Below are 144,179 nucleotides of genomic sequence, written 5' to 3' on the forward strand. Positions count from 1 at the left end.
TTGCACCTGGGGTGCCAGCTGGCACTAGGTGAGTCCCTCTTGGGTGGGGAATGTGGGCAGAGGGTAGTCTCCTCTGATTTCTCAGGAGTGTCCACACTTCTGAGGGTCCAGCTCTCTTCCCCCATGGGATTTGAGTGCAGGGAGCTGTTTGACCTGTTCAGTTCAGTTCTAGGCACAGACCAGAACTGCAGGTTCAGGCAGCTGACTGTTCCTATATTCCTATGTCCAGAGGCACTATGCAGTTTCCTCTTGGACCAAGGATGTGGGCAGAGGTAGGCAGAAGTGATAGTCTATCCTGCGGTCTCAGGATGTCTGCACTTCTGGGTGTTCAGCTCTCTTCCCCATTGGATTTGGGTGCAGGGAACTGTGGGATGGTATTTGTTCGGTTCTGGGCACAGCCAGCCCTATTTTTTAAATTTATTTATTTTTATTCTTTAATCCTTTTTAATAATCCAGACTTCATCCCCCTCCTGGTCTGCCGCCAAACTGTGCTCCCCATCACATATACCCCTCCATCTCCAAGAGGATGCCCCCCGACACATACACCCTTACCAGGCCTCCCCATTCCCTGGGGCCTCAAGTCTCTCAAGAGTTAGTGCATCTTCTCTCACTGAGTCCAGAGCAGGCAGTCCCTTTGTGTATGAGTCAGAGGCCTCATATCAGCTGGTATGTGCTGCCTGGTTGATGGCTCAGTGTCTGAGAGATCTCGGAGGTCCAGGTTTGTTGAGACTGCTGGTCTTCTTTATAGGGTTGCCCTCCTCCTCAGCATCTTCCAGTTTTCTCCCAATTACAACACAGGGGGCTCTGGCTTCTCTCCATTGGTTAGGTGCTATTAATCTGTATCTGATAATAGCTGCTTGTTGGACCTTTTAGAGGGTAGCCATGCTAAGAATTTTGCTATTGTTATGAATCATAATGTAAATATCTGTGTCTTCTGATGGTCTCAGGTCACCCCTGTGGAAGGGATTTAGATATAACTGACGCATCAAGGCTGAAAGATAAGAAGGCAGCACACTGTACCGAGATTGGGTACCCAAGGAAAGGCACAGATGGGTGAGCTTGCTGCTCTGTTGTTTCTTTGCCCCCTTTATCCCAGATTGATACTGGAAGAAGCTGGTAGCCCAGGAATATGGATGAAAGTGCCAAACCACAAAACCAATCTGCAGGCTCCAGCTGCAGCCTGTGCTCTACTCAAAGGTACAGGAAGTAGGCATCTGAGCAACCCAGCACTTTTGGACAACAGCCATGCTCCCCCTCAGCCAAGCAGGGAGGGTGGAGTCCCTCTGACAACCAAGACAGAGTGTGGAGTTATACTTATGACAAACCCCTAAATTATAACGAATAAAACACACAGACGTTATATACACAATGCTATACAATTCTGACTCAAAACTCAGAGAAGATCCAGGTAAATGGAGAAATGGCATCATCATGCATTGGAAGACTCTAGAGAACATAGATTCTAATTTTCTCAAAGCTGATGTCAAGGCCTTTTTTTTTTAATGTGACGAAATAAAATATAATACCATAATGTAGACGGTGAATAAGTCAACCCAAGAGAAAAAAAAAAGAGTTCGAAGAGTAGGCACAAGTATCAAGACCCACTCATCCCCACACTGAGGAGTCCCATACAGACACCAAGCTGATGGTTATAACATATATGCAGAGGACGTGGTGCAGACGCATGCTGGCCCTGTGCTTGCTGCTCCTATCTCTATGAACTCAAATGCACCTTGCTTAGCTGATTCAGTGGGCCTTGTTCTCCTGGTGTCTATCCCCTCTGACTCTTACCATACCCTCTTCTGTGGAATTGAGGGGAGGGATTTAATGGAGACACCCCATATAGACCCTCCTCTTGATGTCTGGCCACAGGTCTCTGCATCTGTCCTCACCTGCTGCCCGAGGAAGCTTCTTGGATGACGATTGGTTATGGCAATTTTCTCAAAACTGATGTCAAGATTTAATATAATTCTTGTCACAAGTCAGAAAGATTTTATTTTTTAGACATTGATGATATTGTTCTAGATTTATATAGGGAGGCAAAAAAAAAATCCCCCACTGGAATATTTAAAATTATATCAAAGAAGAGAAGTAAAGGGAAAAGTCATTCTGCTTAGTTCACATTATGTAGGTTTAGTAGCCCACCTATGTAGCACTAAGGGGACGGACACAAGGACAAACAGAGGAAGTGGCAAACCTTAGAAAACCACATGCGAAGATGTTGGATTTTCTTGTTTTATTGCAGTAAAATGCATATGAGACAAAAATCTGGCACGTTAACTATATTTACATTTGGTCGATGATGCTAAATGCTTTTAGTGTGTTATCTCTCCACCATCCAGCCCCTGGCTCTTGTCAATCCCATTTCACAGTGATTCCGCGTGTTCCCTACGCAAGATCCCAGCCATCACAGCTCTGCTCTCTGTGGCCAAGCTGACTGCTCTGGCTTCACACGGTGGAAACCTAAGTACCCACTGGGGATTTCCTTGCTTCACACAACAGAGTCCTACAGATCTGTCCAGGTTGTAACACATGTCAGAATTCCCTGTTAAAGGCTGAGTAATGCTCTACCATGCATACACCTCACATCCAGTTCTTGTGTTGGTGGACAGGTAGTTTCTGCCTTTTGGTGAAACTCTGAGAAGGACTTAGAAGTTTCCTATGAATATGGGAGAACAAAATCAGACTGTGCCTCCCCATAGAAATACTCACAGAACTGCGGCCTCTCTTTTTATGCCAATTCTATTACTAAGGCTTTGAGAAATGCTATTCTGCTGTTCACTGTGCCTGCATCATTTTGCAGTTGCTGCCAACGATGCCCAGGGTTAAGATTCCCTCTCCTCATCTGTTTGGGGCAAATATGTACCCTTTGAACCAACTGACTTTGCGACAATAACATCACTTTTTGTTTCTTTGGTACTTTCCCAACTCTATTCCGTATTCATTGTTCTCCCACTGTAATAGCCACAACACTGACTAAAATCTTACAGCTTGAAGGGTCCAGGCTGGGGCCATGATGATATGTCCTTTCTCCCAACCTCAGCTGTTGTATAAGCATCAGGAATGATGTCCCTGATCTCTTTTTCTCCATGGGCAGAAGTTATAGCAACCTGAGCAGTTTCTTACGGGGCGGTTACAGGTTTAGACTGCTTTGTACGTGCAGCCGTTACAGCATCAGCATCCAACGTCACAGCTCTCCTGGCTTCTACTGAGCACAGAGACTGATCTTCACCACGCCTTCTTCAGCTGAGGAGGTGGTAGAGCCATCTCCCTTCATAGACATACTAGTGGAGACGTAATCCACATCGGTAGCTGCTTCAGAAGCTAGATATGCACCGGCTGTGACAAACGGCCATTGCTTCCACAGACGTGTCCCCATAAAAATATATGTTCCCCCAACACCCTATACACCAGCGTTCCTAACAGCTTTGAGACAGTCCAGATGTCCTTTGCCAAGAACGCAGTGGAACAAATGTCGGTGCAGCCACATTGTGGGACACCACTCAGTGATGAGAAGCATGGAACTGGTACACACTACAGCTCGGATGAAAGCCAGTCTCAGAAGATTGCAGCCCTCCGTTTTTACGATAACATTCTTGAAATAACAGAATTAGAGGCATTTAGAAGAGAGTAATGATTGCCAAGTGAGAGAAGGTTAAACAGGGGCTATGGGGTGCATGCAAAAGGGAAAGGAGGGGGCTGTTCGGGGGTCTCAATGGTATGAGCTTCCTGCATCTAAATTTCTCTTGCTTCGTGGTTCTGAGTTTAATGTTATACTGAGGCTTTGCAAAATGTTTCCTTTTGCATCTATGGGAAAAGAGCACACAGCATCTCTGTGTCATTTTCTACAGGTGCGAATTAACTTGTAATTATCTGAAAGCAAACGCTTAATGGGATGACTAGTTTTTAAAACGGAAGAATTACTTATTGTGTTAATTTGCCAGCAGCAAGAAATAGTAAATATATTTAATATTCTTGCTATTGTGATAGGATGTTCAGATTCATTTCAGGCAAAGTGTTGGCTGGAATTAGTTGGATCACAGGGTAGCTAAGAGTGTTTATGGCATTCAAAATCACAATTCATTGAATTGTGGAAGGTCATGGGCTCCTGTTCTGCAGCACTTAGAAATTACCACAAGAGGGCGCAATGATCCCAGCTAATTATACGGACAGTGGCATCAGGTGGCACTAAAGAAGACCAGGAAGTAAATTGACTAATGTGAAAATACATAGGAAAGATGTTGTATATGCAGCCTTTTAACCCAGACGCTTTCTCTGGAATGCACCTGCTGTTAGTTTTTTTGTTTTGTTTCTTTTGTTTGTTTGTTTCTTTCTTTCTTTCTTTCCTTCTTTTTATTGGCTATTTTATTTATTTACATTTCAAATGTTATATCCCCAACAAGTCTCCCCTCCCTCAGCAAATCCCCTATCCAAGCCCCTCCCCCTGCTTCTATGAGGGAGCTCCCCGACCCACTCCCTCCCTCCTGCCTCTCTACCCTGGCATTCCCCTATGTTGGGACATTGAGCCTTCACAGGACCAAGGGCCTTTCCTCCCATTGATGCCCGACAATGCCATCCTCTGCTACATATACGGAGGAGCCATGGGTCGCTCCATGTGTACTCTTTGGTTGGCGGTTTAGTTCCTGGGAGCTCTGGGAGGTCTGGTTGGTTGATAACATTCGTAAGGGGTTGAAAATCCCTTTCGCTCCTTCAGTCCTTCCCCTAACTCCTCCATTGCAGACCAGTCCCCATGCTCAGTCCCATAGTTGGCTGCAAGCATCAACACCTGAGTTGGTCAGGCTCTTCTTAAGGTCTGTAACTCAGATGATAGAAACTGATAGCAGCTGGCTGTGTCAAAAGAGGAGAAGCGGGTCCTGAATGGCAAACAGGGAGGATGGTTCTATCCAGCCTCTAAAGCTTCCGAAAGGAGACCTCTTCCTCACTTCTTGTGTAGATGTTCCGGCTCTGCTAGACTACAGGTATGCTCAAAGCACCCATACAACTAGGTACCCAATTTGTAACTGAACACCGGGATGCCCTCCCATTTGGAAGTGTAGATTGACAAGCAAAATGGTGGCCTGGAAGATCCGTTCCGTTTTACGGATGAAGTCAAAGATGGGATGGGGTGCAGGTGAGTTTTGGATGTGATATTGCTACGCAGAACTCTTTGAAGGGCTAATCTAATGGACATTCTCTGAGGCCTCATCTTCCTTCTTTTAGGGGGTGGGGAGAAATATGCCTGGATGGTGGAAAGAGACTGACCAAAGGCAGAAACTGGCTCCCTTCAACCACTCAGTCACCCAGAAGACTGGGAGAGTTCCTGGAGGCATGCAAGCCAAGGAGGCGGAGACAAAAGCCACGCCTACTTGCAGGAGCCTTTGCCTACACCAGGGGGAAGACTTGGGACTCTGGAAGTAGCAGATTCCCAAAAGAGAGTGCGCAAGCTTCTAACCAAACCTACAGTCTGGAGCCACTGGACATGTGGAAAACTTCTTCCTCCTCTCGGCCTATCCCTTGCTCCTGATGGCTCTCATGGGCTAAGCCAAAGCAAAGGTATTAGAACAGGGAACATGCAACAGGGAAATGGGAGAAAATCGGATCTGAGTTCAGAATTTTGAATAAGTTAGACATGGTCACGTATGTCTATGTCCACTACTGGAGCAGTAGAGGCAGGAGGATGGCATGTTTAAATCACATAGTGAGTCTGAGACCAGCAGAAGCTATACAGCAAGATCGTTTCTCAGGAAACAGCAGCAAAAACAAACAAACAAACAAACACCCCAAACAAACCTAAGGTGATCAACTGGAGCAAGAGATAGAGGACAAGGAGAGGCTGGGACCTCAAGATTCTTTTCAAGGGCATGCCCCCCATGACGTACCTTACTCCTATCTCTTACCTAGTCTTGTCTTAACTGTTTTCTCTCAATATGCCCATGGGCTGGGAATCAAGTCCTTAACTCATGGGACTTTGGGGGACACTCAGACTCCAAATGAGAAAACCAACTTGTCTAGCAAACGACACATTTGTCTTTAGCCTCTTGTTCTTTGTAGACTGTCTTATCTTTCTACCTAGCAGTCATTGGGCATTTGGTCATCTGTCCCATGAGAGCAGGGACCACAATCAGCTTATTCCCTGAACTCCTAGAACGTTCCTAACATGTAAGAAATCCCCAATCACTTGTCTTATACTTACTAATTAATTACCCACACATTAGCCTTTGAAGAAAATAAATAAATAAATAAATAAATAAATAAATAAATAAATAAATAAATAAATAAATAAATACTGTAATATATTACGTATTTGAATGCTAGTCACTGGGCCTGAAGTTGCAGATTAGAGACTTATTTTTTTCTACTGTGTCATATACAAACTTTAGGAAATGCATCTAATTCCTGTCCTTTTTATTTAATTTAAAGGTAATCTTCAAGGCAGCCCCATGCCCTGAACTTCTCTAGTGTCTAAAGCAGAACCACCTGTCATATAATACTGCTTCTAGTTTTTGCACCGTGTATGCACACGCCACAGGTCAATGACTACCCATGCTTCTTTGGATGCATTTTTATTCCCATCAGAACTTTCCTTCCCGTCATTTTTCTTCTATTACAACTTCTTGTGCCGTCCTCACATCCCAAGTATTGATGCATGTCTGTAAGACAGTGACTTGGGAATAAGCGGATGCACCTAAAAGGGAGGCAGAAGTGTGAATAAATTGAACTACATTGGAAAAGGAATAAACTGATTTTCAGAAATGTCTTTCTATGTGTATGGAGTTAGTATGTTTGTATGTGTGAGAACACAAGAGCATACACCTGTGAACACCCATGGAGGACAAGGGAAGGTGTTGGATGCTCTCTGTTTCTCTCTGCTTTCTTCCCTTGAGAAAAGATTTCCTACTGGCCCAGAATTTGTCATTTTTCAGCCCGACTGGTAGCCAGGAAGCCTCGTCTTTCTTCCTGCCTTCTTCTCCCTCGGAGCTGGGACTATAGCAGAACGAAGTCATGCCTGGCTTTTTACGTGATTGGTTACTGGGGATGGAAACATAGGTCCTCATGCATGCACAGAAAGTGCTCTCAACCCTGAACTATCTTCCAATCCCCATCAATGTTTTTATTAGCATCTATTAAGGATGCATTGTGATGAGTTTCTTTATGATATATTTATACACTTACATAATGTATTTTGATCAAGTTGGTCCCAGTTTCTCTCTTATTTTCCGACTGTTTCCATCATCCCCCCTTCTTCCTAAGCAGCTGCCTTCCCACTTTCCTGTCTTCTCTGTGTGTTTTATTAGGATGATCAATCAAAGCATAGCTGACGGATTTACAGGAACCTGGGCAACTTCCTGTGACTACGCTACTGAAGAAAATGTCCTCCTTTCTGTATCAACCATTGATCACGATGAATCCTTAAGAGCAGGTAAGGTCTCATCAGTCAGTCCCTTACCCCTTCCATGACAAAGTGCTGATGGCCTCGATCTTGGGCCGATCTTACAAGGCAATCACAGTTGCAATGGGCCTGGAGAGATGACCCAGCATTTAAAACAGTCACTAGTGTCTACTGCTCTTGCAGAAGACCCGACTTCAGTTCTTAGCACTCATGTTGGCTGAGTTACATCCACCTGTAGCTCCACGGTGTTCAAAGCACTCTTCTGGCCTTCGTAAGAACCTGCATTCACATGCACATACTCACACCCATACACCCAGATACATAATTAAGAATAATATGAATCTTCCAGAAAGTAGCACAAAAGTCAAGTCATGTGCAGATGTCGGCGTTCCATAACCCTCTCTGCTCTCCCATTCATTCAGCTCGTTCTGTGATATTCTCTGAGCCTTGTGGGGGTTTGTACAGATCCTCCGTTTATGTCTAGACATTCAATAACCATTTGTCATCAGTGCTTTGGACACTTGTGGATCTTTGCAATCTTCATTGAGCACGACAAAAAGAGTTTCTCTGACAAAAGCTGATAGCAGTTCTCACCTGTGAGCATACACAGTTACTTAGAGGGCAAATTAACAGCTAGCAAAAGTTCTAGCAGAAGCTTCCCCAGTAGTGTCTGTAACCCCATCAGCATTTAATTAGGTTTATATTTCCATGTGTGAATTCCCTCTTGAGGAATGGGAATCAAATCCAATTAGAAAGAGGGTGGCTTATCACTATAACAGACTTCCCATTACTGCCAGTCTGTATGGCTGCAGACAGGGTCCACAGCAAAGTCAAGTCTGTTGGTATTCATTCTCCCCCAGCAGCCTGCATAGCACATTCTAGAACATGTAAGCTAGCCAGCAAGGAGGAAACTCACAGACAAGTATAGGTTGATTTTTCTATATCCCATGACCAAGGCATTTGGCTTCTTCAATATCAGGTCTTGGTATCTATTCTGGTGGGCATCCAACAGCTTGGCCATAGATTGTACTGTTTGTGTAACTCAATGGCCTCCCTGGCTAACAACTCATAAGGACTCTGACACTGGTATTCTCATTTAATAACCTATGACTTTGGGGAACACTTAATCTACCCATATGGGGTACCTCTATTCAAACTCTAAGTTTTAAATTTTTTATCATTATATTGATTGAGTGCCACATTTCATCATGAATTTTTCCAGACATAAACAGATTTTTTTTTTGTAATACATGAGAACAGTCATTGTCTCTGAGCAGAGCAGAGCAAGATAGTGACATTGAGATGGACCTCTGCCCAATGTGGCAGTGCAGGGAGAGAGAAGGCACTGTAGCTGTGGAGGGTTACACCCACACAGAGATCTAGAGTGACCAGTTCAGTGACCAACTAGTTTGCAAGGTTCCAACAGCGTCAGTCACTGTAGCTTTTAGCGAATTGGCGAGTTCAAGGGTAGAGGGCCGCTAGCTAACTGAGGAGTGATCTAAAAGAGAGAATTAACTTCTCTTCTGGAAAGTCTGATGAAGGGATGAACTAAGTAAGAGGGGGGAGGAGGGAGTCAGGGAGTGGTGAGGATGGCAAGTGCCTGGGCATCACTGGCAGGTGAACTAGTTTGAACCAGAAGACCTGGGTATGAACAGGAAGCCTTGAGGACTTTTGCTTCTTGGAAGAAGGCTGTGGGGGATGTCATCTGAATGTGGCCCAGGGATAGAGACTCACCTTCCTCAGGGACCAGGGAAGAGAGAAAAGAAAGAATTGGCTGTTGGGCATCTGTAGGCCATGGGGTGGGGTAGAATTCCCCCCAAAGACTGTTAGTTCTTTAGTAAAAATGTTGTTGAGCCCGTGTGGGGAACAGAGGGGATGAAAGTTTGAGTTGGAGATCCGACCCCCAGAATATTAGCATGATTTCTGAGGATGAATGCCACCACCGAGGTCCCTCCACTGAGTAATGCTCAGCAGATGAGGAGATAGCATTTCTGTTGACAATTACACTCTTGGCCTAATGGCTTGCTTTTTTGATGATTCTTGCCTTCGTCACGGGCTGTTAACAAGCACTAAATTGTGCGTGGGCTCCCTCTCATGTCCAAGGCTAATTATGTTAATATTCTTTTGCTGTTTTAACTTCCTAATGTGAAAGCATAATAAACAACGTTGCGGTGAACAGCTCAGCATATGGTGTCCACCAAGAAGTCAGGGATGCTCATGAGTCAGCAGGAGCTTCTGACCCGTCAGGAGAGCAGGGCTTCCTATCCATGTTGCTTCATCTCCTGTTAATGGACATGTGGTATGTACAGATATCCATTCGGTGAGCATCAGCTCGTCTCTTGAGCTATGTCAGGTACTCTGGCTGTGGGCGAGGAGGATTTGAGGATGGGAGACACAGCCCTCAGCAGTGATGACTGAATGCTTTTCCAGAAGTGAACCCAGGAATTTATTCAATGTGTCTGCAGAATTTCCAGCATTACAGCTAAAGTCAATTGTATCACGTGATCCATGTGAAATATCATGTATGGTTTTAGTGTCGGAATGTATTGCCATGTACTCAATTGAGAGTCTCTTCTCTCTCCTCTCTCTCTCTCTCTCTCTCTCTCTCTCTCTCTCTCTCTCTCTCTCTCTCTCTGTGTGTGTTTTCTTTATGGTTATCAAACTGGATTTATCCCTTAGAAATCAAAGAGGAAAAACATAACCTCCTACCTGTTACTTTACTTTCCACTGTGTCCGGCATCAAACCTCTTTTCTACATCCTCTACCCCTCCCCCAACCCCTCTCTCATCCCTCCCAAACCCACCCCACCCCTTGCCAGGCCGCCATGGGGACTGCACCAATGACAGTGGAGCTTGGCTGTCTCCCAGGCTGCTGCTGAAGGCATTTCCATTGTTCCATTTCCCGTCAACAAAAGGCAATTTGTGTGCAAAAATAAAAGAAAATGTGTATACAATTTTCTTGAAAACCTCAAGGATGTGAGGGAATCAATTTGCTAGTAATGTCTTCTTTGGTTTTGATGTAGAGTTATCCACTAGGCATCCTTCATTGTCCTGTCTATCCCCTCAGGGTGGAAGGAAGATGCTTGACTGTGATTTCAGGAGGACATTTCTAGTTTCCTTGTTTCCCTTTGATTTCCTTCTCTTCTTCCTGCCCTTCTACCTCCCACTTTCCTTCTCTAGCCTGTCATTTCACTAATGTTTACAGAGCACTATTTTCTGTGGTGGGCTCTGTGGGTGGACAGTAGAATTAGAGAGACCGGAGGAGATACACACATGCCAATCACACTGAGGTACGTTACTACATGTCTCAAGGAACCCGACCTCCTGGAAGTGGAGTAAGGGTTCTCTTAGCTAAATGGAAAAAAACAAGCAAAACTTAGTCCAGTGAAGCTGGGCAGAAAGAAGGGAGCAAGTTTGTCTTTAGATTCAGATGTTTGTGTTAGATCTTGCTATACAGGAGATGGATTAAAGAATCACAACCAGCTACTGTATCATCTTCTGCAAAGGACTGTGCAAACAGCTCTCTGCTGCCCTTTGAAGCTGGCCTTTCACTTTGGTCATTGGCCATTCAGCTCTGAGGCAGGGGGTTTGTAGTGTCAGGGGTCACATTCGCTTAATTTGTGGTATGAGATGCAAGACTTAATCCCTTTCACCCTGCCTCTTTACCTCCTGACACACATCTCTGTGCTACTGCTTCCCAGGGCTCTATGGGATGTGGGATTCTGTATAGAAAGTGGATCTAAGACCTTCCTACCTGCAAACTGCTTGGTCTTTTTCTAATCACAGGACACATTTGACACTTGGTTTATGTTTTCTTTGAAGTAAGAATTCTTCTGCAAACAGAGGGTTGACACAATCACGGTTCTGCCTTTTTCCTTTAAGAGAAACTCATGTGGGCGTTGAGATGGCTCTGTGGTCAGGGAGTGTGCCACCAAGCCTGAGTTCCATCACTGGGACAAAGTGGTGGAAGGCAAGAACTGATGCCTACACATTGTCTTGATTTTCACATGCACCTCATGACACGTGGATGGCCATGCAAGCACACATGTGTGCACGCACGCACGAGCTTATATATATTCATAGAAAATGTAATACAGAAACTCATATAAACATACCACTTACGATGTAGAGCTCTCCTCTTTCTTGATCTATATGCTTTCTTTATATCTTATAAGGAAATATCTCTATGTTAACATCTCATTATCCTGGGGCAGTAAGACAAATGTCACCATCTTTCTCTTTTCCTTCCATTAAATGAAGTTATCATTGACATTGCTACCCAAGCATCCTCTTGCTTTTGTGGTTCTTCTCCGTCTCTCCCTTCCTCCATCACTCCCTCCTTCCCTCCCTTCCTCTCACCCTCTCAGCCTCCCTCTTTCTTTCTCCATCTCTCTACCTCCCTCTCCGTCCTACTCCATTTTGTTGTTGGCTCCTGTTTGTCACTTCACATCAAGGAATGATCAAGGCTGGTTCTGTTTCCTGTGCCTGTGGACGTTGCTTTTCTCTATTTCCTGCTTGTGGTGTTGCTAGAATAAGCACTGGATTTTGTTGCCCCTTTCCAGTGTCATTTCCTTACAGCCTCACACTTTCACATGGTTGTGAGACTCTTTTTCATCTTTCTCTATTTCATCCCAGCTAACCAAGTCAGAGCAATTATTTTCTCCACAAATGTCCCCTCCTTTTAGATAGGCCCAGTGACTTCTGGGGACTAAAGGGACATGCTTGTGCCTGGACCTTCTTCTGTGTTCAAAAGATCTCTCCTCCAGTTTCTCTCTCTCTCTCTCTCTCTCTCTCTCTCTCTCTCTCTCTCTCTCTCTCTCTTCTCTCTCTCTCTCTCTCTCTCTCTCTCTCTCTCTCTCTCTCTCTCTCATCCAAACTCTACACATTTTTAGAAAACCTTATTTTTCAAGGAAAAGGTCTTCGACACTAAGTCATTACAAATCTGATAGGGATAGTCATTGAAGAAAATGCTGTGGTTCCTTACTATACTGATTAAACTTGTGTATAGAAAACAGTCAGTGTGCTTCATTTTTCTTTCTTTAGGTGAACTGACCCTTTTACTCTCTTTGGAAGCAAAGACCGTGCCATCTGATTCTTCTTCCGGAATGATGGAGAGCAAAGACAAGCTAAGTCAACATAAGGAGTGCAGTCCTCAGAGGAGAAGCCCCATCAGTTTCCATGTGCACAATATCTGATGGGGAGGTTTAGTCACATGCATGTACTCTTGCGGTTGGACATCTTTGTGTGTTGCATTTAGTGGTATTAGAGTTAGACTATAACTTTTAACTTCAACCATAATTATTTGGTATCAGGACATCCCTGATACCGATATCAAGAGTCTCAGGTTCAAACAAAGGTAGCTGCCAATGGCTTTTCCTTATGGGTCATTCAGAAGATTCTGGACTTCTATTTAGGGTGGTTTTAATAGACATTCATGGCCATTCCAAAGCCATCAATTTCTTGTTTCAGGTATGTGCTTTCCAATCTGCCACTGAACACCTTTTTTGTTTGTTTGTTTCAATTGCTAGCTCTTTGGCAAGGTGGTATATACAATCATTAGGAGTCTCCTTCCCTAGCATACCTGGAGCAGCAGGTTGAGCATCCTATATGCTCTGAGCGAGCCTTGCATTGCTCAGTGTGGTTATGTTAGTGCCTGTAGCTTGACCAAGTCCTTTCTGGACTGTACATACCAAGAAGCAAGGTTAAGTCTATGTAGAAGAGTCATGAACTTTATAGGAATGGATCTTCCCATTTTGAGAAAATTGACGGGTTAGTAGTCAAAGTGCAGATGCTTCATTCCTTCTTAAGAGGGGGAACAAAAATATCCATAGGAGGGAATAGGGAGGCAAAATTTAGAGCACAGACAGAAGGAACAGCCATTCAGAGCCTACCCCACATGTGGCCCATATATATACGGCCACCAAAACTAGATCAGATTGATGAAGCAAAGAAGTGTATGCTGACAGGAACCAGATATAAATGTCTCCTGAGGGACACAGCCAGAGCATGTCAAATACAGAGGTCAATGCTAGCAGCAAACCACTGAACTGAGAATGGGATCCCCCGTTGGGGGAATTAGAGAAAGGATTGAAAGAGCTGAAGGGGCTTGCAACCCCATAAGAACAACAATGCCAACCAATCAGAGCTTCCAGGGACGAAACCACTACCCAAAGTCTATACATGGACTGACTCATGGCTCCAAGTGCATATGTAGCAGAGGATGACCTTGTTGGGCACCAATGGAAGGGGAAACCCTTAGTCCTGCCAAGGTTGGACCCCTAGTGTAGGTGAATGTTGGAGGAGCGTGAGAAGGGGGGAGTGGATGGGGAGGGACACACCCTTATAGAAGAAGGGGAGGGGGATGGGATGGGGGCTGTGGACAGGAAACCAGGAAAGGGAATAACATTTAAAATGTAAATAAAATTCCAATAAAAAAGTAATCATTTACTGCAGTTATTTTCCATAATTAACTTCTATATTTTATTAAATTTTCTCATATTAGATTTGATTTTTTTCCATTAACCATGACCATATAAGAAATATGTTTTCTTATCACTGGTACTTTTCTCTGCATCTGCCCAGAATATTTTCTTTCTTTTAAGATATTTTTCAATCATATATGTCATTATATACAATATAGAATTTAACTGTGTCTGCCTATAACTCCCCAGTAATTTTGTTATAAATGGGCTGCATCATTGTCACCATGTTAAATATATTCTTTTAGTTCATATAACTTATATGTGTGTTTTTTATATTTTATAATTTATTTTTCAAATCACTTAGGTACTCATTCTTCACAGTCTTTGAAAGTGAATTACATTTTATCAGCACTTAGGTTTCCAGGGAGATGGTTTTGTTTCTTTTTATTTGGATTCTACACACAGCACTAGTTGCGAGCTTCACGCCTTGTTGCTATTTTTAGCGGAACCCTTGGTAAATAGTTACATTTACTAACCCAAGCGACCAGGCAGATAGGTAGCATCTGGTCACTGTTTCTGTTTTGGTTTTTGTTTTTGATAAGGATGGTTGCTGTCAAACTGGTAGCCCTGAGTGAAAGTAGGAATTCTTTTGAAAACTTTCCAGACTGACTAATATTTGTCTAGAGGGAAGTCGTGCCAGGTAAGGAACAGAGTGATCATTCTTGTGCGTTTTCTGCATGTTGATTCCTTCGGCGGGGAGTGGCAGCTGCGCAGACTCTTACTCAGGTCTTGTCAGAGCCAGCGCCATACCTGGAGAAGCCATTCATCACGAGATTTTTAGGTTGGGCTAGCATTTCAGAAAGCTAGAATTGGGTGGGGCGAGCAGAAATCAGGTGTGTTTTCTGTAGGTTAGTTTATCTTCTTTACAGGAGACTTACATAAAAGAGTGAGTCACCTGACGTCTAGATCCCAAAATGGCTCCAGAGGCATTCTTGACGGAACAACCAGGACACAATAATGGCCTTCCTCATCTTAGTGGGTCATGCGAAGGACGAATCTTGCCTGGACTGACGTTTTCCACTATACCCTTGCTTCCAGGACTAAAGTTTCATCACGGGTCATTCCTTATTTGTCTTACACTGTAGCAGGTACAAATGCTGTCATGTTTGGCTGGAAGATGGGTCTCAGTCAATCTTGAGTGAGGATGCATTTCTTTTGGGGAGGACACTGGTAATACGGAGTGGTTATGGTGCTTGTGAAGGGACACACAGTGGCTCTCACAGTCATTAGTCAGAAGCTATGCATTGAGACCCAGCGACCATAACAGTTGTGCAAAGGTAATGATGTCATTCTGTGGCTCTGCCTATTCTGTAATCACGGTTCTGTTGCAATGAGGGCCACCACAGCAGCATTCTGTTACCTTGGCTCTTCCAGATGAAGAAACAGTCACTTGGCTGCTATGGTAAGGCCAGCACCCAGGAATCTATTTTTTTTTTCTTTTTTACAACTTTTCCTATTTTAATGAATCTAAGCAGCTCAGAAGATTGCCCTATAACTTCTCTATTTTTTTTTTTAACAAGAGGGAAAATTCAATCCAACTTTTAGGTAAAGCTTTCTAATTTGGTCAGTTATATTAATTTTCACAGCTATTTTGTATGACAATTATTCTAGCACAGGAATGAGCAAGTATATGCCTGCTGGGCAGGGCTTCCGGGGCATTCCGTGTGGACCTCAATTCTGCTGCTGTGTCCCAGGAAAGGCTAGTGGTCTATCTCCTGAGATCACCATGTGCTCCTGAAGTCCTCTGAAACCACCATGTGCTCCTCTTTTCAAAGGGCTCCTATGCGCCCTGTTCTGAGTACTTCACACTTCATTTCTATCGCAAGTCTGCCAGGCAAGTAACCAAGGTTACTTCAAGGTCATTTTAAGGTTGGAGAAAGGAGGGCACACTTGAGGTTGAAGGCCAAGCTCATGAAGGGAGGAGCTGGAAAAGCCCGAGGTCTGGTACTGTTAACCCCATTCACTGTGGCCAGAGAGGTCGCTCTAGAAGATTCTGCACAGCAGATGCAAGGGAAGAACATTGTCAACCCACTACTCTCTACTTTCTTCTCTTCTGCTTGGCAGCCAATCAGGTCTAGAGTCAATTGAATGTGGCTATTCATACTTCAAAAAGAATAGTTAAGGAAGTAAAAAAAAAAGCAAGCAGGTTTCTAATTCACAATATTTAAGAGACCACTAAAATGTCTTTTAAAATATTGAGCAAAATTATTAGCTAAATTCTAAAACTGTAGCTTTGGCTTGTTCTGAACTAGTGTTCTTGAGACTTAATGCTCTCGACATTTCCTGAACCCCAGGGAGATGATGTTTTCTGTAGTTTCATTAGATTCACCGGATCATGGTCCTAGACTTGTGGTTTATTATACAATTTGGTGAAGTTATGCGAACACTTGCATGTTTTCTGGGTCTCTTTTCTGACCTCTGTGACAATGGTAATCCTCATTTCTATTTTCCAGCTTATCCATTCTTTCTGCCAGTTCTAAGACAATGTTTCCTAAGCCTCAGAGCGGGTAGAAGGAATGTCTTCTTTAGGGGATTCTCGCCATCTTGGGCCATCATGAACTTCCCACAATGAGGCTTCTCTGATGAAGGCTGAGAGTATCATTTGTCTCTTGGTGTAAAGACAGACATTTCAATCGCAGGTTGATGCTGTGCTGTGCTGGTCTCACTACACAACAGTAGCAAGCATTTCCACCATGAAACTTGTAGTCTTTCCAGTCATGGCTATTTAATCAAGCTACAGTGCCAGCTACATTCCTTTCCTTAAGGTTGATTATTAATTCTAATCTGAGAGCAGATAGGCACCCCTAACAGTTGGGCCACTGTTACACAGGTGTGCCATAGGTCCTCAGGGATGGAGGACACTTATTACTATTTATTGTTGATAGCTTCAAACTATACAAAGTATTACATGTCCTTGACGTTCTTCTTGGTTACCCACCAGAATTTTATCGATGATATCATACTCATGGATTGAAATATATGGAGAAACCAGGGGGGCTGTTTCCAGGGCTTCCTTGATCAGCAGCTCCTACACAGGTACCCTGTACCTGGTATTGCAATTTTTATCTAGTAATGCTTTGCTTCTATGGACACCATGTTCCGAGCCATGCAGTATTTCCCTTTAGATCCTCTTAATTAGATTGTAAGGCAGTAGGATTCCATTTGGCTTTTTCACATACCCTTTGTTTTGGTTAACCCTCTCCTCCTGTCCCCTTAAATTTCGTATCCCCTGATCCGTTTATCCTTGACTAATTTTCATGAAACACATTTGGGATATGAACTCCACCTTTCTTCTTACCTCTGTCTCCCATTGTCTTTTGACTCACAGCAAAGGCTCCACCCCTTTCTTTCCAAAACTATATGGAGCTGGTAGGGAAGCACTTCTGAGTCAGTCTGAAGCAGGTCCAGATGCCAGCTTGCTGACTCATGCACAGACTTAGGGGAGAAGACAGTTGGAGAATTACGAGTTGTAACTTCAGTTGAAGGGGGTAATACTTTGAAGGATGGTTTATACAAGCACTCTTACTACCTGTGACGCAACAGGAAACTCATTTGATTATTACTTTTTATTCATACACCCACATTAAGCTTGTCTGAACTCATTTGGTATAGGAACTCATCACGGAAATAGTCTACGATCATTTCAGGACTTTATAGACATGTCATAGAATTGAAAGCACAATCCCATCAACTTAGGCTTGGCATCATTTCTTTTTTTTTTTTTTTTTTTTTTTTTGGTTCTTTTTTTCGGAGCTGGGGACCGAACCCAGGGCCTTGTGCTTCCTAGGTAAGCGCTCTACCACTGAGCTAAATCCCCAGCCCCGAGGCTTGGCAACATTTCTATTTCACTTTTCCTGGAACATGACCAGTGCCTTAGTCCTTGGGTAAGGCTTCAGAGCAGGCCTACAGAATGAGGATCAGGGAAGACCAGGTGTTTGCCATTAAGAGTTATAATTGTGCATTTGGGCTGAGACGGGCTGCATTATGAAATCTAAACTGTCTACATAGTAAAAATCAAACAAATAAAAATTGCCCCAATGAGATCTTCTAAAACATATTTACCTATTTAAAGCAAAACCTTCATTAAGATTTTTACAATTTTATTTGGGAAAACAAGTGAAACTGTGGTAGAAATATACAGAGGTAAATGTAGCATAGCTTTGTCTTCACTCTGTAAATATACCATGTCCAGCAGTGGGATCAGAGTTTTCTTTTCTCTCTCTTTTTAAAGGTGAATTGTTTTGTTTGTTTGTTTTGTTTTTATTTCTTATTCTTTAATCCTTTTTTAACAGTCCCCCTCCTGGTCTGCCCTCTGACTGTTCCTCATCCCATACTTCCCTCCCCCCTCCCCCCAGCTTGCCAAGAGGATGCCCCTATCCCCCACCCCCATCCCACCAGACCTCCCCACTCCTTGGAGCCTCAAGTCTCTTGAGGGTTAGGTGCATCTTCTCTGACTGAGTCCAGACCTGGCAGTCCTCTGCTGTAAATGTGTCCAGGGCCTCATATCAGCTGGTGTTTGCTGCCTGGTTGGTGACTCAGTGTCTGAGAGATCTCAGGGGTCTAGGCCAGTTGAGACTGATGGCCTTCCCATGAGGCTGCTCTTCTCCTCAGCTTCTTCAAGCCTTTCCCCAATTCAACCACAGGTGTCCCCGGCTTCTGTCCATTGGTTGGGTTTAGCTATCCACATCTGACTCTTTCAGCTGCTTGTTGGGACTCTTGGAGAGCAGTCATGATAGGTCCCGTTTTGTGAGCGCCCCATACTCTCAGTAATAGTGTCAGGTCTTGGAACCTCCCGTTAAGCTGGCTTCCACTTTGGGCCTGTCACTGAGCCTCCTATCCCTCAGGCTCTTCTCCATTTCCATCCCTGCATTTCTTTCAGACAGGAAAAATTATGGGTCAGAGTCTTTGACTGTGGGATGCCCTGTCTTTCTACTGGAGGTGGACTTTACAAGTTCCCTTTCTCTACTGTAGGGCATTCATCTAAGATCCCTCTCTTTGAGTCCTGAGAGTCTGTCATCTCCCAGGCCTCTGGCACATTCTAGAGGGTTCCCCCACCTCCTACCTCTGCAGGTTGCCTGTTTCCATTCTTTCTGCTGGCCCTCGGGGATTCAGTCCTGTTTTCCCTTCCCCCAATGTTCCTCTTCCTGCCCCCTTTCCCACCCAGGTCCTTCCTTCCCTCTACATGCATCACCCCCACCCCCGCCACCATAATGGCTTTCTTCTCCCTCCCAAGTGGGATCGAGACATCTTCACTTGGGTCCTTCAGCTTGTTAACTTTCTTGAGTTCTGTGGGTTGCATCCTGGGTTTTCTGTACTTATTTGGCTAATATCCACTTATTAGTGAGCATATACCTTGCATGTCATTTTGGGTCTGAGTTACCTCACTCAGGATGATATTTTCTAGTTCCATCCATTTTGCCTGCAAAACTCATGATGTCCTCATTTCTAGTAGCTGAGTAGTATTCCATTGTGAAAATGAACCACACTTTCTATATCCATTCTTCCGTTGTGGGATATCTAGGTTGTTTCCAGCTTCTAGATATGCTGCTTTGAGCATAGTGGAACATGTTCCCCTTTGGCATGGTGGGGCATCTTTTGGGTCTATGCCCAAGAGTTTTATAGCTGGGTCTTCAGGTAGATCTATTTCCAATTTTCTGAGGAACCTCTGGATTGATTTCCAGAGTGGTTGTACTAGTTTGCAGTCCCATCAGCAATGGAGGAGTGTTCCTCTTTCTCTACATCCTCGCCAGCATGTGCTGGGGATTTTTGATCTTAGTCAGGGTTTTCTTTTTTAATAGTGAGGATGGATACATCCAAATTCAATGTTATTGTAAGACAGACACCATTCATTATCTTTATGTATCCTTGTATCCAGTCTCCTTTTCCACACATGGCTTTATTTTCATCTATTACCTTTCTTATCTTTCCAAGTCAGAATTTACCAGGAAGTTACAGAGGAGAGCATCAACTCTTCTCTTGACATTTGTAGAATACTTTGAAATGCCATGGGATCATATTTCAAATGTCAAACAACTAAGCGTTAGCAATATGTTGTACTCCAATGGGTATTAGGAAAACTGAGAAAAGAAGGGTGGAGAAGTAGCCTGCTCCCACTTATATTAGAGAAAAAGCTGGAACAGAAGAGAGATTACTGGGATAGAAGAATTGTTCAGAGCCAATGCTACAGGTGGAACTAAGTCGGGGTGAGTCAGCGAACAGAGGGAAGGACTTGAGCATTACCTTCTACTTACATTTGTTCATTAATGAACACGGTGCTTGGGTATGTAAGTGTGCTGGGAGATGCTTTACAATGAGGGAACTTGAAAATCTTCAGAATCGGATGCCAAATGGTTTTGTTAAAGAGAGTTTACTTTCCTGGGGAAGCTATTCTCTTTCCTACATGGTAAATTTTCTATTGAATAACTTTTGTCCTTCTCTGATTAAAACTGACCTAGAAGCTTCTTCCTACATGTAGACTACAGTCCAAACGAACTTTCCAATGTGGTCTTTCCTTGGTATTCTCTTTCATTTTGGTTTGATTAGTGCTAAGAACAGTGACATGTGGTTGATGCTTTGTAACAATGTTATTCTACTTCAAATTTATTTATTATTTTTAATTAATAGTTTTACTTATTCATTGGGAATATCATACTGTGTATTTATATCATATTCACTGCCCACACCTTCCTTTCCTCTAACTTCCCCATATCCTGCCCCCATTCCACTCCACCCCAATTTGATGTTCTCTTTTAAAAAAAATAACTCACAGAGTCCAATTAGTGTTGCTCATATACATGGCATGAAACCTGCCAACGGAACGTGGTCAACCAACCAGGGACACCCCCTAAATAAAACTGGCTATCCTCTTCGAGCAATCTTCAACTACCCATAGATCCTCAGACAGGGGGAGGGCTTAACTGCCCCTCCCACATCTTTGCTATTTAATTTTATTTTTAAATATTGGTTGTACAAAATTTATTTATTTTTCTTAAAAATATAACGGCAAGTGCCCTTGTCTAGAATCCCCGCATGTCTCCATCTTTCTCGTTATTCAAGGATTTGTTAAAAAAAAAAGTCCCCCTGGCCATCTGGTTAACAACCTAGTCACCCTGTCACCTAGTCATCTGGTTGTTTTAATGTCTTCTCTTCCTTCTGCCACAAGCTTTCATTTATTTGTTTGTTGGTGTAAATCTTGTTTCCCGGAAACTAAAGGTTTAGTTAGCCTAGAGGGCTACGTGTTCCACTAACTATTCAGAGTCCCAGCTGCACATCGGTAGGAGCGCAACAAGCCCTTGGTGAGGGAATGAACTATTCTTCTATCATACTCCTGCTAACCATAGAAATTGCCCCCATCTATACAGAAATTAACACTGAAGGCATGCCAACTCCATCTCCTAACCAGCTTGCCACCAGCTAACCACAAACATGACTGAGCGTGTCCACCTGTGCATTTTAACACTTTGCTGAGGAAGCTCTCTAGTTTTAGAAAGGTTCCTATAATTTCACTGACCCAAAGAGTCCTATATCTAGCATAAGATCCATTCCATGAACCTAAATCAACTTTCATTTAACATTTCTTACTTTACTGAAACCATATATAAAAAAGACTGGCCTGAGAAAAACCCACAGCCATTAATCCAGATATCAAACATGGGGTAAATGAAGGCAACAAAACAGGTTTCAAAGACCCTGTGCATTATTGTTTGGAAATGATGAATCCACACAGTCAGTCACTTTTTTTTTTTACATTTGGACTGCCTCTGATGATTGGTTGATATTTTAGGGGCATCAGATCTTTAGGATTATGGCTTCATTTCCTATGTCTTGCCTTTTCTTGAAGGACTGATTTAGAAAGATTGAATACTTTAAGATAACGCTGATACAGGTTGAGAATAATTTAAAAATGAATTTCAGATACATATGTTTATTATATGACCATCACAGTGGCATAAGTGCTTTGGCACACATCCTTCTTCTACTGCCTTCCTTCTAGCTTTCTTTTAACATGTATGGACCAATCTATCATGGTGGTGAGACCCCTCTGTTCTTCCCTTCATCTCAAGGTATTTCCTTAATACCCAACCAACAACATGGTCGGAAAGCTGCAATGCTGATACTTTCTGAAAAATCTAGACTTGGGAATGGGTAGGTTCCTGGTGGTTTAGTTTCAAGGCATGCAACTTGGATTGGAGTATTCAAATCTCTTCTTCATCTATATATCTGATCAACCCTTTGCCTCATAACTCCAATTCATTCGCATCTCCTCACTGTCCCAGCATAAATTGCTTTCCCCGGTTAACCCTGGTTAAACCCCTGTCTTCCATACTTGACTTCACATTGGAGGTGAGGAACACAGACAACCAGACTATATCCGACAGGATCTCTGACTACTGAAGGAAGTTCCTAAATCAGGTTAAGGATCAAGCTGTGTGGTGGTAATGCAGAGCCATCCAGGCCTGGACTAAAGAGCATTCAGTGTGAGATGACATGTGCCAAAGATCCGTTTTAAGCCTTTGCTTTGAGTCTAAAAACCTGCTGGTTAATGCAAACCTTCCAGGTATGGTTGGGCAAACAGAAATGCTGAAGGGGAACTGATATGCCGAGCTGAAAGAGGAAAGCCTAAACAGCCTTAAGGCATAAAACAGGATCCAATAACTTTGCTCTCCTTGGAGAAGAATTCAATTTGGGACCTAGTTTCTTTTAGATCTGTAAATTCCTTACTACATTTCTCTGCACAAGGAAAGTCCAAAAAACTAAAGGATGGGGAAACCTGCTCTTTTAAAATATCTTACCCTGGGAAGGAATGAAAGGCAGATACGTTGAATTTATGCAAAGGACTTGAGAAGATTGTTGACACCCATGTCATATTTTAGAGCACTAAAATTTATGATCATCTTCAATGATGTATGTGTGTGTTGTGTGTGTGTGCATGCATGCATGTGTGCATTATATATATATATATATATACATATATATATATATATATATATATATAGTCAATGTATGTGCCTCGCCAGAATCCCACTGGATGAGGACAGAGATTCACATTAAGAACTGAAGTTGTACTTAGTAGAAAGCAGATGGAATTTTATGGAGAAGCATATGCACACACTGAGGAGATTTTTTTTTCTGGCAGTCAGTGTGATGGCTCGTATTTGCTTGACCCAGGGAATGGCATGATTTGAAGGTATGGCCTTGTTGGAGTAGGTATGGCCTTTATGGAGTAGGTGTTTCACTGTGGGCATTGGCTTGAGCCCCTCATCCTAGCTAACTGGAAGTCAGTCTTCTGTTAGCAACCTCCAGATGAAGATGTAGAACTCTCAGCTCCTCCTGCACCAGGCCTGCCTGGATGCTGCCATGTTCCTTCCTTGATGATAATGGACTGAACCTCTGAACCTGTAAGCCAGCCCCAATTAAATGTTGTCCTTATAAGTATTGCCTTGGTCATCGTGTCTGTTCACAGCAGTAAAACCCTAACTAAGACAGTCAGCATCCTGTGACAATAAGGAAGGACTTAGGATCAGATCACAAGAAGACCAGCCAACCTCACAAGGTTTATTGCTAGCTCAGATGAATGTGACTGTCATCATTTTTCACATACAAACAGACTTCTGTTGAAGAGCAGAAAGTGTGACTATATGTCCCTGAAAGTCCTTGCCAGCAAGTCCAGAGGTAACCTGCTAGAGTAACCTTCCTTTCTACCTGTTACATCACTCAGGAGAATCATTTACTCAACAGGAGGTGCCCAGCTCATTGCACGCCATGGGACAGTGACTTTGGAGAACACAGGGAACATACTCCATAATTTTACTGTTTCAGGCTTTCCATAGCAGTCAAGAGGCAGTGGGGTAGGTTGCGGTCATGTTCTTTAGTGTAGTATCCCATTGCGTTGCTTCCTTAGGTCAGATCATTTTTCCAGGTCAGATCATTTTTCCAGGTCAGATTACTTTTCCTGAGACTCTAGAAAGCCCAGTCTCACTGGAGGAAGTAAGGAGGGGAATACATTATCCAGTTAACACTAGCTTCCTCTGGGCGTTCACTACCCTATCTTGTAGCTCTAGGTCTGTGCACCACCAGGTGACCTAGAAGAGGCACAGAAGCACCATCTTTCTAGATGCTTATGTGAGCTTGGGATTCCATTCATTCACTGAGCTATTAAAAAGCAGCTCTTTTTCATACCCTGTATGTAACAACTTTAAAAAAATGAAAGCGGTTATGTAGATTCATCTCCAAAGAAAAGTTATCAGAAAAACATTCCCATCTCGGTGTTTTTTCTCCCCAATTCTCCAATTCTATTCTGAGTTTTAGACATATGTGGGATATGATCATGTAAAGCAAGCAGACCCCACGGTGTCAGGAATCTGCCATTATTACTAAGCCGTAAGGATAAACAAATCAATGCAATGAGAGAGATAACCATGGGCGAGATTAAGAATGGTTATTTTCATTAAAAAATTAAAGTCAATGAACTTTAGCGAGTTTTTACTTAGGGCATCTTTGTAGTATTTAAAGTTATTCCTGATAAAAATTCTTATCTCTCAGATTTTCCTTCTGTGATCTAAGGTGACCTGGAATAACAAATTCCACATAGTGCACAGCCATTATTCAATATTTACTCCATACTGGGCTAAGACCTGTTTTACCAGGCGAGTTGTGCGTTCATCGGAGGTTTGGAAGAAAACATGAAAGGAACTTGGATTCCATCTTTAATTTAGGAAAAAGACTGTTTAAACTAAACATTAAATATTAAGATTTCAATGAATACAGTCCTTGGAAGAAATCATGAGGGAAAATATCTGAAGTCAAACAGCACAAAGCCAGGAATGTGAAAGCATGAGAAGAACGCATAGCACAGCATGAGTATGAGAAACAAAGGCGGCCAATCACCGTCCTGAGGAGGTTAGGGGGTTGGGCGGGGTCTGGCAGCTATACCTGAGAAGCAACATAGAAGAAGTTTGATTAACTATAAAGAGAATAATAGTTAAGAGATAATTCGACACTTAACTAAAGAAGATAATATAAAATTCATAAAAGCGCATCATGGTCATCAGACCATTCATATTGCAGGACATCTCACTGAAGGTCTCAAAATCGGGAGGCTAGCAATGTTAAATGACAAGTAATAATGTGTCATCGTTTTTAGTCAACAGTTTGGAAGTGTATTATATTCATATACATTTACCACAAAACCAAATATTATCTAGAGATTTTTCCAGGGGTAAAGGCAACACGTGGGGATTAGTTGGTGCTGGGAAAGGGGAAGGCAGTTTTCTTCAGTGGAGTTGCAGTAGGTATATCAACCTTAGCCCTAGGCAGGCCCCAGGCTCAGGAGTAGTCGCCAATACATTGTTTTGTTTTCCTTAAGAATGAGACAGAACATGGAGTTGGGTAGGTAGAGCGGTGGGGAGTGTCTGGGAGGAACTGGGAGAAGGGGCGGAATATGATTGAAATAAATTTATGAAACTCTCCAAGAGTAAACTTTACAAACATGACTTCAAAATCCGGGGACAGAGTACAAACATATGACAGTTATTCATGTGATACGTATATAATGAGATATGACTTAGCAATGAGAATCAGAGCCATGCATAGGCAGGGACACGAACAAGAGACAAAAGGCTGTGTGTATATGATCATATGCATGAGGTACTAAGAAACGAGACAGAATAAAAATGAAAGAAACCAGATCACCATTTGGCAGCGATGAGGAAAAGGGGGAGGAGGAGTATTTGAAGATAACGATAGATCTTTATTATAGTCGTTATAAGACATGATATGTGTGTCAAAATTCATCAGCTGTACATTTACAAACATTTACAATTGTTTAGTACAAAAGCACCTGTATAAAATTGCTGAGAAAAGTGTGTACGACAAGATCATCTATTAAGGGCCCTTCCCTCCTTCTCGTGCCATTACATGATTTCAGTTCAGTCATTTCTCTTTCCAGCACTGTGTCATTGCACATAGTGGGCCATAACCATATGTATTGAATGAACTATCAAATTTAGTTCTTCAGTCAAACCGGTCTTATTTCAAGAGCTGAATAGTGCCAGGTGACTAGAGGTGACTGCTGCCAGAGGCAGTTCTATGGAGTTAATATCCTCTCATAGAAACTGGCAACTCTGGCCTAGAGGAACACATTTCCATTATATATGACATGTGCTGTTAGGAAACACCACAGGTAAGAACCCGAAAGCCTGTGAACTAGGGAATTATACATTGCCAGATGAAAGTGCATTCTGCCATGATCCTAAAAGGGGCATGAGGTGTCTCATGAGGAGCATTGGGCTCAGAGTCCTCCAGGGGCATTTGCAGAGGATGAGAATAGAATGTGGAGGGTGTCACAGATTCAGGAGAAGGTGACGCTCCACCATGACAGGGCTTCAGAGCTAGTCATAAAGGGGGTGGGGGGAAGAGAGAGAGAGAGAGAGAGGAGGGAGGACGGAAGGAGGAGGAGGAGGAGGAAGAGGAGGAGGAGGAGGAGGAGGAGGAGGAGGAGGAGGAGGAGGAGAAGAAGAAGAAGAAGAAGAAGAAGAAGAAGAAGAAGACGACGACAATGACAAGGCCTCCCTCTGAGCACGCCCAACATAAGGCACCTTGAGCTGGATCAGCTTGGGAAAAGAGAAAAGGAGAGGACTAATGGAGAGCAAAGCAAGAGGTCCTACAAGGTGACTGAGGAGGCCCCTAAGGGGCTAGAGGGAAGCATGAGTAGTTTCAAATGGGAATGATCAAGCTGCTATCAAGAAAATTTGTAAGTGAATGTGACTTCAAAGGAGAACAAATAAAACAGCTAGCTGCATCTCATGCCACTTATCTAGCTTTGTAAAATATGAAATCTTCATAGATTTATATAGAGACTCCAAATAAGATACATTTTCTCTTGAACCTAATAAATTGAAACAAACATTGGCTCCAGTTCCTTGAAATGTAACATGTTGCTTATTCTAATCTACTTTATTTCTCTTGTGAAAAAAAATGCTGGTCAAAATGTACTAAATTAGTTTTATGGGTCAAAAGTCAGAGTTGTAAATGCCACGAACTTTTCATGCACAAAGAAGAAAGACATAAATGGAGCTGAGTAAGGGTTACGTCATGTCACTCAGACAGGTGGTTCTATTTTCTACAAGATGACAGTCCTAGGTCTTCGGTCAATAAGAATGATGTAATCATTTCTTAATCTTTATGATTTCTAATCTGGTAGATGAAAGTTCAAAAAAAAAAAGACAGTGGAGAAAAGCTCTTTATTGCTCTCTTTGAAACTAGATATTTGCAGATAAACCAAAAAATCCTGGCTGAGAGAGGAGGAAATACATCACTCTCTTGAAACCAATGTAGGCAAGAGGAGAAGTAGATCTTCCCTTGTGACCTTGAGAAGGAAAGGGAGCTACCTAGCTGGGCTGCTTCATTGTTACTGAAGGTTGAGGCTTCAGGAACTGTTACTTTTCTTTGTGATGAAATACAGACAAGGGTCCCAAGAAGCATAGAGACTCAAGATCGAGTTTTACATTTTAAAGTTTGATTTTGTTGAATGCCCTCCCTTCCAACCTAGTTGCTAGGCAACACTCAAAACAGTCTCCTATGGGAGATATTGCTCTATAAACGGGCCCATGAGTAGATGTATTTAGAGTGGAAATAAACCTTCTTCATCAACCACTTGTTCACTTCTCTGGACAACCCAGTTCCTCCTGATTGATATGTCTTAGGATATTTCTTGGACAGTCCGTGTCTTGAACTGCTTAGGACATGCTAAAACCCCCGAGCTCACCTCTTCATGATGAGAACCCTAAGGATGGAGATACCGTCTCACCATGGCCCCATCAAACCTTTGGCTCTTACAGTATTTTCACATTTTCTGTTATGCTAATTGATCCTTGGGGAAGGAAAATGTGACATAGATACCATGTTTATGACTGAGCTCTTCACAGGCACTTATTCTTGTACTTTGACAAGTTGAGAGTCACCATGTTAGTTACGATCCATCGCCCAAAGAAGATTCTCTGAAGAGGATGGAGAGCTGAAGTGTGTATAGAGTCACATGTTTAAAGGGTGTCTGTCTTGCAAAGTATTATTAATGTAAGAAGGCTTCAGAAACTTTTATTTGAGTACTTAGATTCTATATCTGAAAGGATGATCTTGTACACGGGTAGAATTTCCAGCAAGAGTCAAGTTACTGGTTTTCTGGACCACTTAGAGTAATCTCAAGATGGTTTCTTAATAGTAAGGCAAAGCCATGCCAAGCCTTCACATTTATGCTTTCACTAGTAATTTCTCTCCATCCCTGTGACTTCATGTTTTCATAAATGATAGAATATCATATCTCTTGATTTGGGGCATTTACATGTAAAAAACTCAAAGTGAGCTCATCAGAGGCTACATGTGTGTTTGTGTGTGTGCTCTGTGTGTGAGGTTTCCACAGAGATCACAAGGCATTGGGTCTCTTTGAGCTCTGTCTAGTTACAGGCAATGATCAACTACCTAGTATGGATTCAGGGAGCCACTTAGGTCATCTGGAAGTTCAGCATTTCACCACTGTGTCATCTCTTTTAGCCCACTTCTAGTTTCCATATTAGTATTATAGTAGATATTGCTTCCCACGTTGTTCTAACTCAGTAATTCTTAAATTGTGCTTATGAAATCTTTTATATGCCTTTTTAGATAATCATATAATCTGTTACTAATTATAGTTACTTTTACTTTCCAAACATTTTACTTTGCTTTTGGCTCACACAATTGGTTAGACTTAGGTCATAATGCTATCATAATAAATGACAGAATAGTCTCTCTTCATAAGCATTTGAGAGATATATTATCCAAGTTAAACCATTAACAAATTACATATATATATGTATATGTATATGTATATGTATATGTATATGTATATGTATATGTATATGTATATGTATATGTATATGTATATGTATACACACACATACCTACCTACATACATACACACATTTTGGTGGATAATATTTAAAGGTTAAGAAAGCAGTCTAGTCCATTTTTATAGCTATAATATAATCTCCTAAACTATATATGTTATAGAATGCCCAGAAATTCATTTCTCACATTTCTGCAGACTGAGAAATCTAATTTAAATGGCAGTAAATCCGGTGACTGGTCAGGGACTGACTTCTGGCTCATGGATGATTCCCTATCTGGTAGGCAGGGCAAAGCAGTTGCTCTGGTCTCTCCTACAAGAGCACAACTCATGGTCTCATTATTTCCAGGAGTCCTCAAATATGAGACTAAAGGCCCAGATCCTGACACTGTCATCTCAAGGATTAGTTTCAGTGTATGCGTTCTGAGAGGGAAACAGACACAAACATTCAAACCACAGCAGAACCAATCCCCTGCCATATCTCTCTCCCTTCCACCTCCCCTTATGTGGCTTGATCTTGGGGTTCGATGTAATCTCCGGAGATTCTCTTGTTTCCTAGATGGTCCTACACTGTACTGAAAGCTCTGAGTTGAAATTTATATGCAATCTCGTCTGTGTCATGACTGTCTATGTTTAGTGGCATGAATAGTTCCTTGAACAAGTGTATAGCTGGCGATGATTAAGATGAAAGTCTGGAGCTCATGATCATTGGTTTAACAAGATAAATATTACATGAGACAGAAAAGAGTCAATTTTCTCATGAGACAATTTGTCCACTGTTTCTATATTGAGATATTTGTCTTTGTCATATTATGTAAACTTATGTGGAATTCATCACATTATGGTTGTTTTTTAATTGAATTTTCTTTGATATGACTTAAGCTTCTGTTTTTGGAAATATACTCTGATATCTTTTATGTCTTTGTCTTAATTTCTCCTTATTAAAAAAGAAAGACAGCCTTATGAATGAGGCATCTTAAAATAGATTTAGAAAGAAATCTGTCAAGATTGTCACCTATAATTTTACAGTTGTTACATATATATTTTCATAAAATTAAATATTAAGTAAAGGAAGAAAATCCCCCAAATAACTAATGTCATTGCTGTATAAAACTTTCATTTAAAAAGAAACCAGAGGAGTAGTTAATTTCTTCTTGTTCTCTGCTCTCTGCTTTTGACCCTTCTATACTCAATTTCAGGCCACAGTAGCTAGTGACGCTGTTATTATTCCCAAGCCTCTGTGGAAACATCCAGTCTGCTGCCAGTTCTGATCTTTGGCTTGTGGATCTAGAAAGAAGGGCAGCATCTATGACCAATGACAAGAGATGGCCAGAATTTACATGACACTTAATTGTTCTTTTCTATTTAAAACCGAACAAAAAAATCGACTTTTCCAGAGGTGCGACTGAATCTCACCTCACAGAGCCTGAATCATTGTTTGAATTTTTCCCAGCATGCAGTGTGTGATAAGGCCATCTGTCTGTATGACTGACACATGTGTTGGTGATGGTGACTTAACGGCTGACATTAAGGAGGCCTTCTTAGAAAAATACTAGAGCAAGCTGTGAAGAATACCGAGGCTGGCAGCTAAACTGTGTGCAGTCAGATTCTAGCTCTGTCCCTTAGCTTTGGGCCACCTTAATTCTCTTCACCACAGTTTGTCTGTAAAGTGGGATAAAACTGTGTACATCACAGATATATCTGTATAATTGTAATTTTGTGTACAATTTATATATATGATTGTATAAAGTGTGTACAAATCTGTACAATTTGTAAATTATCTGTGAAACACTCAGAACAGTCTCTGGGGCATTTGCTTTTTTTTTTTTTTAAATTCAGATTTTATATTCAAGAAAGACATAAACCCAGTATAACTTGCAAGTTCCTTGATGCAGTAAGCCATTTTGATTTCCTCGCTACACATTCATTTCGATGTTCACTCACAATTACACTGCCGGAGAGGCAGCTGTTAGTGTATCTATGCTTTCTTTTCTACTTCTGCCACACCTCACACAAGGAGAATGACATTACTGCAGTGGTCACTGGCCGGCTTCACTTTGAGATATTCTAACGTGACAGTAAATGTATAGACTTTTGTCTTTCTTACCCTTTATTTATCCTCTGAGTCACGTAGAGAACAAATATGCTGTCATTCAGAGCATTGCAGACACAAGAGCAGAGCGCTTGCCTCTCAGGTCAAAACCATAAGCAAATGTCACCACTGCACCCTTCTTTGTCATAGGCCACCCGAGCACTTCCCCTGAGGTGCACATGCAGCCTCTGAATCCTCATCACTTTAAGTTGTCATGTCCAACTGGCCAGACTTGACATATGAGTTAAAACCCACATGCCACCTCCAATTTAGCTAACAAGAGGCATGCAGCAGTGCCAAAACCCCTTCTTAATGAATCACAGATCTCGTTGTCTCTGGGTCCTTAACTCCAGAGTTAGTAGGAAAATTCAATGAAAATCTGAAACTTGCATAATAAATTCATGAAAACTTAGGCTGCATTGGACTTCTATGGCTGTGTTATTGGCACTTGTAATTATAGGGGACTGACTTCCACTTCTGGTCTCATTCAAAAGAGATATAGGGTAGCTCTTCTAACCTTTATGAAACTTGTTTATAAAAACGTGAGAACAGTTACTCGATACAGTAATGCCAGAATAGAGGCCCCTTGGGAGGGGCAAGTAACCCTCAAGGACAGGACGTGCATGGTCTTTACTGCACTGATTGAGAAATGAGCAGAATCCAATGACAAGGGCCACACAGGAAGGAGTGACGCAGTTGGAAGTTTTGGGATTTCCTCAAATTTTCTAGGAGTTGCTGTTCTGACATTAGCTAAGACTTCCCTGGAAAGCTGGAAGTACGAGCTAACAAAATCTATACTATGACCTCAGTTTCCCCTTAGGGCTCCACCATGTCACTTGGAGATCACAGATGGACATTTGAGACAGATGAGTCACAGACGTTGGTACTTAGAGCTGGGAGTCACCCCTACCTGAGCTCTTTTTTTTCCATATGAGACTGCCAACATCACCTTGTCTTCATCCCGCCCTTTAGCACAGAGCTCTTCGACACATCAACTCCTGCATTATACCTTGTCTCTTTAGAAGTTTGCATCCTTGGGGACGTTTATTCAGATTTCCTTTCGTGTAGCAGTCAGAGCTCTTTGTCCAAAACTCTTAGTGTAGCTTTAATATTTTTAAGTCTTCATAACTGATCATTCCATGCACAGGGACTGTGTTCCACGAGCTGACCTTCTAAGGAGTGAGCCTCACACCTTGGCTGCCTCTATTGAGAACTGCGGTGACTTACTTAGGCTGGGAAGCGTCGCTTTCAATGTTTGTGGGTAGGCAACACTTGGAGGAATAAAAACGGCTCATATCATAATCCCAGCACTCATAGAGGATAGTACAGGATGATTCTGAGTTCAAGATCAGCTTGGGTAGATAGTAAGAACCCATCTCACACACCAGAAAAAGAAATTAGAATATGGAGTAGTGAAATGTTACTAAACACAACAGGCACTCAATATTTAAAGATTGCACACATGTTCCTTTTACATAAAGGGAATAATCATTCTACTACTTGATCTTAGGCTTGGACTTTTATATTTTAGGTTTGGTTAAGCATATACCTCAGTTTTTGGTTAAGGCTTTTTGTTTATTCAGGGTATATTTAGTTTAGGGTCTCTTTGCCCTAAAATAAATATATTTTTTAGGTATTTTCCTGAGCTTCAGTCTCATTATCAGCAAAATGAATTCATAAACCAGACTCCCTGTTTTTGGCGAGGATTCAAAGACACTCTCTTTCTTCAGGTAAGACAAAGTCTTAGCTGTAATTGTCCTGATCTCCTACGTAATAGAGAAACTAAGACCAAATGAGGCAGTCTGTGGGAAGTGGCCAGATTATCAAGATGCAGAAATGCAGGAGAGTAAGTGAGCACCATGGTGTCTGTGTTTGCATTACTGTGCTCACCCTGTGCCTCCTCGCCCACACTTCCTTTCTAAGCCTTGGGTTTCTTCTGACGAGTGGAAGAAACACAATACCAAACTTTGTTTCCTGTTCATACTACAGGGCCCGGCAGTACAGCTCCATGGTGAGGCCATACTGCCGATGTCAGGGAGGATGGGTGAAGTCTGGGCAGTATCTTTTAGCCTGAGGGCTTTCAGAAAAACCTCACTAATATTTAATGACACTATGTCACTATGGTTCAAAATATTTTCATCTGGTAAGTTCCTCACCTCAGACAGCAAAAACTATTTGATGTAGTCTTTATTTCTAAGGTATATAGTCTAAGCAGGACAGTAGCTGGCAGAAGATGAATTTGTAGCACATACCTGATGGACGAATAAAATTTCAGACTTCTAATATATCATATGATATTTTGAGATAGCTATCAATGTGGAGAGAAGGAGGGAGAGAGAGAGAGGATTAGGTAGATTGATGTTAAAATATAAGTAATGTCTGATTGATACCATGTTCCCAAATACCATCTCCTCTCAGAGACATTTTAACTAAAGAGTAGAATCTCAAACTTGAAGAATCTATTCACAACATCATGAAGGAAATATTCTTGTTAAATTGGTGGTCAAGGAACCACTAATCAAGGAACCACCTGCTTGGTAATTTTATATTCGCAACTTTTTATATCCCTTCTATCTTAGTTCTATGACAAACTCTTATTCTCCACATATGGTCTTATTCTTTATCTTTGTAAGGAAGCTAGGATTTCCTAACTGTACCGTTCGCTCGATGCTTCGGTTAACTTTCTGGTCTAATGGATAATTCTAGTACTCAAACTCTGTCATCTTTGAGGATGGAATGATGTGCACATTTGCAAAGCTGGGCTATTCGGCTTGAGCGAGCTGGCTGGCGTGAGAGTGAAAACTGAAAACCTCTTGTAAATCAGAGCATGAAAGGATCCCGTGCTTCCCTTTGAGAAAGGCTGACGTCATGTGCCCATTGCAAAATCAACACCGCGGTTAAACACTCTTCAGGAGGATAGCACAGGGTAGAAGCCTGGCCCAAAGCCACAAGCCCTGGAACTGATACAAACCAAACACAGACAGGAAACCACTCACCCAGGAACAGAGAGTTTAGTGCTTCAAGCAAGCGGTGAATGTGCCCAATGACTGCCACTTAACTCTCCCCCGTGTGCTTATCCGAACTTAGTAAAAGGTTGAATGTGTCCCAAGACATCCTGGAGGGGGAAAAAATGGAAACTGAAATGTACTGCCACCAACTCAGATGGTCACAACCATCCCAAAACTTTACTAGGCTTCAAGGGACCTATGTCTTTTCATAGTTCAATTATTTACTTTCCTTTATTGTTAGAAATAAAAATATTTTATACTGTGGGCTAGAGACCAGTAATTAAGACCTATTATTGGGGCTGTGGAGATGGGTCATTGAGCAAAGCCTGATGACCCAAGGTCAAAGCTCAGAACCCACATAAAAGTCAAATGTGGCAGTACAGGTGTTGGTAGTTTTCGGTTCTGACTAGAAAATGGGAGACTGCATTCTATTGGGTAACACTAATACAACACTTAACAAGTGGCAGGCACTGTTTGAAGCTCTTGATGTCTCTTAATTACCTATTATCCTGTAACAACTCCATGAGTTAATATTATTATCTCCAATTTCTAGAAGAGGAAATTGAGTCACAGTGGCATGAAGGAATCCTGTTCGCAACTAGCTGAATCAGGATTACAACAATAACATGGGCTTCTAATGATGGCCAAATTAACAGGTATTTTTTTTAATGAAGACATATTTTTCTGGAAAGCCCTGTTGGATATAGGAAGTCATCATAAAAAAATATTTATTCACCTATGCAGCTGTGTGTAAAGCGACCACTGTGTGTCTGGTGCTGTGATGGGGCAAAAGAGAGTGTGTTCATACTATTTTTATTCATCTACCAATGCACAGTGATAGCTATCCTGACCTATGCTCATAGCATTGAAACAACTTAGCCTAGGGACTAGGGGAAAAGTCAGAGCGCCAGTGTTCTCTGACCTATGATGATTTTTGTCTGTTCCCTTGACAGGCTCAGTGCCTCCTTCTTGTGATGAAACCAGGGTCACAACCTAGACCCCTGAGATATCTTGGACACTGAGCCACCAACCAGGCAGCATATACTAACTGATATGAGGCCCCAAAACATATACAGCAGAGGACTGTCTGGTCTGCACTCAGAGAAAATGTACCTAACCCTCAAGAGACTTGAGGTCCAGGGAGTGGGGAGGTATGGTAGGGTGGAGGTGGGGTGGAGACATTCTCTTGGAGATGGGAGGGGAGGGAGGTGTGGGATGCGGAATAGTCAGAGGGTAGACTGGGAGGGAGATAAAGTTTGGACTGTAAAAAAAGATTAAAGAATAAATAAAAAGGGGGAGGGGGATACAATAGAGAGCTTCCAGAACAGAGGTAGTACAATGTCAAGAAACAAGTATAAAGACTGTCCAAGAGTGCCATAAGTACTGGAGGATTTGGTTATAGAAACGCTGAACCAGAAGCTGAGAAGGGAAACTAGAAATGCTGGAACGGACCTGAGGAGACAGGTGAGCCTAGCTGCAACTGAAAGGGAGGGAAGGAAAACTGGCTGAGAGCATCCTAGACCATTCTACAATCAAACTGCCACCTAAAACGACATTGCCAAGCCCAGTGAGGAGTCTTCAAGCCAGAGGACCTATGTCACTTCTTCTTGGAGATCATTGGCTGAGATTGGCCTGTTCACAGGAAGCATTGTCTCAGAATAGATGCACCAATTAATTTTAAACCATAGTAACCAGGCCCGGAGGTTTGTGATCGATTATGTTTCAAGGACATTGGTTGTTTGTGGTGGGTTGCATTCTTAGGGATGCCACACAGGTTCAGGTCATACTCTAAATGTGGGTCTGCCTCTATAATGAGAGAAACAGAAAGTAAAGGAAAGGAAAAAATGGGACATTCAATGCACTACGTGTAGCAGAGGAAGGGAAGAAAATACTTATAAAAAGTGAGACAAGAAGGGAAATTAGCCAAGGAGGAGTGGATGGCCAAAGTAGTCACCATTGAGCCAGCCTATGCTTCATTTACTTCAAAAATCCAAGAGGACCATTGTAGAGGAATGCAGTCAAAGGGTAAGGTTGACAGTACGTATTTATGATTGGTCTGAATGGAACATAGATAAAGAACACTGGAGTCATGGGAGATGAATGTTTAGAAAGATAAAGATAGTCTTGACTGCAGGGCAAGTAAATGTTCCTAGTTTACTTGTGGGTGGGAGCATGTGAGACGTTTTAAGCATCTTAAGAGTTTTCGTACAAAGCTTAAGTCCAAGTGGATCAAGGACCTCCACATCAAACCAGACACACTCAAACTAATAGAAGAAAAACTAGGGAAGCATCTGGAACACATGGGCACTGGAAAAAATTTCCTGAACAAAACACCAATGGCTTATGCTCTAAGATCAAGAATCGACAAATGGGATCTCATAAAACTGCAAAGCTTCTGTAAGGCAAAGGACACTGTGGTTAGGACAAAACGGCAAACAACAGATTGGGAAAAGATCTTTACCAATCCTACAACAGATAGAGGCCTTATATCCAAAATATACAAAGAACTCAAGAAGTTAGACCGCAGGGAAACAAATAACTCTATTAAAAAATGGGGTTCAGAGCTAAACAAAGAATTCACAGCTGAGGAATGCCGAATGGCTGAGAAACACCTAAAGAAATGTTCAACATCTTTAGTCATAAGGGAAATGCAAATCAAAACAACCCTGAGATTTCACCTCACACCAGTGCGATTGGCTAAGATCAAAAACTCAGGTGACAGCAGATGCTGGCGAGGATGTGGAGAAAGAGGAACACTCCTCCATTGTTGGTGGGATTGCAGACTGGTAAAACCATTCTGGAAATCAGTCTGGAGGTTCCTCAGAAAATTGGACATTGAACTGCCTGAGGATCCAGCTATACCTCTCTTGGGCATATACCCAAAAGATGCCTCAACATATAAAAGAGACACGTGCTCCACTATGTTCATCGCAGCCTTATTTATAATAGCCAGAAAATGGAAAGAACCCAGATGCCCTTCAACAGAGGAATGGATACAGAAAATGTGGTACATCTACACAATGGAATATTACTCAGCTATCAAAAACAACGAGTTTATGAAATTCGTAGGCAAATGGTTGGAACTGGAAAATATCATCCTGAGTGAGCTAACCCAATCACAGAAAGACATACATAGTATGCACTCATTGATAAGTGGCTATTAGCCCAAATGCTTGAATTACCCTAGATCCCTAGAACAAACGAAACTCAAGACGGATGATCAAAATGTGAATGCTTCACTCCTTCTTTAAATGAGGAAAAAGAATACCCTTGGCAGGGAAGGGAGAGGCAAAGATTAAAACAGAGACTGAAGGAACACCCATTCAGAGCCTGCCCCACATGTGGCCCATACATATACAGCCACCCAATTAGACAAGATGGATGAAGCAAAGAAGTGCAGACCGACAGGAGCCAGATGTAGATCGCTCCTGAGAGACACAGCCAGAATACAGCAAATACAGAGGCGAATGCCAGCAGCAAACCACTGAACTGAGAATAGGTCCCCTATTGAAGGAATCAGAGAAAGAACTGGAAGAGCTTGAAGGGGCTCGAGACCCCATATGTATAACAATGCCAAGCAACCAGAGCTTCCAGGGACTAAGCCACTACCTAAAGACTATACATGGACTGACCCTGGACTCTGACCCCATAGGTAGCAATGAATATCCTAGTAAGAGCACCAGTGGAAGGGGAAGCCCTGGGTCCTGCTAAGACTGAACCCCCAGTGAACTAGTCTATGGGGGGAGGGCAGCAATGGGGGGAGGGTTGGGAGGGGAACACCCATAAGGAAGGGGAGGGGGGAGGGGGATGTTTGCCCGGAAACCGGGAAAGGGAATAACACTCGAAATGTATATAAGAAATACTCAAGTTAATAAAAAAAAAAAGAGTTTTCGTGATGTGATAACTGACTAAGATTTTCACGTTAGATCAAAAAGAGGCAGGAGGATTGGAAACTGGTCATCAGCCATTTACAGGTTCAGGTGAGAAGTTAAGCATGCTCAGAGCAGGGTGAAACCAATGGAACTTGGTAATGCTGGGTAGATGATGAAGCTTTGGTGAAAGTTGATTCCTTACCGGTGATATGGAGAGACTATAGAAGCCTGACTGGCTGAAAAACTCTCAGTCTGTGTATCTAAAGGAATGGAGGGGTTCAGGATCTAAATGGTGGGATTATAAGAACAAAATAATAAAAATTAGGGGAATATGAGTCCAGAGGTTCATGTCAGGTGTCTTCCTCAGTCTTCCTCCAGTTTATTTTAGATACAGGTTCCTTCACTAAACCAGGAGTTCATCACTTCATCAAGACAACCTGGCCAGTGAGCTCCAGGGACCCACCGGTCTCTGTCTCTCCATCCCCATCAGAAGGGTTGCAAATATCCCATTGCTACACTCACCATCTTTTTTTTTAATGTTTATTAACTTGGGTATTTCTTATTTACATTTCTATTGTTATTTCCTCTCCAGGCCAACATCCCCCTAACTCCTCCCCTGCCCCTTCTCTATGGGTGTTCCCCTTCCCATCCTCCCCCCATTACCGCTCTCCCCCCATCAATCCCGTTCACTAGGTGTTTACTCTTGGCAGAACCAAGGGCTTCCCCTTCCACTGGTGCTCTTACTAGGCTATTCATTGCTACCTATGAGGTCAGAGTCCAGGGTCAGTCCATGTATAGTCTTTAGGTAGTGGCTTAGTCCCTGGAAGCTCTGGTTGCTTGGCATTGTTGTTCATATGGGGTCTCAAGCCCCTTCAAACTCTTTCAGTCCTTTCTCTGATTCCTTCAATGGGGGTTCTCAGTTCAGTGGTTTGCTGCTGGCATTCGCCTATGTATTTGCTGTATTCTGGCTGTGTCTCTCAGGAGAGATCTACATTCGGCTGCTGTCGGCCTGCACTTCTTTGCTTCATCCATCTTATCTAGTTTGGTGGCTGTATATGTATGGGCCACATGTGGGGCAGGCTCTGAATGGGTGTTCCTTCTGCCTCTGTTCTAAACTTTGCCTCCCTATTCCCTCCCAAGGGTATTCTTGTTCCCCTTTTAAAGAAGGAGTAAAGCATTCACATTTTGGTCATCCTTCTTGAGTTTCATGTGTTCTGTGCATCTAGGGTAATTGGAGCATTTGGGCTAATAGCCACTTATCGATGAGTGCATACCATGTGAGTTTTTCTGTGGTTGGGTTACCTTATATGGTCACATTACAAGTGCACTACTGACTGAGTCTTCTCCCGCTAGCCCTAAGTTCAGGGATGCTTGTAGGAAGCTGGGCAAATAAAACCGTAGCTCAGGTAAGTTCACCAGAGTTAATGTAGAACCAAGGCCCTCTCCAACAGTGTTCTCAGATGTCACAGACAGGAAACAGAGCCATGGGTATGAGAATGTCTTTGTACACCATAAAGGCACTTCCTCCATATGACTCATTTGAGAACTGTTGACTACAGCTCGGCTTAGGCTAGTTAAGCACTTTCCCCATTACAATCTAGGTAAGGCATAGGACGCAATCAGCCCACAACAGGAAGCTGAGGGCGCATGGGTGGCATGGAGAAGCTTGCCCTGTTGTCTACACAAGCTTCTAGCCACCTCTCACCCCATGTCTCACTTGTATAAAGTCTTTATTCAGCCATATTTGTTGTTAAGCCTGATCCTTTTTTCTGGCTTGTTTGCAGAGATTCGTGAAGTCCACTATGAGTTTGTCTTTGAAAAACAAACCACCTACCAAGAATGCTACTTTCCCAAGTACTATTGAAATTGCATGAGAAAAACCAGATTAGTCATGAAAGCAAGATCAAGACAAAAAAAAATTAGTGTAACTGGTATTTGTGTTTAAATCTGTCTTGAGACTCTGAAGCCAATGTCAATCCCAATGGAAAGCTCCTGGTTTCTGCTAGTCAGGACTGGGACAGCATGGGCCTTTGGATGGATGGCTGTGGAAGACACCATTAATATTTACAGAGTAAATATTCTAGGGCAACTAATCTGTTGCTGTTCACATCTTCCTGCTGCTCATGCTCAAAGCCATCTCAGGCCATTTAAAGAAATTCCTTATTAGAACCTCACATCCATGGCCAGAGTAGATTCTACTCAAGAGTCCACGGCTGACTGTTTTCTTTCACTAATGGAAATCTATCATTTACCCATTTATCCTTTGTCTCAGATACATTTCCAATTATATACTTAATAACTACAACGCCCACTCTATTTTAAGCATGTCTAGTTATAAAACTCAGTGCTAAGCGCCTACTTATAGTATTTCAATTTCAGCTTGACAGTAACCTAGGAAGTACCTATTGGCATGTCTTTTATTTGTGAATAAATAGGTTTAGTGACATAAATAATTTTTTAAATGGATGAACAGGAAGATGTAAAGTTGGAATTTGGGCCAACAGTTTCATTTTCTACTAGTGAAAGAGTTTGTACATCTTCGTACAATAGCTTTGCCTTTCTCTGTTATATTTTCTAGATTGTTAAGACTGATGTGGACTTGCTATTATGTTCTTCTATGGCCTCTCAAACTTGCAATCGTCCGATTCTTTGTAAATAACTGAAGGGGAGGCTGGTTGTAAGCAGTTCCATAAGATTAGGTCATAGAGTTCTGATCTCACCTTACTTATTCAGTTACAGATTGACAGACTTCATGTATTTTAATACTCATTCCTCAAGAAGTAGGAGAAACAGTAGCAACAAAATAACAAGGATACTGCAAACATCTGAGACCTGGGAGCTGCCATCTGCTTTTGCAAACATTTCACTGTGATTATCATGTTTCTAAAGAGGACTTGGGGGTGAGGCTTTCCAGGACGCACTGGTTATGGAAAGTGGTCTGCAGAGGATGCTACCATCCTGCTTTAAGTACCACACATGTGGTCTAACCTTCAGCAGGGTTGACTTGGAAACCAAAGTGAATAAACAGACTGAAAATGGACCTCATTCTCAGAACCAATTCAGATGACCTTAAGGAATGCAAATTTATTCCTGCATTTGCTATGCTAAGTTGCAACTGTGGAAATGTGGCAATGCTTTGGATGATTGAGGTGTTTCTTTCAATGGAGAAACTTTGCCAACATTGTGTAATCTTTTACTTAAGGGTCTGCTAAAAGAAGTAGAGTATGACATCAGTATGTCAGTGCCAGGTAAACACTGGCATATAGCATGTGAGGTCTAAGGACCTGAAAACCTCTGGCTAGTCCATTTCCTTTCAGAAGGCAATGCATATAAAAAATAAGTTTATGACCACAATGTTTCCTGTGGGCATGAAATCTATCAGAGGGAGCTAAAACCTCAGACAAAGGACTTTCATACACCTATACTACTGATCAGAACCTAGAGATCAAGCTAGTCGAAGGGCACTGAATGGTCATAGCGGACTTAGTGATGATGTGACTTGGTTTTGAGCACTCTTTGAGTGTGGCAATGGCTATAAAGGTATTACAATTCCTGCATAACCCACTCTTGCCCAGTTTATGAATGGGAAACAGATCCTGCCAGTGGCTTACATGTGTGCAAGATTTGAAAACAACAGGAGACTGAGACCATCTTGAGGGTACTTTTGTTATTTTTGCTAGCAAGTACCTATATCCCAGACTCCAGTGTGCTGTCTTGAGATCAAATTGAAGAACAGGTAGATTTTTACCTTTTCAATATAGTCAGGACTATCAGTTTTTGGATGAAGGAATTTTCATAGCATCTTCAGTTGCTGGTATAGAATCTTGATTAGCCATTTCCCTAGAATAGCATTTGAATTTATTTTTTTTATGACAATGATATATCTGTCAAGTCACAGACATCAGTTTTTGACAACTGGTCCACCATTTGCTTGTTTAGTTATTTAAATACATTTTGCCCTATGATTTGTTGATTCTTGAGGGAGCCCTTGGAGAATAATGCTATTTCTAAGATCTGCGGAGCACGTGCCTTTTGAATTCTTTCTAATCTACAGGAAGAAATTAGAAAACAGCATACTAAGTGAGGCCAACTACCCATCACAGATCTAACAACAGGTAAACAGCGAGGAACGCCACTAAATGTAAAAGGGCATCGTCACACAATGGTACGGCTACTGGCTGTCATGTAACTGTTAAGCTTTACACAGAGATTTGCCCATCTTTACCCATCTTTAAGGGCTGGACTTAAAGGCATATGCCATACCATACTCTGTGCTCTGCTTTCATCCATGAAACAGTCTCTGTCTTTTCTGCTGGCAACACAGCCTCAGTAGATCAGTCATATGGAGAGCCTTGTACTGTAGCACAGACACAGGGGGAACAGGGAGGGCAGAGCCAGGAAGAAAGGACACCTGTTGGTTCAGGAAAATTCCATTCGAAGATCTCTTTTCATATTCTCAGCAGGAGATAACATCAGAAATAATGTTTCTACATAAGAGTTGGATGGTACTATCTTACTGGTCCCTTCAAAACCAGTATTTAATTTAAGGAAAAGCCATTTGTGTGTATTTGTGTGTGTGTGTGTGTGTGTGTGTGTGTGTGTGTGTGTGTGTGTGAGAGAGAGAGAGAGAGAGAGAGAGAGAGAGAGAGAGAGAGAGAGAGAGAGAGACTTAACCCAGCATTTGAGTGCTATCTAGCATTCACATTGAAGCAATGTGTTCACCAAATGACCATTTTCTCACTATGGGGATAAAATCTATTTTGTCTTTTTTTTTCTATTTTGTCTTTTAAAAAGAGCTGAGTTATACCTGTGCCTGGCAAAGTAGTCCCAGTCTCTCTTACCTTACCTTCAGCTCCTTGCTATGATAAGCTCACATTGGTAATTACTTTTAATTTATAGTCCAAGGCTACAATACTACTTCTCACTGGGACATGTAAGTGGCTCACGTGGGCAGATGCAGGGTCTGTTCATTTAGAAGTATGTTTTTTTTTAAAACCAGTTTCTTAGAATAAGAAACAGAAGGATAACCCGCACCGGGAACTCACATATCTTATTTATTACTCCTGTGGCTCGAGAAGCTCTGTGGACTTTGTGGCAAGACTGACATGTGGATTTGCTGATGCCATGTCAGTGGGACTTGTCCCCAGCTTCCTCTGTGACTCAGGGGACTGTTGCATCAGTACGTCTAAACTCCACTTCCATCGAGCTCCGTCTCACTTTATGCAGTACCTTGTAATGTTTATGAGATGACTTAGTGGTTTTTACAGTTCCAAAGTCCTCTCTCTAACACCTCAAGTGACCTGGCTCAGTAAGAAGAGCTATGCTCATTTGTTTAGAAGGGCAAGATAGTAGGTGAAAATCAAAAGAAAAAAGGTTGTTTTAAAAATACATGGCAAAGTGAAAAAATGTATATATAAAGAAAGGGAAGCATTCTGATTTTAATTCTTTCTTTCTCTTTCTCTCTCTTCTTTCTTTCTTTCTTTCTTTCTTTCTTTCTTTCTTTCTTTCTTTCTTTCTCTCTTTCTGTCCATTTTAGTCTTTTCCTAATTCTCTAGGGCTCACACCATCAGGCTGCCATTGTCTCCCCTGACTCTTTTCTATGTTCCTTTTGTTGGCTAAGTATCACTGACGTCATATATTGTGACGCAGAACAGAAACTTACGATTTGCAAGTTTCCGTTCATATGTGGGCTTCTTCCCAGAAGTAAATAGCTGACCTCTGAAATTTCCACCATCATGGCTAAAACATTACCACCAAGATTCAACTGTGGATTTGTGTATTTTGGGGGACTTAGGAAAATGTCACTGCAATTTCCACTCCTAGGAGTGTTGCATATTGACATATAATCTGTCCTTTATCTTGAAGGATTCTCTGCTTTTGCTTGACCCAGTCCCCAGGGTTTGAAAACAGAGCCTTTCCTAGTCCCCGCAAGGATCTCATCGGCCCTCACTTAGACCCCTCACAGCCAGCAAGCTCACACTCTCTGCTGTGTCAACGTCTTTGACACGCAAAGCAAAGAGCTTAAGGGATTCTTCTTGACAGTGACCATCCTAGGTCCAGAAAGGATACCTGAAAAACATCAAGTCCAAGTCTCTTCATTGTTTTTAGTATATTTTTAAACTCGAGGTCAACTCAATTTCCACCTCTTCTTGTAGGGTGGGTTTCTTTCATAGTCTTTCCCATATTTTTCTTTTAATTTTAGGTGAGGGACTTTTTATTTCCTTGGAAGTTCAACTTATTTTAGCCTCCAATTCCTGGTTGTTAAAGACAATTCTAAATCTTGGATTTGCTTATTTATTTATACTTTAATCGTGTGTGTGTGTGTGTGTGTGTGTGAGTGTGTGTGTTTTTGTGTTTGTGTGTGCTTGTGTGTGTGTATGTGTGTGTGTGCTTGTGTGTGTGTGTGCTTGTGTGTGTGTGTGTGTGCTTGTGTGTGTGTGTGTACACGTGAAAAGGCAAGAAATCAGCTTCTGATATCATTTTATAGGTGCTAAAAACCTTGGTTTTGAGACAAGATTTCTCATAAGTGTGGCACTCAGAGTAAGCCATGTTGGCTGGCCAGCAGGCCCCGGGTATCCCCCATCCTTTACTCCCTACTCCTATGAGTGTGTCCTCATGCCCATACATTTTTCTGTATCATACAAAGTACCTTCAATTAATTAATTAATTAATTAGTTAGTTAATTAACATCCTAACTGCTGCCCCTCCCACAGTTTCCCACCCATACCTCCTTCCCTTTCCCTCGGAGAGGGTGCCTTGCAGGATTCCCTCTTCTCTGGGGCATCGAGTCTCTACAGGTCCAACCACTCCCACTGGGGCCAGAGAAGGCAGTCAGTTCTCTGCTCCCTAAGTGCTGCCCAGGCCCAGCCTTTCCCATGGTGCTCATGATGGAAATCAGGACCTCATGCCTGCACGACCAGCATTTTACCAACTGACCTATGTCCCCAGCTGCTGTACTTTTACTTTTGATGGCAGCATTTTCACTAATCCCGAGAATAAGTGTGTTATAACTTTGGGATACTATCTAGTTAAGGGTTCATTCCAACTCAATTGAAACTTAACAGGTTACAGATAGCTGAAGCCATACTGTGGAATGGCTCGTGTTCTGTGCCAGTGAGATGACTCAGCAGGTAAAGGAACTCACCACCAAGTCTGATGAACTAAGTTCAGTCTTGAGAACCCAAATGGTAGAATCAACAAGTTGTTCTTTGACATCCATACATATGCTGTATATATGAACAGATGTCACACACACACATACACACAAACATACACACAGAACCATCCTCTGTCTGTATACATATACATGTTGCGATACATGCACACAAATGATACACATATACACATACACACAGTCCATACTCTGGCATCCATGCACATGTTTTGATACCTGAACATGCATATATGCATCAAACACACACACACACACACACACACACACACACACAGAGAGAGAGAGAGAGAGAGAGAGAGAGAGAGAGAGAGAGTAAAAAAGAGCTCCATGGTCTTAGAGTTTCTATGTCTCTTCATAAAAATCATTTGGTCTTTATGTATGTGTAAGCAAAAATAAGGAAACAAAAAATACTAATCAATTTTCTGTCAAAACTTTATATGAGTTTGTGTGTACATGTAGGCATGCATGTGCGTGTGTGTGTGTGTGTGTGTGTGTGTGTGTGTGTGTGTTACTGAGGATTGACCATCATATATAGGCATGCTGCCTGCCATTGAATCATACCACGAGACACCATGTTAACACTTTGAAACATGTCATGGGGTTTCTTTTCCATGTATGTGTACCTATACTTTGAATGGAATTATGCACACACTGTTTTATTACTATTATCTCCATTAGCAATGTATCTTGTTTATTTCTTGCCCGTTCCCTAAAGATGATCTGATACATGTATTGTATCTTCGGTGCTGCACAGGATTACACTGTGTGGACATGTGGTGCTTTACTCACTATCTTACTGCTGTTAAAAAATTTTATTCTGTATGTTGTATACCTACCAATTTTCCTGTAATACTTATTCTCCCTGGCTATTCTGACGGGTTCACACCCTTTCAAGTGGCTCCAACAAGAAAGGCAGTGCAATGTCCTTCCAAGGAAACTTGGAGTGTTGCAAAGGTTCTGGTCTACACACTAACCTTGAGTGCTTTCCCTCTGCTCCATTTCTACTTCCAACATTTACAAAGTAGAGAACTCCAGGAAGAACATGTGTGGGGCTTGGACCTTACATATCCCCCAAAGTCTGTACACTAAAGCCAAGACCCCAGCCTATGCCACAGTTAAGAGTGGTGGAGACTGGGTTTGCTCTGTCTTTGTCTCTCCCCACTCCCCCTCTCCCCCTCTCTCCTTTCCCTCTGTCTCTCTGTCTCTGTCTCTATCTCTGTCTCTGTCTCTGTCTCTCTCTCTCTGTCACTGGAGCTGTGTCTTTGATTGTGATACTGAGATCTCTCCTAGTGTCCTTGCTCCTTGGCTGTGATGGTAGGATCACCTTCATTGTCATGCATGACCTGGTAAGGCCCACAGCAACAGGACCAAGTGACTATGGACCTAAGGCTCTCGTCATTCTTAGATTACTGTTCGCTTCATCAGATAGTGGGGAAGCGCAACTTTGTACTTAGGACTGTAACTTTTGTGCCTTGGTAGTGTTTGTCACAGGACAGCCCTCAGCCTCAGTAACAAAGTACTTAGCACATTAGCTTCTGTCATGGCACATAATGCCAGTAGGGGACACCAGCATTCATAGTATCAGTGACCAAACCACTGCACTGGCTCTCTACCATCACCTGAAGTTCAAGGACACTTTATAATATTCATCCCTCATTTTATTAGAAATTTATTAGGAATTTGGGATTCCATGGATGTTTATTTTCATGTTCAATGAAATCTTAACACAGTAATGAGTGTTCTAAGTTGTATATTTTCAGAGTAAGGGTCCCTGATCTCACAGTATTAGGGCTACCTTTGGTTAGCAATGACTTCCCTTGTTTGTGTTTTCTGTTGTTCGATCTCTATAGAATCACTCCCATTATCCTTCTCACAGTGGCTCTGTTCCTGAGTGACTTGCCCAGCTGCCACTGCCCTTATGGTTCGTTCGCTCCTCTCCAGTTGTTGACCCCATCACAGAGCTCCTGTCCTTAGAGAACTCTGTGAAGTAGGTGAAATGCCCATGTTGCCCTCAGCTGACAGTCACTGTGCAACGAGGCAACTGTGACTTAGTCAGTAGTCTCCATACTTTAAATTTGTCCTTTCGTAAGCATCTCACAAAGGCCAGATACAACTTAACCCATGTGTCTTGAGAATACTGAAGGAGGCAGGACTAAGCAAGAATACCCTGTGAGTCAAGTGTATTCAGTGTACTTTCAATGTGTAATGATTTCTACTTACACGGGGTTCACCAGGACAAGCCCAAAGGAAGTTGTTCATGCTCTTGTTGTAGTCTCTACTTAACTGGGTCCTGTTTTGTTTTTTGTTTATTTGTTTGTTTGTTTTTTGTTGTTGTTGTTTCTGGTGGTTGGTTGATTTTGTTTTTAAAGGAGGTCTGCTCTCTGATCAGGGTTCAGAGACAAATATGAGGGTTGATGTGTGGTGCTTGATATGAGAAGTGGTGTCTGCATGTGAGGGTCAATGTATGGTACTGGCGATGTGGAAGAAAAGTTCTGGGTCTAAGAACTAAATTGAAAGAGAAAAAACAATCTTGAATTCCTGACCTTCCTGCCTCTCCTTTCCAATCTCTAGGGTGACATTCAGGTCCTGATACATTCTTTTCCTTGAATCTCCTCAAGCAAACTTCACATTCTGTGTTATCCTCTCCATGATAGCTAATAGACTCCAGAATTTCATTTGAAAATTACGTTATTTTTCTACTGGATACTGCTGTCCCCTGTCTACAAGCTGATTCCCATGGTGTGACTTTTCACCTGGTAGTTTGAACTTTCCAGACTGAGTGCCTCCATTTTTTGGCTACATCCTTTATATTCTACAAACCTAGAGATGAGCAGGCAGCCCAACGAGCAGAAAGATTGATATTTTTATATGGAAAACTCACCCTCTGCATCTTAAGATAACACTCCATTGTATTATCTTTCAAAAATTAAAGCGAAGAGAAGAAAGGTAGTTTTACCTGTGTCATCCAGGTAGCGATAGATTCAGTACTCCTCAACTCCTATTGGTTGAGAAGAAGGCGAACAATAAAGAAATTCTTCTATAACACGCATAAAATGTTTGAGACAAGAAGGGAAAAAAAGATAGTTTTGTGTCAAAAACTCTGAAAGTCAAATTTTTGAAATACAAATATACTTTCAAGAAGGTACTCATAGCCTGTCACGGAGTTTTCCAGAGGTTTCTCTGATTGTCAGGTGCTTGAGACTCTCTTGTTCCATTCGTACTCTTTATGAAAGACATGCACATAAATATTCCAGTAGCCAGAGAGCTGCATGCATTTGCTCAGTTGGAGAATTACCATGATTTTTGTTCCTGAAGGCTTTAAGGCTTTGTTTTGGAACTCTTCCACACACCTTAACACTCACAGTGCTTTGAGGCATAGTCCTAGGCCCATGCTTACATGCTACAGGTAACAACAGAGACACTGCCTTCCCTGTGAGTTCATACCTCCCTAGTAATACGGGAACTACTTGCTGCATTATTTGAGTCCTTCTGTTTATTGCTTCCTCCTCCCTTTATCCTTATTGGTTTGAAACTTTGAAAAGTAGCTTGCTCCACCAATCAAAAGTAAACAGTGTAATCAGAAACGGAAATTGGAGGTTGTAGGGCAGAAACGGTGACTGCTGTTTTCCTCAATGAGAGATAAAAAATGAAGAAATATTAAATATATAAATGTAACATACCACTATGAGCATATCAAAATAACAATAGCATTTCTTATTTTTGGTTTAATTATGGTAAGAATAATAATAGCCAACATTTTCAATCATCTTGTATGTATTTCTTCCTTGTAACATCTTATTGTGGGTAATGTTACTGAGAACAATTTATCAATGAGGAAACAGGCTGATGACATTTTGGTGCATAGTCAAGTTGACATGATCCAGAATTACCAAGGAACATCATCTTATTGCAGGTTTTCTAATCATTGTTCTGGGGGCATGTCTGGGGGTGGTTATCTTTATTACAATACCCCACTTTGGGTGCTACCATTCCTTAGACAGGAGATTTTGGACAGTATTTAAAAAATGAAGAAAGTTAGCAGGAGAGCTGGCAGGAATAACCACTCTTTAGTTTGCCATGGTTGCAATGTGACTCGGTGTTTCTGGTTTCTGCCACTCTTAATTCCTTCCCCTCAGCGATGTCTATATCTTGGAACTGCAAGCCAAACAAGCCCTTCTTCCATTTTAGTTGCTTTCCTCAGGGTATTTTATCATTGCAACCTGATAACAGGCCTGTAAGTTAATGCTTCTTTCTGGAGTCTGCATAGTAACAGTCCTTTAGGGGAGTCTTAAGTAAATTTTAATTACATTCAAAAGAAGTGCATAATTCATCACTATGTTTTAGTAACAGTTCTATGGGAAAGACCTTCAGCAGTGACATGAATGGGGTGCACTCAGAGAAGACACCGAGCCTTTAAAAATGAAGCCTCCATTCACTATCTCTGATTGGTCACTGGCTAGAGATCAATGAAAGAATCAACATGGAGCTTGCTTATACTTTTAAAAGGGGTATTTATAAGTCAAGAAGTATTGTGCTAAGCACAAAGGAACAGAAACAAACCATGTGGCTTTATAAAATGAATTCTAGGATTCTTCTGCCAAGAGATATTAGTGTGATCTCATTAACCACTACAGTTATGTCTTCAGTAAAACCCACAAATACTAGTTGGTGTGGTTAGAAGGAGCAAGTGACTTCTTGAGATTAAGAGGGAAACAGCTCAACCAGGAAAATATTGGCACTAGCCTTCAGTTGTTGCGGCCATATCCAGGATTTCTATGGAAGCTAAAGAGCAAAACAATGATATAGCCCAGCCCTTATGCTAAGTTACACCCACAAGGCCCACAGAATGGCCACCCCACCTCTCCTTCCCTGCTAAGTGGCTGTTGAAAGATCAAAACCACAGAGACACTCATCGGCCTCCAAAAGAGCTTTCATTAATGGATTCATACATTTATTTATTCTTTCACTTAATCCTCAAATATTTGAAGAGTCTAGCTACCTAGAAACTGTCTCCTGGGGACACAGCCAGTTCTCAGGGAGAGCTAGGTAGGGTGTTTGATCTGGCGTTTTCCAGTAAGAGATGTCTCAAATTGTTTCTTTTTAAAAAATTGTTTTTAAGAAAGGAAACTGCTGATCTTTGAGGAATATCAGCAGTTAATCTGGTTAATAATGCCAGCCAGACTATTTCTAAAGGCACTTCTTAGCTGGCTGAGTATTAAACCATAGGGTTCAGTGTTGAATCATTACACTGAGCCTCCAGCTCAGATTTTTGAAGGCCATATTTTTCCTCACCTAATCAAGGCTTTGGATTTAGTCTTGGATGCCAGTGCTGAAAAGGGTTTATTCTTCTGGGTGAAATGAAGCAGGGAAATAAATGGAAGACGTTTTAAAAAGAATGAACCCTTTTGGAAATCAGTTACATATTAGGCAAGTTACATTCGTCCTGTATGTGGTTCTTATAGAAAGGAGATTACTTAGGTAGTCTATTACATTTTCCCCATGATAAACCTGTCAAGCAGGCTGTTACATGTGGTCACATATCTTGTCTTAGGCTGGGCAAAACTGGGCTTCCAATTCACACCTGTCACTTCCCAAGTCCCGTTCTGATTACCAAGTGCATGTAATTTACCTTGATTTTATCGAACACTTCACTCACGTGTGCCTACTAGACTGTACTAGACTATGAACTCTACTAAAGACTATTAAAATCCATCCCAAACAGAGAAAATTAATCAAAATACATTGGTTCAGGGCAAAAGCAAGTGGGAGTGTAGAGAGCGGGATTCAAGAAGTTAGGACTGCCGAGCTAGAGGAGGCCTCACTGGGAAGGAGGGCTCATCAGGTATTTGAAGGAGAAACCAGAGTAGGTGAAGCAAGTGCCATCGGGACACATTTCCTGAAGAAGGAAAAGTAAGCACAAAGCTCTGAGAGCTATGATGGCTGTGTTTAACAAGAGTGAGGAGGGAGTTCTGACAAGCTAGAGGGAAGCCAGGACAATGACAGTGGCAGGAGATAGGCTGTAGTTCCTGCCGGGAAGCAGACTGTGTGAGATTGTGTAAGCCAGCGTAAGGATGCCGAGAAAGGAAATCTCAGAATATTGAGTTGCTAAATGACATGGTTGCCTATGTTTCAAATGATCATTCTGGCTTCCATGATAAAATATGAGAGGTGGTACTTACTGTCTTGAGTAAGAGGAAGTTCCAACAATGCTTGGCCTGAGAGGTTCTGCCTGGAAGTAGATTCTATACCACCCTTTGGGATGAATAACAAGTATACATTCCCAAGGGAATGTAAATATTAATTATCTGAGATATACATTGGAAGAAATAATGGAATAACGGAGCAATATCCCAATGGTCAAGGAGCTAGTACTTGAAAGACAGGAGACATATTGAGTGTTTCCTTATGAGGTAGCCTTGAATCTAAGAGTGGGTCCGAGATTTGAACAAGCAAGGGAAGGGAAGACCTGGAGAGTGGCTACAGTGTGGAGGCAGTGGGCAAGATTAGGAGTGGAGTAGGGAATTTGTTTATTTTCTATAAAAGATCAGAGGGTAACTACATTAATCGTATATGCCATATAGTCTCTGTGTAACTCCAAGAGTTTACTGCTGAATGCAAAAAACAAAACAAAAAACAAACAAACAAACAAAACCAACATCAACAAATGAAAGCAAAATCAGCCATGAACAATATGCACAAGAACGAGTATTTCTGCACGCTAATCTGCTAGTCAGACTTTACTCCAAAACAGGGATTCAGATTTGACTCAAGGGTAGTGTCTTAGTTAGGTCACTATTATTGTGATTAAATACCACGACCACACATAACTTGGTTTATTTTTCTTAAATTTTTACATCACGGTGCATCATCAGAGCAAGTCAGAGCAGGAACTTAGCAGGAAACTTGAGGCAGGAGCTCAGGCAGAAACCATGGAGAAATGCTACTCATTAGCTTTCTCCTCAAGGCCTGCTCAGCATGCTTTCTTAAAGCAGCCAGGACCATAAGCCCAGAGATGTCACCACTCACAATGGACTGGGTCCTCTCCCATCAATCACTAATGAAGAAAATGTTCCACAAATGTGTCTACACCTGGATCTTATGGAGACATTTTTTCAATTGACATTCTCTCTTGTCAGATGACTCTAGTTTGTGTCAAGTTGTCCTAAACCTAGTCAGCACAGATATGAAAGAATTTAATCGAGAAGACTCGGCAAAGGGAGGCACGTAAACACATAACAATGCTAACAAAATCACATTATCTCCCCTTCCTATCCTGTTTCCCCCAACCCCACCCCCACTCCTCCAGGATCACTTGTAACCCAGGTTGGCTTCTCTATGTAGCTGACATGATGGAGATCTGTACTGCTGGGATGTCAGACAAGAGCCACTAACTGGCTTCCATGAAGTGCTGGGATCCACCTAGGGACTTCTGCATGTTAGACAAGCACACTCTATCAGCCCATCTACACTCATACTCCGCACAAAAGTCCCCACAAGAGTCAGTATTTCATTACCGCTCTTCTGATTCCCTGAAAGCAAAGTAAAATAATGACATAGGAAACATGCAAGTCGCAGTTGCATGGAAGCTATCACAAACTCAAGCCACCACCTAAAAGGCACACCTGTTTCTTATGCTTTCTTTTTTTCTTTTCTTTTTTTTTTTTTTTTGGTTCATTTTTTCGGAGCTGGGGACCGAACCCAGGGCCTTGCGCTTCCTAGGCAAGTGCTTTACCACTGAGCTAAATCCCCAACCCCTTCTTATGCTTTCTTAAAAAAAAAATAGATTTATTTTGTTTTCTACATATGACTATTTTGACTATGTGTCTGTATATGCACCATATTTGTGCTTAGTGCCTTCGTAGTTAAAAAGGGGGTGTTGAATCCCCTGAAAGTGAAGTCACACCAATCTGTAGTGTGCCATATAGAACTGGGCTCTTCTGCAAGAGCACCAAGCTCTGGGAACCAGTGAACCATTGTTTTAGCTCCTTTCCTATGATTTCTTAAGTGGAGGCTTTCTGGAGGCCAGCTTCCACATCCCACTCCAATCAAAATCACCCCCAAAGATATTCACCTAATAATGTAACATTCAGATAAAGTCAGTGGCTGCTTTCCCCTGATGAGGCTCACAGTGTATGTCAACACAGACCCCAACATTCCCTTTTACAGAACACTGGGCTCATTTTATGCATTTCTGTCATCTGTTTGTTCTTCCCTTTTGTATTTTAGCTAAAAACAAGCCAACCGTTATAGGCCTGTGGATAGGGCTTAGTGGTAGAGCAATTGCTTAGCATTTGTGAGGTCTTGAAGTATAAAAGAGATTTTGTTTGCGCATCTGTCTACCTATTTTGTTGTTGTTCTTTTGAAGCAGGACATCATGTGGTCCAGGTTGACCTTGAACTCATGATGAACTGGAGATTGACTCTGAGTTCCTGATCTCTGGCCCCTAAGTGCTGTGATTACTTCATGCCTAACTCTAGACTTGTTTTTGGCCACCTCTGACTAGTTGTTCTTGATTCTATTAGCACCTGGATTCCACTGGTATACAGGACCAATATGGAAACTATGTGAGCTCAATGCAGAGGTCTGCCTGTGATATTTCAGCTGGCCCGAAGGAGGAGGAATAAGAGACACCCAGGTACAGCACTATAGACTTGTACTACAGGGCCAAGACTGCACAATAGGCACAGGGGTGGGAGTGGTATGTGTGCCTGGTGTGGTGTTCAGAAGCACTGGAGCTCCCAGACTGAGGAGTGGTTACAAAAGTGGCATCGGAGGTCACTGAAATTAGATGCCCTTTGGAAATGATCTCTGTGTAGTCTTCACCTTTTCTGTGTGGCGCCTTTTCCCTGTGCCTCAAATTGAACTGTCTCTGATGTGTTACAGCTGTTTCACAGCCTTCTCTAGGCCACTGAGGAATAATAGAACAGAGCTCCAGAGAAGTGAGGAGCTCCTCAGATGACTTGGATTTTCCCTTTATCCCTCTGCCACAGACGATATTGGAAGTGGGAAAGAGGATCTCATGTAGCTGTAGTTCTTGGCTCCCAGGAACCTGGGAGGCCTGGGAAAACCCAGTGACAGGGGAGACACGGGCTGCCACTACACCTGTGCTGGCACTCCTACACCTTACAGCTACTCCTACACCTTACAGCTACTCCTACATCTTCCAGCTACCCCTACACCTTACAGCTACTCCTACACCTTACAGCTACTCCTACATCTTCCAGCTTAGCCCAGGAGGAATGGTGCCCCTGTTCTTAACTTCTAGTGTGACAGTTGTGACAGCTCAGGAGTAATGGTCATTTGGATTGGTGTATTTCATCATTACCCACACTCTCTAGTCTACAAAAATGTCCATCTTCATAAGTGACCTTCGTTTCTCTTTATGAATTAAAATCTACAAACAAAGGAGCTGTTCGAAACCACAGTTACATCAATAAAAGAATAAAATTCAATCCAGAGAGAATGGTGGGCTTCACCCAGTCTCTTCTAATGAAACTGCTCCTTGGGAACTGTGTTTGCTCTGACACAGCACTTGGCCTGCAACCAGTGGAGTTATTAATATAAACGATCCCAGTCTTGTGGTTTGATAGAAAGATTAATGGTCTTGAAGCTCAATGATAAATGCTATGCTTTGTATAATGAGGTCAACAGTTGCCAGATGCCACTGGAGGCTGTCTGAATGGGAAAAAAAACAGTGGTTAAGGTCTGTTCGTTGTTAGCTCATCTGTGTGATGTGACCCTGAACTCTGAAGCTTAGAAAGTCAGTACCAGCTACTGAGCTGCTAATTAACTCTAACAGCTTTCAGGTTCTCTTGGGACATTGTATCATCTGTTCCTCTTAAAAAATTAAAAACTGAACCACATTAGTAGAACTCAAAAGAGATACTATCTACCCTTAATAATACTCCATTAAACTATATACTCTTTGTTCCAATATATTCACCAGTGTGTCACTAAATTCATGAGTCCTATGTTTGCCACAGTTTCTATTATCAAAGATAACTTTTGATTGATGATGAATTTTTTATTCATGCTCCACACATATTATTGTATTGATTAATTTTTGTATTTATCAAAACTTGTATTGCAACTAACAGAAATCTATCCCAAAATATCTTAAGAGAAAAAGAGTTGACTTCTATGTGAAAAGTTTGGGGGTAGATTTAGTTACACAATAATTAACACATTTCGTACCAAAATTTTCTCTGCTTTATAGGATGTGGAAATTGGGGCAAGAAGATGCTTTTGCCAAACTTTTGCTCTGGTAGCATCAGTAATGTCTTCCACACATTTGAGAAGAATGAATTTTCTATATGATTTAAGTGGAAAAACAATACTGCTTTAAGCAAAAGAGAAAAAGTCAGGAATGTTTGAAAGAAAATATCCTTAGGTATGCATTTCAGGTAGGTTGGTGTAGCTTGGATAACAAACTGTAGATTTTCCTGTGTTGGCCATAGCTTATCATATAAGGTCTCTAAACAGTGAAATTACAGTAAGAGTTAGTCTTGGCAGGATTATTATAGGATCAATAGGAAGAGTAGATTCAACAAAGTTAAGATGGAGTCAAGGTTATTCATCACGAAATGGAAGGCTTAGAGAATCTTACCTTAGATGAAACCGATGGAAATACAGGAAGGAGAAAAGGTATTGAATACATTTGAAATGTTGAATATGCAGGAGTTAGTTGCCAATTATAAACTAGAGTGCAGAAGTGGAAGAGAGTAAAGGAGGGAGAATAGGTAAAATATTATTTCTGGTCTTCACAGGAAATGGTAATTCCTTTTGAGACAGGAAGAAGGAAGACGAAAGAGGAAGAAGGCTTGCTGAAGTGGGTGGGTGTTTACGTGTAGGAGAGCCCAATGCGTAGCATGGTGCCATGTAATCAGCTCACACCAGGACCGACAAATATCATCTGGGAGAGGTTGAGAATGCTTACCTGTGATGCAAGCATGAAGAAGACATTACTACTATATGTTGTCAGCCTCAGGTGGAGAACCTTTGAACCTCCATTTGTGTAAGTCTAAGAGTAACATCTGCAGGTACGGGGAAGAATATTCTAGAAACAACCTGAGCCAGAAAGCCAACTGTATACGGAAGCGATCCAAACTATCACAAAGTTTAGGAATCACAGTCTGATGGGAATGTGGGCCTGAATAAGATTAGGAGGTCAGAGGATTCAGAATTACAGCTGTTTTTTTACAGGACTTTCTAGGATAGACCCCAGAGGTCTTAAGATTGTCCCAGGTGTTGGGGATTGGTTCTAATGCTTCCTCTTATTTCAGCTCCCCAAAAGCCCTGCTCCAGACCTGAGGGTTATTGCCCCAGCTGACTTTAATTGATAATAAAGACTTGCCATACAGCCAATGGCTGGGCAGAAAAATAGAAGTAACGTGACTTTTAGATTGCATGGGGCAAGGGGCTGGGAGAGAGGGGAGAGGAGGGAAGCACCACAACACAGAGGCATAAAGACTAAAAGAACTAAAAAAACCCTCTGGTATGTAAGGATCCAGGAATGTTGCCCAAGGGGCCACTTCCTCAATTGGTTCTGGGGTAGCAGAGATGAAATGTTGATTTAGCAAGATGACTCAGGAAAGTTGGAGTGTATGTTAGCTGAGGAGAGATTTAGAAGTGCCTGGCCATTGAGACAGTCAAGGGATATCAAAATTGGCTGGTGTGTGTGTGTGTGTGTGTGTGTGTGTGTGTGTGTGTGTGTGTGTGTGTGTGTGAGAGAGAGAGAGAGAGAGAGAGAGAGAGAGAGAGAGAGAGAGAGAGAGATTGAGAGAGAGATTAGCAAATTCAGAGAGCTCTTGGGAGGGTGCAGTGCACATGCAACCCACCAGGAGCCAAATTGGCAAATCTATTTAACTAATTCACTGCTACACCTATGAATTTGTAAATATAGTCCTAAAGTTTCAAAAGGGTACTAAATAAAAATGTTTTACTTAAATATTACAGTTATCCTAATGGAATATTATTCATCCATATTGGAAAGTGAAAGTTTTTCATTTGTACTAATATGGTTCAAACCCTTAAGTCATTATATTAAATCACATAACCAGACAGACAGAAAGAAAATGTCAGCCCAAATATAGACCTATGATTACTAAAGAATGATCAAGGTACATGGATAAAGAGGAGGCTGTATTTGGTTATTCATGTGCAGAAATGCCACGCTGAACTTCGATAATATGTGAAAGTAACTTAATAATAAACTTGAGAACATTTAAAATAATGAAAAAATATAAATGATATCAGGGCTATTGAGATGGCTCAGTGAGTAAAGGCATTTACTGTAAAGCCATAGGACCTGGGTTTGATCTTGGAGATCCACATAGTTCTTAGAGAGAACTAAGTTGATTTTGGACCTTCACAAGGCACTGTAATGTGAGCATAAGCACACATGCACACGCACACACACACACGCACACACACACACACACACACACATGATTGATTTTTTTAAAAGTAATTTTAATTTTAAAATTAAGTAAAGTTGTTAGTAGAAACTTTAGTAGTTAGTTTTGGGTGCCAATGATATGGATTGAGGATGAGGCATAAAACCTCAACTATTGAAACAGCTCCCTGCACCCAAATCCTGTGGGAGGGAGAGCCAGACCTTCAGAGGGGCAGACATGCCTGGGAAACCAGAGGAGACTACTCTCTGCACACATTTCTGACTCTAGAGGAAGATGCCTAGTGCCATCTGGGCCCCCTGTGCACAGGGACCCAGGAGAAGGAGGGGCAGGCTCTTCTGGTTGCTGCCCTCACAGAGAGCTGAAACGCAGCCCCCAAGGAGTGAGGCCTGAGACCAGAGTTAAGACCAACTTTTCTGCTTCAAGTGGACTCAGGATACAGGCCCACAGGAACAGCTGAAGACCGGTAGAAGGAACGACTACATGCCTGAAAGCAGAACACCCTGTTGCCATAACTGGCTGAAAGAGAATAGGAAAACAGGTCTACAGCACTCCTGACACACAGGCCTATAGGATGGTCAAGCCACTGTCAGAAATAGCAGAACAAGGTAACACCAGAGACAACCTGATGGCGAGAGGCAAGCGCAGGAACCCAAGCAACAGAAACCAAGACTACCTGGCATCATTGGAGCCCAATTCTCCCACCAGAGCAAACGCTGAATATCCAAACACACCAGAAAAGCAAGATCTAAATTTAAAATCACATTTGATCATGATGATGGAGGACTTTAAGAAAGACATAAAGAACCCCCTTAGAGAAATGCAGGAAAACACAAGTAAACAAGTAGAAGCCCTTAGGAAACACAAAACTCCCTGAAAGCATTACAGGAAAACACAATCAAACAGGTGAAAGAATTGAAAATGGAAATAGAAACAATAAAGAAAGCACAAAGGGAGACAACCCTGGATACAGAAAACCAAAGGAATTGACAAGGAGCAAAATACAAGCATCACCAACAGAATACAAGAGATAGAAGAGAGAATCTCAGGAGCAGAAGATTCCATAGAAATCATCGACACAACGGTCAAAGACAATGTAAAATGGAAAAAGCGACTGGCCCAAAACATCCAGGAAATCCAGGACACAATGAGAAGATCAAACCTAAGGATAATAGGTATAGAAGAGAGTGAAGACTCCCAACTTAAAGGACCAGTAAATATCTTCAACAAAATTATAGCCACGAAACTAGATAAGATGGATGAAGCAAAGAAGTGCTGGCTGACAGGAACCGGATGTAGATCTCTTCTGAGAGACACAGCCAGAATATGGCAAATACATAGGCTAATGCCACAGTAAACCAGTGAACTTAGAACAGGACCCCCATTGAAGGAATCAGAGAAAGGACTGAAATAGCTGAAGGGGCTTGAGACCCCATAAGCACAACAATGCCAAACAACCAGAGCTTCTAGGGACTAAACCACTACCCAAAGACTATACATGGACTGACCCTGGGCTCCAACTGCATAGGTAGCAATGAATAACCTAGTAAGAGCACCAGTGGAAGGGGAAGCCCTTGGTCCTGCCAAGGCTGGATCCCCAGTGAATGGGATTGTTGGGGTGAGGGCAGTAATGGGGGTAGGATGGGGAGGGGAACAGCCATATGGAAGGGGAGGGGGAGGGGTTAGGGGGATGTTGGCCTGAAAACCAGGAAAGAGAATAACATTTGAAAAGTAAATAAGATATACCCAATTTAATAAAGATGGAGAAAAAAAAAACCCAAGAGAACAAAAAAAAAAAAAAAAAAAAAAAAACAACAAAAAACCCTTAACTATTAAGGACCTAGCAAGGAGGGTTTGATCAAGGGAGCTTATAATAATAAAATAATTTTGAGAAGAAAAGCCTAACCAGATAACAAATTAGAAGGAAAAGAAATCTTGACTATCAAACACAATAATTTACAAGGTACTACCACGGTACCAGTGACACATCGTAATACTTTTAATGCTGATTGAGTCTTAAAATCAGTATGACTATTTCTCTAATGATATTTTGTACCCTAAGGAAATATTAATAAATTCATTATGTTCAAGCTAGATGTGGCATAAAAGATATAAGGAGGTGTGAGTAAGGACATGACTAGAGGACTGGGGAAGTTCATTTTGAAACAGTAGAAAATTTTACAGAATGTGTCCATCACTTACATTCCATCCTGCCAAGAGTTGGTGATGACACAATGTGGAGAAAGTTACCTTCACAACTTAAGTTAATGATCTAGTACGTCAAGGCAGCAAAGTGCCAAGTAAGGTGTTCAGACGGTCAGATAATAGCATGCTCATCAGATGAAATAAATGAAGAATACTCAGACATGCTATTGGGGTAGTGACACTAGGAATCTTCATCCGTAAGTCTTGGTAGCAGTGAAACCTCCCCAGAGTGGCCGGGGAGTCTGCTGTTGACTTTATCAAAGCTAAACTGTGGTGATCCTATTCCATCAGGTTGAGCTGGAAGTCATAATTTGGTTTTCCCACTCATGCTCTCTTACACTGTTTTACATACAGTGGAGATAGTGCTTACCTGTAAATGGACGCTCTCATGCTTGTCCTGGCTCTTGATTTGCTGGTGAACTCATCCTCTGAGTCTGTGAGGGCAAGAGTCAGATGTCCTTGCCATGCCTGAAACTAGGTGAAGGACACACTAGCTGTCTGTTTTGTGGCTTCTCTTAGAAACTCCACCACCATCATGTAAAGGATATGAGGTGATATGTATTCATTTATGGACAAAGCAATAATAAAATAAAAAACCCTCATGTCACATAGTGGAGTCATATTAATCTTTGGTGAACATCAAGAATTACAGCGTTTTCCTAGCCAAGAGGTCTTGTCTGATTCTACAGTGACAGGGAAAGACACTGGAAAAAAAAAAAACAACAACATTTTTCAACTCATTAGTCACATGACTGTTAGTACTTTTCCCTTTTTGAGTGATTTGGATGTACTCACTGTCAGGTCTCAATCCTGTTGAAAATATATTTGAAGATGATGGATTCATGCTCAATGTCTTAATCATAGAAACAAGCTTTTTTCTTAAACCCAACTTTGATACTCATTGTAAGTCAGGCAACTAGGCTGACAGTATTTTCTGCCCAGGAGTTTAATAAAATGGAGTATAGTGTTAGCCTCTTCTATAAACCCATACAAAGCTGCCCTGCTTCGATTACTGCTAAGCAGATATTCCTTGAATGGAGTTTAAGGCCCCATGCAAGAGCCAAGAAATTGATAGCAATTTCTGAGTGTGTTAGGCATTGCTCGTAAAGATAGCATATGGAATTGATCTGACAAGGTAAGGGAACATATGGAGTGAGGAAACTGTAGTTACTTAATTTTAAGAGTTTTTTCCACGGATGCACACTTCACTTGCATAGCTAATCATTTCTCTCTCTCTAGCTCACATTCCTTTTTTGTGAATGTGGCCATGACAGAGACAATAGCATTAATGTCAAACCCTGCTCTTCGGTGTTGATTCCTGAAGCTGTCAAGATTTAAAACACGAAAAAGGGAACAAGAAAATACAATGCTCTAGAAATCGATTCACAGATCTTTAGTGAGAATGTAAGAGACCGGAAATTTTGGATTAACTCTACTGAAGTCTGTGTAGCAATAACAGTATAAACGCTTTGCTAATACTATGGGTAACAACAATTTTCCAGTGTCATTAGTCATCAACTGTTTATAACTCAGCTCTTAGGAGTCCTGGAAGCACAACATATACAATGACATTTATTAAGACAAGAGATGAATGTAAGAAGTTAAGGTCTCTACTGAGAAGGAATTGTTCTTACGGTGACTCGTTTCCTTCCACAAGGTAAGTTATATAAGACTACTAAGATGTATAATACTACTAAGATAGCACTCTCCTGCTCAGTGGCTAGTCTAGGAAGATTCAAAAGTTTTGTTTTTGTCCAAACAAGGGATGCTTTAGAGTTAAGAAAATTTCTGGAATTCAGGATGCTGTGTATGGTGACCTTTAGTCCTAATACATGAAACGCTAAGTCAAGAGAAGTAAAAGCTCAAAGTCATTCTAGGCTATGTAGTGGTTTTGTCTTTCCCATGCAAACTCTCTCCCAAGGTTGTGGAAAAGTTCATGCAAAGAAATTTCTAAGCTCTTTGAATTCTAAGAGTGCCATAGTAAAGCTCTATTGGCAAGTTAAGTTTATTTGGGTATTCGAATAGCCAAATCTTGAAAAACAATTTCAAGGGTATACATTTTAGTCATCTGAAAAGCTATTTCCTACAAAAGGCTCAGATTTCCTTGTTGTAAATGTTTTAAACCTTTAACATAGTGCTTTAATTCACCTGCTCACAGAACCAAGGCCCAGTTGCATAAGTGTATTTCCTAGTTGGTATAGGATCCATGACTAATTTCCATAATTTAGTGCTAAATGCCAATTCCTGTTGATATGGTTTCAGAGAATTTAAACTCATTTCAATGTTCATTTAAGCAAGGCAGAGTTATGAAAATAATCTCTCAGAAAAAAATGTTTGTTAATGCAATATAAAAGCAGAGCATGGACAGTAATTGTCCTGATCTGGGATTTGGCATGCAGTTCCTTTTCTATGGCAGGGAAGGTGGCAGTTTTAAAGGGATGTTCATGTACAGTCACATGAAAATGAAAGTCATGAGAATTTCTGAAATTCTACTCCAGTGGTACTAAAGATGACCAGTACAAGCCCACAGGGCTGTCCCAAAACACCAGGACTGTAGTCGAGTGTTTTATAATACAAATGGCTCTGTATAAAGAATAAAGCCATTGGGGTACATAGTGCATAATGTACCCAGACAAACTGGATGATTTGAACAATAGAAATGCACAAAGTGGCTTAAATATTGTCCCTCCAAAATCCTACCTTGAATTTTTGACATCTAGTATCTCAGAATGGGAACATAATTAAAAATATAATAAATTAAGATAAGATGATAAAATAGTTAATACAATGGGACCCCGAATGACCTTAATATGTGTCTATGAGAGGGGTGAATTTAACAGGGGAGACAACTGTGTGTATCAAAACTATGCTGTGTCTAGATGAAGATGGATAGCAGAATGATACGTACATTCAGTTAATGCCAAAGATTCTAAAGTAAAAATCACTAGATATTAGTGAAGGTCATGGGACAGATTTCCCTTTCGGTCCTTCAAGAAATCTTCAGGGCTCTCCTGCTAACCTCCAGAATTGACACAGGGCACTTCTATTACTTAAATGACTCAGTTTGTTTAAATAATTCAGTACTTTGTCATGATGTCACCAGGCAATTTATATAACATCCTTTTAAAATTACATTTTCTAAGAATGAGGTGATGTTTCTCATATCCCCACTGTGCCAATTCAAAGAATCTCCAAATCAAGAGTCTCTAAGCCACACAGAGTCACCAGGCTTCTCTTAACGTCCACAAAAATCCAGGGGCTTTCAAGAGTACTTAATAAACCCAGCCACCAATGACATTTCATGGCATGGGGGAAAAGTAGAGAAAGTTTTTTGACAGAATTTGCCGTGAAGGGCCTCTAGCACACTTGCCAATAGTCTTTACTCTCTTCTGAAACCTTATTAAGTGGTCTTTACAATTCACACTTCTATTGAAAATACATTCAGGATAAAAGATAAGCTAATAACAGCCACTCTCCCAAGAATAATAGCTTCTATGTATATGCTAAACCTAAATGTGGGCTACTTTCATACTTTGGCTGACAGCCATTTGAATTCAGTGTTTTAATCATGGTAGCTTCAACCCCTCTACTCTCCCATAAGTTATCTGGAATGAAAGGACCATGACAAGCAGGCTTAGAAGGAGGGGAGGGCTTCTACGGAATAGAAGCAGAGTGTGACACTGTACAACACATTCTGATGAACTGTCATCTAACTAGGAAGGAGCTTAGATTTACACGAAGGCCATCTTCTGATCTTTCATGGGGTTAGCTAAGCAAATTCCTATGTTCCATTTGCCTCAGTAAACATAGTCCCTGGGTGATCTAGGTAGGACATGAATACACTTTTGCCCACTACATTAGTGAGTTTTCTCATCACCGTGACAAAAGCTTCTAACAGAAATGGCATGGAGGACAGAAGATTTATTTTGTTCGGAGTGTTAAAACTGTTGAGTAATGATAAGGAGGGCTTGGGTAGAGAGTAGTTCTTGTCATGCTGTATCAGGAAGCAGAGAAATAGGAATTGCTGTTGCTAGGTAGACTTCTCCTTTGGCCCCTTTTATTGGCTCTAGAGCCACAGCATCACCCTCATTTATGTTGGGGCTACCCTCTTCAGTTAATCCCATAATAACCCAGAGCTGTACTACAATCTCCATATAACTCTAAGTCCAGTCAAGCTGACAATGGAAGCCATCAGAAGTCCACCCTTTTGTCAATTCGATACCCAAAAATGTCATTTAAAGAGATAACCATTCCAAAGCGAGCCCTCACAAAGCCAATGCATTTGCGAGCTTTCACACCCACCTCACAAAGAGAAATGCACTTAATCCGTAGCCTCAAGTGTTCCGGTGTGGCTCAAGAGTTCCCGCTGAAATACTCTTCTGATGCTTAATTCAAAATCTTATCTGTCTCCCCTTCAAAATAAGATGATTACATACTTTCAATATACACTATTACAGAGTAAATATTTCAATTCCAAAAGGCAAGATGGGTGCATTGAAAGAAGAGATGAGTTCAAAGCCAGACTTTGAACCATCAGGGAAGACGCACATCTGCCACCATGGGCATATGGCGGAATGCCATGAGTTCTAATGGACTTGGTGCCTGACCTCTGTTTCGTTCTATTTGCCACTCACACATTCAGCCTCCTGTTCATTGCTTGCAGCTTTCCTCGGGCAGACACCCCATGTTCTTGGCTCTTCAAACATCCTAGGGTTTTCATTAAAGCTTAGGCTTCATCTGCACCGGTCCACATATAATTTTCTCACAAGACCCTGCTACATCTTTGCTAGACTCCCAGACCTTGTGAACATGATAAGTTAAAGCCTCCATGCCCCCACAACTCTTGCTTTCTGCCTGTTACAAACCAAATGCCAATGTGGATAACACTGAGCAGTCCAGAGACTATTGGATCATGGCTGGTCTAATGAGGGTCTGGTTAGTTGAACACAAGATGCCACCCAGATGATCAGGGAAACTCCATGCTCTGTCTTATCAAGGGAAAGTCTTTTTAATAGGTTGTAACTCTCCCAGGAGAATCTAAATGTAGTCAAATTCCTCACTTGACAGACCCTGTAGTCAATCACTGTTACTTGCATAGAACATTTTCTGCATCTTAATAGCTTTTTGAAATTATGGTTCCTTTAAATTTTCTTTACATAACTTTACCAATGAGAAGCAGTTCCCTAAGTAGTCAGAAGGAATAGAGAGCCGGGGCATTGTGAGTTCGTTATCTCAGGCTTCTGTGTGCTTTGGGCAATTTTCCTTCGCTTCTCTAAGCCTTGTTGTCTTTATCTATAAAACTCCTACTACACAAGGCTATTTCAGTTATCAAGGATAATAACTCCTACTACACAAAGTCATTTTACTTATCAAGTTAATTTAGAGGCCAGGCATTTACTGAAGAGTTAATATATGGCAGATTTGGAATCTCTCCCAACTTTATAATCTCAATTTCAAAGCTGTTACTATTAACTGAAGAGTAGCAGGACACAGGTGGGCAGTTTTGCAATCTCCTGAGTAAGCGCAAATCATTCAAGATTTAACACCAGATAATACAAAGGTTAATTGATTTATGGCCCACCTAAAAGTTTCATAGAGTTCTTTGTGTCCTTTAGAAAGGAATCTGTGAGACCCTACAAATAAATAGCTATCTTTAATAAGCTGAAGCAAACAAGCAGCAAATTATGGCTTTGAAGACTAAAAAGACAGATTGAGAAGCAAGGAGAAAATGAATGACTGAAACGAAGAAAATACACTATATGCATATATGCATGCATATATATATGTATATATATTGAAAGATTAACTTACATGGCTATTTTGCCTACATATATGTCTGTATCATGTGTGTGTCTTGTGCCTGCAGAGGCCAAAAGAGTGTGTCATATACCCTGGGACTGGAGTTTAGACAACTGTTAGCTACCATGTGGGTGCCGGAATTCTAATCTGCGTCCATTGGAAGAGCAGCCAGTGTTTGTAACTGCTGAGCCATCACCCCAACTTCTATAATTCAACTAGGAGGTCTACTTTAAATGTTTATTTTATGACTGTGCTCCCCGTGTTACCCATAAGTTTGGGGAGCATTGCTTCTTATGTAGATATCTCATATACCTTCTTTACAATGTTTATTCCCCTTAAACCTGCAGTTTCCCTGTTACCTAATCTCACTTAGGAGATATTTTATTATCTTTGCATTAATCAGCTTTTCATCCATGTAGTAAAATTGTCAACAACAAAAGAGGAAAAGTTTTGCCTCATGCTTTTGGAGGTTTCTGTCTACCGTTGTAGGCTTCATGTTTTAGGGATGAGGAAGAAGACCAGGCTGGAGGACTATGATGAGAAAACTCTTCCTAATGGCGGCAGGAGCGAAAAGGGAAAGAGAAGGGGCTAGACGCTCGGTAGTGTTCTTAAGGGGGTACCCCAAATGGCCCAACTTTCCTAAAATACCAGAACATACGTAACGAAGTCTTTAGCATATTGGGACTGTGGAGGGTATTATCCAAACGGAAGCAATGATAGCTCTGGGCGTGATGGCACACACCTATTATCCTAGTATTTGGGGCACTGAGGGAGGGGCGTGGCCATGAGTTTGAGTCCAATTAGGTCCACTTAGAAGGTCCCTGACTCAAACAAATAATCCTACCTTACAATGGTCCTTAAAAACACGGAACTTCAATATTTTTTCCATCTTTATTAACTTGGGTATTTCTTATTTACATTTCAAATGTTATTCCCTTTCCCAGTTTCCAGGCCAACATCCCCCTAACCCCTCCCTCTCCCCTTCTATATGGGTGTTCCCCTCCCCATCCTACCCCCATTTCTGCTCTTCCCCCAAGAATCCTATTCACTGGGGATTCAGTCTTGGCAGGACCAAGGGCTTCCCCTTCCACTGGTGCTCTTACTAGGCTATTCATTGCTATCTATGCAGTTGGAGCCCAGGGTCAGTCCATGTATAGTCTTTGGGTAGTGGCTTAGTCCCTGGAAGCTCTGGTTGGTTGGCATTGTTGTTCTTATGGGGTCTCAAACCTCTTTAGCTCTTTTAGTCCTTTCTCTGATTCCTTCAACAGGGGCCCCATTCTCACCTAAGTGGTTTGCTGCTGGCATTAGCCTATGTATTTGCCATATTCTGGCTGTGTCTCTCAGGAGAGATCTACATCCGGTTCCTGTCGGCCTGCACCTCTTTGTTTCATCCATCTTATCTAGTTTGGTGGCTGTATATGTATGGGCCACATGTGGGACAGGCTCTGAATGGCCAACGGAACTTCAATATTAATGTCCAAATCTTCAAACTTTAATCATCTCCTACTAAATTTCACTTTTTAACTTTTCATATGCATTATCTATTCACCAATTGGTATATAAGTCTTATTTTGTCTTCTAAATATAAGACATAATATAGTATTTCTACCCATATGGTCCCATTAATATTGTTAAGCTATCTTGTATGACCTTTTCAAATTTTCCTGATGCTACCTCCTCTTTCTTGCTTAATCACATGGACTTCACCTCATTTGAGAAACTTTAGAAGAAAAATAACTTTAGAAGAAAAATAATTGAGTTGGTTATTCATAATGTATCTTTCATGGATGTCAATTTATCCTGTAACTATGTCTGGATTTGGTCTACCTGTGTATTCATTCCCTATTAGGAAGTGGAGTCCTTTGTATGGGATGAACAATCTGCATTGGGGCTCTCTAGGTTTGCCCCAACTCCTGTGTAAAGCATGTTGACGTTTTTATGGTGGGGGTTTTTTTTTTCATTTTAAATTATAACGATCATTGTCAAGAAGGTTCTCTGGGAATCTATCTGTGAAAACCGAATAGTCAGAGCCTAGTATTCAAAACATGAGTCAACTCAAGGACAGAAGAAGGTCAGAAAAATATTAACTCATTAGTTTTTCACATTTCATTGAAAAGTCTGATATCAAAGAACTGGGTGAGATAGACAAAGGTCCTGAGAAACTGAAGAAAGAGGCAGATAGGTCCCAGGCTATACAGCACGGTACTTTGTCGGGAAGCAACTGACAAGGTCAAGGGAAGGTGCCAGACTCTTGTGATGTAAGTAAGAAAACTGTATGGTGGCCAGGATAACGGGGGCTTTCATTCAAGTCGGAATGTACTTGGTTTGTGTTGTGCTAGCATTAAAAATTCCTGACACATTCCTGATACCAGGCATACTCTGAATCTCTCCACACCAATCCTGGTTTTGTTTTTCTATAAAATTCAGAGATTACATGAGAGAAAACAGCCAGTGTTACTCTAGTCATCTACAGTCAAATCGGGCTAGGTCCCTCTGGTGCCAAAATTGTACTCATTAATAACTTATTGGAAATCCTCAAAAATCTAATGACACCATGTGCCTTCTCTTGTTTTCACCATGATTAACTTGAACATGAAAGGTTTTACTGTCTTCAAATTGGTTTTCATCTTACTTGGTAAAATTGAGTTTTTTAATTAATGTCTTTAATGTCTGTCTATACATTCTATCCCAATATAAAGTATATAATATACACTGACTTATAGTTTCCTATAGAAAAATAATTTTTACAAAAAATAAAAGGGGCCAAAAAGTGATTATTAAGTCAGATAAATAAAACTGAAATACAATACCCTTAAAAACTGTATAGTAAATAAAAAGGAAATACTACTGATATCAAGTATTGGTTAAAATTATGAATTATTTGAGGTCTAATTATTTCAACATAGGAATACCATGGGGGATGATTAAATTTTTTCACATTATGTAATTTTGAAAATGTATGCATAATCAGTGTATAATAGCATTGTTCATAATAATCTCAGTATAAATAAGCTGCATATCCTTCAACACTACTATGGACAGATAAGTGAGGTGTAGTCGTACAAAGGAGTACTCTACATTGAGGTAATGGACAGGCCGTTTCTACACAACCCAGAATAAGAAATCCTACAACACAACGTTGAGCAAAGGAACCAGACACAAGCCTTACTGAACATACACCTATTAACTTTTATGGGACAAAACGAATCCACAGTGTTAAAAGTTTCTCTTCTAACTGTCCTAGTAATTATCTGCAGTCAGAAAACCTAATTCTTAAGTTTGTATTGGTAAGACAGATGAAATACCCAAGAAAATCAGCAGTTTATATCAACAGGAGATATTTAATATATGCATATATAGTTGAAAATATAAATTATAATAATTGAAACAATTTTAAACTGATTTTTAGAAACACAGATAAATTTTTCTATAAAAGACGATGAATTCTTAATGATATGATGTAACTTGCACATCATAAACTACTTTTTCTAAAGCAAAGTATGAATTACTATAAGAATAATTATTTGACAATTTAAAACTACATACATTCAATAAAGTCCATTTGAGGAGTTATTGTTACTCAAAACCTATCATGGAAGGCAAACTTCAGAAAGCCTCTCTGACCTCCAAAAACCTTTAGCCTCCCAAACTAAGTACTATTGGACTTTTGACGCCATGCTTTATTTTGAACTGTATACAATGAATGAATTACATGACTTTTTGTATCTATGTTCTATGCAACATTATGTTTGAGATGTTTAAATGTAACATTAAAAATAAAGTATTTTGCAAGGGGGGTAGTTTTTAACATTTTATTACATATAACAATAAAAATGGAAAAAAATGAGTTGTCATACAATTGTTTAAAATGTTAAATTCCTGGAGGAAATCACAAGGGAACAAATTATTGCATTTGATTTAATTAATACTCAGCTCAAATCAAAACTTCTATAAAACTGAAAGGCAAATAAATAACCATGAAAATCTGTCCAACAGAAGAAAAATGACAGAAAAATCATCACATATTATATACAAACAGCTTCCATTAATTATTGAGGCAAACAATCATAACTGACTGAACTGAAAATAGGACGTTGAGCTCTCTACAGACATAAACTAAAATAAACACATTCCCTTTTATGTATCAAATTAGCAAATATGTTTACTTCATCAGACATCTTATGATAATCCGAATTTCTGTTAAATATTTACATATAAAGGCATTCCATAATACCTCAATTAATTTAAATATTTAATAGTAAGAAGAATAGCCCATGGATAACAGAGTATCCTGGAGTCACTAAACATCTTTTTTTTTTTTTTTTTTTTTTTTTTGGTTATTTTTTTTTCAGAGCTGGGGACCGAACCCAGGGCCTTGCGCTTCCTAGGTAAGCGCTCTACCACTGAGCTAAATCCCCAGCCCCGTCACTAAACATCTTAACAGATATTTGATCGTAAAGGGACAGTCTTTGGGGTTACAATGTAAATCACAACACATGAAATTTAGAAGACTATATCTTTTACCTTGAGCTCTGTAACCTAGCAGCAGGCTCCCCTCCTTAAAGCTGTTTGTCAAGGTCTCATTATCAGTTTTCCCTGACAGAAGACAGTGCTGCCTGGCCAGAGGCAGAGAGCTGTGCTCCCCCAAGTGAGGGATTGGGGAAAAAAAAACACTTGGGAAATAATTCACTCTTTCCTTATTTCTTTAAAGGTGTTTGTGAGGTCACGGGCCCCCGTATGGAGTCGGGGATTAGTTTGATCAGAACCCAGCTCATTCATTAATCAAACAAAGTGCAAGTCATTGCTACAATCTAATCTAAAAACTGTAAATTTCAAAGGAGCCACCCAGGTTTAAACGTTGCTGATTCAATCTCACGGATTCTTAGTCATGCATTCATTGTCTATTTCAGTTAATAAAATAATGACTAATAAACAAATATACTCATTCTTTGACAGCAAACACCCCACATTCCCAATGGTGCTCCTTGGAACTGCTCCTTAAACACTCCCTTCCAGGAGGTGAGATTAGAATATTTAAGCATTCTCATTTCCTGTTAAATACTTTTTAAGTAAAAGTGCAGTAATGGAGGGGAGGTAATCAGGACAGCTACTGAGACACATAGCTATGTATTTAGTAAGTGGAATTACTCTGAAGGATGGTATGAGGCCCCAGGCTGGTCCCTGGCAATGCGCCCACATGCCCTCTTCTCTCCTGTTCTTAAGCTGCTTTGAAGCTGTGTACAGCTTTGTGGTCACATCACTAACTGTTTGTCCTCTTCTCTTATCTATCTAAGTTTCTCTTGATAGTCACTTTGCCTCTACGTCACTTTGTTATAAATGACAACAACTTATAGTAATATAATGTCCTAAGCTTCACCCTTATCTAGTTAGCGATTGAACAATTATAAAATGCTGCAACATTCTCCATGGCAAATTACATACAGAACTCGAGGCATAGGCTATAATTTGGCACACTCTTTGACCTTATCTGAACTTTAAAAATGCAAAGGTATTTGTGATTTTTATTGTCCAGATTTTTATGTTATTTCACATACAATGTGATTAACATCTGGGGGAGAATCATTTCATGAATTGCCCAATGTAATGCACGTTAACATTAACCCAAACATGCTTATAATAAGTAAGTCATTCCACGATGTACCACCCCGTCTAGGCCTTAGCTTCCTTCTGTACACGATTTGATGTCCACAGGGTTTTCCCATCAGCTTCAAATCCCTGTGTCTCTGTGATTGGCTGTATGAGACCAGCAACAGGAAGTCAAACGGAAACGTCCACCCCTCCCCTAAGCATGGGGTCCATGTTCCCTTATAGCCCAGCACTGTTATTTATACCTTGAATACAGCGATTATAATAATATAGCTTTGCATTATTCTTGCCTTCTTGGTTTTAAATTTTTTAGCAGAATATGATTATATATATATATATATATATATATATATATATATCTCATATATATATCATACCTATCTCATACCATGAAAATTTATGGTCCTTGCTAGATACTAGCAGTTTAGATAAAGACATAATAGGCTACAGTCTAAATCAGAGGTCTACATAGAAAATCAATTGTCTTTCCAAGAAAAACAAAACAAAACAACAAAAACAACACAGAAACTATGTATCACAATGTTAACCACTTTGTCTCTAAACTAGGTATACACAAATTTTAAACTCTATAACATTGCATTAGGCATGTGATGCAGCCTTTATTCCCAGCACTATGGAGGCAAAGGCAGGCATACCTCTGTGAGTTCAAGGTCAGCCTGGTGTACATAGCAAGTACCAGTTCAGTCCCCAGCTCCGAAAAAGAAAAAAAGAAAAAAAAATTAAAGCAAGTACCAGGACAGCCAGAGTAACACAGAGAGACTCTGCCTCAAACAAAACAAAACAGAAATGATTTCATACTAAATTGCAATTTATCCTTCACACTAGATTTTGGTAAGAGTAAGCTTTCTAACAACTTTTTTTCCATGCATGACACAGGCCATGGTTTCTTTCATACTTTTTACTTACTTATGTCTTAGGAGAATTTTGGTATACTAGTGTGTGTGTGTGTGTGTGTGTGTGTGTGTGTGTGTGTGTGTGAACCCAAACTATATTTTGGTAAAGAATTTGGTAAAAAAAAAAAACATTTTGGTAGAATATTTTTAAAGTTGAAATCTGCCCTTTCACTCTGCTGGATGAAATTATTGAGCCTTCTCAGCATATAGAACCATCAAGGGAAATATATTACTTAGCACAAATCTGAGCCTGTGATGAGCTCCTCTCAACACCCCCAAACTAGTATAGGACATGACTCCCCATAGTGTGCAAATTCTCTCCTTAAAGCCAAGAAATACAGCGCTAGCTGTAGACATGATCCTAGTACTCTGGTTGCAAGGCATCGACAAGAGACGTTACTGAATAAGCATCTGAATAAAACAAAAGAATAAACCACATAATTAAAATAAGAATGGGTAGACTCCTCATGGCGGACCTCTAGCTTTCAGAATTATAAATCAAGTTATAAAAATCTCCAAGTCTGAACAGCTTCATAGTACATAATCTTAAGCAGAACTAGGGGAAAGTTAAAATAGAACTAGCAGAGAACTAGCAGAGTACAGCTACCATGTTACTATACACATTGGTGCAGATAGTTTTAGATCAGTATTCGAGTGTTGGACTATCATTTACACAAGGGGTAACTGAGGTATTTTCCTCTCCAATAGAAAAATAGGAATTGATTCAATATAAAGTTGTTGTGCTGGTTAGGTTTTGTCAATTTGACACAAGGTAGAGTTGTCTAGGATCATAAGCCTCGATTGGAAACTGTCCCACAGAATTGCCTATAGGCGATCTCAATGATTGCCTACTGGGGCTGAGGCCATCACTGGCATGTGGATCTGAGGGTATAAGAAATCAGCTAAGTCAACAAATAACAAGGACACGTGCTCCACTATTTTCATAGCAGCCTTATTTATAATAACCAGAAGCTGGAAAGAACCCAGATGTCCTTCGACAGAGGAATGGATACAGAAAACATGGTACATTTACACAATGGAATACTACTCAGCAGTTAAAAGCAATGACTTCATAAAATGCTTAGGCAAATGGATGGAACTAGAAAATATCATCCTGAGTGAGGTAACCCAGTCACAAAAGAACACACATGGTATGCACTCACTAATAAGTGGATATTAGCCCAAAAGCTTGGAATACCCAAGATGCAATTTACAGACCATGTGAAGCTCAAGAAGAAGAAAGACAAATGTGTCGATGCTTCAGACCTTCTTAGAAGAGGAAACAAAATACTTACAGGAGGAAATATGGAGACAAAGTGTGGAGCAGAGTCTGAAGGAAAGACCATCCAGAGACTGCCCCTCCTGGGGACACATTCCATTTACAGATACCAAACCTAGACACTATTGTGGATGCACAGAAGTACTTGCTGACAGGAACCTGATATAGCTGTCTCCTGAAAGACTCTGCCAGAGTCTGAGAAGTACAGAGGCAGATGCTCCCAGCCAATCATTGGACTGAGCGCTGGGTCCCCAATGGAGGAGTTAAAGAAAGGACTGAAAGTGTTTGCAACCCATAGGAAGAACAACAATGTCAATCAACCAGAACCACCCACCCTGCCCAAGCTCCCAGGTACTAAACTACCAACCAAACAGTACCCATGGAGGGACCCATGGCTACAGCTGCAGATGTAGCAGAGGATGGCCTTGTGGGGCATCAATTGGAGGAGAGGCCCTTGGTCCTGGGAAGGCTCAATGCCCCAGTGTAGGAAAATGTCAAGGAGGTAGGAATGGGTGGGTGGGAGTAGGAACATCTTCATAGAACCAGGGGGAGGCAGGAAGGGATAGGGGATTTCTAGAGGGGAAACCAGGAAAGGGGATAACATTTGAAATGTAAATAAATAAAATATACAATAAAAATAAAGATATAATAAGAGAAGCATGTATTTCTACATTTTTGTCTGCTCAATATTTTGATAGAAAAATATACAAATAGTAACAATGCCTTCAGGGTTTATTTCTAGAGTCTGATAGATTAGAAAAAAAAAGATACTCAGAACCAGTCAATAAAGATGGTTATGCAATGATTTATATAAGACTTGTTGGAAATGTATGGGCCTCAAATCTCAGCTCAATTACATATTCTTGAATGCCACATTCATTGAATCTCTTTTCAGGTGATGTTTTGAGGTCATGTTTTTAAGTTTCTGTACTTTCTCTGGATCCAAAGGTAAATAAAAGTCTCAAGTGTCTCAAATAAATAAACATGAATACATTTACATTAGAACGTCAGGCAGAAAGGTGTGGAAATACCTGGCACTTTATCTACAGATGACGTAAGGACAATGGCTGGGTCTACTCCAGTCCAGAACTCATGGTACTAACTTGTGAATTGACAAGCATTCCTCAAGCACCCCAACACCAGTGTGGGGCAGGCTTCTGTAGTGAGGAGTTGCTGCTCATCTGAGAAGCAGTGCCTAGGGAAGCTAGGGGCATTGGCACAAATATGGCTATCAAAACTTCTGTCAGGGGCACAAAGTGCTTCTATTGAGCTTCAGAAAAAGCAAGCAGCCAAGGTCAGGAATGGCTAAAAAAAAAAAATCAGTTGAGCAGGCAATGGAAGTCAAGAGTAATCAGTGGTCCTCCATGGCCTCTGCTTCAGTTCCTGCCTCCAGGTTCCTGCTTGATTTCCTGTCCTGACCTCTCTTGATGATGATATGTGATGTGGAAATGTAAGCTAAATAAACACATATTCTACAAATTCGTTTAGGGTCATGGTCTTTATTATAACAATAGAAACCAAGCTAGAACAAAAGCAAAACTTTTCTATTAGGCAAACTGCTGAGGGAAGCATATTACACATTCAATTATTACATGTTTTTGGGAGGAATCAAGTTATTGTCTGGCAATAACACATTCATATATTTACACAGTTTACAAATAAAAAAATTTCAGTAATTTTCATTAATAAGCATAGAGAAGAAACTTACTTTGGGAAATTACACAAGGTCACTGTTTACAGTATTTTATGACAAGCTCTTCTTTGAAGTAACTTGTGTGTATATCAAACCACTTTGTATACATAAGGATCTTGCTAGCCAATGAAAGGAATACGAGTGTAGCAAACAGAATTGAAAATATCTCTGATTGTGTAATGGTTAGCACTCTGGACTCTGAAAATATCTCTGGTCACCACTCCCAGCTGGTGAAGGTCCAGGGGCACCTGAAAACTTCTGGGTCACTGCGCCCTCAGTATTGAAATGATCTCTGTTTAAAATTCCCAAAGGTAGACCTTCTCAAACTTTTTCTTCACCTTTAAACTATTGCCTTCTTTGTGTTTTTCTTTTTAAAAAGTAGATTATATTGCTCTTTCAAAATTAGGACTCAGAGGATGTTGAGTTTTAGGGATAAAAAGAGCTTTAACTCGTGTGAGTTTTGCAAGTCTGTGTGATTGACAGAAGACCATTGGAAGACACTGTGTGAGAGTCTGTCTTTGTATATTCTGTTGTGGATGGCACACCAGCAGAGAGTTAAGTACTACCTGGATCTTGCTATTGTTCCTCAGGCCTATCACCAACCTTATATTTTGTGAACATCCATTCTTTCTTACTTGCCTATTGGATGTGATAAAGAGCTGGTGGCCAATAGCTGAGCAGGAGGTGGAAGACAGAAATTCAGGACAGAGGTAGGGACCCTGGGGGAAGAATTGAGAGTTTCAGCAGTGGACTCAGCAGTGAATGGACGGACCAGATATAGGTCAGAAATTAGCCAGGTGAAGAAGACGAGATGACTGGGAAATTACCCAAGCAAAAGGCCTAAGCTTTAAAATATTAAAAAGATTTCTGTGTCATTATTTATATCATGAGTGGGGCTGAGAAAATCCACTACAGAAGACCATCAGGCATATTAACTAAATATCAGGATACAGAGCATATGTGCTAGCAGTCAAATCACGACACTGTATGTCAGCAAATGCCTTGAGTGCTTTATCATTACAGTGTAGATCTATGGCAAAAGACAAAGATTACAGCATGGACACAAAAGATACTGGATTTTACCTAACAATTGTCAGGATGATGACTTCCCAATGATACCTATGTCCAAGTTGGCGAGCCTATGGATATTTTACATGAAAGAAAGAGTAAATCTAAACTTTCCCTACCATCCATAGTGAAATGAGTTAATGCCAAGGTACTCTGTCTTTCTCAATTTTTGTCCTTCCAAATGGTAGTCACGAAAACAATTTTGTTTTCGAGTTTACTCCTTCATTTAAAGCAAGCTCAACTCTTCCTCTAATCCCACCCCTCCAGCACATGTTAGGCACTCAATAACATTCTGTTAAGTGAAGTGAGAGCTTACTAATATTGTGATGCTTGTAACTTTCTCTTAAAAAGAGAGGCAGGGAAGGGTAGGGGCATTTTTTCCTGGAGACTCTAGAGACAAGGCACATGAGTTTAATCTTTATATTTCTGCTTTATATTTCTGGCCTCCAGAAATTTATTTTTATACTTGTGTTGTTTTAAGTCATTGATTTTTGAGGTCGTCTATTATAGCAGAAGTAGAAACAAAACTAATACATAAAACAAGGCAGCTCTCTGTTGTGTATCAGATGAGAACTTGGATATTTTAACCGACTCCTGAACTCGCTGACTGTGTTAGGCAGATTAGGCTGAAGAAAAGCAATAACCCCCACCTAGGTAATGTGGATATGCTAGCTTTGTATATTTGAAAATCACTTCATGAAACATGATCTCCATTCCACAATGTGAAGGAAATGCATTCTCTTAGATTGCCTTGGAAGAAGTTATTTCTTATGCTGTCTAAAACAGCTTATTTCCTGATAAATAATTGTCTAACTTCCATGTTGTCTCAACAATGTGTACTTACTATATGACTACTCAGACTGCTAGTGTTAATGTATATATTAATTTTTATGTTCCAATCAATTTGTATTTATGTATATGTTTTGAAGCACCATGGCGAAAACACAGCTAAATTAAGGTATCATCAAAGCAGAGTCACAAACCAGGACAATTACAAGCCTCTTTATAAGCACTCTTGGTTCTGCCCAGAGCTTATTATCAGATTAGAGTATTTTCTCAGATACCAGTTCTTCTGGTAAGGTTATATGAGGTAAATCTTCAGTACTCATGGACATCATCATATTGCATTCTTCCTTCTTCCATTTAAAGTTCTATAGTCAGATGGAGACAGAGACTTTTTAAGAGAAAGTTACAAGCATCACAATATTAGTAAGCTCTCACTTCACTTAACAGAATGTTATTGAGTGCCTAACATGTGCTGGAGGGGTGGGATTAGAGGAAGAGTTGAGCTTGCTTTAAATGAAGGAGTAAACTCGAAAACAAAATTGTTTTCGTGACTACCATTTGGAAGGACAAAAATTGAGAAAGACAGAAGTACCTTGGCATTAACTCATTTCACTATGGATGGTAGTGGAAAGTTTAGATTTCATAGAAAGAGAAGAAAAACACTGGTGACCAGTATTGAATATCAGCCCTCCTTTTTTATTGAAAGTATTCTGCAGCAACGAGAGGTTATGTTGGTCAATAATAGGAAAGACAGAGCACCAGCAATGTTCCGCATTTGTGTGTGAGAACGTGAGAGAATGTATCGTTTAGTCTCTGCAGCAGCTCTCCACCTTCCTCAGGCTGTAACTCTTTAGCACAGTTTTTCGTGTCGTGATGATGCCCCCATCATAAAATTATTGCGTTGCTACTCCATACTATAATTTTGCCACTGTTAAGAATCATAATATAAATATATGCAGAGTATCTGATATGTGACTCCTACAGTGGCCATGACCCACAGGGTGAGAGCCACTGGTCTATAGAATCCAAGTTGACGTTGAATTGCTGTCGTTGACTGTGTTGTGCCCTAAACTAAACATCACTGGATCAGAAGATGACTTCAGTCATTTGATCACTGGAATTCTTCCCTCAGGCACCTCTGAGACCAATCATCATTGTTCAAAAGAAAAGTGTCTTTAGTAAATATAGCCTCGGCATTGGTATGGTTCTGTTCTTCAGTTTACAGAGATCTGAAAAGGATGTTTGCCCTTCTCTTGGGATCATTATCTTATAATTCAAATTAATACATGGCCAGAAGGTAAACTAAGTGACTACAATTAATTTATTCTTCTATGTCCATTTTTCAAAAGCACAACCAGTGGTGATGTGAAGTTACCTGTCATCTCATCATTAAGAAAGTGCAAGAATTTTATAAATGAGCATGTCACTAAGTGATCTGCTCACTTTAGTACACTGGAAATGGCTGGAGATCAAAGGAAAGTCTAGTTACATAAAAAGAATTAAAGTCTTATTTTTCCTTCTGGATTTTTTTGGTCTTTAAAAGTTATTTATTTAGTGTTATTCTTTGTGTGTGTGTGTGTGTGTGTGTGTGTGTGTGTGTGTGTGTGTATGTGTGTGTGTGCGCGCATTCACCATAGTGGAATTGAGCTGGTTCTCTCTACCTGAAGCGAGTTCTGAGATCAAAGGGAGTTGACAGGCTTGCACAGCGAATGCCTTTACCACTAAGCCATATTGCAGACTTATTCATGATCTTTCATGATATGCTGAAGCTGGCACTGCCTTCCTTGCCTGGCAGAGACTGGCTTTTGTTTTCTATTCCATTCAGTGGAGTATAAAGTATCCTGTGAAGTTTTGATCAGGTAACAGTTTTCTGACCCAACTCAGAGTCACGGCCCCTCAAGAATGGAAAAGGATATCTTCTTTTATTACATCTTCACTAACAATTTAACACCCATAATAACCACTCAAATACAATAACTGTATATGTTTTCCAGGGAGGACAACAACAGACCACCTACATTTTAATCTGTGGTGATAGAAGCCAGTTCTCTCAGGCATGCACTCATAGGAAGGGACACATCAGATCATTTCTAAGCTCGTAGAGATTATATCCCGATGAAGATGTTCTTGCCACAGGCACCTGATGAACATATACTGTCTACCTTTCCTCTTTCCTCTTTGCATATCTGTGGCATGTCATTTGGAAGGGTCCCAGATTTTTATCCAGTTCCCTTTTGTTTTCTGGGAGACAGAAAAAATATTGCATGGGATGCTCAGAAATTTCTGACCTACACAATATTCTCAAACTCTTCTCCACAGCAGGCAATGTCTCTTTTATTGCCTCTCTTGCTCAAATCAGCTCACAGATGACAAAGATAAAAATCACGTGATCTACGTAAAAAAGAACTTTGGTGCCTGGTACAATGAGGGGTGAGGATCTGGCAAGACTTACAGGTGATAAAAATGGTGTTGAAACTCCTGGCACTCAACCAACCAGAGCTTCCAGGGACTAAGCCACTACCCAAAGACATGGACTGACCCTGGGCTCCAACCTCATAGGTAGCAATGAATAGCCTAGTAAGAGCACCAGTGGAAGGGGAAGCCCTTGGTCCTGCTAAGACTGAACCCACAGTGAATGTGATTGTTGGGGGGAGGGTGGCAATGGGGGTAGGATGGGAAGGGGAACACCCATAGAGAAGGGGAGGAGGAGGGGTTAGGGGGATGTTGGCCTGGAAACCAGGAATCGGAATAACAATCAAAATGTAAATAAGAGGGGGTTGGGGATTTAGCTCACTTGCCTAGCAAGTGCAATGCCCTGGGTTCTGTCCCCAGCTCCGGAAAAAAAAAAAAAGAAAAAGAAAAAAATGTAAATAAGAAATACTCAAGTTGATAAAGATGGAAAAAAAAAGAAAGAAAGAAATTCCTGGCACTCAATCTCTGAACCACTAAACAGTTTTCAAATAATATTTGTAAAGCTGACAATATGAACAGTGTGGAGCTCGTGAAGCAAAATTTAACACTAAAGGACACTCTCCATCTGAGAAATTCAGATCAAAATCGTTGCTGAGATTTCGTCGACTCGGGATGGTTATTATCAAGAAACCAAACCCCCAAAGCTGTGAGGGACATGGAGAGAAAGGAGCCATCACACACTGTTGGTGAGAATGTGAATTGGCTCAGAAACTCTGAGAGTTTGTCCACTGTTTCCTTAGGGAACTAAATGGGACTGGCTATGTGAAACCCTGCACCACGCCAGGGTTTTGACATTGCCAGTTTTACAAATAGTATTTGAAAATGTTTAACAGTAATTGCTCTTGGCAATGTACCTTTCGCTCTGCTGGATGAAACTGTTGAGCCTTCTCAGCATATAAAACCAGCAAGGGAAGTATTTTAAATATCGATCTTTCTCAACCTTAAACCCCCAGGAATTATTTACCATATTTGCTTATGTTTTATTTAAAGACTTCTGTGTATAAGCCCCAGGAACTGTGTCAACATCAAACTGTTTGCATCGATACATTTTTAAAATTATAAATTAGAGTAGAATTGCATCACTTTCCTGCTTCCTTTTCTCAAAGCAGTCTCTCCTAACCACCTTTCCACCAACCTCTCCCATAACCCCAACTCTCAAATTGATATCTACTTTTTCTTTAACTATTATTGCTACACACACACACACACACACACACACACACACACACATGCCACAAAAACACACATGCATGCACACACACACACACACACACACACACACACACACACACACCATAAAAACACACAGCTGGGTTTGTCTTCTTGTTAGTGTGCATATGGTATCAGGACTAACTACTTTGTACTGGATAATCAATAAGGAGGCAGATCCCTGGAGGAAGCTAATTTTCTTTCTCCTGGCAGTCATTAGTTGCCTGTAATCATTGTCTAGGGGTGGTACTTGGTAAATTTTCTTCCTTACATATTAACATATCTATTGATATTGTGGTTGTCCCAGTCTTGTTTATGCAGTCATTTCTAGGAGAGGCTGTGTCAAGGGAGATGTCCTGTTATTCTGGCTTTTATGATCTTTCCATCCCTCTTCCATGATGTTCTCTGAGCCGTAGATGCAGGATCTCTGATGTAGATGCATCCATTTCAACTGTGCTCCCCATTATCGGTTACATCGTGTCCAGTTCAGGTTTTCTGTGATAGTCTGCATTTGATGAAATCTATGTGCTGTGCATCCTCCTCTCAAAGCTTATGGATCATTGTGAAAGAGGGGGTTAAGGAGTATCTAAGTCAGAGGTGATGGGTTCCTGAAAGAAATCAATGTCTTCCGGGTACCCCAGAGCAGCTGTAACTATGGCTTCACAGCAGTGGGGGCAGCATGCATGAGACCAGTTCAAAGTCAAGCTAGACCAAATCCCAGCATGTAGAACGGAGCTAGACATGTAACTCCGCTTTCCTGGTTGCTGCCGCCACGGAGAGCTCGTGGGCAGCACCCCACGAGCAAACTTGAGCCTCGGGACCACAGGTAAGACAAACTTTTCTGCTGCAAGTGACCTGCCTGGTGAACTCAAGACACAGGCCCACAGGAACAGCTGAAGACCTGTAGAGAGGAAAAACTACACGCCCGAAAGCAGAACACTCTGTCCCCATAACTGGCTGAAAGAAAACAGGAAAACAGGTCTACAGCACTCCTGACACACAGGCTTATAGGAAAGTCTAGCCACGGTCAGAAATAGCAGAACAAAGTAACACTAGAGATAATCTGATGGCGAGAGGCAAGCGCAGGAACCCAAGCAACAGAAACCAAGACTACATGGCATCATCGGAGCCCAATTCTCCCACCAAAGCAAACACGGAATATCCAAACACACCAGAAAAGCAAGATCTAGTTTCAAAATCATATTTGATCATGATGCTGGAGGACTTCAAGAAAGACATAAAGAACTCCCGTAGAGAACAAGTAGAAGCCTACAGAGAGGAATCGCAAAAATCCCTGAAAGAATTCCAGGAAAACATAAATAAACAAGTAGAAGCCCATAGAGAGGAGTCACAAAAATCCCTGAAAGAATTCCAGGAAATCATAAATAAACAAGTAGAAGCCCATAGAGAGGAGTCACAAAAATCCCTGAAAGAATTCGAGGAAAACACAATCAAACAGTTGAAGGAATTAAAAATGGAAATAGAAGCAATCAAGAAAGAACACATGGAAACAACCCTGGATATAGAAAACCAAAAGAAGAGACAAGGAGCTGTAGATATGAGCTTCACCAACAGAATACAAGAGATGGAAGAGAGAATCTCAGGAGCAGAAGATTCCATAGAAATCATTGACTCAACTGTCAAAGATAATGTAAAGAGGAAAAAGCTACTGGTCCAAAACATACAGGAAATCCAGGACTCAATGAGAAGATCAAACCTAAGGATAATAGGTAGAGAAGAGAGTGAAGACTCCCAGCTCAAAGGACCAGTAAATATCTTCAACAAAATCATAGAAGAAAACTTCCTTAACCTAAAAAAAGAGATATCCATAGGCATACAAGAAGCCTACAGAACTCCAAATAGATTGGACCAGAAAAGAAACACCTCCCGTCACATAATAGTCAAAACACCAAACGCACAAAATAAAGAAAGAATATTAAAAGCAGTAAGGGAAAAAGGTCAAGTAACATATAAAGGCAGACCTATCAGAATTACACCAGACTTTTCGCCAGAAACTATGAAAGTCAGAAGATCCTGGACAGATGTCATACAGACCCTAAGAGAACACAAATGCCAGCCCAGGTTACTGTATCCTGCAAAACTCTCAATTAACATAGATGGAGAAACCAAGATATTCCATGACAAAACCAAATTTACACAATATCTTACTACAAAGGATAATAAATGGTAAAGCCCAACATAAGGAGGCAAGCTATACCCTAGAAGAAGCAAGAGACATGTAACTCCACCCCTATCTATAGGGCCATGGGTAATTGTTAGCTGCTGGTAGAGGAAAGGACAGTTTTCTCTATAAGAGTAAAGCACCCAGTAAGATCACCATCCTCCACTGGAAGACAATACATCCTAGACTATTTGGGTGGCATGGCACAAATTGACCTTGTTGGGTAACACAATAGCCATAAAATTGTGCAGATAGGGAAAGTTGGGATAAAGGTGGTATATATGACCAGAACATACTGTATGAAATTATCAAAGAATTCATCTTAATCCTAAGAGAACATCTAGTAATCTTCAGATAACATCAGAACATGGAGCACCCGTCTCCCTTACCCACTTCCTTCAGTTATCTGCAATAAATAACATAAAGCCATGGGAGAGCTCTGCAGAAAAACAAAGTGCTTAATTTAAAATCCCAGTAATTTAAAATCCTCCCAGTAGTGATTCAGTGCAGTGTGCTGTCCAGACAAAAGAGGGTGACACGTGGCCAGGGTGATCAAGTCCCAACTGGGCACATAACTTTCCTGCTTTCCTTCTAGGTGAAAACCTGTCATAGGCATTTATATTTCTAAGGTTCTGAAATTTGTAGAACCACAAAGCCAAGGTCTACACAGCCATGTCAACCTCATGTGTCTTAATGGAATATTTTATCTCAAGCAGCTCTTGTTCTTGAGGAATAACATGAAAACCAACAAATTCACAGAGGAAAAAACACCTGAGTGACAAGAAATACATTTGTTGAATAAAAAAAAACCAATTAATGCAAGCTGGAACTTGATCCCTGATACTAGGGTTCTTCAAAAACCTGTGAAAATTCCTAGGATACAATAGGCTTCTAGAGATTTCTCATTTTCTAACATACCTATAAGTAAAACTAAAATGTCTCTACCATCACAGCTACTCAGAACTTTTACCCTCAAAAAATATGTTATTTGTGTGATGTTACAGGAGCGAGAGATCATTAAACAGAGTATAGGTGCAATATTATACATCAAGGAAAGAAAAATTGCAGTTTCCTGGCCAGTTAAGTGACTACAGGAAGTCTAAAATCTCCAATTAGGACAGGACTTTCTTTTCCAGGAAGGGAAGATACTGAATAGTTTAGTAAAAGGATTGATTCTCTCTCTCTCTCTCTCTCTCTCTCTCTCTCTCTCTCTCTTATATATCTTCTATCTGTCATCTATCATCTATCATCAATCTCTACCTCTATCTATCCTCAATATATCAATCGATTAATCATCTACCTAATATTATGACTACCCAGTTTCATATTAAAATTTAAAGACGGTAGTAGGAGCATTAAACATGAGAACTACTTTTCTGATTGTTTAATTGGTCAAGTCAAAACAGAAGTCACCCCAACCACCTTAACATTTATTTGATCTGATGGCTATTTATTCTACTCGAAATGGTCTCGATGCCGAGTTGCATTGTATATTGACAAACAGAATGACATTCTCTTCCCTCATTACCAGGAATGGGCATAATTATACTCTACCAGAACGTACAGTACCTCGGTAATATGACTAGCCCAATTGCTTGTTCAAACAAATATTATCTGTGGTTTGTTTGATGTCTTTTCCAGTGACTACCTGTTCTCACAGGTAGGGAGAGGTTGATACGGAGTGATTTTGTCTTTACAGCAGCTTGAATTCAGCTCCAAAAATGTTGTGCCTCTTTTAGTGAGGAAGGATATTAGAGCTATTGATAGTTGCTTTTAAATTGCCATTGCTAAAACTATGTACTAGTGATGAAAAAATAATAGTTCAGAAGGTGAAATTTTTAGAACCAAACTCATCCATTTCAAGAAATCCTCAGAGATAAGCAATTTTTCTACAAAACTAACAAGCCATTTCTACAATAATTGCTAATTATTGTAGAACAATCCTGGTTTTTTGAATCCTTTGGACTTAATTACATTACAAAAATCACTACTCTCACATGAACAGAGCAAGGGGTATGGAGCTGGCCAGCAATGATGGAAGCTTGATCACTTGTTTGATAGCTTACTTCAGCCAGTTGCCCCAACTCCCTGATCTGAAAGTTGAGTGATATATAAAATTCCAGTCCCTTCCATGGTCATTGCATACATAAGTTGGTTAATAGCTCTAGTTGTATATAGAGCAGATACCCTCCCATTCTTACCACTACATTGCGACGACTCTTATTATCATAGTTATGACTCAGTGGCTTCCCACTGCTCTAAGAACCAAACTTAGACATTTATTTTAAATGTTCCTCTGCTATCTACCTGACCAAACTGCAATCTGGCATCTGGTCACCTCAAAATTCTCAGGATGGGAACTATTTCTTTATCCCCTTACTTTTTTCTTATCTCCTTTCCCCTTTGATTTTTGTGTTTCTATTCCTGGACTAGTTTATCTTTCTTATATTACAATCTCCCACTTACTGCCCTTTATCAAAGTGGCTACTCCATGCATTTCATCATCCATACTGAGGCAGGAGACTCATGGTTTAGGAAGCTGTCCCAGGCTAATTGTGACATCTACATTTTCTATGTATAGTGCAGTGCTCCGCTTTACTTTTTCTTCTAGAAATCAATTGCAATTATATATCATTGATGATATAATGATTTGTATATATTTATGCTGTGCTCAATTATAAACTCAGTATGTCTTTTTACCACTGTGTTCCTAGCACCTAGCAGAATGTCTAGCACATAATAGGGATCTAATAAAGATTGCTGAGTGGATGAGTCAGCAATAAATAGTCTTTATTGTAGTACAAAGTCAACGCCGTTCCTACACCATGCCAGTTCAGACACTTGGGAGTGCAGAGACCTGCTGTTTCACGCCAAACCATGACTAACCTAGCTCCTTTCTTCCCGGATGACTTCAGGATTGGCCTAAGACCTACTTTGAGCAGCTAGCAAATATAATACCCTGCACTGTAGGGTACGTCTTGAACTCTGGCCACTGTGTAGAGACTCTGGATATTGTCTCGTACCTGTACCTTGGCTTTGCAAAGATATTGATATGTATAGTTTGAGGCCACATGTTTAGTGTCCATTATCATTTGTTTAATTTCAAAGATCTTGTGGGGTGGGTGCTGGTAGAGTTAGGGACCATATACATCTATTAGTGGTTTAGACAACATGCCTATTTATATGTAAATAAATGCAACATAGAAATTGGAGTTGTTTTAAATGAAATTAATATTAGCATATTTAAGCTTCTATTCATATAGTAGAAGTAATTCTTAAATAGGTCACTATACTTTGGATAAATATTCCCCCAAAACCCAAATATTAGTAGGTATGTACCCAGCCAATGGCACTATGAATAGGAACCTTTGGTGTCCATGGGAGGAATTTAGGTCACTGTATGTGTGCCCCTGAAGGGACTATCAAGATCCTGTTCCCTCTTTTCTCTGTGTTTCTTGATGGCCATTGAGGTGTGTGATTTGCTTCACGACCTGATCTTACCATAATAAGCTGCTTCCCCACTCCCTAAAGGCAATGTGTTCAACCAGCTTCTGAAACTATGGACCAATACACGTTGGCTTAACTCAAGCAGTTTTGTAGAATAACAAAGAGCTACTCAACACAACTACTATGATATGAACATGTAATGTCCTTCACTGCTAATGTATGTGAACACTTGAACACCAATTGGTGATACTATTTTGAGAAGTTGTGGAGGACTTAGGCCTTTGACTTAGCAAGCAAAAGTGGGTATCTGGGAGTTGTCCTTGAATATGTGCCTTTTGTATTCCAATTCAAGTGCTTGAGTTCCTAATTAACACCACGTAAAAGTGTGCTTCTGCCAGTTTCCAGCCCAAGAGCCAATTTGCTTCAACGTCCATGTCTTCTCCACCGTCCTGAACTGAAATCTTTCCAACTCTGAGCCAAAATAAGCCCTTCGTTTTGAGGCTCTCTTTAGTTGGATCTCTTAGATATTCTTTTCAGGTACTCTCATTTCTAATGGGCATGTGAAGTGTATTTACAGCTTTTAATAGGTGGAGATTTACCCTCACATCACAATTTATATTGTCCCAGGGTAAAATGTGAGCAATGAGAAAAGTAACTTAGACCTAAATTGGTACTGATAAATCTTACCACGTGGCTATAGGTCCTAGAAAACAGCTCACGAGAAAAATGTGAAACTAAGGCTAGAGAATACCCAAACCACTATAAATAGTCTATTCTGGTGGGACTGCAGAAACCCATGATACCAACAGAAATGCAGGTACTGGAGTCAATACCACGGTGTTGCAGAGGGAAACAAGGACTCTAGAGGAAACCGAGCTAGAGGCCGTTCACATTACCATATGAACAACTATTTGCTGTATACTGCCTATGTGCTGAAAATTTGAGTGAGGCTGAATTCAAAAGCAATTTCAAAACAGCACAGAATTCACTCTGTTGTGTCAGTTCACTCTGTAGCAACAACAACAGCAGCAACAACAACAACAACAACGACAAAACTAAAACTGGGATGGTATTAGCCTATAGCATGGTTATAGATAGCTATGTTTAATGAGATTTACAGTGATAATTCAGGGCCAATGTTGGGCAGAATGATGGGAAGGACTGACTATATAGCACGCAGTCTGGTGAGGAAAGGAACATGGACCTGTTCAAATTTCAGACAAGCAAAATACAGAAAGGTGTAGAGGCTAGCCTACCTCAGACCTCTGGAGCACAGTGCTTCAATCACATGTGCCAGGTGCTAGACGTGGGGTTTTAGTCTTTGCTTTTTCTCCCACTGAACATCAGCTGTATTTCTCTCTAGTCTTCCCTTGCTAGGCCACCGGTCTTCTGTTTGGGAATGGCACTATCACTTCTGTGCTATGATATGATAGAAGTACACGACTTGCTTTTGACATTATGAAGGCTCCCCACAAGCGCTTACGGTGAATCTCTGACTTACAATATTAGACGGTTGAATAGCACTGATACCATTACGACAACGAACTGGATATATTTCGCATTAGGAGATAGCCGTAAGCCTGCGAGGAACACTGGTGGGATGGTATAATTTGAATGCGTAATGGCCTCCATAGTTCATGTGTTTGAACACTTGTGGACTAGCAGGCGGTGGTGTTTTGGGAGGTTGAGGAACCCTGAGAATTGTAGACTTGCTTGCAAAAGTGGGTCATTGAAGGTGCATCTTGGAGGTGATAGCTATACTTAGTCTGATTCAAGCTTTCTTCGTTTTGGGTAGCATCATATGCAGAGCCTCTCTGCTGAAGATTCTTACTACCATAAACTGAGCTTTCTCTACCCACCTTGTGTTCCCACCATCATGGACGGACAACACCTTGCAAAGTGTGAGCCAAAATAAATTCCACCTCCCTTAGGTTGCTTGGTCATGTCCTCAAAATGGGACGGGAACAAGTGCAAGCATCAACTTCCTTTGGCAATAGCCTAAAAATGGATCATGTTTAAAAGCCACAAATAAGTACCATGAACGAACATCTTCCAAGATTCATGGGACCTGCGCACTTACCTGATTCCTCTGCCTAGCCATGGGTGACACATTCAAGTAGGTCATGTTTCAGCCATGGCAGTTTCATGTTTGTGTTCTGCACAGATGCAATGTCTGACTCATTTATTGAGAAAGATTAGCACATAGTCTCTCCCTGGATCACATTCTTTCGATAACAGCACAGCAAATACTCCACAGAAAAGACAATTGGATTAAACAGCGGGAGCCGGTTTTAGGACAGAATGTGAGCTCATTGTCTTTGATCCAATCAGGCTCTGCCCCTCAGTGACTCCACTTGTTCTGTTATCTCTGAGGAGCTCAGTTTGTAATGCCATTTGCATTTTGCTACAAAATTTTAATTCTATAATCTACTAGTTCCCTTATTTGTAGTCAGATATGAAATATCCCACACAACTGTTATTTAGTAAATAGTTACAATAATTTTTTAAAAAATTCCTCTTGTTACTTTAAGAGTGGTACCTGTTACAGTAATGAAAGCTTTTTCTTCTTTTTCTTCAAAAATTACTTTTATGACAATAATGTGTAAAAAAATTCATTTTTGAGTGTATCACCATAGTTAGTGTTAAAGATCATCAATATTCTTGTGCGCTGGTTTCTAGATTCTCTGACACAGCTTTAAAAATGTCCTATTTGTCACGGGACAGTAGAGATGGCTCAGCAGCTCAGAGCACTGGCTGTTCTCCTAGAGGCCCCAGGTCCAATTCCCAGCACCCACACAGTAGCCCAAAATTGTCTGTTGACTTCAATCCCACAACTGTCTGTAACTCCACTTCCAGGGGATCTGATGCCATTCTTCTGGTCCCCATAGATGCTGTACCCACAGGGTACATATATGTATATGCAGGCAGAACATCCATACATAAAAGTAAATATAAAGATTTTTAAAAGTCTCCGTTTGAAGAATGTGAGACTATCTATCCATTTTCTTTTGCTTCTTATAATTACAGATGAGAAGGAATGAAAGTGGAAATCAAATTAAAAAATTGAATAAAAAGAAAACTAAAAGTTTACCTCTTTCCAGTTGCTTAAGTGCACCGCATTTTTAACTCTTGGGGGGAGGGAGGTATCGCTAGTCTCTTTATTTTAATAAATTTTACTGAAAAACAGTCAAGAGTTGAATTCAAGTTTTTAGAACTTCATTTCAGCCAAAATGTGTAGAGCCTGAAGAATATTTATTTCTTCCAATTAGATTGACCTATTAACCTAATAATTTTGATGCGCTCATGTTTATCTATGTGTGCGCATGTATGTAAATGTTTCTTTAGTTATTTCCATTTAAATACAAGATATAATTTAAGTATAAATCCATTTAAATACAAGCCACCATCAGTCATTCTACTTTTCAATAATGACATACTTCTGAGAAATCCAGGTATGAAATATAATTTTTTTCAATTTTTTTCTCCATAGAAGTGAGTTTTATGTAACCATACTGAGATCTTTGCATTAACTAATATATTTAAGAAAAAAGTTTATTTATCTCAAAGTTCTGGAAGTTCATAGTCGTAGAGTGAGTATTCCTATTAGTTTAATTTCTTGTGGGGGTAATGCAGAATGGAGCCAAATACTGAAATGCATTGAGGAGAAATATTCATATTTCAATCAAAAGCAAATGACAGCACATTTTTTTGCAGGTCCCTTTAAGAATATATCCCCAATAGTCTAAAACTCCCTACTAGGCTGTATCTTTAAAGGTTCTCAACACATCCTCCTTTTTGTACATCCTATAGGCTATGGTGTTACATGTAAGACATTCACCATGCAAATGATAGCATTTTTTGAAGCCGTTCTTAAAAGAGATGGTGTTAGCTTCCTATTACTAGAACACATGTTTGAGCCACATAACTTATAAGAATTAAAACGTTAATTCAGCTCTCAGCCTTGGAGGGTTCATTCCATTCATGGTTGTATCCTTTGATTTTGAGCATGAGGTTAGACAGGACCACATGGGAAGAGACAGCTTCCCATGAGGAATCCATTACATTCTGTTCATAAATAAAAGAGAAAGAGGAAGAGACACAGACTCCCATAAATCCCTTTCCAGGCATATCCTCAGTGACCTGAAAGTACTACTTTCTGTACATTTCACCTCCTTAAATATTGTCACAGGCTAGGTGAGGACCAAGTCTTTAGCAAATATAGATCTTTGGAGGACATTCTAGAGCTAAGGTATGTCATTGGTCATAGTGTTCCTTCGTTGTTTGGGCCTTGCTCAAGGCATTGATGTTTAGAAACGTTGATGTTGTACTGTAACCAAAGCTAACATCCTTCAGTAGAGCCATGAGGGCAGGATGAAGGCTGAAAAGGACCATGATGTAATCACTGGGCATGTGACTCACCTGGCTCGAGAACCACCCAACTCTGATGGCCTTGTTCTTTGAATTAATAGCTGTCTTTCATTATTCTTATCATTAGGAGTTGGTCCTAACTCTAGCTCTGGTAGCTGGAATCATTACAAGTTATACAAATGGTTAATCTCCGTACAATTATTTTGAAAATTAAAATGATACATAGAATACGCTTAGTGCTGTGTCAGACACAACACTCAGAAATTATTAGCATTCTTCATTTTGCAGGGTGTTCAAGCTCCTGCTTTTACAATAATCTTCCTCCCTTTATCTTTCAGCCTCAGCTTCAGGAAAAATGCTAAGGCTTAGATATGGGGAATTATGGGAAAACAGGAAGCAAATCTATTGTCTGCAGTCTGCCCCCTCCTGCAGTGCATCCTTCATAAATCCTTCATTCTCCTGTGAAATCCTTCAGTCTCCTGTGAGGCTCAGAGTGCATAGAAAAATTAATTTGTTTTCAGTTGTCACAAAGGAGTATGAGATATTCAATAAGGCAATTTCTAATTAAAAAACAATGACATCCACAGGTTAGACTTCCTAACAATATGTCTACTTTTGAGTAAGGAAGTGGAATAGGCAGGACTTTGCCAGATCTCCAAAGTGTTATCACACAGGATTCCACATACAGTAAGTGCTGTATAGACCCAGTTTTCCCTTTATGTGGTCATTGCCCTACTTAAGTGAACTTAAGGTCATGCCTTTCTTGATTTCTCTACTCTGTCAGTTACCTCCTGAAGTTAGTTGACAAACACATGAGTTTGGATCACTGGGAAAACTCAGTGATCCTTCAGAAGGTAACCCCAGAGCCCTAGCGTGAATATAAATTCTGAAGGCCATAGATCACAGTTTTGTCCCCAGTAGATGACACATTCCAGCCATCACTGGTAAGATGTTTGCTTTCTTTATCCTTATTTTCTTTTAACTGTTTAACTTAAAAAAAAAACGTATTTTTTTTTAAAAAAAATTTGCAATCACAGTTGTCATAATTACCTAATGCTAAGTCAACATCTTGATTCTACCCAGGAAAACAACCCAGGAAAAGGAAGCTACTTTGACATTTCAAGGTAGGACCAACTAAACCAAAACTTTGTCCTCTGAGGTTCATAGTCGATGTCTGAAAAGTGGCCAAGTTGCCAGCTCTTCTTCTGCACCCACACTTGATGAAGATTTAAAGATTTTTAAAGGTAATTTCCTTTTTGTTTTAATCTATTCCTTTGATAGGCTACAGTTTGATTACTGGCACCACCTAACACACATTGTTTTTTCTTTTTTTCTTTTTTAATCTTTTTTGTTTGTTTTGTTTTAGGATGCCATCTCTTAGTGAAGATAATGAAGCCAGAAGAGATGAAACAATCCTGCCGCCCTCAGGTCAGGCAATTAACCAGAATGATGATGATCCCACGTTCCCAGGAACCATGAGCACTGTCTCATTGAGCAAATGTTTGTTCTTCCTGGTGAATAAGGATGTGTCTGCTACGACACAGTCGCATTGACTGCTGTTGCTCTCTGCCTGCTTCCGTATGAATTACACTTTTAACTCTCAAATAGATCTAGATTGCTACTAATTTCTTTAATCCCTTTATAAATCTGTAGATTAGGGCAAGTTTGACTTACTGTCATCATTAGGAACCTACGCAAAATTTTAGGTTTTGTGTATTATATGTGAGACATTAAGTCATATAGAAGTTGCCACCAGAAGTTGTTGATACGCATAGCTCTTGTCCTAGAAAATGGCACTAACTCTTGGTTATGAGGTAATAGGCAGGTAAATGATATGTTGTAAGACAAATAGACTCACATAGGTCTTTCCTATGAAAGGCCTTGGCTGTAGATACCCACCCCTCAGCCTACAGGAAAAGTGTTTAGTAAACTCCAGCAAAAATAACCCCTCTAAAACCTATAAAGAACAATCAATACAGTCAAAGAAACATGCAAAGCTTGTTTTAGTCTTTTCTAGTTCAAAACTGTTGCTGTAGAAAGTTCCGAGAACTCTAGCTCTGCAATGTTTGAAATCCACGCATGATGGCTGGATGAGAAGTGGTGGGAATATATTCTGAAACATTGTAGGATCTTTATGTGCTTGACAAAGAGCACCTATGTTTACAGCTACCACTGTGCACATCTGAAACTGGTGGTTTCAGATGAGTGGCTACAAGACTTCAGCAGTTAGGAGAGATCGCATATAGGTAGAATTGACATTTGTGTGTAGACAGAAGCTGATGCCATAGATCATGTTGGCTCTGGAAACCATCACACGCGAGTATCAGGACAGAAGAGGATATGGGCATTTGACCAAGTTGTTCACTAGGTCTGGCCCTTGACCTTTTAAATAAGATTTATAAGATCACAGCACCCACAATGGGTTGAAGTCATACAAAAATCCAATCAGTAAAAACTATAGCTCTGGCCTCGTGTTTTCAGCTATGCAGATACAGGCAAGTTGCAAAATGTCTGTGACCTTTCTCTTCCTTACTTGGACAATGTAGCTGGTGGTACCTACTTCTTAAAAGGCTTTTGGAAATTAAAGCTCTTAGCACATGTTGATAAATAAGTGTTAGTTATTATTTATCATTTAAAAAAATGATGTATTGATGGGGCCGGAAAATTTAGTGGGTGAGACGACCTACTGTGCAAACATGAAGATCTAAATCCAAATTCCCAGCATCTACAGGAAGTATTCCACACTCGTCTATAACCCCAGCACTGTGGACAGGGAGACAAAAATGACTGAAGTTTTCTAGTCACCAGTAGAGCTCCAGGTTCCATGAGAGACTCTGTGATAGAGAAATACATGTGACATCTTCCTCTGGCCTCCACATATACACAGTGCACTGAATAAACATATTTGCTGTCCCCACAGACAAGGAAGGGTAGCCTTCATTATGGGGCATATCCCCAACTATTAATAAAACTCAGAAACATTTGCAAAGTGTCTTGTCTATGGAAGACACCCAAGAAATAGTTAATGAATAAAGGAGAGGGAAGGCAAGCCTTGTGGTCATCTCTAAGATTTGGTTAATTTAAATATCAAGGCTTTGTTATCATTTTTCAATTCCATTTGCTCAGCTCTTTTTCTCCTTAATCTAATATCCTTTAAGGTGTCACTAGCCCAGTGTTTGTTTTCTCGGGAAGCATTACTAGGTTATAGAAAGTGAAATTCAAGTTATGCCCTTCTTTTGCCAAAAGACCACCACGAGAGACAAATGAGTTATTACACTGGCAACAGTGGCAAGGTTGGCTGAAGGAGAAGACAAATGGCAGAGACATCTCTGTACAAAGGAACCTGAGTGGGAACTAAAGCATGCAGCTTTTCTAGCACCCAGAGCACTGGAGTTTAAGCTGAGATAGCTACGAGCTTAGGAAGCACAAGAACCTGGAACAACTGTAAATAGCATTTGAAATGTTCATGAATTGGGGGTGGAGAGAAAACAGAGTCTTTGCAAAACTTTCAGAGAAATCTATTCATCCCAGTGATTAAGACTTAGTGGGAAGTGTGTTAAAGAAAGTACGGAGATTAAAATGACATCACAGACAAATTTTATATTTGTGAAATGTTACCGTAAATATTTTAAAAATGAGACAGGGATAGATCTTCAGGGCACTTTGTTTACAAAGGATTTAAAAAACACCATACAGAGAGGATTCATGGCTTTTGTTCATATGTAGCAAGTCTGGAAGATACACCCACCTTGGTTAATGAGAGTCCAGGGAGATTTTTCAGAGATCACAAGTGTTCATTATAGGAACACATCCTCATGCACAGTTTCAACCTAGACACCATAGTAGATTAGCTTGTCTGAAAGTTGACACTAAAATGGTAGACAACAAAAGTCAACATGCTACACCGTCTGAGTTGACTGTTCTGTGTTACTTAAATAATACTGGTTGCGCTTCAAAACAAACTATGCCGACATCCATGGTGCAAAAACAAATTCCTATGACATAGGTGTATTAGCATTCGATGAGAACAAACACCAGTAAACACCCCTGAAATTTCACAGGCATTTTGCAAGACCAGGTATTAGGGAGGCTCTGCCGGACTTAGGATGGACTGGAATCTCAGAGCATTCTCCCTATTGTTAATGAGTGAATGAATCAGCTACCTAATTTCTAGTCTTTCAGAAACCCGGGGAATTCCCAAGAAAAGATTTCTTCACACTGTTCTAAGCAACAGCCTGTATCCTATACTCTACTCCATTTCCCAATTTCCTTGAAAAAAAAAAAAACCCAAGAAACCCTTCTGGGAGAATGATCAGAAATGGGAGGAGAGATTGGACACTGGCTCTGGTATAGTCCAAGTACTTCCTTCCAGTAGTGTCTTGGTGCATCATTCTTAAAGTAGATACAGTAGAATGGTCATTCATGCCTTACTCTGTCAGTCCATAGGCTAAGGCAGGAGGATGGAAAATTCAGGGAGGTTTGGATACATCCTGGATGAGACCTTAGATTTAAAAAACAAGTCAGTAAAGTGGGCAATTTGTTTTAGCAATCATTTGTGCTTCTCTTTAAGGACATATGGGTTTGTGTATGCCCGCCATCTTGGTTTCTGACTCCCTGTAACCATTTCTCCTTCCAGAAGCACCTCAGAGCTTTCTTACAGAATTCTCTTCATATAGCTTATCACCTGTTGTGTTGTTAGTATTTATACTTCATCTCTCAACCAACTTGGTTCTTGGTCCTAGAACCTCATGGGATGAGACAAAAAGAGTGCTTTTTCCTCTTGGCCACAGGTTTTTTTGTTTGTTTGTTTGTTTTGTTTTGTTTTGTTTTTGCATCACAAACAGACTTGTCTAAAATCAGGAAATATGGACTCAAATAGAGGCACATGTACCAGAATTCTGCAAAACTGCTATGCTGATGGGACAGAATTTAGAGTGGATGAGCCCCACTCCAAAGGAAGACCTTCTGGGAGAGGAAGTCAACAAGAGAACCAGTGTTTCAGGCATTTGCCTCCAATCATATCTGAAGGTGAAGGAAGCCCTTCTCAGTATTCAGACTCACAAACCTTCATCTTTTTCAAAGAGAGTACGGACAAAAAGTGTTTTCTAAATCTTGTTTGAAGTGGGCTTCTGTAGAAGATCCATACTGGAACACATTATAGTCTCTTGACTTGAACAAATCTTCTCTTCTCCTCACCTTTCACACTCACACTTGTACTGAATTTTCTAGCCCCAGCTCTAACCCCGCCCCTTCTAGGAAGTCTTCCTCAAAGAACCCAGCCTAATGAGTTCACCCTCCCTTGACTTCTTACAGTACTAGGAGTTCCTGATCCTTGTCTGCCAGGGATTATTGACTTTGACATGCATGTCTAGTCTCCTTCCTCCTTTCTTCCTTTCTCTGTTTCTTTCTTCCTTCTTTCTTTCTTCTTTTCTTTATCCCATTGTTTGTGGAGGCTACAGGTGACGACCTTATTTCTAAAGCATATATTCAGTTTAAAGAAAAACTATGGTTCCCTAGACCTTGTCCTAGGAGGTTATACATAGTTGATGAACAACATGTTCTATAGTTGCAAATAATGGGATGAAAATGAGCACCTTTTTTATTTGCTTGTTAATGTAGCTTGAAACCTTTTATGAAAATCATAATTGCACAGTCATAAGGAAGATAGTCATTAGGGATTACAGCCTTGAGGGTGGTGCTTACTAGAATGCAATGAGCAGCAAATAAAAAGGCTCAGATTTTTTAAATTTTTTTTTTAGAAAATTTATTCAAAAGAAGTGCTCTACCTGATGGTAATGTGGGTTTTTTTATTTTATTTTTCTTGGATATTTTATGTATTTACATTTCAAATGTTATCTCCTTCTCCCCTCCCATGCCCCTTCTCCTGCTTCTATAAGGAAGCTCCCACTCCCACCCACCAATTCCCACCTAAACGCCCTAGCATTCCCCTACATTGGGGAAATGAGCCTTCACAGGACCAAGAGCTTATCTTCCTATTGATGCTGGACAATGCTATCTTCTGTACACATGTGGCTGGAGTCATGAGTCTATACATGTGTACTCATTGGATGGTGGTTTAGACCCTGGGACCTCTGGTGGGGTCTGATTGGTTGACACTGTTGTTCTTCCTATGGTGCTGCAACCACTTCGGTTCCTTCAGTCTTTTCTCTAACTTCTCCAATGGTGTTCCCTTGTTCAGTCCAATGGTTAGCTGTATCAGTATCTCATCTGTATCAGTAGGGCTCTGACAGGGGCTCTCAGATATGGGCATATCTGGCTACTCTCAGGAAGCATGTTTTGGCATCACCAATAGTGACTGGGTTTGGTGGTTATGTATGGGATGAGTCCCCAGGTGGGGCAGTCTCTGGATGACGTTTTTATCAGTCCCTACTCCATTCTTTGTCGCTGTATCTCCTCCCATGAGTATTTTGTTTTCCCTTCTAAGAAAGAATGAAGCATCCACATTTCGGTCTTCCTTCTTCTTGAGCTTCATATGATCTGTAAATTTTTCTTAGGTATTCCAAGCATTTGGGCTAATATCACTTATCAGTGAGTGCATATCATGTGTGTTCCTTTGTGACTGGGTTGCCTCACTCAGGATATTTTCTAGTTCCACCCATTAGACTAAAAATTTCAGGTATTCATTGTTTTTAATACCTAAATAGTACTCCATTGTGTAAATGTACGATATTTTCTGTATCCATTCCTCTGTTAAAGGACATCTGGGTTCTTTCCAGCTCTGGCTACTATAAAGAAGGCTGCTATGCGATCTACAGATTCAATGCAATCCCCATCAAAATACCAATCCAATTCTTCAAAGAGTTAGACAGAACAATTTGCAAATTCACCTGGAATAACAAAAAACCAAGGATAGCTAAAACTATCCTCAACAATAAAAGGACTTCAGGGGGAATCACTATCCCTGAACTCAAGCAGTATTACAGAGCAATAGTGATAAAAACTGCATGGTATTGGTACAGAGACAGACAGATAGACCAATGGAATAGAATTGAAGACCCAGAAATGAACCCGCACACCTATGGTCACTTGATTTTTGACAAAGGAGCCAAAACCATCCAATGGAAAAAAGATAGCATTTTCAGCAAATGCTGCTGGTTCAACTGGAGGTCAGCATGTAGAAGAATGCAGATCGATCCATTCTTATTACCCTGTACAAAGCTTAAGTCCAAGTGGATCAAGGACCTCCACATCAAACCAGATACACTCAAACTAATAGAAGAAGAAGTGGGGAAGCATCTCGAACACATGGGCACTGGAGAAAATTTCCTGAACAAAACACCAATGGCTTAGGCTCTAAGATCAAGATCAAACTGCAAAGCTTCTGTAAGTCAAAGGACACTGTGGTTAGGACAAAACAGCAACCAACAGATTGGGAAAAGATCTTTACCAATCCTACAACAGGTAGAGGGCTTATATCCAAAATATACAAAGAACTCAAGAAGTTAGACTGCAGGGAGACAAATAACCCTATTAAAAATGGGGTTCAGAGCTAAACAAAGAATTCACAGCTGAGGAATGCCGAATGGCTGTGAAACACCTAAAGAAATGTTCAACATCTTTAGTCATAAGAGAAATGAAAATCAAAACAACCCTGAGATTTCACCTCACACCTGTGAGAATGGCTAAGATCAAAAACTCAGATGACAGCAAATGCTGGCGAAGATGTGGAGAAAGAACAACACTCCTCCATTGTTGGTGGGATTGCAGACTGGTACAACCATTCTGGAAATCAGTCTGGAGGTTCCTCAGAAAATTGGACATTGAACTGCCTGAGGATCCAGCTAAACCTCTCTTGGGCATATACCCAAAAGATGTCCCAACATATAAAAAAGACACATGCTCCACTATGTTCATCACAGCCTTATTTATAATAGCAAGAAGCTGGAAAGAACCCAGATGCCCTTCAACAGAGGAATGGATACAGAAAATGTGGTACATCTACACAATGGAATATTACTCAGCTATCAAAAACAATGACTTTATGAAATTCGTAGGCAAATGGTTGGAACTGGAAAATATCATCCTGAGTGAGGTAACCCAATCACAGAAAAACACACATGGTATGCACTCATTGATAAGTGGCTATTAGCCCAAATGCTTGAATTACCGTAGATGCCTAGAACAAATGAAACTCAAGACGGATGATCAAAATGTGAATGCTTCACTCCTTCTTTAAAAGGGGAACAAGAATACCCTTGGCAGGGAAGAGAGAGGCAAAGATTAAAACAGACACAGAAGGAACACCCATTCAGAGCCTGCCCCACATGTGGCCCATACATATACAGCCATCCAATTAGACAAGATGGATGAAGCAAAGAAGTGCAGGCTGACAGGAGCCGGATGTAGATCTCTCCTGAGAGACACAGCCAGAATTCAGCAAATACAGAGGCGAATGCCAGCAGCAAACCACTGAACTGAGAATAGGACCCCCATTGAAGGAATCAGAGAAAGGACTGGAAGAGCTTGAAGGGGCTCGAGACCCCATATGTACAACAATGCCAAGCAACCAGAGCTTCCAGGGACTAAGCCACTACCTAGAGACTATACATGGACTGACCCTAGACTCTGACCTCATAGGTAGCAATGAATAGCCTGGTAAGAGCACCAGTGGAAGGGGAAGCCCTTGGTCTTGCTAAGACTGAACCCCCAGTGAATGTGATTGTTTCAGGGAGGGCGGTAATGGGGGTAGGATGGGGAGGGGAACACCCATATAGAAGGGGAGAGGGAGGGATTAGGGGGATGTTGGCCTGGAAACCGGGAAATGGAATAACAATCAAAATGTAAATCAGAAATACTCAAGTTAATAAAGAAAAAAAGAAAAAGAAAAAAAAAGGCTGCTATGAACATAGTGGATCATGTATCCTTGTTATATGTTGGAACATCTTTTGGGTATATGCCCAAGAGAGGTATAGCTGGGTCCTCAGGTAGTACTATGTCCAGGTTTCAGAGGAAATTCCAGACTGATTTCCAGAATGGTTGTACCAGCTTGCAACCCACCAACAATGGAGGAGTGTTCCTTTTTCTCCACATCCTCACCAGCATCTACTGTCACCTGAGTTTTTGATCTTAGCCATTCTGACTGGTGTGAGGTAGAATCTCAGGGTTGTTTTGATTTGCATTTCTCTGATGAGTAAGAATGTTGAACATTTCTTTAGGTGCTTCTCAACCATTCAATATTCTTCAATTGGGAATTCTTTGATTATCTCTGTACCCCATTTTCAATAGGATTATTTGTTTCTCTGGAGTCTAATTTCTTGAGTTCTTTGTGTATATTAGATATTAGCCCTCTATTGGATGTAGGATTGGTAAAGAACTTTTCCCAATCTGTTGGTTGCCATTTTGTCCTGTTGACAGTGTCCTTTGCCTTACAGAAGCTTTGCAGTGTTGAGTTCCCATTTGTCGATTCTTGATCTTAGAGCATAAGCCATTGGTATTCTGTTCAGGAAGTTTTCCCCTGTGCTTATGTCTTTGAGGCTCTTCCCCACTTTCTCTTCTATTAGTTTCAGTGTATGTGGAGGTCTTTGATCCACTTGGACTTGAGCTTTGTACAAGGAGATAAGAATGGGTCGATTTGTATTCTTCTATATGCTGAGCTCCAATTGAACCAGCACCATTTGCTGAAAGGGACCGGATATAGATTCCTCCTGAGAGACACATCCAGAGCATGTCCAATACAGAGGTCAATGCTAGCAGCAAATTACTGAATTGAGAACAGGACCCCATTTGGAGGAAATGGAGGAAGGATTGAAAGGGCTGAAGGGGCTTACAATCCATAAGAACAACAATGCCAACCAACCAGAGCTTCCAGGGACTCAACCACTACTGGAAGACTATACATGAACTGGCCCAGGGCTCCATCTGCATATGTAGCAGAGAATAGCCTTGTTGGGGCACCAGTGGAAGGGGAAAAAGAAGCCCTTGGTCCTGCCAAGTTTGGACCCCCAGTGCAGGGGAATGTCGGGGGGAGGTTTAAGAGAGGGGTTGATGGGGGGAACACCTGTATGGGGGAAGGGGAGGGGATAGGAGGGCTTATGGACAGGAAACTGGGAAAGGCAATAACATTTGAAATGTAAATAAAAATATATCTAATAAAAATAAAATTTCAAAAAAATAATAAAAAAATTAAGAAAAAGAAAATGCTGTCTTTTTTTTCCACTGGATGGTTTTATCTCCTTTGTCAAAGATCAAGTGACCATAGGTGTGTGGGTTCATTTCTGGGTCTTCAATTCTGTTCCACTGGTCTACCTCCCTGTCTCTGTACCAAAACCATGCAGTTTCTATTATGATTGCTCTGCAATCCAACTGAGGTCAGGGATGGTGATTGCCCCAAAAGTTCTTTTATTGTTGACAAGAGTTTTTGCTATTCTGGGTTTTTTGCTTTTCCAAATGAATTTGCAAATTGCTCTTAATAATTCTACAAAGAATTGAGTTGAAATTTTCAAGGGGATTGCACTGAATCTGTAGATTGCTTTTGGCAAGATGGCCATTTTTACTATATTAATCCCATGAGCATGGGAGGTGTTTCCATCTTCTGCTATCTTCTTCAATTTCTTTCTACAGAGACTTGAAGATCTTGTCATACAGATTTTCATTTGCTTGGTTAGGGTCACATCAAGGTATTTTATATTGTTTGTGGCTATCGTGAAGGGTGTAGATTCCCTTATTTCTATCTCAGCCTGTTTATCCTTTGAGTAGAGGAAGGCTACTGATTTGTTTGAATTAATTTTATATCCAGCCACTCTGCTGAATTTATTAGCTGTAAGGATTCTCTGGTGAAATTTTTGTGGTCACTTAAATATACTACCATATCATCTGTGAATACTGATATTTTGACTTCTTCCTTTCCAATTTGTATTCCTCTGACCTCCTTTTGTTGTCTGATTGCTCTGGCTAGGACTTCAAATACTATATTGAATAAGTAGGGAGAGAGTAGGCAGACTTGTCTAATCCTTGATTTTAGTGGGATTGCTTCAAGTTTCTCTCCATTTAGTTTGATGTTGTCTACTAGTTTGCTGTATATTGCCTTTACTATGTTTAGGTATGGGCCTTGAATTCCTGATCTTTCCAAAGCTTTTTTTCATGAAGGGGTGTTGAATTTTGTCAAATGCTTTCTCAGCATCTAATGAGATGATCATGTGGGTTTTTTCCTTGAGTTTGTTTTTATAGTAGATTATGTTGATGGCTTTCCAAATATTGAACCATTCTTGCATCCCTGGGATGAAGTCTACTTGATCATGGTGAAGTGGTGAATGATCGTTTGGATGTGTTCTTGGATTCGGTTTGCGATAATTTTATTGAGTAATTTTGCATTGATATTCATGAGGGAAATTGTTCTGAAGTTCTCTTTATTTGTAGGGTCTTTGTGTAGTTTAGGTATGAGTGTAATTGTGGCTTCAAAGAACAAATTTAGTAGTGTTTCTTCTGTTTCCATTTTGTGAAATAGTTTGAAGAATATTAGGTCTTATTTGACCTAATAAGAAGGTCTGATAGAATTCTGCATTAAACCTATCTGGTCCTGGGCTCTTTTTGGTTGGGAGATTTTTACTGATTGCTTCTATTTCCTTAGGGGTTTTGGAACAGTTTAGATGGCTTATCTGATCCTGATTTAATTTTGGTACCTATCTACCTAGAAAATTATCCATTTCATCCAGATTTTTCAGTTTTGTTGTGTATAGGCTTTTGTAGTAGGATCTGATGAATATTTTTTGGATTTCCTCATTTTCTGTTGTTATGTATCCCTTTTCATTTCTGATTTTGTTAATTTGAATACCGTCTCTCTGCTCTCTGGTTAGTCTGGCTAAGGGTTTATCTATCTTGTTGATTTTCTCAAGGAACCAGCTCTTGGTTTTGTTGATTCTTTGTATAGTTCTTTTTGTTTCTATTTGGTTGATTTCAGCTCTGAGTTTGATTATTTCCTGCCTTCTACTCCACTTGGTTTATTTGCCTCTTTTTGTTCTAGAACTTTCAGGTGTGCTGTCAAGCTGCTGATATATGCTCTCTCCAGTTTCTTTCTGCAGGCACTCAGAGCTATGAGTTTTCCTCTTAGCACAGCTTTCATTGTGTCCCATAAGTTTGGGTATGTTGTACCTTCATTTTCATTAAATTCTAAAAAATCTTTAATTTCTCTCTTTATTTCTTCCTTGACCAAGTTGTCATTGAGTAGAGCATTGTTCAGCTTCCACGTGGGCTTTCTGATGTTTTTGTTGTTATTGACGACCAGCCTTAGTCCACAGTGATCTGATAGGATGCATGGGATTATTTCAGTCTCCTAGTATCTATTGAGGCCTGTTTTATGACCAATTATATGGTCAGATTTTGAGAAAGTACCATGAGGCACTGAGAAGAGGGTGTATTCTTTTGCTTTAGGATGAAATGTTCCATAGATGTTTGTTAAATCCACTTGTTTCAAAACTTCTGCTAGTTTCACTGTGTCTCTGTTTAGTTTCTGTTTTGTTCTGTCCATTGATAAGAGTGGTATGTTGAAAGTTCATACTATTATTGTGTGTGGTGCAGTGTGTGCTTTGAACTTTAATAAAGTTTCTTTTATGAATGTAGGTGCCCTTGCATTTGGAGTATAGATGTTCAGAACTGAGAGTTCATCTTGGTGGATTTTTCCTTCGATGAGTATAAGTCCTTCCTTATCTTTTTTGATAACTTTTGGCTGAAAGTCGATTTTATTTGATATTAGAATGGCTACTCCAGCTTGTTTCTTGGGACCATTTGCTTGGAAATTTTGTCCCAGTCTTTTACTCTTAGGTAGTGTCTGTCTTTGTCACGAGGTATGTTTCCTATATACAGCAAAATGTTGGGTCCTGTTTCTCTATCCAGTCTATTAGTCTATGTCTTTTTATTGGGGAATTGAGTCTGTTGATATTAAAAGATATTAAAGAATAATGATTGTTTCCTGTTATTTTTGTTGTTAGAGATGGAATTATGTTTGCATGGCTATCTTCATTTGGGTTTGTTGCAAGAAGATTAATTTCTTGCTTTTTCTAGGGTATAGCTTCCCTCCTTGTGTTGGAATTTCCCATCTATTATCCTTTGTAGGGCTGAATTTGTGGAAAAATATTGTGTAACTTGATTTTCTCATGGAATATCTTGGTTTCTCCATCTATGGTAATTTAGAGTTTTGCTGGATATAGTAGCCTGGGCTGGCATTTGTGTTCTCTTAGTGTCTATATGACATTTGTTCAGGAACTTCTAGGTTTCATAGTCTCTATTGAGAAGTCTGATGTAATTCTGATAGGTCTGCCTTTATATGTTACTTGACATTTTTCCCTTACTGCTTTTAATATTCTTTGTTTTGTGTATTTGGTGTTTTGACTATTATGTGACAGGAGGAATTTCTTTTCTGGTCCTATATGTTTGTAGTTCTGTAGGTTTCTTTTATGTTCATGGGCATCTTTTTCTTTAGGTTAGGGAAGTTTTCTTTTATAATTTTTCTTGAAAATATTTACTGTCCCTCTAAGTTGAGAATCTTTATTCTCTTCTATACCTATTATCCTTAGGTTTTGCCTTCTCATTGTGTCCTGGATTTCCTGGATGTTTTGGGTTAGGAGCTTTTTGCATATTTTTGACTATTGTGTCAATGTTTTCTATGGTATCTTCTGCCCCTGAGATTGTGTCTTCAATATCTTGTATTCTGTTGGTGATGTTCACGTCTATGAATCCTGATCTCTTTCCTAGGTTTTCTATCTCCATCGTTGTCTCTCCTTGTTGCTTTTATGTCCATTTTTAGATCCTGAATGGTTTTGTTTAATTCCTTCACCTGTTTCATTGTGCTTTCCTGTAATTCTTTAAGGGATTTTTGAGTTTTCTCTTCAAGGGACTCTACTTATTTACCTGTGTTCTCCTGTATTTCTTTAAGGGAGTTATTTATGTCCTTCTTAAAGTCCTCTATCATCATCATGAGATGTGATTTTAAATCCAAATCTTGCTTTTCCAGTGTGATGGCATATCCAGTGTTTGCTGTGGTGGGAGAACTGGGTTCTGATGATGCTATGTAGTCTTGGATTCTGTTGCTTAGTTTCTTGTCCTTGCCTCTTGCCATCTGGTTATCTCTGAAGTTAGTTGGTCTTGTTGTCTCTGACTGGATCTTGTCCCTCTTGTAGGCCTGTGAGCCTGTGGTCTTAGTAATCATAGGGCTCCTTGGAGACCAGCTCTCTCAGGGCAGTTTTGTGTAGGAGCTGTGGGACAGCCCCAGTTCTGGGCCCAGATGGAGATCAGAAGGGTCCCCTGCCAAAGACTCAGATTTTTTAAGCTGGTTACATATACATTTTTAAAAATGTAGATATATTTGCTTCCTTTATTTGTATAAGTAGTTTGCCTGAATGTATGTCTGTGCACCATATCCATGCCACGTATGTGTAGATGTCATAAGAGGGCATTGGGTGCCCTGTAACTAGATTTACAGACAATTGCAAGCTGCCATGTAGGTATTAGGAATTGAAGTTAGGTATTCAAGAAGTCTGACAATTGTTATTAACCACTGACCCATCTCTTTAGCTACAAATATTCTCATCGTTAATGGAAAAGAAACTCAGTATTTGTTTTTAAAAATCATTCGTAATCATAATTTGAAATCTTATTTTCAACAGCATGAATCTTAGTCACAAATAAAATGCCTTGTAATTGAGTGCCAAGATGCTTCAATTTTTAAACATCTAAACTCTTCGGACCTCATATGACACTGTTTTGGAACATTTTAAAAATGTTTCCCAGCTTCAGACATAAACTATGTCTTTACTGACCAGAAGGAATGGCTGCCCAGTGCTTTGCCTGAATGAATACCCAGCCTATGACAATCTCAGTCTATTGATCAATTCCTTGGTTTCCATTCTACTGTCTTCCTCCTATTGGTTTATAAAACAGATGCAAAATCAAGAAACCAGTAGCATTAAGATCAAATCCTCCAGGTTTTTCTCACAAGACTGATATTCTTGTGAATATCAATGAATATCATGAATATGAACATCACAAATATGAACATCACGAACCTAGTATGAAGGTGTACAGTAGACGCACAGTCTAGAGGAAATGCTGAAGGCTGGGGCTTCAGGCTTTAGTCATCGAGGAACTTAGGTCTAATAAGAGAGGTTGGTATCAATCTTTATAGTGGAAGAGTAGGCCAAGTGAGTGACCTCTTGAATAACAGGGATATTCATTCCCAAGGGAGACCTCTGCACTCCACTGCCAAATGCTATGGTTCCAGGCATCACCCTTTCCCTCTATTCTTAGGAGTTTGAGTCCTTTGCAGGGCTGAGCACATGTAAGGAACCTGGACATGCTCTAATGTGACAGAAATTTTCTCAGTCACAAGATAAGTTATAATCTGGAGTTTCTACATCACCGGTAGGAATCCTGCCCCCAGATTCAGCCAGTGCCCTGAACAAACTGGCATGGCTCACTAGACACAGAGAATTGCTTTTGTGACACTCTCTTTTGAATAAAATTCAGTTAAAGAGAACTTTAGTTTACAATGCCTCCGTTTTGTCCCACAGGCAGGCTCACTTAGACTAAACTCACTATTTGACCCTCTTCATGTGGTCCCAGCTATGAGATGTTTGAGGAATGTCTGTTTTCACATTCTCACTGGGAAGCTATGGTGCTTTCTGGGTAAGGGTGCTTTTCTTAGTCATTAGTATTTGACTAATGCCAGAAATTACAGTGCTAATATCAGCCTGCTTGTCCTGTTGCCTGAGAGATTTAAGTTCGCTGCACGAAAATAGCAATTTGAAGAGATGAAAGTTTAACACATGCTATAAATAGCAGCAGGCACTCTTGTCATTAGAGTTAACTACAGTGCCACACCCACTTCTCTTTCCATTGTCTGTCATTAACCATTATATCTGCAGTGAAACTTGTTTTCAGTACAGTCCGAAGGAACGGTGAAACCATGGAACTGTTCAAAGATCCGTGAAAGAATGCATTCTCTTTCCCACGCCAAGAGTAAACCTGACTCTCAATGGTTCCTACCCACCAAGGCTCTCTGAGTTCCCAGGTTTGGCCTGTACCACCTCATATACTCTTCCACCTCCCTTGAGAGGTGAATTTTATCACCTGTCTCATATAGAGCAGATGTATGTAGATATGATCTCATCAACAGAATAGTCACGGAAAGGCACCGCTTCCTTGAGTTCATGAATGAGTAATTTTTTTTCTATATTTACAAATCATAAAACTGACTTCTGTGAATAGTCAAACAGCACACCGTATTCGTTTCTAAGCTTCTTCACTAACCTTAGGAGTGAAGTGCTTTTACAGAAGTATTCCTTCTGTAAGGGTGTGTTCACAGCTTTTTGGAGTTAGAGCCTTTTTATAAGAACTCTGTGGTTATTCTCTGAAGCAGAAAGAATCATTAACAAAACTCTGGTAATGACAGAGAATTGCCTTATCAGACTTATGAAGTGTGTGCGTATTTATTTTCACATACATTTTATTGCAACATAATTGCATACAGAAAAATACAGACAACAGTAAAATAAACACTCATGAGTCACAGCTAGAACTAACCAGGCTAACAACTGGAAACACCTGCCTCAGTTACTTTTACTCCTTTTCTTCGGTTTCAAGTTATTTTAACATAAACCACCCAGGCCCAACACCATTGTTAGACTTGGAGCCACTTATTTGCTGATATTCTTATTTGAATGTTGACCATCTTGTCTTTCTGGGAAGGATTTTAGAATAACTGTTCAATGGACTTCGTTTCCTACACTTACGATTGGCATAAGGTTGAAGATAGAGTAGATGTTCACTAAGTGTTGAATAAATGAATGAATGAAACCCTTCCTCTGAAAATCCTTCTTCCTTCCCTGTTCTATCTTCTTTTTGGAGTCTAATTCGATAGTAAATGGGCTATTTGTTTGTTTTTCTCCTTTTTCTTCTTTCCCACACGGTAGCAAATATCCTGATTATTATTCCTCGTCATCCAGGAGTCCTTGGATGTGACTTCTGTTCCTGACCCTCTTGTGCCCTGGAAGTAAATGTATACCCTATATTGGTGGCCATGATTGCTATTCTAGCCAGAGGCTTCATCTTCTTAGCCTTTTTCCATCTCATTCCTCTCTGCCTCTCACACTTCTGTGTCCTTCTCAGTCCTAGACAATAGTTATGACTTTTGGAGAGCGGGTTGTCTGGCAAGGGTATCGAGAGACTGAAGAGCTCTTAACAGTGCGTTTTCTCTAGAGCAAACATTCCTTAGGAAGAACGTCACACTCGTGAGGAGTAAAGGGAAAAAGGATTTTCCCCCTTTGATAACTACTTCAATAAAAAGGCCACTGCTTTCCACACACTTTCCATAGCAACTCATGTTTATGCCTTACTCACCACAGTACTCATGAGATCGGGTTATTTGTCCCACACTCAAACTGCAGGGTGTGGGCAAACAGGGCCTATAGTGTTCGCCATGTTACTCCATCTCTAGACTATTTCAATGCTCTGTCATTGAGCATGAATTGTAAAACTGAAGACAATATGGAGAGCCAGGTCTTCTTCATCATTTTAATATATTTTGAATAGTATCCATGAAAGCAAGATAAGTCTTTCAATTTGAGAATAACCTGAGCCTCCTGCAATCCATTACTAATAGCTTTTATTCCATTTAACCGAACACTCAAAAGAGCTGGACAGTGATGGCAGAAATCTAAATGTATATGGATATCATATACAATATGATGTCTAGGAATAGACAACATTTTTGTCATTAATACATAAAGATGTCTACCACTTATGCTTATATGTTTACATAGTACAATATCATTGGTGGGTGCCTTATTGAAAGATTTAATAATTAAATATGATTGGTATCTCTGGAGGTGGTTCAGTGTTAGACCCAGATACGGACATGGCTTCCCTGTAACAAAAATGAACTGACTCTTCCCAGTCAGTTAGACAACCAGATCAAAACCATTATGTCTGGACTGGTGTTTATCCCTGGTTTGCCACCTTAAGACTTATAACTGTAAAGCCACCTTAACGTTTAGGAATGTCCTGCAAGGAGTTTAACCTCTAGTACAAGGGAGTTCCCAAAGAGGCCCCAGATGTGAAGCTGAGCACAGTCCAGGCCTTTATAACCTGACATGGATTTCACACTCTGTCCTCACAGGGACCTTAAAAGCCAATCATCAACGAAGTCAGGATGATTTAACAAGACCTGGCTCACGGGTTCATCTGTTCTCCTTTATAGGAGCGCTTTGCCTTTACAAGAGTGAGCATGAGTGCCTGAAGTCTGGTTAATGGTTTGTAGCCTAAGGCTACAAGAAGACTTGTAAGTTATTGAATCTCTTTGAGCCTAGGTTTCTTGCTTATATAATGGGGAAAAAAGTAACAGACTAAACTACCTCACAGATTGTCTCGAAGACCAAACCAGTTGATGTGTCCAGAGCAGTTAGAGAGTGTTTGGCACCCGAGTGCTAGCTGTTATTAACTCTCTGGTTATTGCTTCACTATAACATTCCAGTCCTCTTACATTATGATTAACCTGGCTAGCGACAGGAAGTGGAACAGGGAAGGGAAAGCATGCTGCCTCTTCCCCTAGAGTGATAGAGGTTCTGCAATAAAGAGAAGGAAGTGATTTAAGCAGAAACTCCTGTGGAGACTGGAACGCTGGGAGGAACAGGTGAAGTACTCCATCTCAAGGGCCCACGTGTCCCAGCTATTACGGAAAGTGAGGGACTGATCCACTTACAGGGTATTAACGTGTGTGCAACCCTAGTATAAACGGGAAAAGGTCAGATTTTCTAGGTGTCTGATATTGTGGTCTACATAGTAAATTCCAGGACAGCCAGAGCTCAAAATTAAAAAAAAAAAAAGAATGAATGAATGAATGAATGAATATGTCCCTACTTATACCTCCTTTTGTCATTCTAATCTTAAAGAAAGACAAGAGAAACCCAGAACCTCACCTTAGTTAGTTCTTAGGCTCTGTTTTCAAGAATATACACTGCTACCATCATAACCCAAGCCACTGCTGTTTGTTTTCTGGAAAACTGGCAACTTTCTAAATTGCATTCTCTTTCTCTGTTCTGACTAACATCTTTCCCCTAATGGGAAGTTGATAAGTAATTAACTCTATACATACATACATACATACATACATACATACATACATACATACATGAAAGAAGGAGGGAAAGAACCTAGAATTGAATTGGGCCCTCCAAAGTAAAGAAATGGAGATTTTTCACAAATGGCTCTCTCTACTTCTTCATTTCAACATGGATGATGCCTTATAAAAGTCTATGTTGATTCAAAACAGTGCTTTGACTCATATGCAGAATCCTCAAGGAGGCCAGTGCCTGCTTTCGTGTTTCCATTTCTCATTTCAACCCCCGTAATGTGCTGAGAGAGATTGGCTCAAATGCTGGTTACCCTTCTGGGCACTCAGTTTCTCTTCTCCAGTGTCTTCTACTCAGTGTGCTCTCTCTGTATCCCTCTTCCCTTCTCCTCGGTCACCCACTCACATCCGCGTCATGTTGACTTCAGCATCATTCCACACTTTGCCACCCACAGTGTTTCAACACGGGATTCCTCTCTCTGTCTGTAATCTTCTCTTCTCCCACTTCTTCCAGTTCCTGATACCTATAGTGTTTGCTCCTCAGCCTCATGGAAGCTTCCAGCCGCCTGCCTCCTCTTCAGCTGGAATTCCATCACTACTTTCTGGAAGCAATACGCTCTGTGCAGGCAAGAGTTCATTTCGAACTCTTGTTATATTTAGACTATAATCAAACATAGTAGTTTATATACTACTTTACATAGAAACAATTTTTAAAACCTAATACTGAAAAAGGAGCAAACAATATCAGATACATACAACAGTCAAGTGCACTGATCTTACAAGTGACAGAATGAGAATTGCGAGGCCACAGAACACAGTCACTCTGCTGACTTCAGTGACCCTTCTGCAGCTGAACATTCCTTTGGTCCGTCTGTCTTTTTATCAATTAAACACTTCGGCCTATATCTCAACACACTCACGCTGAACTCAGGGACTCTTCGATATTTTACTAGTGTAAATAATTTGTGTGAAACAGATATAGTGCCTAGAAAGACGTTTTTTTATATATTAAATTTTATGCACAGCATCTTTGTCACTAAGACAATAATATGGCTCAACACGGATGCGGTACATCTACAGAAAGGTTACAGATCACGTTTACCTCATATTTACCGCATGGCAGGATCCAAACCCTGTATATACTATTAGCTTAGCAATGTTCACAAGCCAGTTATGAGGACACCATTATCTTCCCCGTTCTATAAGGACAGATCCAGGATAGGCCCCTGACTAAGATATCACAATTTCAGACCACACTTTTAATAATACATTTTTAAAAATCTAACTTAACTCATGTTATATTTAGACTATAATCAAACATAGTAGTTTATATACTACTTTACATAGAAACAATTTTTAAAACCTAATACTGAAAAAGGAGCAAACAATATCAGATTAGTATCCCCTGGCCCCAAACCAGCTGAGGGCCAGAGGAATGGATAAATGCCAAGCTGCATACTCATGGAAGGCCCATGAGTTTCATTTCTCTCACATGCAAAGGGGAGACCAACATTGCGATCTCTGCCCGCTCCAAAGGGCAGGAGTTCAATTTCTGAATTCCAGGGTGGAAGGAGAGAATTTCTGGTGCTGTCTTCTCACTTCTACAATGTGCCATAGTACACATTCATGCCCACACTGACACACATATATAGTAATCATAACTTTTTCAAAATTAAAATGTATCTGACTATTTTTATATAAAAGCAGAATTAAAATATCTCTACCCTTAAAGCCTGTGTTGGTATTAAAACACATATGCACATTAACTATGTATAACTATGCTTGTATGTACTTTTTTCTGATATTTGAAACTGCATTTTTACACTTGAAATACATTTTATTTGTTCACCATGTGCATATATTTGCAAACATGTGTGAGTGCACATGGGAGTGGAGGTCGGAGAGGAACTTGAAGGTGTTAGTCTCTCCTATCATGGTCTCTGAGATAGAACTCAGGGTATCAGACTTGGCTTCAAGCACAGTTACCCACTGTTCCGTCGCGCTGGCACAAGTGTATAATTTTAAATATGTATTTATATGTGTGTTTATACACACAGTCCAATCCATGAAACTACTAATTTTAGCTTGTAATTTTAAATTTATTTAATCCAAATCAAATTTTTCCCCCAGTGGAGTAGTAGTGACTTTGCTGGTTTACAAGTCCTCTTCTTTATATCGTTCATCATTGTGAGCTGCTGGGTTTGTTGACTGGTAATTACGTTCATTGTTGACCAGTTGTCCGGCTTAGGCGAGCTGAGGAAGGCCCATGAGTTTCATTTCTCTCATATGCAAAGGGAAGACTAACACTGTGGTCTCTGCCCGCTCCACAGGGCAGGAGAAAGGTCAAGGAAGATGACTATGAAAGTGCTTCCCAGACCTCCAAGCACAGTGAGAGATTAGTCACCTGCCACCTGACAGTTCACGTAAAGGAAATATTGCCCTCCCCAAGGGACAAAGGTGTAAAACTCAGAACTGAGGCAATGTTCCTTAAACGATGGAAAAACAAAGCATTCAAAAGCCTCTATAAAACAAATGTGAAACTTTGAAGTATTTCTAGTTTTTAATTGGCCAATGGAGAGGGAGGGATTTGCTCCTTCCAGTCTTAATCTTGTAAGAATAGAGTTGATTCAATAGTAAAAGAAAGCTCAAGGCCCATGATGTATTTGTTCATTGACAGTCTTTTTATGTAAAATACATTTGTAACAGGGGCATCCAGAAAATGTTTTTCTTTGCCTATACAAGAGTATGTTCTTTTGTGGTTGCTAAGTGACATAAAGTTTTAGCAATAGTTAGATGTCTCTTAACAAAATTTTTCTTTCTTTCTTTCTTTCTTTCTTTCTTTCTTTCTTTCTTTCTTTCTTTCTTAGATATATTTCTTTACTTACATTTCAAATGTTATTCTCTTTCCGGGTTTCCTGTCCATAAGTTCCCTATCTCCTTCCCCTCCCCCATAGGGGTGTTCCCCCCATCCATCCCCCTCACCGTGCCTCCAACTTTCCCCTGCACTGGGGGTCCAACCTTGGCAGGACCACGGGCTTAAGGGTGGTTTTCACTGTTCTTGTTAAGGAATAGGAGCTGTCTAACCTGCTGAGGGTTGAAGTGTGGACTAAGGCAAGGAAGAAGAACACAATCATAGCAAATAAAAACCAAGAAACAAGAGGCATGGAATAGTCTGCATAGACTACATTGTATTACTTATTTCCAACTACAGAACCTAGCATTCGTCTTGTAACAGTCAACTATCTAGCAAAGGCAAAGAAAAACAAACAGAAAACAAAACTGGGCATGTACCAGACAAATACAATTTATACAAATAGGAAAGTGAATTCAGCCTTAAAGTTAGAATAGTTTGACAACTATCCACTTCAGAGTGGTTTATGTATGCTGGTGTTTAGAGACGAAATAATTCTATTCTGAGTAAAGATTATCCCGTAATTTTGATTAAGAGTTAAAATGAAAAGAGACCCATGCAATCGCATGCAGTCACGTGTTCTGAAGCTATGCTACACTAAGAATCAGTGTTTAACATCATCACCATCATCTCTACCACAGGAATAATTATAGCTGCCATGTTTGCTTTTGTGAGAACAAAAGATCTCTCGTTCACCAGAGATCAGAATCCTCTCTTCTGGAAAGTAACCATGACACTAGCAAATTTGGGAGCCTCGGGTTTTATGATGTAAAAATCTAAGACGCAAGCATTAAAAGCCCTGAAAACAGCCGGAAGTATTGAGAGGCATAGACGTTTCAGTTGTTTGACATTGGATTGTCTATTTGATTAAATTACACCATCTTCCGCCTTTCCTATTGCCTTTAGCTGCTCATATGTCCCGTTCGGCACGAAAGGGCTTCTAGCAGTGTTAACACAGGGGCCGATTTAAGAGCAGAGGCTCCAACCTGGACAGAAAGAATGAGTTACTCTTATGACGTTCATGGAGCACCACTTCCTTGTGTTCAGTTCAGGAAACTTTTAACAGTGGATCCCATGATATAGCCTCAGTGATGCTTCTCCGTTTAGTAGGCTGCTGCTAGAAACACAAAAGGTTTCCCATGTTTTCTTCTTCCTCTCTTGCTATGCTTCTCCTGGTCAAAAGATGGCAGTGTGCTAGAGTGCGGGCTTTCTAGGTCTGAACTGCACAGATTGAGTGGGTGGCTGTGATACCAATTATGAATTATGAATGTTGGCTTTGCTAACATCTTAGATGTCAGAACCTCAGAGGTAGCTGCTGGCTCCCCGAGAGAAAGGTGCAAGCTTGTTGGCTTCTTAACTTCCCTTTGTTCAGGAGAACCAGACAGTGTATTCTCAGCCACACACGTCAGACACAAATAAACACCTTTATTGTTTCACATCAGAAATAAAGACGCAGCTGGCTTTGAAGAATCCCAAATATAATTGACAGCCTGTTCTTTCCTGGAGACCATTGCCTTTCCTCAAGGACAAGTGGAAAAATGTCTCCCGAAGCATCTTTTAAAAAACAACTACTTAGAATAGAGACACTTGTTTTCATCACAAAATTCTTTTTTTTTTTATTAACTTGAGTATTTCTTATATACATTTCGAGTGTTATTCCCTTTCCCGGTTTCCGGGCAAACATCCCCCTCCCCCCTCCCCTTCCTTATGGGTGTTCCCCTCCCAACCCTCCCCCCATTGCCGCCCTCCCCCCATAGACTAGTTCACTGGGGGTTCAGTCTTAACAGGACCCAGGGCTTCCCCTTCCACTGGTGCTCTTACTAGGATATTCATTGCTACCTATGGGGTCAGAGTCCAGGGTCAGTCCATGCATAGTCTTTAGGTAGTGGCTTAGTCCCTGGAAGCTCTGGTTGCTTGACATTGTTGTACTTTTGGGGTCTCGAGCCCCTTTAAGCTCTTCCAGTTCTTTCTCTGATTCCTTCAACGGGGGACCTATTCTCAGTTCAGTGGTTTGCTGCTGGCATTCGCCTCTGTATTTGCTGTATTCTGGCTGTGTCTCTCAGGAGCGATCTACATCTGGCTCCTGTCGGTCTGCACTTCTTTGCTTCATCCATCTTGTCTAATTGGGTGGCTGTATATGTATGGGCCACATGTGGGGCAGGCTCTGAATGGGTGTTCCTTCAGTCTCTGTTTTAATCTTTGCCTCTCCCTTCCCTGCCAAGGGTATTCTTTTTCCTCATTTAAAGAAGGAGTGAAGCATTCACATTTTGATCATCCGTCTTGAGTTTCGTTTGTTCTAGGGATCTAGGGTAATTCAAGCATTTGGGCTAATAGCCACTTATCAATGAGTGCATACCATGTATGTCTTTCTGTGATTGGGTTACCTCACTCAGGATGATATTTTCCAGTTCCAACCATTTGCCTACGAATTTCATAAACTCGTTGTTTTTGATAGCTGAGTAATATTCCATTGTGTAGATGTACCACATTTTCTGTATCCATTCCTCTGTTGAAGGGCATCTGGGTTCTTTCCAGCTTCTGGCTATTATAAATAAGGCTGCGATGAACATAGTGGAGCACGTGTCTCTTTTATATGTTGAGGTATCTTTTGGGTATATGCCCAAGAGAGGTATAGCTGGATCCTCAGGCAGTTCAATGTCCAATTTTCTGAGGAACCTCCAGACTGATTTCCAGAATGGTTTTACCAGTCTGCAATCCCACCAACAATGGAGGAGTGTTCCTCTTTCTCCACATCCTCGCCAGCATCTGCTGTCACCTGAGTTTTTGATCTTAGCCATTCTCACTGGTCATCACAAAATTCTTATGCATCTAAGTGTATGTGTTGGCGTGTGAGTATGGATGTGTGAATCTGTGTGCCAATTCACGCATTTGAAGGTGCACACGAGACCATGTTTATGTAGAAGCCAGAGGTCAGCCTCATGTGTCGAGGTTCCCCAGGAACCTCCTATCTTGTTTTCTGAGACAGGATCTTTCTTTGGGACCTGACACTTACTGATTCAGGTTGGGAGGTCTGACCCCTGACCTCAAGGGAACCGCTCGAATCTGCTTCTTAAGCCCTGGACTTACAAGCATGCTACTATGCCTCGCTTTTTGCATGGGTTATTGGAATGAAACCTATAGCCTGCAGCTTAGTGGTAGCAAACAGTTTATCAAGTGACCCTTCTTCCCAACTTTCTTCTTAAAAAAGTATAACGAAGGCATCCTTAAGAAGTGAGAGGCTTTGATATATACATAGAGCAAATGGGGCACCTTCCTCTGGCTGGAGACCCCTTCCTCATGGAGCTGAAGTTCTTAGTCACTAGACACCTAATCTAGGTACCAAGAACTGCATGGAGATCACCCCTCCTTCCAGAAAAGTCTCTGACACCTGGCCAGTCCTCTGACCTATCCTCCCCTAAGACTTTCTACTGCTGTTCTTCAAGGCAATCTCTAAGCTGGAAAAGTCTAGTCAATGCCTTCTGGGAAGGTGTACTCTGTTGCCCTCCTTGATTCGCTTATGTATGGAGTTCCTTCCATGTATCTGCCACTGCCATTTGCCAGAATCTTCAATGTGGAAGCATCCTTCAAGGTCAAAGTTGGGTAGACAGACGAATAACAGCAATGATAATGCTTCAGACCGGTGAGCATGGAAGGCAAACCAGTTGTTTACGACTGCCATAGTCAGCGAAGCAGAGAGCAAGGAGCAAAGAGCTCATCTTCCTTAGTTCACAGCTCGGTCGGTGCCTGGCTATGATAGACAAATTGAGATGTTTGAACTTACATTTCTCTCTCTCTCTCTCTCTCTCTCTCTCTCTCTCTCTCTCTCTCTCTCTTTCTCTCTGTGTGTGTATATGTATGTGTGTGTGCACGAGAGAGAGAGTGAGAGATAGATAGATAGATAGATAGATGATAGATAGATAGATAGATAGATAGATAGATAGATAGATAGATAGATAGACAAGTAGACAGGTAGACAGAGAGACAGACAGATAGATAGATAGAACAATATGAGATGTTTCACAGCACATGTGTGAAGGCCAGAATCAATTACAACTTGCAGGAGTTAGTTCTCTTCTACCACATGGGTTCCTAGGGTGGAAGCTTGCTAAGGTGTCAGACTCAGTAACAAGTGTCTTTGGCCACTGAGGCATCTGGCCAGCTCCCTAGCCTATGTTTGTGTTGATGAGATTGCCAGAAACTCTAATGAGGATCCTTCTTTTGGACCCTTTTCTTGTAACACATGCATCAAGGAATCTGAGCCTTCTGTGCCTGCCTGCTCCTGTAGGACCCACGCAAAAATGATGTCTTTGCTTCTCCTCTTTCCTTACTGCAGGATCTAGGGGAGGAAGGACAGAAGGGTTTGTCAGAAAATAGAGTAATAAAAACAGCCGCTGGAAGAAATTCTTACCGAAGCTTAGTGCTGCTCATCCTAAGAAAAAGTCACTGTGGTGTGATCAGTGCCAAGGGGTACTGGGTGCTTGTTCACAGCTAGGAATAGGCCTAGTTTGTTTGGTTTCAGTAATAGATATAACTAGGGTAGGCACACAGCAAGGGCTTATTTCCTTAAACCTTTACTCTGTTTTTCTTTAATATGTTCCTGTGGTAGTACACATTTCTCTCCAAAAATCCAGCAAACACTATAGACTTCTCCTAAACTCAGCCTTTATAACTAAGTGACTCAACTCTTTTTTTTTTTCTGGAGCTGAGGACTGACTAGGGCCTTGTGCTTGCTAGGCAAGCGCTCTACCAGTGAACTAACTCCCCAACCGTGGCTCAACTCTTCAGAGACTGCTTTACATGTGCTATAACTGTTTTACATTCAATAAACCAAAGGCACCTCCAGCTGCTTGAAACTCTGTCAGTGGCTCCTGATCCATTTATGAGAGTGTGCTTGACTTTCTTGAGAGAGTTTCTCTTCTGAGGACACAATTGGCTTTTTAGCAAGAACTCTCCTTCCTTCTTGTAGGTTTGAATTCAGGTACATCAAGTACATCAGGAAATAGCTTCGTGTAACCAAAGAGGAAAATCACCCAAGGGATGGGACTGTCATAACTGTGACTTCATGCCTGTAAATCGAGGCCTAGCCAGTTGATCCAGCACTGCGGGGGTGTGTCAGTTGGGGTTCCCAGGGAACAATGGCCTTCACTGTGCAGGCTGCACATGGGAAACTAACTTGTTTTTGTTTTCTTTTCTGTCATTTGGGGTATAAAATATGATGCTTTATTCTTTATTTGAATGCCATGGGACAGTAAAGAACTCTAGCTCCCTGGTCACAAATATAGACCTAGACTTATTTTTTTTCCCAAGACTACAAAAATCCAATTAGGTTGTTGAACCTCTGTCCCTGTCATTGCGTTGATGGCCTCTTATTCCACAGGCAGGAAGAGCAGGTTTTCTCTGCAAAGAGGATGTAGACTTCAGGAAGTTCCCAGAGTCATTTGATGGTTGTTGGAATGGGGAGGAGGAGATAAGACAGGGTGGATAGGGTGAAGCACCCGAGAGAGATGCATACACACCCAAGGCGTGTGAAAAAAATAAAGGGAATCCATGTAAGTCCAAGGGCTTTGCACTCTGACTGCACCAATCAGACACACATGTCACAAAAACTCTTCGTACTCAACTTACCAGTAGGTTAGAATTTCTCCAGTCTATTTAACATCACCAGAGTTTTTAGGGATAAGGGAAAGTCTTATTTGAGTTAAATGCAAATGTCTTCTATTGCTAAAACTGGGTGGCTATGGAGAAAAGAGCCTCATCTTACAAATTCTGATTTAAAGTTCTATCAATTTCATAAATCCACTCCCATAATCCTTGACTGCTTCTGGGAGGCAAAGTTCGGCCTGTTTAGGAAATGGTAAGTGTTTAAAGAAAAACAGTGAAGAAGGACTAGCCCAATTTAGAACATGAATAGAATATAGGCCACATTTGTTCAACGGGCTCATTTTTAGTGGTTTCTAGTCATTAAGTTTCAGTCTTGTTCCCGTGTGTCAGAGACATAATTGACAGTGAGAATTTATACATTTCCTGATCACATATAAGCATTGCAAAAAATGCAATATGAAAGGCAGATTTTTTTTCAAGCACTGTTTCAGTTGATTTCTTCATACATGCAGGCAGCATGGGGATCCTGTCTTTTGAGGACACCCTTGTAGCTAGTAGGTTTTTATCATGCTCATTGTTTAATTAAGTGAACTGACTCCTCACTAAAGGCACTAAATGTGGCATGTTTTCTATTTGTTGCCATGACACCCAAACGTTAGAGAGAGGCAACACCTAGCCCTGCCCTTCTTTGCATGAGAGGTCACAAAAGGCATCCCTACTAAAATTATTATTGCAATTATCTCAATTTACAACTGCCCAGAAAATTATTAAATATCAATTGTTAGCATGACTGTTTAAAGAAGTTGACACAAGAGCTACTGTCCCGCTGAGAAGAAAGGGTTAAATGTTGTGGCAGAGACAGGGAGGACTCATCAGACAAGTATTCTGTGTTCTCTTCCCACATCTTCTCTGCTCCCTGGACTTGAGTGTGTGCTGCTGTCTATTCGTCTGTATTTGGTTTGGTTGATTTGCGAGATTAGCTCTGTAAACCAGTGTATCCTGGAACTTGAGGTAACCCTCCTACTCCTGCCTCGTGAATGCAGGAGTTACAGGGAGACGGTGCCACACCTGTCTGCTAGTCTATATTCTTAACTTTTACATTCTCTCGCCCTTCTCTTGCTGGCAGTGAGGCAGAACTCTAGGGCGGGAATGACCTGGGTGTCTAAGACAGTAAGTACTTGAAGAATTGTTCAGGAGAGTGGCCTAGCCCTTGTTAGGCTGTGAAGTTAGCAACAGACACATGATGTTGTGTTAATACACTGAGATTAAGAGTTTGGAGTTGGGACTTTTTTATTTGACTTTAGAAATTCATCTCTAAGACTCTTCATGCAATAATACATTTTGTTCAGAAATAGATGACATGGCATTTTGGGGATGTCTAATGGTCAGTACAATTGATATATAATCAATCCTACCATTAATTATACAACCTTAAATGATTATGATATTAAATTTCATAATGTTGGTATAGTTAACTGCTGTGAGGTGTTTCACCAGGGCTCTGGACTGAACTTAGACATTTCAATAGCATGCCTGTTATAGAGTGATACTGTTTGACTGTAGGTGGAATGTTTGACTGAGTCATCATCTTGGTAATAAAAAAAAGAAAAGAATAAATAAAAATTAATAATAAGAAGAGGAAGCCATATGCCTCTGAAAAGAGAAATTTCATAATGCATACTTAATTTTTGGCCGCAAGGAACCATATAGAAGATCAATCTCACACCTAAAACAGGAATTATGAAGAATGTAGTATAAGGGAAAAAATCCTCTGGAAGCATAGCAAAGAAAAGCCAAGAAATGTCTTCATCCTAAACAGGAAGGCCTCACAGTTGTCTGGGAGGATTTCAGAGCTGCTGTGGACCAGTGATTGAAGCAAGCTTCCCCATTTTCTTTCTGGGATGAGCTTAACCCTTTTATATGATAAAGTATGTGTGTTCGACAAACGAGACAACTTCAGAGATTCCCTTATCCATGAAGAGTCGTATTTGTAATTTATGGAGAGTCAACTAGCAGACAGTAGCTTGCATTTCAAGTTTAAGATGGACACTGCTTGGACCTTAAGAGGGGATGGCTGCACTGATATCCACAATGGCAGCCATGACAGATCGTAGGTGCTCAGAGGGGATGGCTGCATTGATATCCACAATGGCAGCCATGACAGATCGTAGGTGCTCAGAGGGGATGGCTGCACTGATATCCACAATGGCAGCCATGACAGATCGTAGGTGCTCAGAGGGGATGGCTGCATTGATATCCACAATGGCAGCCATGACAGATCGTAGGTGCTCAGAGGGGATGGCTGTACTGATATCCACAATGGCAGCCATGACAGAGATCCTTGGTGCTCAGAGGGGATGGCTGCACTGATATCCACAATGGCAGCCATGACAGATCGTAGGTGCTCAGAGGGGATGGCTGCACTGATATCCACAATGGCAGCCATGACAGAGATCCTTGGTGCTCAGAGGGGATGGCTGCACTGATATCCACAATGGCAGCCATGACAGATCGTAGGTGCTCAGAGGGGATGGCTGCACTGATATCCACAATGGCAGCCATGACAGAGATCCTTGGTGCTCAGAGGGGATGGCTGCACTGATATCCACAATGGCAGCCATGACAGATCGTAGGTGCTCAGAGGGGATGGCTGCACTGATATCCACAATGGCAGCCATGACAGATCGTTGGTGCTCAGCATCACTGTCCATTATGGTGCATTATTTATTTCCCAGCTTCCTCTGATACTGGACTGGAAAGGTCTAGCTTATTCTGGTCAGTGGAATGCGAATATAAGGTACGTGAGTTTGAGTTCAAAGCAGTTAAGACTAGAAGAGCCTTCTCTCCATGCAAGTGAAGGACCACAGAAATGGCTGAGAAGTGAAACAGGAGGCCTGTGGCAGGTAGAAGTGTCACACACTAATATTTAACTGTGATAGGAGCCAGAAATACATTTTTGTTATATTAAACCTCTGAGATCTAAAAGCATGGCTCTAAGAAGTTGTTTTTAGTCATCTGACTCATCCATACAATATTATCATCTCCACTAATACCTTAGCTCAAGGAAAAAATGTTCATTTTATTTCCACAGAAGCCCATCTATAATTTGGGTTCTTAATCACATACTTCTGAGAGCTTATTCTTTTTTCCTCCTCTCTAAAGTTTCACAGTCCAGCTCTCTCGCCTGCTTCCCTCCAGGACAACAAATGATGACAGCACTGTTCAGGCCTTCCGAGGTTGCACCCACTCGTCTCTAGGAAAGCTTTGCATTGCTGAGTGATGAGGCACCATGCTCCCGCCTGTTTTGCATTGGGACACACTCTCAGAAGAGATCACTGATAAGCACAGTTTAAGAGAACAATAAGAAGCTACCTGCTCAACCCATGCTTCCAAATCTCTTTCTCCTATATCTGTCTTCCCTAATAGACTCTTTTAGTCATGGCTGAAACCAATGGATAAAAACCATTTTGTTGTTGTTCAAATCGTTCTTGGCCTCTATGTAGCAATTGATTATTTCTCTGATAAGAATCTGTGCCGCCACCTCTGTCTCTCGTTTGTTTTTATGATCCTCCATTCTGCATCCAGTAAGAGTTGGAGATAAACTAAACTAAATCCTGTCTATAAAATTTCCTGCCACAGCCTCTGTCGTTTTACCTTTTACTCATTGCTGCTTAGAGTATGACCCTCGTAAATCTCTGTCTCTTCATCCTAGCTTATTAAAAATTCTTTTGATATGTTCATGAGAAGACAATGAGGTTAATTTTGAATATCTTGAAAGAAACTGCCAGCCAAGTTCCATGTATATAAGGACATACTACTACATATAAAGTAGATGACTGGGTGGATTGATGTGAATCTTAAGGGGAAAGTGTGAGATGTAGACCCAGGGGACTGACTGAAGGAAGGTGATGCAAAGATGCTCTTCCAGTCCGTCAATGGACATGAGCTCAGCTAGAGAGAGCAGGGGAGTCAAGGAGGGAAGTGGTCTAGGAATGGATCCCTAAGATTTATGAAATAGAGGGGAGGTATTGACAAGACCCTTGTAGATAATTTTCACAGGAATGAATGGAACATTACAAGAGGAGACACTCCTGCTGCATAGAATCCAACTAAGAGAACAAAAATTGCTTTTGCCCATTGGTTTTAGCATAGAAGATGCCACCGGTGTGCTGATGGCAGCTAGAATAGTTTCAGTAAGACCATGTGTGTAAGTCTCTAGAGGGTAAGAGGTAAGGGATGGAGATCGACTACAGTGTTCCAGATATTGGATAGAAAGAGCGAGGAGGGAATGCTAAAAGCATTTGTATTATAAATCTTCCTATCAGTCTGCGTTCCTCCATCCTGTTATTGATTATGCAACCTCTCTTAGTCAGGGTTACTATTATTGTGATGAAACACCAAGACCGAAGCAATTTGGGGATGAACCCTGTAAGGCTCTTTTTACCTTATTTATGTCTTACTGATTGATTAACGATTATGTGCATTGCATATGGGAAGTTTCCAACCAAGATATTTTATAAACCATTTCAAGAGGTCATGAAGGGAATGAAAAGTGTCCAAAAGTATAAAATAGAAGACAAATAGCAAATTGATTGCAACAGGTCTGTGTGTCTCGGCTAGTTTTGTGTCAGCTCGACACAGGCTAGCCTCTGAGAAGAGGGAGTCTCAGTTAACAAAACAGCCTCAATAGGATGAAGCTATAGACAAGCCTGTAGAGCATTTTTTTAATTAGTGATTGGTGGAGATGGGAGCAACTCTGCAGGTGGTGAAATCCATGGGCTGGCAGCCTGGTGTTCTATAAGGAAGAAAGCTAAGCAAGTCAGAGGGAGCGAGCCAGTGAGCCGCTGTGCCATGGCATCTGAATTAGCTCCTGCTCCAGGTCCCTGCCCTGTTTTGAGTTCCAGTCCTGACTCTCTCCAGTGATGGATTATGATGGAGAAGTGTAAGTCAAATAAACCCTTTCCTTCCCATGCACATAATCATGAATTGATCAGTAAAACATAAATAGCGTAAAAAGAACATTGCAACGTCCACCCAGGATACACAGTTAAGACTCCTTATATAAGATATTATACTTTGTACACTGTAGATTGTGTTAAATATATAGAGTAACCAACACAGAGTCCATTGCCTAATTAAAGGCTCTCAGTAAAGAGTTGATGAACGAGTATACTAGCTACGAACTAGAAATACGCACAGAGTATTGAGAATATGGACCAATGAATATGTGACAGTACCTGGGAGGGAAAATAATTTTATAACTCACAAGTTCCTGGGAGGAAGCACACAAGCATATTTAAAAACAGGTAATTTAATTAAAATTTAATTAAAATTGACTTCAATACAGGAAACTTGGTGAGGTTGAATGGGTGCAGAAACCCCATCATCCACCTGAGGAAATTGATTTGCTTGCTCCTGACCAGATTCCTGGTCTGGAATACATGGCCGTGACTCCCTACGTAAAGAATATGACCCCTGGTCGTGTAACATAGATCACAGAGTTCTTAGATGGGCCCTAAGGGTTTAGCCAATAAGCTTTCCCTTCCCAGACACTCCTTTCTGCAAAAGGTATTTAATCTTTGGTCCACACTGAGGAATTCGTATGACCCTATTCTCCACAATGAACAACCAATAAACAGTTTGGAACCAAGAAAAATTTGAGTGCAATAATCATTTCTGGAGTATCAAAGGGCAAGAGAGTTGGCCATTTCCAACATACCCAAGGGATCTCAAATAGAGGCTATTAACAAATATATGATAGCCTCCTTTGAAAGTATTTTCTAGAAAGTACTATCTGTGTACCTGCTCCATACCTAAGTCCCCTGGGTTTGTTTAGGTGGTCATCCTGAGCAAATACATTTGTGCAGGTGTGACTTTAAAAATGAAATAGAAAGCAATCAAACATGCCAAACTTTTACCAGAAAGCCCAGTATTTTCTGCATGTGGTTTCCCACTCACTGTTACCTGTCAACTGCTGTCAGGTTGACAGAAGTATCTGACTGTTCTTTGGTGATATGAATATTGCTCCCAGATAGTAACATATCTTGAAGATCTTTAGTTTTTTAAAAGGTTTTATTATGTATGTGGGTGTTTTACCTATATGAAAGACTGTGCACCACTCGCATGCCTCCGTACCTTCAGAGTCCAGAAGATGTAGGATCCCCTGGAGCTGGCATCTGGGAGGGCTGTGTGTCAGTATGTGGGTGCTGCGAGGTGAACCCTGCTCCTCTCTAACACAGAAAATGGTCTTAAACACTCAAAGAGCCGTCTCTCCAGCCCCATCTTGGAGACTTTTCACCTCATGAATACTGTTGATGGAAAGCAATTTTAAATACACTTCTTGGACATCCTAGAAAGATAAAAGTCTTGGTGACTCTTTGAAGCACTTCTCAGTCTCATTGAAGGCAGAGATGTGAAAGGACGGGGGTGGGGTGGGGGTGGGGGGGGAGATGCTCATTGGCTAGAAAAGTTTTACCAGAATGGAAACTTCCTAGGACTCCAAACTCATTTAGAAATCACAGATCTGAAATACAATAATTAAACATCCATCCAACTAAGCCAGCATAATGTTCTCCTTAATTATCCTGCCTCTTGTCCATTGGCCCCATCTTCATCCTCAGACCCATGGCTACAGAACTGTCTGCTTTATGTCCTGCTCATGGCAATAAAAGTGGGAAAAGGCAGAATGGAATTCTCTAGATTTGTGTGGTAAATTCCATTGTAACTCCTGCAAGCTTTCTGAGAAAGAAATTTTCCTCTAGGATTGGTAGCAACTCCCAGTTGATAATTTAAATGGCTGAGATCAGTTACGGTAAAGCCCTTCTGTAGTTCATCAAAAACACTTAAAACAGATTGATGCATGTTTGATGCATACATGGAATATATACTGACAGCACCGCCTACATTCTGGGATAGATTGGCACAATATTCTAATAAATACAATATTATTTCCACTGTAAACATATTTACAAAAACAATGTGTTAAGATTGCAGTAAAATAATAATATATTTTTAAATAATAAAATATTATGTTCCTCATCTATCCTTAGTCATGCATTATTTCCACATTCAAGGCAAATGTTTTCACATTTGATGTAATGTTGGAGCAACAACCTTGATTTTAGTCACATATGTGAAGTATTTTATTTCATTTTATAGCACTTGTAACCATAAAATCTCTGAAATTTCATGAGAAATTCTAAAGTGAACAAATCATTAGCTAGAATTCTCATTTAGATTCTGTGCCCTCTTTGGTTTGCTAGAACAGTTTGGAGATGGACAAAGATGTGGGTAGAGTCCTTGTGGGTAAGGTCATTTACAGCAATCTCACACAACTGTTATCAACAGATGGTCATAGAAAAGGATACATCAAACTAAAATAAATTGTACTTTTCAAGGAAAATCAAGTCTAACTCATCAGCACAATGAAGAAAACAGCCTAAAAGTTTGTGTCCCTTTCCTTTGTGGACAGTAGCATCATCCTGTCAGAGAGCACAATATGACTCCTGTTTCTCACAAGGCCAGTGACAACACTCCAGTATTCACCAGTGCATCCTGTAACTTATTTGAAATCAGCAATTAAATCATCAAGGCTGGGCTGTAAATAATCAAGGATGAAGTCAAATTTTACAACTTTCCTGCAATTATATAGTTCAGAAAGTTTGTATTTCTATCATTATATCAGCACTAGAATATATCTCTTAAGCACAGAAATGTTCTTTTTCAAGTGGGTTGAGAGGGCTTCTACTGTCTCTGTGCTGAATTCTTAGCTAAGCAAAATAGCCAAGACCACAGCATAAGAATTAATAACACCATCCCCAGTTCATCATGTGGAATCGCATGACTGCGTGTGACTCTAATGCATGCGACCGCTAATGTTTCATAGTTGTAATGTCTGGTCCCATCTATTTTACAGTGTACCCATAAGATATGCCTCTGCACATTATTTGATCCATCAGCAACTATTAAATCTTCTTTTAAAGTTTTATAAAGGTGTTGAACAAGCCAACCGTATAGCAGCAAAACACATCCATTTAAAATACCAAATTCCTAACCTAAGAATAGCGTGAGTTCCACAGGCTAAAGTGATCATTTAGAAGTGTTAAGAGTTGGAATTGTGTGAGCTATTTGGCTATAGGAAGCCTTGTTTGAATTATCCGTGTAGCACTTCACTCTCTGTTGTAAACAGGAAAGAATATAAACAGGCTGTAAACATAGGACATGAGAATTATTTTTTCCAGACTCATGATTTTTGTATTACTTCTTCAATTTTTTGAGATTAAATATAAGTGCATAATTTCCCCTTCCCTTTCCTCCCTCTAAACCCTCCCATATACCCCTCTTTGAACTCTTTCAAATTCATGGCTTTTTTTAAAATTCACTTTATTACCTGATTACTGTCTCCCATCCCAGTCCTTCTCCCCACAGTACCTCCTTTTTTTCTCCCTCCCCTTCTAATCTGAGAGAGTGGAGCCCCTGCCCTAGTACTCAAGTTTCTGCAGGGATAGGCTCTTCTCCCACTGAGGCGAGACAAGACAGATGAGTTAGGGGAATGAATTTCACAGAAAAATATCACCTTTATGGCGAGCCCCTGCTCCATTGGTTCAGGACCCTCATGAAGTTCAAGATCCACATCTGCTACATATGTGTGGCTGAGGAGGGAGGTTTGATCCAGCCCATGTATGCTCTTTGATTGGTGGCACAGTCTCTGACAGAACCTAAGGGTACAGGTTAGTTGACTCTGTTGGTCTTCCTATGGCGTTCCGATCCCCTCCAGGGCCCTCAATCCTTCCCCCAACTCTTCCATAAGAGTCTCCAAGCTCCATCCAGTGTTTGGCTGTGGGAAGAAACAGATGTGTGGGGAGCTGCTGTCTCTGTGCAAGCTTTAGGACAACTGGTTCTATCCAGGTACGCAGTAGGGAAAGATGAAGTCTTCAGATCTCCCACAGGTGCTATGAAAAACTCTGGTGCCATGTATGGTGCTTGTCTTATGGAATATTAGAAAAGCAAGCATAAGAGACCACGAATTTAGAAAAGCAAGGATAAGAGACCATGGAATATTTAGAAAGGCAAGCAAATGTTCTTGTGGTATTAGCTTTGTTTTCAAAGAGGCTATATTTGCCATCTGGGCACTTGTTTATCGAAATTAAAATATCCGATTAAGCCTGATGAGTCCTGGTTATCCCTGGCTATGACGAACATACTTCAGCACCAGTGGACAGTCATCTGGGTGTGTAACCTAGATCTTAGTTGAGATACTGTGCTGTTTTAGTGCAACCAGACTTTGCAAATCATAGCTGAGGACAGGGGAACTGTATCATCTAAGGCCACCCTCAGCGAAGCTATAATGACCCCGAGGAATGGCTTAGTCTACAACTGCTCTGTTGCAATTACCCACTTTATTAAGCATTGAGTATTAACTGTCACAATGCTCTGGCATTGTACACTTTACTACAAATGACAGGGATTCTGAGACATAAGTTATACTATTTTTTTGGATAACTAGAAAATTTAAGGAAATTTGTCACCCAATTCACAGTAACTACAGTTGAATTGTAGCCGCCTAGATAAAAAGGGAAATAGGATTAATGGAGTTCAGAGGTGATGTAGATTCTAATCCTTCTGGGTCTCTAGGACTCTGATAAATGCAATCTTTAGAGCACTGTGGCCTTCAGCCAGGGCTACATAGAAAGGCCTGGTCAAAAGCAAGCAAGCAAGCAAGCAAGGAAGGAAGGAAGGAAGGAAGGAAGGAAGGAAGGAAGGAAGGAAGGAAGAGAGAGAGAGAGAGAGGGAGAGAGAGAAAGAAAGAAAGAAAGAAAGAGAAGGAAAAAAGAAAGAAAGAAAACAAAATCAGTAGTTATATATACTTGGGCTGTTTAGTACCTGATAAATAATAAAACTGAGAAAAAATAGTTATGAAAAATAAAGACTATGCTAACAACGACTGCATGACAAAAGTGGTACAAAGTATCTTCTCTACAAAAATACCCTGAGTCATGAGCGTGAATCCTATCACAGTAATTTTGAGAGCATATCTTAAATGATGTGTGCAGGAGATCTGCATAAGCAACACAGACCTGGACCACCAGGAACATTTGTTTGGGTAACTTACTAACATTGGAGGTTAGATGTTGAGATATTCACATCAGGATCCAGAGACAACTGTCTGAACACAGGCTGGCCAGCCATGCTTTAGGTTAGCAGTGCTCAACCTGTGGGTCTTGACCCCTGAGGTCAAACATCCCTTTCACAGGTGTCCTATATCAGGCAAGTGCATTCTGAGTCATAGCAGCAGCAGCAAAATTATAGCTATGAAGTAGCAGCAAAAATAATTTTGTGGTGGGATGTCACCATAGCATGGAAACTGTACTGAAGGGGCAAAGCATTAGGACGGTCGAGAACCACTGGTTTCGGTGATTCTGCTTCTGAGGTGTTCCACGTCACTTTCCCAACACATGTTTGCCATGTTTTCAAGCTAGTAAATGAAACCTGCTGTTCCAAAGGCATTGAGCATGCACAGTATTTCCGAGAGCATAGGGGAAACAGTCCCCTAGCATGATAGCACATCCTAAGACACCACAGACTCACCGTGCCAAACTGGGCAAAAGAAGAAGGTGAGGGAAGTGAAGTGTTGACCTCCTCACTAAGTATAATAACAGGTCGTGTGTGTGTCTCATCTTAGTTTGAAGTCATTTACCAGGGCGTGGCTGATGGTGAGTAGCTTGACCCTGTTGTTGTTGGAAGGTTCCTAAAGATGAAGTTGAGGTCGGTCATTTTCGCTGTCACTGAAGCTCTGGCACGGAAAGATAGCAGTGGCTCTGTGCTCCATGTTATACATAGATGTGCACCATATCGGGCATAAAGGGTAGAAATTCTGAGCTTCATTTGTGTATTTAACTCAAAAAGATGTCAGGTGGAGTCTACATTTTATTCATTTAAACTTAAATTCTACAAAGAGTACACTTTTTGAAATTTAACTTCTTGGGAACTTGAGAAAAGAGGGAGAACTATAAGCAAATTCTGCGCATTTCAATTTTCTTGACGTGCTACTAGTAAGTATTTAAATTGTTTTTACATGCCACATTAAAAATGTGGGAATTCACAGTTTGGAAGAGTTGGAGGAAAAGGTGGGATGCCAATGAGTGCGGCCTCTGAGTCAGTTCAGTTAGTGGCCGCTCTGAGCCACTTCATACTGACTGCAGGGAGTTTGGGGGTATCAACAGATCACTGGGTGTCATGACTGCCTCCTGACATGAGGGGTGGGGACACATTTCAAGACAACCTACAGATGCCTGCAACCCAGAGAGCACCAAGCCTCGAGCACACATTTCTCTAATCCATACATATCCAACATAAAATTTAATTTATAAATTAGACTCAGCAGCATAGCTTTAACAAGAACTATTGTTACAAAGTGCTTAATTGAAAGCTTTTAGAATTGTTTTAGTTTAATCATTACTTCTCGTGTGTGTGTGTGTGTGTGTGTGTGTGTGTGTGTGTGTGTGTGTGTGTGTGTATTGTTTTGGCAATCATGCATATGGTGGTTATACACAGACCTGTCCAAAGAATGTTCTCTGTCTCTCTTTCTCATTCCCTCCCTCCTTACCTCCCTCCCTCCTCCTCATCCCCCTCTATCCTTTCTCTCCCTCCCCTCCCCCCCCTCTCTCTCTCTCTCTCTCTCTCTCTCTCTCTCTCTCTCTCTCTCTCTCTCTCTCTCCCTCTCTCTCTCTGGTGGGTGGTAGGTAAAGCTCTAATTCAAGTCCTTATAGTTACATGAAAGATCCTTTGACAACTGAGCAGTCTCCTCAGCTTGCATGTGTACATTTTTATACTGCATTTAGTGATGGGTAACTGGAAATACAGAAAGTTAACTGCAGATTGGGAGCAAGTACTGTACTGACGAAGACTATGACAAATCAGGGGACTGTCTCCACACACACAATTCACCTCCTTGTCCAGTAGAACAGTGCCCACCTCCTTATGCTGTGAGTGAATGTATATCCCTCTTCTCTGGTTTCCCTGAGAACAGACTTGCTGTATACAGCTGGCCAGTCATCACACTCTTAGTTTCTTCCCAAGAGTGTTGAACAGTTCTAGTGCTGGGCCACATTGTTAACTATCTTTCAGTTTTAGCAGCACGCCAGCCTTGTCTGAGGTAACAAAGAATGCTAATATATCAGTGGCTACCAGCCCAGACTTGCACATGGCCAAAGCCAGTCTGAGCCGGGCAAGCCCTCAGTCAGTGGAAACTCCCTCTTCTCAGATGATTCTTCTATCAGATTAACCACAAGAAGTAAAACACGACCACTGCTAAAGCAATCTACTACATCGTCATTTTTAAAAAATTATCCCTTTTATTTTTCAGATTATATTATAATCACATTACTTCCTACTTTCTTCTAAAAACCTAGATTGTCATTTTATATGGGCATTTTAATCAATATATAATATATATTTTTATTTATTCAATGCAGGACCTGGCTATCATTTTCCATATGGAAAACCAGTTTTCTTCTAGTGTTATAGGGTTCCCCTTAGATCTCCAATGCCACCTCTGTAGTGTATAAAGTCTTCACATGTCAGTCACCTTTCAGCTGAATTCTTTCATCTGTTTAACTAGTTTTTCCTCCTTATCCAAGCACCACATGGCTTTAAATATTTTAGTTTTATACTCATAGGCTATATACCTAAACCTCCCCTTTTTATCACTAAAAATTTCCTGACTATTCTTATATCTTTGCTTCTCTAACTTTACTCTATATCAAAACATGCCACAAGAATATTAATATACTCATCAAAGTTTTATATTGAATGTAGAGACTGATTTGTGGAAATATTATGTCTTTACAATATTGTTGAGCCACTCTCCAGTTATACATCTTTCTCTTTAGCTTTTCTTGAGAGCTTTAAATATTACAACCTAACGATTGTACTTATTACTAGAACATAAGGTAACATTTATAATTTTCTTTATAGACCTTATTAATGGAGTACAAGATGCAGCTCATACTAACTGGGCATCCAGACACACACACCCCATAAGTCTGGATTTATCCATCACTTCTCTTTCAAGCTAATTTTGTCCCCTCCCTTCTAAGGCAGGACCACGCCTTGATGGGGATTGCCCAGTCATGCATACCATGATGCTCTTTTTAAACTTTGATCTTACACGAAGGGCTTGCTGGGTTTCTTTGCCCCACTTCCCAATGTGGCCAACTCTCCCCTCTCTGCCTTCCATTTAAAAACAAAACAAAATAAAATAGAAATGATCACTGTATATTTAAAGAAAATAACCTTCAGGCTTAGAGCTTCCCATATTTCTTTTAGATTGTGTCATTTAAATGTTTCCTATACCTACAGATATATTTAGACATATAGCTGATCAATTGCTCATAGATATATAGATTCATTAAAGATTATCCCCAATGTTTTCATATATATATATTATCAATAGTAAATAGTTGCATGCTACTGATTTTGAGTCTGTATAATTAGAAATATTCATATTTATAATTGTTTCCCCTTCCTAGAAAAATTTCAATATAATTATTGACTTCTCTGATTATTTTGCCTTTTCAGCTTGGCCTGGTCTAAATGTATTTCATATATGAGTAGCAGGTATCAAAACTAAAAGTATTTCAGTCTGGAACCTGACATTAAAATATATAGAAGCAGGATTTATAAATAGTAAGCGCCAAGTTCACCTCAAAATTAGATATTAAATTGCGGCGTCTATAAGAGATACAGTGTAGTTGACTTGAAACCCTCTTACATATCAAAAATATAAATTTGGACCTTGTATAATAAAAAAATAGCCTTTGTTCATTATTTATTTGCTTGCACACTTTGCGGTTCTGAGAGTAGAACCCAGGTCCTCGCAAATGGTTCTTCCTCTGAAGAACTATCCTTATCCTGAGATAAGTGTGTAGAGAATGTTGCTTTAGGAGTGTCAGTCCCTCAGCCTGTGGAGGATTAAAAAATATTTACTTCAACTTAATTGGGGAGGATGGAGCTAAAAGGGGTTATGAAGAGTCCGTGAGAATCTCAGGGAATGTAGGTGACACCGTGGGCAAATACCATGCATATAAACCTAAAGGGAGGGGAAGGGAGGCCATGACCTGAGGACGACAGAGGGCGTTGCAGCAAAGGACACGCGTATGACTACTGTGAGCTTGCTATGACTGGGCACCGGCCTGGTATGGCATTGCCCAGACTCTATCCTGGATGACACCCGACAAAGCAAACTCCAGGAAAAGCACGACTAGGTGTGACAATGTGTACTTAGGTGCTAAGAAGAAACCAAAGGCAACTAGCTAGGAAGGGAGGCTGGTGTGTGACTCATGGTAATTACAGCTGATAAATCCAGGTAACCTGGAACTGCCTTTCCAGGTACCTCATTAGTGGAATACACCAACCAGCTCTAATGCCCTTCAGATCCAGGGTGTACCAGTCTTGAACCATCCTAGCTATCCTAAAGGCCGGCGAATACAAGGAAAGGAGCGTGGGGGAAGAGGAGAGGGGCAGGTTGCACCTCTTTTGACACTGTCTGGTACTGTAAACCCAACCAAGTATCCATAACTGGAGAGGGCATATACCCTAGATGATCACCTGCTACTACCATTTTCCTATAACTTCTTGCTCCTTCTGAATACTCATAATTAGACACAGGTAGGTATAGCTGTCCTCCTTCATTAAAAAGTCTTCCTTTTGTAGTAGTTGGAAGCTATAACCAAGATCCATGGCCAGTGCGGAAGAGGAGGTGAAAGGGTTCCAAGAGCCAGAAGACCAGGAGACACGCTGCTAGACTGTGACAATGAGACATGCCAGGGACACTGTTGACACGAAATCTCAACAATATGGTTCCCTGAACAAGACCCGTAGAATGACAAGACTGGTCAACATGCCAGCTCAGATAGGGACAATCTTACCAGGCCTTGCTTTTAAGTGGAGAGCTGCAGTCTCTCAGCACATGATGAAGGAGAGAAGGTCTGAACTGTTGTACTTATATATGAAAATCTCAAAATTTTGAAGTTAAACAGGTATTCATAGTAAAACTCTAACCAAGGTGATGACATTAGGATAGAGGGTTTTATTTAGGGTAATTAGGTCATGAGGACAGAGTTCTTACTATAAAAATGTCTAAGAAAATAAACTGTAGATACAAGGAGAGAAAGTTATTTTTAAGCAGAATTATTAATAAAAGGGGAAGAAAAAGCTAAAATTTGGAGGAAACCCTCAGCCTCTGCATAAGAGAAAATAATAGAAAGCTTATTTGAGGATAAAGAAAACATTTTATGGGGTGATAAATGCGGACCAGTGCATTCCAGCAGAACCCAGATGCACACATCAAGAGGATGGAGAAGTAAGTTAGCCACCCACCCAGAAGCTCAGATCTACTGAGCTAAAAGATAAAAGGATAAAAGAAGAATAACCTAAAGACAGGTGGGGAAATTATCAGATGCTATCCTTTCAATCACAGATTCAGAGTGGAGGAGCCTGGGGACAGAACAGTACAGAAGAAAGGATCATTTCTGCCCTACCAGGTCAGGTTAAGTAGTATTTTGCTGTTTTTCTTGGCAACCTTAAGTGCTACTCCAGTTTGCCTCCGCTTGGTTGTTTGCTGCACCAAGAAAAGGTACAGGGATGTGGTTGGTTCAATTTAGTTTTCAAAGTATAACCATGGAGACATGGGATCCAGGTAGAAAACTAAGCCTGAGAGGGTGCTTCTGGAATCCTCATTAGGACAGTACCCTTTTGAAACACAGAGATAGGATTATTTTCAACGCGGTATAGCCACCAGCATTTGTTTCCACCTTAAGAGTGTACAGGCACATGAGTCCAGTGGTGACTGTGGCACATATCAGGGCAGGGCAGGGTCTCTCAAAGCTAAGGAAATCCAAACATGCACAGCCATTCTTCAGGGACAGAATTTCCTCCTGGGTGAAGCCAGAAGGTGAGACCCCTGCCCCAGAGGCCCTTTAATGCTGCTTGCCTTGCTATGTTTGAAACCTGCCTGGGGTGAGGGTGTCTTCCCTCCATTCTGCTTCTCTCCTTTAGAATGGGAATGTCTGCACTGTGTCTGTCAGATCACTGTATTTTGGGAATACATAGCATGTTTGATTTTAAAGGTCCAGAGCTGAGGGCAACTTGCCACAAAATAAATCATGTCCAAAGTCATGTCCATATCTGATTCATGTGATATTCAGATGAGACTTCAGAGTTAAAGATGGTGTCATTTAAGACTTTTAAGGTTGTTGAGATAAACAGAATATACTTTGTATATAAGAGGGCATGAGTTTTGGCGGTCTAAGGGCATAGTGGTAGCCCTGGGTGTTTGTGACCCATCTCCTAAACTTCTCTTTTGAAATCCTAACTCCCATGGTAGTTGTTTAGGTCTGGATGCTGAATACGTCTAGAGTTAAGAGCTCTGAGGAATGAGATGAGAATAAGGGACACTTGCCTCTTCCACCAGATGAGGATTAGACACAAAAATAAGTCAGGTATTCAGTGCACTTCATCTGTGAGCACTGTGATTTTTGAACTCTCATCTGCCAGAACCATGAGAAATGTGATTCTAAGAAGCCATGTTCTGGCATTTTGCTATAGCAGACCTAGAAGAATAAAACAGTAATGAGTATAGTCAAGCTCAAACCCAATGTGCTGCAAATTCCAGCTGTGGTTTTACATGTGACGATCACTCTGTACTTCAGGTGGGTTTTCTATCATTTGATGGACTACCTGGATGGCTGACCTCAAAGGAGCAAAGGATTATTTTGTGTCTGCTTTCAGTGGCTTCCGTCCATAGTCACTTGACCCAGTTGGTCTGAGGCTGTGATGTTACAGTATATCATGTCAGATGTGTGTGGTAGAGGAGGCCTGATCACCCTGAGGTTGTCAAGAAACAAGCAGAAGGGAAGGGGGTACTGGTCCCAAGATTCCTTTTAAGGGAAAACTTCCAGTGACCTTGCATCTTTCCATTGACCCCGATTTCTCTAAGGTTCTATTCCCTCTCAATAGTGGCACAGGCTGGTGGCCAAATCATTGACATGTGGGGCTTTGGGGATAGAGTAGATCTAAGGGAACAACAGATTTTCACTAACTATATACTCCACCGTGAAATGGTGATAGCTTGGAGCAGAGGTTTGGGTCAAAAGCTATTGTAACATTTCAATAACTCCCATGAAGGAATGCTATGCAAAATTTATATTGAGAATGGGCTATTCCCTACCCTGAGTTACTTGGTGTTATATAGAACAGTGGTTTTAGTCTATGCTTTGCCATGGTGACTGCATTTACAAAGAGTGTTTGACTCCACTGTAAAGATGAAGGGTGAGTCTATGCCTAGGATATATAAGCAATGTCATTTGTACATTGTACCATTCATAAGGCGCAGACTGATAAATAACATTTGGAAAAACATAAAGGATGAATAAAGGATGACACCCTATGAATATGGAAATATAGGAGAATATTGCTGCATTAAAATTGTGCAAAAAAAAAAAAAAAAAACACTGCTGGGGGATGACTGTTGTTAGAGAGAACCTGAGTTTGAATCTGTTTTTAACAAATCCGTGAGTTTCAGGTTCACTGAGAATATCCTGTCTCAAAATATTAGGAGGATAGTGATAGAGGAAGACAATAGACAGCGGCCTCTGGCCTCCACAGGCATGTACACTGTCATAGAGTTTCTATGGGTATGATAATATTGTATGACCAAAGTAATCTAGGGGAAGAAAGGACTTGTTTGGCTTATGTTTCCATGAGGTAATCCATTGATGAAAGAAGTCAGAGCAGAAATTCAAGGTAGGGACCTAGTGGCAAGAAGTAAAATAGAAGCCACGAAAGAACACTGCTTACTGGCTAACTCCCCATGGCTTACTCAGCCTGCTTTATTATACAGTCTATACCCAACTCCCTAGGGTTGACACCACCCACAGTGGTTAGGCTCTCCCACATCAATCACTAGTTAATAAGACACCATGCAGGCCAGTCTTACTGAGGCATTTTCTCAAAAGGTGGTTTCCTCTTCTCAGATAACTCTGTCAAGTCAACAGAAAAAACAAACAGGACATGCATACTTGTGCATATACATTCATAAACATTCATACGCACACACACACAGATACATGTACACATCCATATACCAAATAATCACACACACAGACACACACAGATACACACACACACACACACACACACACACACACACACACAAAACCACACCTTTTTAAAAATTAAATCAAACAACCTGGGTTTGTCTGAGCTAAGACTGTTAAGGAAATTGGGGCTTTTTGGAAAATTTCTGTCAACAAAACTGCCACAGCTTGTGAATTTATTCTTATTCAATAAATTCTGAATCATAGAAATATGAGGCTTTGCTATGTGTTTTTGACATTGCACATTGACAATTTATTTTATTTAAAGTGTGAAAGTTGGATCTTGAAGTTACCCTTCAAATAAAATAAAATTTCATACTATATATGGGGGCGGGGGGAGAGAGATTTAATAAGTTCTGTGACTCTATTCAATCCAACCCAGGCACCCTACTGACAGCCTGCAGATGAGTCTATAAATGGATTCCTCGGGTACCTAGATTTCAGAAGAATGACAGGTATTATTTTTAATTCCCCAGTAAAGGTTACAGATCAGGTTTCCAGACTAAAGGGCATGAGACGGGTACTGGTGATAGCACATCTCCTGACATATAATGGGTGCCCCTCAACTATACTCTTGAACTTCCCATCCTCCCATATCCTCAGAGTTGCACATTCAACTCCCACCCCCACCCTCTGAGAATTCTCTTCCTGCCAAAAAAATAGAGACAGCCTGACCACATGAAACCTCCCCTTTCCTCTGAAAACTCTAAGAAAAATTCCCCACTCTTTCATGTGGCCTGGAACTTTGATGAGAGTTCTTACCATGCTATTTGTTTAGCTAGAGATTTGGGTCTTAAAACCTTCTCAGAGTTCACACCATATTGCCTTCTGTCTTTGTACACGCCCATGACGTTGATAACTCCTTTAACAAATTCCTTACCCAAAAGCCAATTCTTCTTGACTCCCAACTGAGGTTCAAAAGCCAACATCCAACTATATGCTGCCTGCAAGAAGCTCCCTTTGAAGTTGGAAGTACATTTGACTAGGCTGAAAGCAAAAGGATGGAGAAAAATAATCTAAGCAGTGGAAATAGAGTTGTCATTTAAAGTTAAAGGAGTTCTGATCAACAGTACAAGTACAAGGTGTGTGTGTGTGTGTGTGTGTGTGTGTGTGTGTGTGTGTGTGTGTGTGTGCAGCAAACACTGAAATACCTATAGATACAAGGGAGTAATGGATATTTGCATGGTGATAATAAAGAAATTCAAGACTCTACTTCCAACAGTGAATAGTTTAATCAAATAAAAATTTTGTTTGTTTGTTTAAAAGTGTATAGTACAGTAGCTGTGACAGCAGGGACAGAGGGAAAGGTTGCTGTGGATGAATATGATTCATCTAATTTCCCAAAGTTCAACACAGCAGATACTTTACTTATAAATATTCTATGTTGCCCAAGCTGGATTCAAGTTCATATGTGTCACACCTCAGCTACACACCAGGCTCCCTCATTTTCTTTCTCTCTCTCTCTCTCTCTCTCTCTCTCTCTCTCTCTCTCTCTCCCTCTCTCCCTTCCTTTCTTCCTTCTTTCCTTCTTTCTTTTCTTTTATTTTGTTTTTAATTCACTGGCCTACTATGTGTTTTTTTTAACATTCACTTATTTGTCTTGTGTGCAGGGTGGCATGGGTATGAACATCTATGAGTGTCAATAAACATGTACCGTGGTACATGTGCAGAGGTCACAGAGTATCTTGCAGGAGTCAGTTCTCTCTTTCTACCCTGTGGATCTCAGGGATTGACCTCAGGTCATCAGGCTGGATGGTGAGGATCTTTACCTACTAAGCTACCTCTCCTGCCCAGGCTACTCTGTTTTCATTTAAGAATTTGATTCATATGAATTTAAAGTCACTTTTTATAGAGGTTTTAGTATGATTTCTGTTTTTAAGATAGAATATCTGATCAAAAACCAACTTAGGAAAGACAGGTTTATTCTGGCTTTCAGTCCCAAAGGGATATAGCCCATAATAATAGGGAAGGCATGGGAGTGGAAGTATGAGACCAGCCTGAAAATCAGGAAAGAGCGAGATCACATTTCAGAACAGGAAGTGGAGATGGGATTTAAATCCTCAAAGCCCACCCCCAATGATATATTTCCTCCAGGAAGCCTAAACCTCCTAAAAGTTTTATAATCTCCCCAAGCAGCACCACCACTGGGTCCTGTCCAATTATTTGATTCTATGGGGGACATGTCGCAGCTAATTAATCACACACATTCTGCTCCTGCTCCCTATAGGCTCATGTCAGTTTCATGATGCGAAATTCATTTAATCCAACTTCCAAAGTACCCATAGTCTGTTAACAATCTCAACACTGTTCAGAAGTCTGAAGTCCGTGTCTCTTCTGAGACTCAAACTAGTCTCTTGATGATGGGACTCTCCATGTTTGCTATCTGGGGTTCAGATTCAATGGGTTTAAATAATTCTACCCCACCAGCTTTGCTGTATGCAGTGTGTATGTACATGCATGCATGTGTGCATGTGTGCATGTGTGTCTTAGGCTATTTCTCCTTGTGTGCAGCTCTTCTTGGCAAATGTCCATGGTTCTGGTCTCTCCAAATTCTTGGCGTCTCCACTAAACTCAGGCTGCATGTAGTGAACTCTCCTGCTCTCAACACAGGACCTTCAACACACTGTCTAGCCTCTGAAGCTCTCTGAAGTTGCAGAGAAAGAACCCAGGCCTCTCTCAGCCATGTATCTTGCCCCAGCCCAGTACCAAGTGAATGTTACTGCCAATTTCTGATGCTTACGTTGAAACCTGACTCCAGTCACGGCTGCAGCTCAGTACACTGAAGATGGTGGCAAACTTCTCGGAAGCATTTGCTTTCTAGGGTAAAACAAGAACAAAAGCCAACCCTTAGGCTCTTTCCTTTCACTAGTAGAGCCTCAGCTGGGTGGGTCTTGCCCTTGGACACTTTTTCCTGTTTTTAGCACTCCAGAGCCAGGGGTTCTTTTAATGACACTAACCTCTTTCCCAGTTACAGCCTCTTTTTCAGCTTAGGATGCTCTCTGCTTTTCTTTTTCTTCCTAAACTGCACATTTTAAAATCTTTCTTTCTGCCCCACCTGTTCCTTTTCATTGTGGGTCTGCATAAAAGTAATCAGTAATAACCATTTTCCATTCTTGATGTAAGTGCATGAATTTAGATACCTAGTGACTTGTGTTAAACAGATAATTTTATTTGCAGCAGTACCTTGGTGAAATAATAAATGTACACACATCATTTAACAGAAATAATTAAAAAGGTTCAAAGTTTGGAGCTGCTTGAACAAGAAAGCTTTCTCTGAAGATGCATCATTTAAGGTGAGGTTTGAACACTGAGTGAGAACTAGACAGGCAGCCGGTCACCTGGTCCATGTGGTGCTAGCACCCAGAAGGCAGAAGGTATATGTTGGAGAATTACTGTGACTCTGAGTCCAGCCTGTTTAATGTAATTATTTCAACCTCTTCTTGCAAAGCAAGTGTCACTCTCATTACTTCTGTAGGTAAAGGACTGTCCAAAGATACCCCACTGTCTCGCATGACACCATCTAGAAAACTAATATGAGAGTCTACTTGCTTTATAGGAAGTTTGTTTGGTACCTGGTACAGAAAAGTATATGTCGCGATTTGAAAGTTTTAAGTCACATATTCTTACACTAGTTCTATTAAACATACCTAGTAGTCTAAGTGACTGGAAATAATTCACTCTTCCTGATGTTTAGGGAAGTTGGGAAATAATATGCTGATATATTTCCTCAACCAGGCCATTTCTCACTCAGTGATATGGCCCAGGGGAAAGGTTAAGCTGAGAGCTCAAGAGGGAGGGAGGTCAGGCATTCAGAGCTGTGGAGTTTACTACATTACTAAGCTCCATTCATCTTTTCTTCTACTGTAAAATAAAAATAAGTGGGAGTTATATTGGTAACTACTCCAGATAAGTGTTGTGAATGGGAAGTGAAGAAATATCTATAACTTCATCATTATTAACCACCCATCAATTCATCATTTCATCATGTTCAAACTTTATATCAGTCACAAAATATAGCAATATGAACTATAATGCTTCGAGTTCTATAGCTCTATGACAAAAAATACAGGATGAGATGTTAAATGGCAAAATTAAATGACCAATCTAAAATACAAGACCATTAAAAAAAGAGAGATTAAGTGTTAAAAGTAGTATCCATAAAATGGATAAAATATATTTCCAAAAACATCTTGTTTATATTTATCATCCTGTTACAGTGAATCAATTAAGTATCAGCTTAGTACACTATGAACATATAAACCCATCAATTAATGAAGGGAATCAGCAGAGTAACAATGTGTGGATGAATGAATGAATCGGGTAGGAGTTAGATGATCACGATCTCATAAGCAGTGGTATAATGTGGTATAAACTCAGTGACTCTCAAGTCTGACAGTTACTCATACTAAATCCGGCAATGAGAAAACAACACATTCCTACTTGGAAGATAAGTCAGGAAACAGCCTAATGTTCAATTTTTTCTTTGCAGGCTGACACGTTATTTTTGATTATCACAACCAATTACAATAATAGGTTGATTATTAGCTGGTAAAACTTCTCAACTGAAGGTTATAGAGTCAATGCATGATAAACCCAGGTTTCGAACAAGACTCTAAACCTTCCTGGTGTTGAGGGTCTGCTTATCACAAAGCTATTGTTTCAGTTCAACTTCACTGGGCATTCACCATGATGGCCAAATAGCCTTCATACGCAATAGCCATATATTTAAGTATCCTTCAGATACTTTTTTTTACATATATGTTCCTGAAAAGCAACAACAACCTACATGCAAGCGTCTACATACTGGGTTACATATGACAAGTGTCTACAAACTGAATCACGCATGAGACTTTCCATTATGCATTCATGAATTTTTTGAATACAGTTTTTATTGATGGAAGAACTGGTGTTATTTAGTGTGTGTTACATGTATGTGTAAGTATGTGCATGGAAGAGTATGCGCTCACATGAAGACCACACTGGCAGTGTTTCTCTTTCTAAATCAGCCTTTACATTATGTTTTAAGACAGGGTCTTGAACTAAACCTGGATGGAACTCATCCATTTAGCAAGCCTGGGTGAGCCATGAGTGCCAGAAATCTGCCTGCCTGTGCCTTCTGGGTGCTGGGATTACAAAAGCTTAACATCACGCCAACCTTTACATGGGTGCTAGGGATATAGACTCAGGTCCTCCTGCTCGTTCTACAAGCCCTTTTCCAGCTGCACCACTGCTTGGTATTTAAATACATGTGTTTAATTTTGAGAGAAAATAAATCAGATGCAAAAGCTTTGCTATGTGAAAAAAAAAACCAAATAGATTAGAAATGAGCTAATCAATTTAAAATAGATGCTAGCTGATTCGTTTCCTTTCTCATCCCTATGGCAAAACGACTGACAGCACAATATAAGGGAGGTTTATTTCGGCTCAATTTACAGAGATTTTAGTCCATCAGGATAGGGAAGGCTATACTGTCCCTGGTGATAAGAGCTTTAAGTCATAGCTTATTCACACGTCACAGGCTAGGAAGCAGAAATTGCAGTCAGAACCAGGGATAAATAAAATCTTCAAAGGCTGCTCCTCCTAGTCAATTGTTTCTATCAGGCAGATTTTACTTCTTAACAGCTACATGGCTTTCAAAATAGCCCCATAAGCCAGTAACCAAGGATCAACATTTGAACCTGTGAAGATACTTCTGATGTAAACCATAATAGTCACAAATGCAGCAACGAGTATGTGTGTGCAGTGGACGCAGCAATAGACATTTAATGCCCAACAAAAAGCACACACATGAGTTAAGAATACTATTTACAGATTCGTGTCACTATGGAGGATATAGTTTGGTTTATTATAGCTGCAAAGTGTTGGGGGATGATGTAAATCAGAAGATTTAAAAAATTGACTTTGACCCAAAAGATGCCCCAACATATAAAAAAGACACGTGCTCCACTATGTTCATCGCAGCCTTATTTATAATAGCCAGAAGCTGGAAAGAACCCAGATGCCCTTCAACAGAGGAATGGATACAGAAAATGTGGTACATCTACACAATGGATTATTACTCAGCTATCAAAAACAATGACTTTATGAAATTCATAGGCAAATGGTTGGAACTAGAAAATATCATCCTGAGTGAGGTAACCCAATCACAGAAAAACACACATGGTATGCACTCATTGATAAGTGGCTATTAGCCCAAATGCTTGAATTACCCTAGATGCCTAAAACAAATGAAACTCAAGACGGATGATCAAAATGTGAACGCTTCACTCCTTCTTTAAAAGGGGAACAAGAATACCCTTGGCAGGGAATAGAGAGGCAAAGATTAAAACAGACACAGAAGGAACACCCACTCAGAGCCTGCCCCACATGTGGCCCATACATATACAGCCATCCAATTAGACAAGATGGATGAAGCAAAGAAGTGCAGGCCGACAGGAGCCGGATGTAGATCGCTCCTGAGAGACACAGCCAGAATACAGCAAATACAGAGGCGAATGCCAGCAGCAAACCACAGAACTGAGAATAGGGCCCCCATTGAAGGAATCAGAGAAAGAACTGGAAGAGCTTAAAGGGGCTCGAGACCCCATATGTACAACAATGTCAAGCAACCAGAGCTTCCAGGGACTAAGCCACTACCTAAAGACTATACATGGACTGACCCTGGACTCTGACCTCATAGGTAGCAATGAATAGCCTAGTAAGAGCACCAGTGGAAGGGGAAGCCCTGGGTCCTGCTAAGACTGAACCCCCAGTGAACTAGATTGTTGGGGGGAGGGTGGCAATGGGGGGAGGATGGGGAGGGGAACACCGATAAGAAAGGGGAGGGGGGAGGGGGATGTTTGCCCGGAAACCGGGAAAGGGAATAACACTTGAAATGTATATAAGAAATACTCAAGTTAATAAAAAAAAATTGATTTTGATATCTCAGTGTTTTTCCATTCTGTCTCTGTAATAAAGCCATGAAAAACAGAGAAGGTACAGATTTATTTCTACATGATTAGAAAAACTACAGCTAAGCTTGGCTGCATTGTTAGCAATGAGCACAGACTAGAACTGGGCATCATTTGTATCTTGTCGTTTTTGTGTACAGTGGCTTGCATTCATCAACATTCTTGCTAACGATGAATATTTATTCTTTATATTATCGTAACAACAAAAGAAGCCAGTATAGAACATTATGTTTATCGAGCATGTTCAGAAAAGGAAAGAAAATTATTCATACGTTATTTCAAAGAATATTTGCGTCAATATTTAAGACGTAATACTCTTGTGTATGTTTGGCTATTTTTCTAATTCTATGACATTCTTGTTGATGCTTCAGTCCTTCATGAGACGTATGAATACTAAAATTTATGAAAAGGTGAGTCTACTACTAGATAACACCTGCAGTGAATAATTAATTTTCTCCACAGATTCCTCCTCAAATTTATGTTCCCTAAAACTCATGGATATGGTCCCCAATTGCTTGGTATTATCTGTATTAAATATGATTCATAAGTAAACAGGGTACCATCAATTCTTTCTGTATATCCTTCTTGTTCAAGAATTTCACATCTTATTTTCTTCGTAATGGATAATAGTATTTGTGGATGAAACTAAAGTCCTTTAAGAATAACAATTTTGAGGGTAGGTAACTTCTCTCAATTTTGCCTTTTAAACTATGTTAATAGTTTGAAAGAGAAAGACAGACAGATGAAAGAAAGAAAGGAAGGGAGGGAGTGAGGGAGAAAGAAAGAAAGAAAGAAAGAAAGAAAGAAAGAAAGAAAGAAAGAAAGAAAGAAAGAACATAGGGAGGAAAGGAAGGAAGGAAAGGAAGAAAGGAAGGAAGGAACAAACAAAGGAGAAAGGAAGTAACGTCTATGCTGGGGAGATGGCTCTGTTGATGAAGAGCTTACAAGGGAATCTGAGCTCAGTTCCCAGTCCCTGGGAGCACAGGTTCCTAGTGTGAACTTACATTCCCAGCACTGAGGTCCCAGAGGCAGGCAGATCCCTGGGACCACTGATTGGTCTAGCCTACTGATGACTTCCAGGCCAGTGAGAAACACTGTCACAAAACCAAATAAACAACCAGAAAGGGTGGACAGCGCTGGAGGGGTG

General features: G+C 40.7%; 1 long non-coding RNA gene across 1 annotated transcript; it reads left to right on the forward strand.

Annotated features, from left to right (window-relative positions):
* Window positions 1-14,341: 14,341 nt before the first annotated feature.
* On the forward strand, window positions 14,342-92,945 carry LOC148001252 (uncharacterized). Its single transcript, XR_015636887.1, has 3 exons — window positions 14,342-14,511; window positions 91,421-91,581; window positions 91,704-92,945. It is a non-coding gene; the product is annotated as an uncharacterized LOC148001252 (long non-coding RNA).
* The last annotated feature ends 51,234 nt before the right edge of the window (window positions 92,946-144,179 follow it).

The sequence above is a fragment of the Rattus norvegicus genome, chromosome 14, assembly GCF_021556685.1.
Source record: "Rattus norvegicus strain SHRSP/BbbUtx chromosome 14, alternate assembly SHRSP_T2T, whole genome shotgun sequence".
Classification (NCBI taxonomy): domain Eukaryota; kingdom Metazoa; phylum Chordata; class Mammalia; order Rodentia; family Muridae; genus Rattus; species Rattus norvegicus.